This window comes from Myotis lucifugus, unplaced genomic scaffold (assembly GCF_000147115.1).
Source record: "Myotis lucifugus unplaced genomic scaffold, Myoluc2.0 scaffold_57, whole genome shotgun sequence".
NCBI classification, from domain to species: domain Eukaryota; kingdom Metazoa; phylum Chordata; class Mammalia; order Chiroptera; family Vespertilionidae; genus Myotis; species Myotis lucifugus.
In genome coordinates, this window is record NW_005871105.1 from 6,315,557 (window position 1) to 6,439,524 (window position 123,968).

General features: G+C 41.1%; 3 protein-coding genes across 8 annotated transcripts in view; 2 read left to right on the plus strand and 1 right to left on the minus strand.

Annotated features, from left to right (window-relative positions):
• RNF217 (ring finger protein 217) overlaps positions 1–19,565 on the plus strand; it is a 49,879-nt gene extending 30,314 nt beyond the window's left edge. For 2 of the 3 annotated variants that reach the window (XM_023754190.1, XM_014456247.1), the window contains 3 exons: positions 13,523–13,724; positions 17,269–17,340; positions 18,697–19,565. In XM_023754190.1, the coding sequence (XP_023609958.1) occupies positions 13,523–13,724; positions 17,269–17,340; positions 18,697–18,770 (348 nt within the window). In that variant the 3' untranslated portion in view covers positions 18,771–19,565. The remainder of the gene's footprint in view (positions 1–13,522; positions 13,725–17,268; positions 17,341–18,696) is intronic. The other variant, XM_023754191.1, reaches the window with a different exon arrangement.
• Positions 19,566–42,893: 23,328 nt separating this feature from the next.
• Positions 42,894–104,573, plus strand: TPD52L1 (tumor protein D52 like 1). 4 transcript variants are annotated; one of them, XM_006089235.3, is made up of 6 exons: positions 42,894–43,099; positions 82,021–82,136; positions 85,378–85,526; positions 92,488–92,589; positions 99,427–99,487; positions 103,958–104,573. In XM_006089235.3, exons 1-6 carry the CDS (start codon positions 43,081–43,083, stop codon positions 104,081–104,083), a joined length of 573 nt encoding a protein of 190 aa, XP_006089297.1. In that variant the 5' UTR covers positions 42,894–43,080; the 3' UTR covers positions 104,084–104,573. The 4 variants fall into 4 exon arrangements, with proteins under 4 accessions (XP_006089297.1, XP_023609960.1, XP_006089299.1 ...); XM_023754192.1 differs by lacking the exon at positions 103,958–104,573 and adding an exon at positions 100,924–101,017; XM_006089237.3 differs by lacking the exon at positions 99,427–99,487 and having other exon boundaries at positions 103,958–104,099.
• Positions 104,574–110,459: 5,886 nt separating this feature from the next.
• Positions 110,460–122,290, minus strand: HDDC2 (HD domain containing 2). The gene is made up of 5 exons (XM_023754194.1): positions 122,169–122,290; positions 120,975–121,077; positions 116,983–117,051; positions 113,262–113,400; positions 110,460–110,844 (listed from the first exon to the last, which is right to left on the minus strand). The coding sequence occupies exons 1-5, from the start codon at positions 122,225–122,227 to the stop codon at positions 110,729–110,731; spliced, it is 486 nt and encodes a 161-aa protein (XP_023609962.1). The 5' UTR covers positions 122,228–122,290; the 3' UTR covers positions 110,460–110,728.
• Positions 122,291–123,968: the final 1,678 nt, after the last annotated feature.

Below are 123,968 nucleotides of genomic sequence, written 5' to 3' on the forward strand. Positions count from 1 at the left end.
AAGGCCGTCTACAAGCTTCTTCCTTTAAACCCCAATTTTTTAATAAATTCTAAATCTTAATTCATTTAATCATCGTGTAGCAGTACCCCCTTTCTTAATAATTACTTAAAGGGGGAAATATTTTCTGTTTTCTAGGACAGTGTTTTAAACCTTGCCCACATTAGAATTAACCGGGGAATCTTTTTTAAAATTCCTGATTTCTGGGTCTCATCCTCCAGAAATTCTGTTCTTTGTTACTAATGTTGTGGCCTCACCCCATAACAAAGAAACAGAATTTCCGGAGGATGAGGCCCAGAAATCAGGATTTTAAAAAGATTCCCAGGTGATTCTAATGTGCAGCCAAGGTTGAGAACCACTGTTTTAGAAGAAGAATTAAAAATCTCAGTATTACTGTATAATATAATACTAAACTTTATTAAAGATTACAGTTATGAAGCCTTTGAGAATGTGGGGGAGAACTTTGTAAAAATGGTTAATAATCCAATCTTCTGGTTGTTCCTCAAATGGTTTAATATTAGTTAATTAGTGTTACTTGTCTTAACCAGATTTGGACTCTTATCCATATCATGTTTTTCCTTTATGAAGTTTTAAATTGTTAAAACTCCATTTTTCCCAATGCCAGATTTCTGCCCTCTTGAGCATATTTTTCTTAACAAATGTACTTCCAAAAGAGTAGCCATATCTCTGGCCCTTTAATTGATAATTTGACGTAAGCCAGTTTAAAGTAAACAGGAAGTTAAGAACCAATTATATAAAGAAGGCAGTATATAAAGGAAGCATTGTCTCTTCAAAAATGTATTTCTCAAGTAAATATTGCAACATATTACCATTATTAAATGTAGGTAGTGAATCCCTGTATGTCTATGACATTGTTATCTCTGATTTTTAAAATGTTTGAAATAGTTCACGATTAGAAATAAATGAAATGTAACAGTGGAACAGAAAGCTACAACATTCCAGCTCTGGAGCTGTTTAAACATCTCTACTTGTCTACACAACCTGTAAGGATTTGGCTGTTAACATTTTTTTTTTTCCTTCCTCAGGTAAAAGTTAAATGTTGCTCAGAATATGGGCTTATTAAAGCAAAGTTGGTTTAATATTTCTCAAAATGGTTAGCTTTCTTTTTATTTAGAAAATTAAAGGGCAATCCCTCAAACATTCCTTTCCCAACGAGGTATTTTTATACAAAGGTAAGAGGAGTATTTATACAAACATTTATGTATTGTGGTACAAATATAGTCACAGAACTAGATTACATGCAGCTGACCACCTTAATTTTCCTCTTATCTAAATCTCACATCTCAATTTAGGACATTTTCTAAAACAGTGAATAGAGATAATTAATTAGAAAATTATACATTTTGATAGGTTAATATATAAGTAATGTGATTTATGAATTAATGAGTAATTAAGTCATTTATTTTATTCCAGTGTCAACATACATATTCCCTATTTCTAGGTGACAGGATAGTCACTTTTTTAAATTATTTTTTAAATTCTTTATTATTAAAAGTTATACATACGTCTCCTTTTCCCCCTATTGACCTCACCCTACATGCTTCTGCCCCCCAGCACATGCCCCCACCCGCTACTGTCTGTGTCCATTGGTTAATTGGTCATACTCATGTGACTTTTTTTTTAAAAAGAAATGCCAAGATATGAATAGGGAGTGCTGAATTATGATATGCCATCTTTATTTTATTCATGAAAATGCCTTTGTACAATGCTCTTTGTTCCTTTTTGTTCTTACCACAGTAACAATAATTATCTATAATAATAAAAGGGTAATGTGCTAATTAGACCGGACGTCCTTCCAGATGTCCTTCCTTCCGGACAAAGCCACAGCGGGCGGGAGCTGAGGCAGAGGCGGCAGAGGCCCCCCGCCACAGTGGGCAGGGGGCTGGGGCCAAGGCCCTTGCACAAATTTGGTGCATCGGGCCTCTAGTATTTATAATAATACTGTCTGACATATACTGATAGTTGCTACATGTCAGTCTCCATTGTAGTTTTATACTTCCGTGTCCCTTCAAATCCTTAATCCTGAAATACTAAGTTCCAAGTGTGCCATCTAGATTTTAATTATTCAGTACCTTTTGGTAAAATTCTTAATATTTTTCACAGTAATGTAGTATCTACTTATATAAAAACCCTGGGTGGTGTTCATCATGACCAGAACTGCGGCCAGGCAGAAAGAAGTCAGTCCTGCAGGGGTTGTCTTGGCAACGGCTTCACCCTCCCCCAAGCTGTTTCCCGGAGCTGTTTCCTGTAAGGGCGGGGTTTGAGGCAGGAACCTGCCCTGGGAGCGTGGAGGCATATCTTTATAAAGTGTGCCGCGCCAGCACAGCCAAGGGTGAACCTGAGTGGGGGCGGCAAAGGCTTAGAAAAGACAGACAAGAGAATGAAAGCCGGGTCTCGGTGGGACGCTGTTTCTCTGAGAGACAGCCATGCCTTTATTTTATAGCAGATGCTACAAGGCAAAGTAAGGGCATGACCAAGGTGTTTACAACATTCTCCTGGGTTTCAATCCTACTCAACTACATGCACCTGAACTCTATCAAGCCTACATCACTCAGGCACATGGGGCCACGTGTTCGGACCATAGGTTCAAGCTTACAACTACAGCTGTTGGCTATAATTGTGCTGGGAGGGCCCTGCCCTCCAAGCTGGGACTTGCACGTGGCAATGAGAGGACTGTGCCCTCTCATCAGCCCAAGGCTTGAACCTGCCCAAAACACTGTATCGGCTCTCCACAATAAAGTTTTAATTCTGTTTCTTTGTTACTAATGTTGTGGCCCCACCCCATAACAAAAACAATTTCCAGAGGATGAGGCCCAGGAATCAGGATTTTAAAAAGATTCCCAGGTGATTCTAATGTGCAGCCAAGGTTGAGAACCACTGCTATAGATAATATTAAAAATCTAAACGTGCAATTCTTTGTCCAAAAAATGAGCATGTTCAAAAATTAAATGAAGAAAATTTGGATATACTCGATGGAGATTTTCACACATATTTGAGTGATGATTGCATTGATTCCACAGATTATGCTGAAAAGGAAAACTTTTCCACCGAATTTCTTAATAGTATTACTCCTTCGGGAATGCCGTGTCATAAATTAAAATTGAAAGTGGGTGCAATCATCATGCTATTGAGAAATCTCCATAGTAAGTGGGGGCTTGTAATGGTACCAGATTTATTATCAAAAGATTACGACCTAACATTATCAAAGCTGAAGTATTAACAGGATCTGCAGAGGGAGAGGCTGTTCTGACTCCAAGAATTAATTTGTCCCCATCTGACACTGGCCTCCCATTTAAATTAATTCGACGACGGTTTCCCGTGATGCCAGCATTTGTGATGACTATTAATAAATCACAAGGACAAACTCAGAGTAGGCATATTCCTACCTGAACCTGTTTTCACACATGGTCAGTTATATGTTGCTTCTCTCGAGTTTGAAGAGCATGTGATGTTACAGTTAAAGTTCTAAGTACTTAATCACAAGGGAAATTAGTCAAGCACTCTGAAAGTGTTTTCACTCTTAATGTGGTATACAGGGAGATATTAGAATAAGTTTAATCACTTTATCAGTCATTGTTTGCATCACTGTTGTTTTTATATCATGTTTTTGTTGTTTTCATATCATGTTTTTGTCATTTTTATATCATGCCTCTGTTATATCCTTTTGTGACTGTTTATTTATTATTTTCATATACATTTTACTAATTTCCTTTCATCTCTCACACTTCTATTATAGAGAAAGGGCAAATAGCAATATTAAAATATCTCTGGTAATTCCCTTTTTAAAAAAATATATTTTATTGATTTTTTACAGAGAGGAAGGGAGAGAGATAGAGAGTTAGAAACATCGATGAGAGAGAAACATCGATCAGCTGCCTCCTGCACACTCCCCACTGGGGATGTGCCCGCAACCAAGGTACATGCCCTTGACCGGAATCGAACCTGGGACCCTTGAGTCCGCAGGCCGATGCTCTATCCACTGAGCCAAACCGGTTAGGGCAATTAATTCCGTTTTAATGTGCATGAATTTCATGCACCAGGCTACTAGTGTAAGTTATATTTGTTGTCTCATTTAATTCTCAAAAGAAAGTTGTGAGGAAAGGGTAATTGCCCATTGCAAGATGTAGAAACAGTTTCAGAGAGGTTATGTAACTGGAAAAAGCAGTCAGGGGAAAGTGAATTATATTCATTCATAATTTATGGTGATTTTGGAATTAAGGAAATTTACTTGTCATGCTATTTCCCTTTAGATATTTTATTCTCTTGAATCCTGTAATAGGTTGCTTTGGGCAAGAAAGTATTTTCAGAGACAATGATTAATTTGCCCCTGTTCACATAAAATTAGCACAAAAGCCTTATCTGTGTGCTCTTATATCTGAGCTGTGATTGCTGAAGGAGTTGGACTGTTAATGTTGGATCTTATAGTCCTGCAGTTCTCTGGTATCACACACGCCACTACAAAATCACCTTCAGGGAGGGGCCCATGACTGCTTTCAAATAGTGCCCATTCAGAAAATAAAATAGCTCCTCCTTCAGTACTGATTAGTTTTAACTCTCCAGATTGCTTGAGGTCATTACTTTTGGAGCAGTGTTATCACTGCTATTATTTTCTTGTACCAAAGTCTAGACCTTAGTTATGAGATAAGTCTGATTATTTGATGGCAAATACTTTCTAGGATCTAAACTGTATTGTATCCAATGCCCCATCTTTATCACAAATAATTTTAATATTTGTTCACTCTCCTGAGGTTGAATTTATAATGGGATATCTCATTCATCTTGGGGAATCCAGGGAGAGGTGGGTTGTTAAGGATTATTGGATGGATTTTGGCCTGATGGATGGTATCCAGGAGTGGGGCTGTTAAAATCGGAGGTACAAGGGCACAGAGCCAGGAAACGTGTGCTGTGAACAAAGAGCCACAAGTACTTTGTGGTTCCCTTAGCGTAAGGTTCACAGAAGGAAGTGGTGAAAGGTGGGGCTATAGAAACAAACAGAAGCCTGGGCTTTGCATGAAATATTAAGAAACTTGTATTTTATCCTCCAGATGAAAAGTTGTAAGGAGGGGAATGGTGGTATCAGATAGATATTTTCATGTTGGTTGTTGTTGATTATATGAAGGTAGTTGTGGACATGTAGGAGGAAATGATGACAGTATGAGCTAAGCTAGTGGTCAAACAGCTGGAGAGGCGGAGAAGGAGTAGATAAGTATCTTAGGCCTAAAACTGTCTGACCTTGATGATTAGTTGGATGTGGGAAGTAAAAAGAGTGTACCTACCAGATATCTAGCTTGGGTGTCTAAGTGGATGGTGATGCCATAACCTGAGATAAAATATGGAGATGGGCCTAGTTTTATTTTGTTGTTGTTGGACCAGGGGGCCATGGGATGATGGTGAATTTGCTTTTTCTTATTTGACTTTGAAATGGCTTTAAGGCATATAAGTATATATTACCAGCTAACAGGTGCTTCATGAGTCTGCAGCTCAGGAGTCAGGTCCACAGGGGAAATTAAGAAATGAGATCTGGTTGAAGGAAGTTGAAACCATTTGGGTATTAAAGAGATCACCTAAAGAGTCTGTGCAAAGTGGTGAGCCCTGGGTGGAATTAGGGATAGGTGAAGAAATAGGAACCTCAGGGTGCTATGAGGGGCACCTGGAATAAGGGTGGCATTGAAGCAAGAGTATATAAAAGGCAGAAGGAGATAGTGGTCAAGCGATTAAATGGCACTGAGAGATACAATTACATAAGAATCTAAAAATTGGATTTGACGATTAGAAGGTCATGGATAATCTCATTTGTTTTTTTAAGTTATTATTGAGAACATGCTATGTGACAGGACCTGTGCAAGTCTCTGTAATAAAACAATAAACAAGATGAACATGATCTGAGTCCTTTTAGAGCTCATCAACTGGGGGAGTAGAGGGTTTGGATGGAAGGATACAGATGAAGAGTTCTAAGATGTAGAGTAAGAAATGCCACGACAGGGTTAGTACGGGTTGCTTCTCATTTCATGGATGCAGTGTCATGAATATTCTGTGCTGGGGATGTTCTCCCTACCTCCGAGTCCTCTTAACTGGTGAACTGCTACTTGACCTTTATTCTCAGATCAAATGTCCCTTCCCTAGAGAAGCCTCTTCTGACCCTTAGGCCACGTCAAGCGCCTCCTATCAAGTACTCTCTCCACAACTTGTTCTTTTCCTTCATAGCATTTGTCATAGCTTATGAGTATATATTTATTTGTACAATTGAGTGATGTCTTTCTACACTGTAGACTATAAGCTCTTCCAGGGCAGACCATATCAGATTTTATCAGTGGACAAATAGATAATTGTCGAATGCACGAATGACTGAATGTTTCCTGGAGAAAAGATAGTGGATCTGGATGTATCAGTAACATGGGATTGTAGCCAACTGAGGAGATGAGTAAGAAAAGCAGTAAGCCCTAGCCAGTTTGGCTCAGTGGATAGAGCGCCAGCCTGGGGACTCAAGGATCCTGGGTTTCATTCCGGTCAAGGACACGTACCTTGGTTGCAGGTTCCCCAGCCCTGGTCGGGATGCGTGCAGGAGGCAGCCAATCAATGTATCTCTCTCACATCGATGTTTCTCTCTGTCTCTCGTTCTCCCACTCTCTGTAAAAAATTAATGGAAAAATATCTTCGGGTGAGGATTAACAAAAGAAAGAAAAAGAAAAGCAGAATATAGAGTATTCTTTTAAGAAGCTTGATAAAAATGGAAGAGTGAGGGTAATTATTGGCTAGAAATTCATGTGGAATTGAAGGATTTATTAAGATGTGGCAATACCTGGACTATTGACAGGCTAAGCAGGGTACAGTTGCAGAGGGGAAGGGGTCAAAGTGAATGTAAAGGAGGGGAAAACTGGTGTCTGAATATTTCTGAGAACATGAGGCATAAGCTCCAGGGAAAAAGGAAGAAAATTAGGGGCTAATTTTTAGTACAGCCCTACCCTGGAGAATAAGAATTGGACAGTACTCTAGACCAGGGGTGGGCAAACTTTTTGACTCGAGGGCCACAATGGGTTCTTAAACTGGACCGGAGGGCTGGAACAAAAGCATGGATGGAGTGTTTGTGTGAACTAATATAAATTCAAAGTAAACATCATTACAATAAAAGGGTACCGTCTTTTTTTTTTTTTAGTTTTATTCATTTCAAACGGGCCGAATCCAGCCCGCGGGCCGTACTTTGCCCACGGCTGCTCTAGACGTTTCTTCAAAAATTTCTGTCATAAGTCCTAAGACTTAGCTTGAGATGTATATGAAATTTCCTGTAACAAAGAAAACAAGTACATTGAAGCACAAGTACATTGAGGAGGGCAGCTACTAAAAATATGTTGTTTTGAAAAGCAAAAATCAAAATACTTTTGGTACATTGTTTTAAAAACAAGCTGTTATTACCTAGGAAACAGTAAGCATATTTCCAATTACGTACCTGTTTTTCAGGGATCATCTGGACCTATTACGCCCAAACACTGATTGCCTTGCCATTACCTTTCTGCCACAGCAGTACATAATGCCATTTTAGGTTACCGGACAATAATGAGAATTAAATTATGGAAGCATATGTGTTTTTTATGAATAATCTCTTATTTACAGGTGGTGCTATGTATTATGAATAGCATAGGCTTAGAAATGATCCGTTTTGTTATTTCTGTCTACTACGTTGTGAACTTAATAGCAAAAACTCTTATTAAAGAAATATCGGGCATATTCCAAACATTCGTCTCATGACTTGAAGTGTAAAGAGGTATTTCACAACATTTAGTGTTTAAATATTCAACTCCTTAAAGTATCAGCCATCCTTACTTGTTATAGATGGAGAAAAACCCTGTGAGTAGTATCAAACCAAGTGACATTTGTGGTTTATGAGTTGTCAGTTCAATCTAATAGACTAGGAATATCTGGTCTGTCCTACTCTGTTTCTGTCTCTTAAGTAAAAACAAAAATTTTGATTCTAAATTATAGCCACTGGGTGATGTATTTGTATTTTTTTAGCCAAGCTAAATCAATGAATGTTTTGAAATGATCATAAAACAGCTTCATTGATAAAGAAAATAATTTATGTAAATGTAATTTAAGCCTACATTTTAAGGCTCTGTGTTTTAAAAATAAAGATGGCATTGTCAAAGTGTGCTCTTGAATGAAATATATAGGGAACTCATTTAGCATATGAAATATATTATCCCCTGGGTGTTAGGAGACCAAAATTACAACTTGCTTAACAAATGTGAAAAATAATACCCCCTGTTGCACAGTAACTTGCATTGTATCAATTTGTTTTTCTGTTAGTATTAAGTTATAATATACTAGAGGCCCGGTGCACGAAATTCGTGCACTGGGGGGTGGGTTCCCTCAGCCCAGCCTGCTCCTCTCACAGTCCGGGAGCCCTCAGTGGATGTCCTACTGACGGCCACAGTCTGGCAGCAGAGGCTCGGAGCGGGCGTCGTGTGTGTGTGTGTGTGTGTGTGTGTGTGTGTGTGTATGTGTCCGCTGGGGACCTGCCCCCAGCCACATTGGAGGCTCAGAGCAGGCACTGTGTGTGTGTGTGTGTGTGTGTGTCTATCTGCTGGGGGCCTGTCCCCAGCCACACCGTGGAGGCTTGGAGCAGGCGCCCCTCTGTGTTGATCTCTCAGGCTCCTGGCCTCCACTGCGTGTTTTTCTCTCCCTTGAGCTGTGGCCAGGGTGGGGTGCTACATGTAGGCTGCGCTTTCCTGCTCATGGATCACCAGATCACTGCAGAGACCGGGGCCACCTGGGGGCCACCCACCCTCTGCACTTGCCTGCTCTGGGATCGCCATGGCGATCCCAGGAGCAGGCCCACCTGGGGGCTGCCTTCCCTCTGCACTTGCCTGCTCTGGGATCGCCATGGGGTCCCAGCTGGTAGCGGGGGCTTAGGCAGCACACGGGGGTCCCAGCTGGGGGCAGGGCTTAAGCGGTGTGGGGCTTAGGCGGCACATGGGGGTCCCGGCTGGGGGCAGGGCTTAGGCGGCACACGGGGGTCCCGGCTGGGGGCAGGGCTTAGGTGGCGGGGGCTTAGGCGGCACACAGGGGTCCCGGCTGGGGCAGGCTTAGGTGACGCGATTGCGCTGCCTAAGCCCGGTGGCCCAGGGTGGCACATGGGGCCTGGATGGTGTCTGGCGCTGGCCAGCCCTGCCTGCAGTATGCAAATTAGCCGCCATCAAAGATGGCACTGATTAACCAATGGGAAATGTAGCGAAGGTACGGTCAATTACTCTTTTTGTCTTTTATTAGATAGGATTTTCATATAATCAAAATATATTCACAGTAGTATTAAAGGAAGTACTGTGTATTTAACAGTTGGTAAATTAATGAAATTATTTTCTCGTGATTAAATCATTGCTTTATGTGTGTGAAGTGGTCAAATTAATCTATAGAACCATATAATCCTGCAGTGTACAAGGTTACTGTAGAGTATTGTCAGAGCTTGGAATTTTATCACCTCCTGTACAGAAATATTGGACCAACAATATTTTAGTTGCCTGCTGTGCTCAGAATATTATTTTAGAAATAAGGAAAGACTGTTCAGAGAGACTATAAATTGCTGTCTTTGTGATTTAAATGAAAAAGTAAATTTGCCTCATAAAGATTTCAGAAGTCAATGAAACAATATTACACACAGATATAATGTGACAATGAAAATTGTAGGTGAAATTTTGAGGAAAATGAACTGTCCGGTGACAAGTTGAACTTACTAGAACAACCTTCCTGTCAGAAAAAGTTTTGATACTGTTTTAAAGGAAGAAATGAGTTGGTGCCCCCAAAAAAGCTAAGACACGCAAGAAGACTCAGATTTGCCTTGTGCAGGAGACTGGAAACATGTCAGTCTGACTAATGCAAAGGTTATGCTGTCATTTAACTAAGATGATTGACCTCTGATTTTATCTTTAAGTTTATAATAAGAGGCTATTTAGCATGATAAAGACACAGACATGAATCAGAACCCTTTCCCTATTCACTCTAACAGCTCACTTTTCTGAGCTCTGGTTATGAGTAAGAATGCCAGTCTCATGGTACGGTTATGAGGCTTAAAGGTGCTAATCTGTTCACAATGCTTGGCACATGACGTGCTCTAGACAAATATTAGTCCTTTTCTCTTTGCTAGTCAAATGCAACACGACGCTTTGTGATCGGGAAAAGTTAAGCTTTTTTGTCTCCATTTCAAGATCAAATACAGCCCACAATGAAAAAGTTGAGTGTATGACGAAGTCGTCTTTATTTTGGCTGCCCAGCAGTTCTCTTTAACATGCTCAGGTGGTTTAAAGAAGGATCAGAAGTGGTGCCAAGGTCCAGCAGGACCTTTGGCCTACATTCTTCCCGTACACCACCCGCTGTGCTAAGTGGATTTGGGCACAGGAATCGTTCTTCAGAATCGTTCCCAGAAACAGGCACCGCAGAGGGGAAATGCTGGGCTGGGGGTGGGTTTACCTGGAAGCAAAAGAGCTTGGGCTTCAGAAACCCTCACCTGCCAAGTCCCCTCTTAGGCATGTATCTCATTTGTGTTTGTAATTTACATTCTTCTCCTTAAAGAGGGCCCTCAAATCAGATAACCTTCTGGCCCCATAAAACCTACATCTGTCAGGTAAAAGAAAAGAAGTCGATACAATTTTTTTTTTGTAATGTATTTATATTGATTTCAGAAAATAAGGGAGTGGGGGAGAGAGATAGAAACATCAGTGATGAGAGGGAATCATTGATTGGCTGCCTCCTGCACGCCCCCTATAGGGGATTGAGCCCGCACCCGGGCATGTGCCCTTGGCCGGAATAGAACCCAGGACCCTTCAGTCCGCAGACCGACACTTTATCCACTGAGCCAAATTGGCCAGGGCTCGATACAATTTTAAAAGGATGGATTGGCCAATAGCAGAAAAAGTAAGTTTTGCCTATATGGACCAAATAATGAGTTGTTAGTAACCTCTGACCACAGATGCTCATTTGCCCTTAACCACAAGCTAGCCCTTCCCTATCTAGGAAGGTGTCCTCTAGTTCAGCATCTGCCCAAGAATTACCCATGTCAAGAAGTGAGGAAGGGGGCCACCTGGCAATCAGGAGGTGTGCTGTTACATTGCCCATGTTACTCACATTTTTCGGTGCATAAAGGGGAACCAATGTTATATTGTTCTGACTCAGGATGTGTCAAACAATGGGTTAAGCACTGTACATGCATTATCACATGTTAAGTAATATTGAAATTGAGGCTTGGGAGAGGTCAAGTAACTTTTTTTTGTCATTGATCTCAGAGAGGAAGGGAGAGGGAGTGAGAGATAGAAACATCCATGATGAGAATCATTGATTGGCTGCCTCCTGCACACTCCCTATTGGGGGTTGAGCCCACAACCCTGGCATATGCCCTGACCCAGAATCGAACTGTGACCTTCAATTCATAGGTCAACACTCAACTACTGAGCCATGCTGGCCGGGCTCAAGTAGCTTTTTTATACAGCTAGTGGAGCCAGAACTTAAACAGAGGGCTTCTTAAAATCAAAACCCAGGCTCTTTCAACCTCCCTATGTGGCCGAGGGTTGCCTGCTGAGAATCAGCCACTAGGAGAGAATGGACATTTAACCTACAATCCACCTAATGATTTTGAATACCTAACATCCTGTCAGAAACTTAGTGCCCTTTTCTTCCGTGGTTCCTTCACTGATCTTGTATTAAGTGCCTGTAAGTGCTGCCCTGTGCTTAGTTATTATTTCTTCAAAATTGTCACTGCCCCCTAGAAGCTTTCCAGATGGGTAGGTAGACAAATAGGTAGATAAATAGGCAGGCAGGCAGGCAGGCAGATAGATATAGATACTCAAGAAACTATCACCATTACTATGATTAATATCTTTGATTATTTTAAAAGCAGCCTCAGAAATCCTTTTAAAATTCATATTGTTTCTTTAAATCAAAGTTTAAAGTTTCAGTTATTTAATCACTAAACTGAAAACACTGCATGTGATTTGGAATTAGCAACTTCAAAAATTTTATTTTCAAAATCTGTAAAACAGAGTTAGGTTTGAAATGGATAATTTTTATTATCTGTCAACCTTTTAATTACTCCTTTTACATTAAAGATCTCTTATTCCTGGGTGACTTTATCCATAATCATTGTCCATTTTTGAAAAACATAATTGTAACTGCTACAGAAGCTCAGGGAACTAGACTGTGTGTCGAGGATGGAGAACATTATTTTAAATGAAATATGTAAAGTCATGGACTGTGGCCAAGGCTTAACTAAAATGAGTCAAGCAACCACTGAGGGTTTGGCTCACATGATTAATTGTGACGTTCTCGGTTGCATTAAAATATTCACTGAACACTAGTCCCAAAACAAAGTCATGGGTAGAAACTCTCAATAGTCAAAATGGTATTGGAGACATTTTAAATACATTTCCTAAGTAAAGAACTTTAGATATAATGATTTCAAAAATATATATGATAAGAATAAGTGAGCTATAGTTTGAATGTAGTAAATGCCTACTCTGTAGTGAAATGGGAAGACTGCTTTTAGTTGGCCCTGTTTCAATCACATGAGAGTTGGACAGTGTTACCAAACCTTTTTAATGAAATACTAAGTTCTCTTTCATGAATGCTCACCTGAGAAACTAATTGTGCACATCCTGGAATGAAAGATGGCTCCAATTTATGAGTGTCCCTGAGGATTCTGTCTGTGTCAAGTATCCAATAATATCTTAAAGAGTAAAATCTTGATTATAACATGGCCTCAGGGCTGAAGCAGTGACTACCACGTTGGGTATACAGTGGACTATTCAAGAATAAAAGCCTTGCTGTTTTCCGTGCGGGAGGGGAGAGAAGGGGAGGGGAAAAAAAGGAATAAAAGCCTTGTTGCATTAAGGGTGAAGTTGTGTTTCATGTAACTTGACTGCAACAATTGAGGAAAGTGCTTAGTTGCACAAATAGAATTCTGCAAACAGTTCTATAAACATATTTGCAAATGATATTACAGTTGGAAACTAAAATGGTATTGTGAATACACTTCTAGCTCCTATCATTTTCTTCCACACAAAGAGCTTTCTGCTTCTTGATGTTTATTCAGAAAAAGTTTTACATAATACGGGCTTTGAAGGAATACTCTTTATCTCCTCTTATTCCCCCAGTCGCCTTGTTGAACACAGCTTACACAGCATCCACTTTCCCAGCATTTTAAAATGTCTCCTGACCATTGAGTTGGGTGTATGTCTAGAAGGACATGGGAGCTTTCTTTGGGATGTGTTAGTTTAAACATTAGTCATAACCAGCCAGCAGCGTGAGTACCTGAAATGTTACTGAGCTTTGCACACATGAAGTGTTTGACACAAAGATGATCCTGGAGAACATGATTACAAGCAAATTGAGAGGCTTAGGACTGCTATGTACGAAAGGTTTATATAGTGGCAAAACTTGTAGGTGTTGTTCCATAACATTTGCCAGATTTACTTGCTGAAAGTTTTAACGCCTTTCCTTCCCTTTCCCTCTTTTGCGGACACAGATCCACATCCAGAGAACTGAAGGGTGTGATCACATGACCTGTTCACAATGTAACACTAATTTTTGTTATCGATGTGGGGAGAGATACCGCCAGCTCCGTTTCTTTGGAGACCACACATCAAACCTCAGTATATTTGGATGCAAATATCGCTACCTCCCAGAGAGACCTCATCTAAGGAGATTCGTGCGAGGGTCGGTCTGTGGTAAGTACTGGACATGACCTTGAGGCATCTTCCCTGGGGAAGTGAGCAGTGATAGCAGAACTCAGAAATGGAATAGCCAGGATAATGCTGACCACTGCCAGCTATCCTAGTGGGGCCTTTACCCCAAAACGGGGGAGATATTCTCTCTCCCTTTGAGTTTATAATTAAAAACTTAAGTTTGTTGGCAGGACTGTCTTACATGAGCCACCAGATTTTGTTCAAAATACAAATTATTAATTTCTCTGCAGAAATGTAAAATTAATTTTTAAATTTCCGTAACCTATTGTAAGGCACCTATTGAGAGAAACGTCACATTTATTTTTATATTGACAATACCTAGCAGTGAATCTAATACCTACCCTCTCTTTGTTCATAGAGGATATGCTATACAATAAAAAACATCCATATGTTTCAGAGCCCTTAATGGAGTGCCATTGTATCCATATAGTTGATAAGTCACTGTATATCTTTTCTATTGTATTAATAGCTAACAGTTAATGTACTGAGTAGCAAATGCCCTCAGAGCATACAAACCCCAGTTTTTCCTCCTTAATCTTCAACACACAGTGTCATACACAGATATGCAAACATAAACACAGGTTTTTGCTCTGGCCTGATTCCACCTTCATGTGGGCAGTTCTTCAGACCTCATAGTTGTTTCAGTAGCACTGACTCCCCTGGAATGTACCCACTGTGGGATTTCTTCCTCTCTTTTCATCACAAAGAACTCCATTATGTCTTCCTGTGGTAGTTTCCCATGTATATGCAACACTTGTTAACATCTTCCACGTTGCCCATTTTCTACCTTCTTTTGCCTAGTTCCTTCATGAAGCTGTTTTAGAGCTCTCTTTAGCTCTCCATCACTGCTATGTAAACCACTCCCCTCTCCAGTATCATATGATGGTTAATCAGACCCACGCTGGTGCTGATGATACATTCCTATCAAGTAAAAGAGAGAACATGTATTTTAGGAATCACTTTAATTTATGGAGACCAGTTGCCATCATTTTCTAAAATCTTGTATAACCACTATAAAAATGTCCTCACTGAAACTCAAACATAATTTACCATAGCCAACATAATTCAATATAGTCAACATTGATTTTAATCATTTTCAATGACTTGATTTGCTTATAATGGTATATGATATAATATATAACCAGTATTTACTTACTAGTTAAATAGACGGGAGGGATACTCAGGGAATCTAACCCCTACTTATAATTGTAATACCATGAGAAAACTAATTGCAAATTAAGTTTTGAGCTGTAACCTATTTGTAAGTCTATGCATGCAGAGAACAACCTACAAACACAAAATCCTAAATTTTTTGCATTGTTCCTTTCTTTCCTACTTCAGTGCCGTTCTGTGGCACGATAGTTCTTTTCCTTCCATTCACTAGAATCCTCTTCTCAGAGCATACAAGAGTCGAGTTATTTAGCAGCCTGTAGAATGCACAGCTCATAGACTTTGTCGGCAGGGAAATCTTTTCTCTGTTCCTTTTCTGTTTTTATTTTAAAAGGTTATGGTCAGCTTTCTGTAAATGATTTTCTTTTGGGCCTAATTTCTGTTCTGAGTGTGTGTGTGTGTGCATGTGTCAGAACAAACCTGCAATGTAGGAGCAGCTGGCCCTAGGATAAGCTCTCCCTCCCACACAGATCTTCCACCTCCAGCACAGCTGCCTCTAACTCTTGTGGACCAAACTCCCCGTGGAGAGGTTCCCACTTCTCCCATCTGCACAAAAGGCAGGAAAAGGGGTTACTCTGTCAAAGGGGTTACCTTTGCTGCCATATAAGAAGGAAGAAGGATTGACCCTAAGGAAGTCCTCCCGCCCGCTGTCCTTATGTGATGTAACCCAGTTTGCTCCCTTGGTTTGGGACCACCGCCTCCAGATGTTCTTGGGCAGAGGCACAGAGGGGCTGCTCTTCTCTCACAGCTGGAGTGTGGGAACCATGGTCTACATTATGTATGGCCACATGAATGAACATACCGAGCTACATGCACAGAAGAGAAACAGAGTCTTTTAAAATATGCAGGCCAAGCCCAGCCAGTGTGGCTCAGTGGTTGAGTGTTGACCCATGCACCAAGAGGTCCTCGTTCGATTCCGGGTCAGGGCACATACCCAGATTGCATGCTCGATCCCCCGTAGTGGGTGTGCTGATCGATGTTTCTCTGTCATCAATGTTTCTCTCTCTCTCTTCCCTTCTCCCTCTCCCTTCCTCTCTTTCTAAAAATAAATAAAAACATATTTTAATAAATAAAATATGCAAACCAATATATTCTAACCAGTTTAGCATAGTTTTAAGAATGTACAAAATGTAATTGTTCAATGAGATTTAATATTACTTAATTGGATTCTGTCGTTGGTGAAAACTATAAGTAAAACCCAGGGTGTCAATTGTGTCAGTTGAATGGCAATCTTTTACAATTACATGTTAAACACTGTATTTTTTCTGTCTGTCTGGTCATGATTCCAAATGGTTCCAAAGACCACTTCTTAAGAATAAAAATACTGACATTTTTTCTGGCTTCATTATGTTTCTATTATTTTTATGTAATTGGGTATTCCAAATTACTGTCCTTCATTTGTAGAATAGTGTTGCTGCTTTATTTTTAAACAGCTAAGTGATTCTGCTGCCAAGTCCCTCCATTCCTTCCTCCTCTCTTCGTGTGTCTGAGCTCTGCATCTACACTGCTATGTCACATGCCTTAGGATGAAGATTATTAAGATTATGACATAACAACAAGATATTAACTATTAGGCTTTTGTGTGTGTGCTAGTGCCTTTCAAAGTTAGTGGGATTCTTATGGTGAACTCTGCTATGTTTGCATATACCTGGTGCTTATTATAATCAGTGCTCAATGGTTTAGGGAAAAAAAGGCTGATTGATGCCTTTGGGCATCCTTATCAACATTTAGACATAGCACTTATTATAGAGCGCTTCCTTTTATAATTTGTTAAAATGATTTACTCGAATAACTTCCAATATATTGTATGTTTATTGGTAGTTTTCTCTAAAATAGTACTGCAATATCCTTTTATAGTTGTTTATTAGGTGTTCATATTGATTTCTTTGGACCCGGAAGTAAATAAATCACTTTTCCAGAGGAGGGCTTGGGCAGAAGTCCTCTACAGCACCTACTAGCTTTCCATTCTGTGAGCTAATTATGTTTTTGAGACACAACTTAGATTGTGTCACTCCTTAATCTTTCAGAATCTTGAAAATTGAACATGCAAGAGACCTAAAGGAAAAGTCCTGGGAGAATAAAGTGAGCCAGTAGCTTGGTAGTTTTTTTGCTTATAAAGGATAAATGATTTATGAGATGTTTGACTAATGTGCCCAGGACTGCAGTGAAGTTACTAAACCTACATCTGTATATAATTGTTCTACACCTGATACATTTCCTTAGAGAAACACTGCCTTCAATATCATTAGACTTCCTTTAAAATATAATATACACTGTGGTATTAACAAACATCGTTAAATGTTTGTTGGGTAACTTTGCTCTAAGACTCTAACTGGTTTTGCCTTTTGTTTTCCAGCTGGAAAATTATTTGTTGCACCTCTAATCCTGGTCCTGGGATTAGCACTAGGGGCCATAGCAGTTGTAATTGGTAAGAAACACTTAACATATCTGCGATTAGAATTCTCTGAGTGCCATAGAGAATGAGTGCAAATGTAATCATGTGAGTCTGTTATTAAGTGGTCATGATGTCTGTTCCATGCTTGCTTTAGATAGGCAATTGATTTACAGATTCAGAGGCTCGTATTTCATATAGGATGTGTTTGTGTGGCACTTGTTCAGTCTATGGACACTTTGTACCATGTATCTTATGAAGCATCATTAACCCCCTTTGAATAATGATATTCATACAACTAGTATTTTAATAAAAGAGTCCAGTGGCCTAGAACCCAGATTTTTTTAATTCTGAGTTCTGGTTGGATCATCAAAGAAAAGAGGCTCTGGTACACCCTTGGTTTGTTCTAGTGAAAGAGTGCCCTGAGTGATAAGAACATATACCCGACATGTACTTGAGCCCAGACCAATAGAAAATGTATCAGCGATTTGTATAGTGTTATGCACAGAAATATATTAAAATATGTTTTTTAAAGCAGTGGTTTCTGAGACTCTAGCTTTAAAACCACCTGGAGAGGAGGGCCGGTTTAAGCACAGGTTGCAGACCCCTCTCCACAGTTTGTGATTCAGTGTCCGGGCAGCGCCCATGGGTTTCTAGTTCCAAAAACTTCTCAGGTGATGCTGATGCTGCTGGACCAGAGACCACACGTTCAGAATCATCGCTTCAGAGAACATTAAGTTAAATGCTATAGGTAAAAGGCGCCTCTGATGATGGTTTCACATAGTGGATGGAATTTTTTTCTAAATAAAATAACTTTTCATATGTAAAGTTCTATTTAGCAAGTAATTTGCACATATAGGACAGATCGAATTATAAAGTAACTGACATTTATTACAATGAGCCAATCTTTATGTAGTAGATACTGTTATCTGCATTTTACAGTTGAGGAAATTAAGGCTTCCTGGGCCAGTCATAAGTGGTAGAGCTGGGAATGAAACCTGACATTTGGCTCCACAGCCCATGCTGTTAAATAACACATTATTCTGTCTGAAGTATGAATATCATAGTATGCAAATGGTATAACTAGAGCTAATAAATAAGACTTAAACCTAAGGTTTGATATTTTGATAGAAAACATTGTTCCATTTTCAAACTGGTATCACTGGAGATTGTGAAAGAGGGGAGAGACCTAAAGAAAACGAATAAAGAATGAAATCTTGTACAAGTAAATACATTTTGTGCCATAGGTATCTCTCCTCTTTTCATTTTCACATATTGCTAAATTATGATGATTTGTAAATCATTTTCAAAATGGAAAATTTTCAACTGTGTAAACCGAAACGCCTCTCCTTCTAATGAGCTTACAGTGTTTTGTTTTGTTTTAACCCCTAGGTTTATTTGTATTTCCTATCTATTGCCTTTGTAAAAAACAGAGAAAACGATCACGGACAGGTATGCACTGGTGAAGTACACGTCATTTCATCTGACTAAGCTGGTCCGGGGAAGAGCTGTCCAGAATGGCACGCCCGTCTGAGAGTTGCGTCTTGGAACACAGCGAGAGGACCCATCTGCCACCTCGTGTCTCCGTGGTTCTCTGCAGGTCACGATGCCTCTAGCTCCGTTGCACTCCCCACATGGTATCCTGGCCTTTCCTGATATTGATTGCTGCTTTTACAGAATGGTCACTTTCATATACTATAAACACCTATGTCATAATTCTGACCTTCTTAATGGGTCTTGGAAGAAATTATTTTAAGTAAGAACCAGTTATCCTCAGCACTGTCTGAGCATGCCTCTCCCGAGGGTTGCTTGGACTGTCTTCGTACCTGAACCCTCCTCCAGCCCATCTGTGAGACTTGGTGTGAACAGCCGAAGTCCCACCTGTACCAACAAGCAAGGCCACCTTTCAGCAGGTGAAGGCTCACCATATGCCCCTGTTTTCATCTGTGGCCCAAGCAGTGTAATTCCTTCCTCCTTCAGATGCTGTAATTGTCTAAAAAAAAATCTCAGTGCCCAAAGGGAACTAATGAAACAGAATTAATGAAAAGAATCATGAGTTACCGAAGTGTATACATGTAGGGGTATGAATGTGTGTGTATAAAGATTTGTATTAAAACTCGGCCCAATGACCTTGTACTGGTCAACTTCCATGCCTCTACACTATTTTCCCACATTTTCATAGATATCTTTAAAGATGATGGTTCCTTTGTGAGCATAATTTGAGAATGTACTGAATTAAAGTCAATTTAGACAACAGGCTATTTCGATTGTTGACCCTTTCTATTTCTTGCTCTTTGTCACTCACACGTGCACACACACACACACACACACACACACACAGAAATGTGTGCCTTGTCACCCAAGGATTATCAAACTTTATAAACTGACAAAACTGATTGACTGATTTTAGGAAATTCTCAAGACCTGAACATTCAGTCTTTCAGATTTCTTGTATTTTGGCTTACATGTTTCACTATATGAATAAATTTTTTAGGCAGAATTAGTTAATTTAAATAACAGGTTTGCTGTGGAAAACACTGCTTAATCCTTTAAACAGATCCCTATTCTGCTAATTTTTTAAACAACTTGTAATTACAGATAATTTTGCTTTAGGTCAAGGTGTGGCATTATTTACCCATCCTCTTCTTTCTTTCTCTCTTTTTAATTTGTTCCCAAGTTTTACTAGTTTTGAAGAATTTTTTCTTATGTTTACTCTTCCTATGCAGAATAATGTGTTGGTATCTTCTCATGGAGGGGTAATTTAAAAAAAATGTGTTTATGGGTTTATCTAAAATATAAACTGCTTTTGGAGAAGGAAACCAAAAAAAAAAAATGAAGGAATTATTTTCAGGAAGTTTTACCAAGCTGAAAAGGACAAGTAACTAAATTATGTTATTCCTTTGTTTTCATCACAAAAGTTCATCAGCAGAAAGGAAGTAAAGACCCCTAAGAAGACTAGTTTTCACTTGTTTCCAAATGCGTAAAATTAGTTATCTGCATAGGTATAGCATTAATTTCACAGGAACCTTGTGTGAGTTGAAATAGATGATGTGAAAAAACATGCATTAACATGGATAGTGTGTCTTGTTGAACTCCAAGGTATAAGAACATTTATGATTTTTATTTTATCTAAAAGTCCATGGTATTGAAGTTTCTGAATGACACTCAGAATAGCTATACTATAGCTTCTGGACTAGACTATTTCCAGTTAGAGGAGGGTGTGCCATATGGTTCTGGAATGTCATATTACTAAAGCATAACATGATACCAGAAAAATCAATGTGCTATATAGTTTCACAAAATCATCTTTCCGTTCATTCATCATCCATCCATCCGACAAATATTTATTGAGTGCTTAATCTACATGCTCTAGTATTAAAACTGAGAGAATGAGAATTTCCATCTTAAATCCATGTAATTCTTTCCTAAAGTGCTTAATTTTTGTAAATTTTCCAGACTTGGGTGTTAGTTTGACAATACGTGAATATAATAATTCTAAATCTAGTGAATATGGTTATGTGTGATATATATGTGTGTATATATACTATTTCCATAGAAACATGTATATATATTATCCATATATTTATGTAGGATATATATGTATACATATATAATATCTCCATAGATGCATATGAATACATATGCCACATACATATATATACCAACTCGCTAAATAATATACTCTCTGGTCTTAGATAATCTATTTTCTTAGGTGTTGTGTCTGTTGCCTTTGGCCTACTCAGGGATTTTTATTTCTTTCTTTGAATAACTATTCTTTGGGAGATATTTTTATATTATTTGGAAACGTTCCAATTTTCCAAATACAAAGTGGTATTTGTTACCAGTGAAGGCTGTTTCATCAATGCTTCAGCAAGCATGTACTGTGTTGCATAGGATTGTCCTTTTTCTATAGCATGGATTTTTTTAAAATGTGTGTGTTTTTCCTCTTTAAAAGTTGTTATAGATGGGGCCTTTTCTTGTTGGTGACTTAAAGTAATTATTTGTGATTTTTTTTTAACTAAGTGGCATTAAGATCTTAGAAAGAGAGAAGGAATTAAAAAGGATTATTTATATGTCAGTGCCAACATTGAAGTTAAAACAATAGTAATAACTTTTGGAATGAATTCTAAAAACTACTTTGGAGAAAGAGGCGTACACATAAAATATCTTTCTATCCAAAGCTTGTCATTTTTATATGTTCTTATTGTAAATTTAATATATACTTTTTTTGAAAAAAATCAAATCATACAGAATTATAACATACAAATTTCTCTACTTAACCCACTCCTTATTTTCTAGGGGTAGACACTGTTAGTAATTTGGTATGTGTCCTTCCAGACACTTTCTGCAGATATACAAACAATTGTTCGTGTGTGTGTGTGTCTGTGTGTATATTAGTTTTATACAGCCAGAATATTAGCATTCTTACTGTCCTGTGACACTATTTTCCATTTTATTATATATTGATAGACACCTTTTCGTAAGGGTTTAAATAGAGTTACCTCATTCTTTTATAAATTACTACATATCCCACTGTGAGGGTATACTTTAATTTATTTAATTAGTCTCCTGTTGATATCAAGGTCACTTTTTACTTCTCTAGTACAAAGCATCAGTGAGGGTCCTTTATATAAATTGTTGTCACTTTGTGTTAACATTTCCATAGTTTTTAAATTCGGTTCCGATAACCTATTTGTAATAAAATGTTAATGCATTTTCTGTGAATGAGATCATAGAGATTATATATTTGAGATCTTTTTTCTTGGAGAAAAAACAATTATATAGAAGTGCATAATTTTAAAAGAAAAGCATCTTTTGCAGGATAGTTTTACTCCTGCTTAATTAGCCAAATAAATATCTTGCCAAGACATATAAAAGAAAATTAATGTTATTCTAATAAAAATAAAATTTAATGAGATGTCTATAAGATATCCAAGGAAGGTACATTGATATTTGGGTAGCCTAGTTTTAAGACTTGAGGGATTTAAATGAAATAACTAAACCGATCACGTTTGTCCCATTTTTTGGTAAACACTATGTCCATGCATGTTGCTGCACAAAGGAACTTAATTATGCCATTGTGAAAAGTAAGAAGCAATATCTTGGCAATTAAGAATGGCCACCGTTATCTATAGAAAAATAAATTAGATGGTATGCAGGTTTGGTGGTTTGTTGGGACGATTATAACTTGTGGAATAATGTGAAACATTCCTTTTACAGTGAAGCTTAGCAGTTCCCTAAGAACCTCTGCATGTGGACTTACCCAGAGGGCTCAAGCCTTTGGTACAAGCAACATCGTGTTGCCACCACCTTGATTTTCTGATAGGTGCTATTGTATCCTGAAGGTGGATCAGACAGGAAAACAATCAAAGGTAATTAAACACCACTCGGGTTACAACCTGATATCTCTAATTGTACTTTCCAGACTTCAATATCAGGATTCAGTGGTGCCTGTCTGGAGATTCCTTGTCCAGCCACACCCACCATCTCTTGAGTCCCTAAATCCTAATTGAGCCTTTATCTTTCAATCCTACCACCCAAATATATGGCCCATGGCTCCCCTAAAATACCCTCAAACCACTGTAATCCCTTCTAGTCCTTGGTGATCCCCCCCACCCCCACCTCATTTATCTCTACTCTGATGCTCTAGCTCCTGTTCACTAAAAGACAAGAGGAGAGGCAGGAGGGGGTGGAAACACACTCTGGCATGTGCGGAGCATCAGCATTCTTCCGGACCTGTGTCAAATTAGAGTACATCTGCCAAGACATCCATCCGGTTTCCCTTAAACAAATGCGATTGTTTTTAGAATTGGACTTTTGTGCTGCCTGTTAAATTCATAATTACTTTTTTTAAAAGTTAGTGGCCTAAATAATACTACTTGGTATACTTCATTAAGGACTTCAAAATTTAAAATCAAATTATGCCAAAAGCCATTTTTAATTTTATAAGTAAACTGCACATATGCCTTAATGTGAGTCTCCCTATTGGATTATATGCCTGTCCTGTCATATTTGTGGCTGAAATCTATCCCAGCTACGGAAAGTAATTTTTCCTGTGGTTAGCTTTATTGTTTTGTGTTAATATCATAAATATAGCCTTAAAAATCATTCATGCACTTTAAAACAGTTGTGCCATTTAAGTAATTTGACAGAATGAAAGAAACTGGTTACATTTACTTGATGGAGGCGGTAGAATAACAGTGTTAGCAATTATGTGTCAGTTCTTTAAATTTGGGGAGCAATCTGAAGCTGGAAATTTAAAACAAGTAAAATATACCTGAAAAAACTGTAGCTGAGTTTCTGAAATTATAGCAATCCTGAAAATTGGTCTCAGGAGCGCAAATATAGCAAATAATTAATAAATGCTACCTAATAACCTTGTTGGGATGTTTGTTAAAAATATCAAGTTAATTTCTCCTGCAAGTTTTAACTGCATTTTCGTATTTCATGAAATCTATAAAAGAAAGTCCACTGACGAGATATAAATGAAAACTATCACCAGTCGCTAGTTTGAGAGTATTTTTGTTTTCCAAATCTTCGTAACTTAAGTATGACATTTTCCTCCTCCTATGGAAAATAAGTTCCAAACTCCCATGTTTAATATGTATAATGACAAATATTACTTTAATAAAACAGAAATAGATTGATAGAATCATTAAGATATGGTCTGAACAAAAGCAGAGGCCCAAAAGGTGGGGAGTATTGAATACTGTGAAATGTCTTTTGGGTGCAAACCAATGATGCAGACCTTTAAAAGAGAAAGGCAGCGGAACTCTTTGTAACTGTGGCTTTAAGTATAGAACTGACACTCATTTCGTAGCTAACAGTGTGTGGCTCTTCCATTGTATGCCACTGTGGTGAGGCTGGACAGGTAGTAGCCATTATCCAAGAGGCAGAGGCACAGCAGTGTCAGACCTGTGGCTGTCCATTTGGAGCGTTGGCTGGAGCCTCCACATGTCACACACATAGTGCCAATGTTAGAAGTATGTAATTATGCTTATGACACACTACAAATGACATAAAGGCCAATACATTATTATTTAAAAATATATATATAAAAGATTGCCACTGTTTCCCACACCCCTCCACCCCCCATCCCCAGTTCCTTTTAGCTTATAAAACAAATTTCATTAGGTGTATTTAACTCTATATCACCTATGTTATATTACCATCGAAACTATTTTTTTCTGGCCTCTCCCACATTTTAGTTACTCTGATCCACCATTAATGTTAAATGATGTTCTTCCCTACTCGTGAAGTGATACTCTCACACTTCCAACATCGAGTTCCTCTTTTCTTTTTTAGATTTTCTGGTTGTCTTGCTTTTTCCCTCTGCAGTTCCCTTCCCATCTTTGCCAAATGTGGGATAAATTCTGTCTCACCGTTAACTCCTCTGACACTAAGGAAATGAAATGCAAACACTGAAAGGACTTCATAATCAGGCAGTGGTAGTGAGCATAACTTACTTTGGCTTATTTTATCTGTAAATTAAAATATATCAGAAGTACCTGGGACAGAGTTGGAGAACCCTGCCCAGCCCTCTGATAAGAAATAAAATGAATGAGATGTCTGTTGGATCATAGAGCCTAAAATATTCTACAACCAAGCCTCAGAAATTGCTTCATGAATACTGTAAGGTTAATATTGTGTTTGCATATTAGTTGAACAGAAAGTGCATGTACACATTCATCCAACCTGACAACAGCTCATTCATGTTTCATCCAAAATGGCCAAATGTATGGTTTATGGTCTTCGTGTTAGCAAAAAAGTCCTACAGCTTGGATTTGGGGCTGCGTTTATGTAGTATAGCATTTGTATATAAGACTCAACGATGGGTTTAGAATTAGAATGTTTGGTAATCTACAGTAGATCACATTAACTGATATTAGCCCTATTCATGAGAAACCATTTGTCATTTGCAAATGTTCACCTTTTTCGTTGGTATGATTTTGATGCAAGCCACACTCAATATATATTTAATATCGGTTTAGTACACGATGTGGGAAAGTTCAAGGGAGAGTCACAGGTATTAAAGGGCCCCGGAAATTGCAAAATAGTGCATTTCACAGATTCTGCCTCACTGTTGCCACACTGTGCTGTCTTTATCGGTTCCCCACAAAGCTGTTAGGTGTTCACCTCATGTCCCAGTTGGGGAAACAGTCTCAATAATCCAGTAGATTCTTAAAAATAACTTTTTAAAATGAACATATATCCCCTGTGTCAAAATATACTTTCACTGTTCCTTTCAAGTAATACTACCTAATATTTGATATAAATATTATGTTTTATGTTCCTTTATAAAGAAAATTCTGAATAAAGTATATGATTTTTTAAATTAGCCAATTACAAGCCCTTTTTTTAAGGCTCGTTTTTTAAAAAGTTCCATATGGCCATAGTTTACTTTTGATATTTGACCCTTTCCATTATAATTAAAATTCTATAGATGGTATTGAAAAAAAGTAACCAATCTTATAATTCATACGATACCTAGAATGGTAATGGATACATAACTGTATAGATATAGATATATAAATCCATTTACCTTGACAAGGACAATCTGTTACAGATTTTTCATATAAAAATTAATTGAAAATCTTGTTGCTTATGAAAGCAATTATTCAGTAGTAGATTTTGAGGTCACAGAAACATTTTTATGTAGAAGGAATACAAAAACAGTAGCATTAAATTGTTTTTATGTTAGTACATTATTTATTAAGTTGCCACAACAATTAGTTGTTTTATTTCTATTAAACTAAATTGATTATAAGACTCATGAAACAAATATATTTATATGTGTATATACCTACTGCAAAACTGTGGGACAATTAAATTATTCACATTCTCTTTTTTTACAAAGAGTGTAAATTGCTAAAGAGAAAATTGTTTGGATGTTTAATATATTGCTGTATACTCAGAAATTGCAGTTCTAAGGAATAGTCATCTCATTTGAATTATCATAATATATCCCATTTTAATTAAATTTCCATGAATAATAGCAAATGAGAAGAATTTTTTAATTGTAAGATGAATGACTTTCATAAGTAGTTTGTACCAGATTTTGTCTGTCATCTCATTATATTACATATTTTTCATTTTGTGTAAAATTAGTGGTCATTTTCCAAATAATGTCATATTTTTATGTTTAAAATTAGCCTAACTGAAAAGAGATTTTATTTACTCTTTTCAATGATATTGGAAAATATTTTATTTTATTATTAACTTTTTTTTTTACATTTCATTAGTCAAACTGTTAACTTAGGTATTCATAAAACTATGTGGAGGAAACCATTATGAATGTATTTGAACAAAGAGGCAGGTAGAAATAAATTTTTTAAATGTATCATGTAGAAATCCCTGAAAGAAAATTAGAAAGGAAAAAACAAATGCTGTTGTGATGAAAATGTTGGAAAATAAGGAGTATTTAAGACCTTAATCAACTTCTTAATGCCAAATGATTATTTTGTGCTGTTGGTTTCATGAATTGTGCTTTTAACATATAACTTCCCCCATTTTTGTGTTTATACATTTATTACTGAAAAGAAAGGAAGAAGTTGATGAATAAAAGCTAAGGAAACTGGTTTTATTACCATTTTCCAGTAGCACTAATGTATAGTTCCCTATAACCTTTCCTACGGTGCTTTGTGTGATGAGAGTGTATAACATTTATATATGTTATTGGTGCCTTATTTTTTTCACTTGACTTTGTTTCTTATCTAAAGAGCCATATATTTTTTGTGTATGTTCCCTGGTCCCTCTATTTAAAGGCCTTGATGAGACAGTGAACCTTTATGGGTATAAATAGTCTGCATTTGCTATTTTAATTCACTGTGTTATCTCTAGAACAGTGTGTTAGCCAATGTTTTTTTCTTAAATTCATTCTTCATTTTTAACCGAGTATAAAAAAATATTAAACACCATAAATTGAAATCATTATAATTGAAATATTTTTAAACCAAAAAAAAAGAATGATGATTATTAATGTTTAAAACAGGAGTTGGAATGGTTACCTATAGCTCCTATTAGGACAAAGTTACTTGGCAAAAAGCATTATAAATAAAAGTAAGTATATGCTACTTCAGGAATTTGACCAGTTCTCTACAACTTGTCTTTGGCAACATGTTATCTGTCATTTACTTCCACACAGATGCTGAAAAAATATGGTGTTCACTATTACATGCAGTTATTCATTCACAGTGGGCTCAATGGACATCAAGACATTGTGTACAATATATTATTTTGCTCTTCTTGGTCTTGCCTTTTGTGTTAGCTCTATATAGAAAGCTAGTTTTGTTGTATTCTTCATGTACCATAGTATATAATTCAACTTTTCATGATGAATGTATGATGAATAATTAAAATAAATCATGTGCTTAGAAAAGACACAGGCTGTATGTGCAAATATGTGTTAAATATTTGACAGAAAAATAATCTTCCTGCCAACAGATATGTCCTGCTGGACAGGACTTGGAAATTAACTTTTTTTTAAGCAGTGAAATTTTTAAATATCTTACCTCAAGGATGGTCGATGAATATGTATTGGTGTACTGCTCCTTCTTAGTAAATGCAGTCTCACTTGCTGCTGGCAGCAAAAGCACCCAATGTCAGCTCACACAAATTTTAGGGGCAAGTCTTTCAAAATGGATACCGTGGGATATTTTGGAGTCTAATTTTGGACACTCAGATATCCCTATTGTCTTTTGTGGGGGGAGGTGGGGCCTTTCTATTTTATTGTTTTTGTTGGTTGATTTAGAATGGAAGGGTAATCTTAATTATGACAACTGATCTCATGGAAGGATATAAGGACACTCACTCTACTGGGATGAAAACTGTCGTGGGAATCCACTATTTTGAATGTCACTGTCTGAGCTGTTGTATGGATTCTTGCGGAGTGCCGTGTACTCCCATGATGTGTGCAGCAGCATCCAGCAATGCCTAATAAAAGTTTTTAAGAGAGCAGAATCTTGTCTTTTTTCCAATAGATTTGGAATTTAAATAACTTAAAAGGTACAATTTGACAGTGCCAAATTATAGGCCTTGAGGACAGTTCTGAGGTCTCTTGCAGCGTCCCTCTGTCTGGTCTCATGAGAAAGTAGCCAGAGGATTGCTCCACCTTAGGGCTCAGGAACTGAAACATAACAGGTCAAGATGTGACCTTTATCCTGCAGACTTCCCGCAGTGGGATCATTATTCAGGTCCTGGCTACTGGCTTCTGCTACCAGGGTTGTTGGTTATCCAAAGGGAAAGGCTAGGTCTCTGTGTTGAGAGAGAGAGAAAAACATGATTTCCAGAACTAGGATTGAAGCGAAATAAAGTCATAAGGACCCTCGATGTTAATATCTTCAGTCATTGGATGTAGGGCCCCTCTCACCCAGTATGACGTTGTTATGGGTAAAATTGTGTCCCTCCAAATGCATAAAGTCCTAACCCCCAGAAACTTAGCATGTGACTCTTTGGAGAGAGGGTCTTTAAAGGTAAAATGAGGTTATATTGGTGGGTCCTAAACCAATATATTAAAAAAAATGGAGCCCTGGCCGGTGGACATTTGGTTGGAGTGTCGTCCTGTACACCAAAATGTTTGCGGGTTCAATACCCGGTCAGGGTGTTACTGTTGTAACTAGCAAGTTATTAAAATTAATAATAGGAAGAAAGCAAAGGGGAGGCCAGATATTATAAGCATGGTCCGATGGGCAGCTTCACCAGGAAGCTGCAACTTCACACTCCCCAGGAAACCACCGGTCCATTCCCTGCAAATCACTGAGGGGAAAGGAGAAGATGGGCACATGGCAGTGAGGTCAGCGTCACATAGGGAAGGTGCTTGCCTGTCAGTCTAACCTGGGAACAAAGATCAAGAGGGTGGACCCCAGTGCAAGCCTGCAACCATTTGGAAATACATAATCCACAGGCAAAGGAATTCTCTCTTTTTCCTCTTGCTTGGCTCCTGCTTCCTTGCACTTGCTTGGTCTGTGGATTTCCTCTAGCCCACCATGAGCTCCTAGAAGCTGTATGGCCCCTGGCCATGCAAAACCTACACACAGTGGACTGCAGGTGGGAACACAAGCTACCTTAGCCTGATGCTGGACTTGACTGTGCTTTGATATGGAGCAGAAACTCTGGGCACTGCCTTTAATCCTAGCTCTGCTGAGGACAAAATGGGACTTCTTTCATGGCAGGACGAAGGGAGATGGGAGCCTGAGAGGATCTCCCGTCATGTTACCTCTTCAATAAAGCTTTCCACAACACCTCCTCCTCCTCCCATGGGGCCTCAGAAAATTCTTGTTCCTGTGGCACCCCAAGAAGCCCACTTCCATCAGTAGCAGGTGAGGACACAGAGCACACACCCCACCAATAACAAGGGCACATACCTAGGCTGTGGGTTCGATCTCTGGTCAGGGAGCATACGGAGGCAACCATCTTTCCCATCACATAGATGTTTCTCTCTCTCCCTCTCTCTAAACATAGCCTCAGGTGAGCATTAACACAAACAAAGATTGGAGCAGCATGATGCCATCCTGTTGCCTCTCCTCTCTCCCTCCTCTTCTCTCTCTCTCGCTCTCTCTCTCTCTCTCTCTCTCTCTCAAACCAACCTGGGACCCTTCAGTCAGCAGGCAGACGCTCTATCCACTCAGCCAAACCACTCACGGCTCTTCTCTCTTTTTTTTCCCCTTGAAGAGGGAAACTGGAAAGTCAGAGGGGTTTGAATCCGTACCAAAAGGAGGAATAAAGAACTCTACTTGGACACAGAGCAGTCCAAGTAAGACCCCAGAGGCTTGAAATAGTGTACAAGTTGGGGAAGTATGATGTGTTCCAACCATAAAGTGAAAGCAAGGATGGAAGCAGATGAGATTGGAGAAAGGGATCCCAGGCTGTCCTCACATGGAAGTCATTACAAAGCCTCTCTTTCCCTCACTCCCTCCTCACTCTCTTTCTCCCTTTCACCAGGTTCACCTACTTGCTTTAAAATAACCCCTCAATTGAAAATTGAAAACAATTCAGGCCTTAGTCAGGATTTTCACCTTTATCCTGAGAACAATAGGAAACCATTTGGCAGACTTAACTAAATGCGTGGTCAGAGCAGGTTTTCTTTTTAAGTTTATTCTCGTTGCTGCATTGAGAATGGTCTGAGAAGGAATGGACAAGAAAGATATGGACAGAGCAGTCAGGTGGTGATAGGTAAGAGAAATCATGATGAACTGAAGTGGTGGTAGCAATAAGATAGGAGTATTGGACAGGTGTGGAAAGTATTTCTAAGGTAGAATTGATAGGTCTTGCTGATGGGTTGAATGATCTTTTACCCTGTCTGCATCCACCCCCTTGGGCATTTAACTTTGAAGTGTCCTCTGCCTCTGTCTCTGGACTTGACCATGTGCCTGGCTTTGGGTAATAGAATGAAGCAGAAGTGCAAGTGTGGTGCTTCTAAGTCTACAACTCGAGAAGCCTTGCTCTTTCTTGTGTTTCTGTCATGTCCATGAGGACATTCCTGAGGTAGCCTACTGGCATGGAACAGATACGTAGCAGAGACTTGAAGTGCCCAGTCAGCCCAGTTGAGACTCGTCTAGAATCTAGGCATTCCATGAGCAAGGTTGGGTGATTTCCCCCTCAACCAGCAGCACAGAGGCCCTTTCAACACCCAGAAATAGATCTCCATTGAGCCTCTGTTTATCTCTTCTGACCATAAAAGCAGCTGGCCCTGCAGGAAAGGCTGTGGCTGCAATTAACTCCAGGAGGCCCTAGCCAGACTCCTGAGCAGCAAGAATAAAGACTGCTCAAAGGCCTTTTGGAGTCATGTAGCTAGCTCCTTGCTAGAACCATTCTGTCATCTGAAATCTGTGAACTAAACACACACACACATCACTGCAAAATTCCCGAGGCACTCAGCATCATTCCGTTATTCTCACAGTTGCTTCCTGATGACTCTTCATCAGATACCCACTCTACAGGTAAATGCTGATGATGTTTTGTTAAATGGGAAGTATTTAGAAACGATGGATTGACGCAATTGTATTCCAGTACTTTGTATTTAAACTAATTTAGCTCAGTATTAGACTAGCAGTAATTATGAAAATAGCAGAATCAGATGTTTTTTTAAGGCCACCTCAGGCAATAAGAGGTTGCTGTTAGAACACTCACACATCATTGCTGAACAATTACCAGGTCATTAGGAAACAGCTTCAAACAACTTCATATCTTTGCTAAGAGCCCTTAAAAAATGCTCTTGTTGCTTATCTTCTATACAAACGCATTAATGAAGGCCTGGAAAATTGCAATAATTTAATTCACTAGGCATGGGTCCAGGAACAGAGCTGAGGAGTATCAAATACAAGCAAATGACCCTCTGAAATCTATTTCCAGGTGGCTCTTCAAACTCAATGTGGTGCTGTTACTCTTCTTTTTTTAAAATACATATTTTGATTGATTTCAGAGAGGAAGAGAGAAGGAGAGAGAGATTAAAAATCAATGATGAGAGAGAATCATCGATCGGCTGCCTCCTGCATGCCCCACAATGGGGATCGAGCCTGCAAGTCAGACATGTATCCTGACCGGGAATTGAACCATGACCTCCTGGTTCTCAGGTTGACGCTCAACCGCTGAGCCACACTGACCAGGCAGGTGCTGTTACTCTTAAATAAACCAAAATGAGGCCGCAAATCTTTAAACCCAAACTTCTTTGAGGCTGAACAAATATGTTTAAAACTATAGGTAGACATTTTTATTATAAAATTCAAGCTTTTTGCATAATACTTTTATTTTATCTAAATTTGCTTAAATTTGGCTACTTTTTCAGGAGACCAGAGAAAGGAACATGGGAGCAGATCTCAAAACTGTCCTTAGCACCTGAAGAAATGATTTATTACCCTTACCTCTCCTCTGACCAAGCAGTTCCCGGCACAACCCTGAGCCCTCTAGCCCATGGTGTCTTGTGATTTCGCCCTAAATAATCTGTAACCTAACACTATTGGGGGGTAGGGTTTTTAGCATTAGCTTCCCGTCTCTGGATTGGCCAATTCAATATTAAACTATTTTTTCTTTCTATACTGCAAACTCCTACTTGTAGACTTATTTGGGCCATTGTACGTAGGCAGACAGACTCAAAAACAATGGGGTTCTAGGAACACTCCCAAACAATCTTAGAGTGATTTGTATTTTCTCCTGTACTCTTTTTTGTATGTTCTAAATTCTCATTATGTACATGTCTTTCTTTTGTGTTCAAATTCTGTGTTTTTAAAATGGGGAAAATTTAAAATTATTTCTTTCTAAATAAGCAACTTAGATTAAGTATAGTATTACTCATCTGGTTATGATGTATTTGAGTATTTTCCATTAAAGTTTTCAAGACCATTTAAATTTTATATTTGTCTTAATTTATTTGATATGCTGTGTGTTTGAAGTGTTTCTTGTTTTATTTGATTTGAATTAGCTGGCATCAATGTTAAGTTTTTGGTTTCTGGCTATCTGAAAGGAAAAAAAAATACAAAAATACATTGATCAGAAATAGCTGTCTTACCATACTTAAGTAGTTCAAACCTAAGCCAAAAATAATATAACCCAATAATATAACCCAGAATGATGATGGCTTAAAACTACCTTCTGAACTCATTATTAATATTTTCTTTTTATTTGTGGATGTGAAAATTAACTTAATTACAATGTTCTATTTTAATATTATGACAACTGTTTCCAATACCATTTTAAACACTGCATAAGAATTAAATATGTACTTCCAGTATGTGATTATAAGAATTATTTTTTTTTGTGAATGTGGGCAGGAGAAATAGATAGGTTACTGAGTGAATGTATATCTATTTGTCTTTGATAATTTGCTGGTGTATAAACCTTAAATAGAAGAAGTCCAAGGCAATTGATTTAATAGACCATTGTATATTCTCCTTTTTATAGGGCCCCTTTAGATTTTATCACATAACTACCTCTTCTTTATTAGAAGTTACAATCTAAGCCAAATCATCTTAATTGGCAGTTAAACTAAAGAGAATGCAAATTAAGTACTTTGTAGATGAAACTTTAACTAACAACCTCCTTAGTGTTGGTGGTGGAGATTACATTTCATCAAATCGCTATCGTTCTAGAGCCCGGGCTGTGCCCTCCAAGAAGGAAGAGCTCAAGACTAGACCTCACTTGAAGGTAAGATTTTGGGATGTGAATCCATGCCGGGGACCAATTCCAGCATGTCATAATTTCAAGAGTTTCATCAAAAGGTTGATGAGACTTGGGGACTCACCAGGGTTGAGTCACACATGTAGTCACCTGTTGGGAATGGCTAAAGGCATTTCCCAAACCTGAAAAGGGATTATTGATTGTGGTTGCCAGACAGTTAAAGGGCATCTTAATCTACATGTTATTGCCTCCTACTGTCCAAACACCTGAACAGCCCTAGGCTATTCCCCAAACTGACAATGCTTCTGTACCCTTTGAAACCTTACCCTTTGAAGTGTATTATCTCCATCTTGCCTTAGGACAAATTGTGTTAATAAAAGCAAGGGTCCTAGGCAAGGAGGGAGTCTTCAGTTCCTTTAGCTGAAGGTCCTCTGACCCCCAATGCCTTTCAAAATTTTATCTCGTCTCCGGACTCTTTATTAGTCTCTGGATTCCTATGTCATCTACGCGCAGCTTTTTCCAGATTCCTGAACCCTTCTTGATGCTGGGACAAGAACCCCGGCAAATCCACAAAACAGAAGTGAGCCACTGGGAGAATGAACCAAGAAAAGAAGGACAGCTTCCCCAAGGATACAATATCGAGGCACCAAGCCCCCGTCCCACAGAACCCTCTGAAGAGCCAGGTAGACTGGGCCTCAGAACTGCCCACCCCAAACACAGAAGAGGAGATGTCTATCCACCTGCTCTGACCCCCATTCATCAAGGATTGCTCTGTGGGACAATAACTCGCTCATACTTCCATGTTTGCACATGAATCTCAAGGTCTCCAGTCTCCACCCGACATCCCATGAAGTAGAGGCAGAGAGCTCCCAAGATGGAAGTCTGAGGGGGGTGCTGCTGGGTCTCACTTGCTGGAAACTGATGGCTTCTGTATGGCTGAGGTCAAAGGATGGGCTGAGGAGATGTGAGAGCACAGAACATTGTGCGTATAAATATACCCACAAATTTTCTTAAGCATTTTAGTTAAGAAAAAGGACATTAGCCTCCAACACACAGACACACACACTCCACCTTTATGTGTATACTAGAGGCCCAGTGCATGAAATTTGTGCAAGGATAGACCTTCCTTCCCCCGGCAGCCAGCACCAGCTGCCCTCTGACATCCAAGACCCACTCCCTTCCTCTCTCTAAAAATCAATAAACTACTCTTTTTAAAAAGAGATAAAATTAAAATAAAACAATAACATTATTATCTATTAAATTGATATAATAATAGCTAATTTTAAGGGATATTGTGAGAAAAATGAGTTTATATATGTAAATTGCCTAGCAAAATGTTTAAAACAAAATAGATAATTAAGAAATGAGAGCTATTATCATTGGACTTGTTGCTATTGAAATAAGGTAATCTTTACAGGCTTATGTTTTAAAGTGCTTATGATTTGGAGCCCTCTGGTGTTCATATTGGGCACTGCAATTTTGAATTGGTAATGTTCAGTTTAGATTACTCACTGATTCCTCATGGTATTACTATTTGCATATTATTTTGCCATATCCAAATGATATATTTAGTGATTTGTGTGTGTGTGTGTGTGTGTGTGTGTGTGTGTGTGTGAGAGAGAGAGAGAGAGAGAGAGAGAGAGAGAGAGAGAATGTGAGAGAAATATCAACCGGTTTCCTCCCATGCTGACCCCAACCATAACCTAGGTATGTGCCCTGATCAGGGATCAAACCCACAATCTTTTGGTGTATAGGACAACACTCCACCCGGCCAGGGCTGAGCTGTTACTTATTTAATATATATATTTAAACTGACTTTTTTTCTTAAGGGAAAATAAGTATATTTCCAAAGCCAATGTTCTATCATTAAAGATACATGGAAAATATGTATATTTTCTAATGTGTTTGATCTTGGAGTAGTTTATCTTTTTTAAATGTTGCCTTATTTGTTTTTATTTTAGAAAAATATATATAAACTATAAGGCAAAATAAATTTTGATAAATGCCCCTGGGTTATGGAGATTTTTTTTTAAAAAAAAGATATCAGATTTGTGTTTCAGAGAGATCATTTGTAACAGTAGAGTTGCTGAAGGAAAAACATTGAAGGAAAAAATCAAAATAAAAAAATTAGAGGTGGCCAAATGAGATTATGCCTGAATCACTCACATGGACAACATAACACAATCACTGCGTTTGTCATAAATTTGAAACTGAGAGCTAAAAGTAGTTTTAGAACATTGCAAACAAGAAGGCAGTAATTTATACTCTTAAAAAAAGACTCATTAAATTAAATCATGGATCTTAGTGGAAGAAATGAAACAATTTAAGAGACGAAAAGTCCTGACAGCCCTGGCCAGGTGGCTCAGTAGGTTGGGGTGTCAGCCCATACACCAATGGTTGTGGGTTCGATTCCAGATCAGAGCACATACCTAGGTTGATAGGAGCCCATATGGGAGACAACGGATTGATGTTTCTCTCTCACATCAATGTTTTTCTCTCTCTCTTTCTCTCTTTCCCTCTCTCTCTCTTCCTCTCGTTAAGCATATCCTTGGGTGAGAATTAAAAAAAAAAAAAAAGTCGTGACAGAAGAATAGACTTCTTAGAATGATATGGAAACACCACGTGCCAAGCAGAAATTAGTACAATGGCAAGCAAGTCTGAGTAATAGCAAATAGAATCAGGATGATGGAATAAGAGGTGGAATAAGTGCTCAACAACCACACATAAATCATGGGGAAAATATTTCCCTTTTACTGGAATAATTATATTGTGTGCTTAAAAACTTCCGTGTGGCTTTTATTGAAAAATACAGATCTTGGTGAAACACCAAGTACGAAACTGGAAATTGGTTGTGAATCTTCTCATTGTGAGTTATCATAACCAGAGTGAGTGTGTGAGTCTGTATATAGTAGTGCAGGGTGGTGTTTTAGCAAAAGTGGTTTGGAGATAGCGGTGGAATTAAAAAAAATTAAGGTATGAAGCAAAACTTGAATATATACGAGGAGTTAAAAGGGAAAGAAAATCTTTTTTTCCAGGACGTTGGGTTATTCCCTCAGTTAGATAGACTCTGCTTGCTCTCAGATTGATTCTCTGCACCAGCAGGTATGGGCCTGCTATACTCACTTGACAGTTATGGGGAATAATTATGCATTTCCTTACTGAACTGGTTTGAAATGTCACATTGCTTGAGAGTGCCTGCAGTGTGTCAGGTTGTGGTAATTTTCTTCATTTTCCTAGTGAATGCTTTACGTTGCTGATGCAGCTCATGAATAGAGCAGCCCTTTTCTTCCTCCAAAAAAGACAGGTGACTGATGAGCGATGTCATTAGACTCACAGAAGTGGAGCTTCCAGATACAGATGTAAGTCATTATTTTTAAAAGAAAGTCAATGTGTGTGTGTGTTTTCTTTGAATGTTTCCATTAACATTATGCAACACTTATTGTAGGTGACTTTCGTTCATTAAACATGGTTTTTAATTTATATTTTCACTGAGTATTCTCTGATATTATTACTGAATGACCTGTGACAATAATTGTTTAATTGTTCCCAGGAATGGAGGGAAAGAAAATTAAAAATTGGAGGCAGACTGTTGTCTGTGTTAAGAACACTGGTTGAGGAATTTAGTCTGGGATCATATCCCAGCTCCACTGTTATTAACTGTCTGACCTAAGTCAGTTAAATAATCTCAGGCCAATCAGACTCAGTTTCTTTGTCTGTGAAATGGGGATAATAATACCTACCTCCAAGGAGATTGCACACACACACACACACACACTACACGGTTGAATTTTATTCACCTTCATTTATGTAGAACTTTTGCATTGATAGTAATTTTTCATAATTTCCTCTCCTGAGACTATTCTTATTGGTCTTTGGTATCAAGATTATAGCTCTGCAAGGTCTTTTAGAATCTAGAGATTTCATCCACTTCCCAATTGTTATAAATTATTTTATAATTTGCTAATTTTGGTTATCTTTAATAGATGAAAGTTTTAATCTTTGAAGTCAAATTATTTTCCTCTGTGAAATCTAAACTTTGAAAGTACTTTTCATAGCTCAAAACTTAATAAATCTTCAATTACATTTTCTTTTTTTATTGTCTAAAGTTTTACATATGTCTCTGTTCAATCACATTTTCTTCTAGCTTTTCTATGACCTACAAATATTTGATATTTTAATTTCTGTGAAATTAATTTTGACATATAAAGCGAAAAGAATGTATAAATTAAAATTGTTCCAAATTCCTAATCATGTTCAAAAAGAGATAAAAATTTTTGAATTTTTTTCCCAATTCTAAAAATGTACTTTAACATTTTTTTTGTTTAGTCTTGGTAAAAGACTTCACAGACTTTTACAATATGGCAATTGTCTTATGCTTACATAGCTTTTTAAAAAAGTTTTGAATACTTATGACAACCATATAACTCTACATAAGCAACAAAATAAAATTTATAGTTTCTTTTAGAGTATGTGTTTGAAATTAGTGAATGGAAAATATAAACAATTCTCAAATTAATTATGAGTTAATATTATAAGGAATATCTTTGACTTGCTAATTATTCTCACACCAGTGGTTTCATTAACATACTGCTGGAGAACTCTTTGGATAAATCGATTTCTGTTCTTTAACCATCACTCATGGGGAGGACTGACTACCAAAAAACAAGAACTTCTCAGCGAGATCTCATAAAATATTCCTCTGCACAACCCTGTAAGTGCATTTCTTTCCCTACTAGCTTTTATTCAAAAGCTTAAATATTAGAATATTAAATATTAAAATATTTAAGAATTAAAATTCATGGTGCTTTAAAATTTTTCTAATTCCAAATGATTCTTTTTAATAATGATTAATTATGGATTTATTTTAGCCTTCCACAAATACGTTGAAACATTGAGCAATATACAGTATTTCCAATTTGAATTTAACTTGCTTCAATTCATTTTCCACTTTGCAAAATCAAAATTTAATATTATTCATTTAGTCACATAACGAATACGAGCTTTCTGATGGGGTCTTAACTGAGACAGGCCTGCCTACCCAGGCCAGGCCCTTGACTTTGACACAAGCCGGTGTAAGAGAGCTTACATTGGTATGTTATTATTGCACAGTTTTTACGATCGACTTGGATTGTCTGTCACATGCATTTAAAACCCAGTGCAGATTACTTCAGAGTGCGAGGGTCGCTTGGAAGTTTTAGAAAACAGCCATTGCGGTCAGTAAGCAACCCGTTGCTCGTTTGCAGTGTTGTGTGCAATCTGTCCTGAGACCGTGGACAATAGATGGGTGTGCCGTCATCAGATGTCACACTCCTGGATCCTTTAACTTTCTCCAAGGACTTTATCAATAATCCTTGTGACGTTCTCTGTGGCCTTTCTCTAACCCAGAAGCATCCACTGTGTTTGAAAAAAGAATGAGACCACACCTGACTTTCTGCTTCTGTCTCATGAGGATGCTGTGCTAATACCCATTTATCTGAAGGTCAGGCTCTGGCAAGGGCAGCCACAGGAAGCGCAGCCACTAACCACAGAGCCTGCTAATCAGCACAAGAGACCCCGAGCTGTAAAGGCATCGCACCTTTGAATAAGCAAGACAAAAATCCTCTAAGAAATGGGAAAACCCTGCTACAATGAAGGAATTAATGGTGTGGTAGAGGCCTTTGTCTTTTTATTCTGTCCTTCTGTGCTTCTCTCTCGGAGTTTTCTTGTTTCCATCACCCCTGCTGTGTCCTGTGCTGGCCTAGACCGACTTGGAAACACACTTCTTTTCTTAGTGCTACTGAAAGAATTGAACATTTTCAACAGAAACAGAATAAACACTAAACAGAAAAAAATACCAAAAAAAAAAACACCCACCAAACAAACAAAAGAGATACAATCACCTTGAAAATTTCTCAAACTACAGGTTTTGGAATCCAGGAAAACCAAATGCTCACCATTCCGTGACCAGTGCAGGCCTGGGGGCTGCTTTCTTCCCAGTGTTTCAGATCCCTCCTGTCGAATGGTCCCATTTCAACCTGAAGGTCAATGTAGGTGATGTCTTCTCATTCCTCTTAGTTACTTCTCTCAGGAAAAGAGATTGGGCTAAGAACACAACCACTCGGTCTGAACCCTACAGCCTCATGCTGCACTCATCTGACGTTCGTGTCTTGACTCTCTGCCTCAGTGGCCCTGGCAGAACGGCAGCCCCTGTCTCCTCTGGCCTCCACAGCCCACCCTCTGGCTGGTGGACTTGAAGAGGAGACGTGTTCCAGGTCCTCCTGAGGACTGGGGAGGACCTCACTGAAGTCTCCCCATTGCCTTTTGCCCAGCTCTGTAGCAGGATGTGGGCGGCACAGCAGGCCCTCTAGGCAGAGTTCCCCACTGCCTCTCCCTGTGTGCAGCCCCCCTGACCTTCCTGAGGGACTCTGCTGCCCCCTCCCTCCCCTTGTCTCTCTCCAGCCTCCTGTGAATGTTGGCCCGCCAGCTGGTTCTCTCTCCTAACTTCATCACCCCACATGGGGCTCAAGGACACGCCTAGATGGTTTCACAGAGTGACAATCACTCTGTCCTTAACATTTCTCAAAGCAATCTGGCCATCAAGTTCCTGAGGGGACCGTCAAAGCCAGGTCCTCCTTGCTGTGAGGAGGGTAGGGAAGGAAAGAGTGAGAGCAACACACAGACAGACATACCTCTAACCTCTCCACACTCTCTTCCCGCCCCAACTCCCCGGAAGCAGGGCTGGGGGAGTCTGTGCTCTACCTGCTTACTTTTTTAATTTTTTCTTCACTTTTTTCTGTTTACCTGGGTGGAAACTTTCTTAAATTTTTTTTTTTACAAAGCAAATCAAAGTACCAGGGAGTGGGGCCCAGGTATCAGAAATGTCAGAAATGGTTTAAAGCCCCTTGGGTGGTGCTGATGCCTCAGAGGGCTGGGACCACTGCTCTAGAAACACAGGCACTAGTAGGCTGGGAGGGAAAGAACCATCAGTTAACACCTCGCACAGCATCCTGCCACGAAATGCAGACGCCCAGGCACAGAAAGGCTAGGAAACTGGCTGTAGCTTACACAGTTAGTAGTTTTCAGTGTGAGAATCGAATGGACCCCAAAGCCCATGTTCTCCGTGTGTGTGGTGTGTGTGTAACGTTCGTGAGCCAGAGCGGCATACGTTCTTTGTCCTTTCCTGTTCCCTCTCATACAAGTGACTGTTGACTATGCCTTCCCTTCGGACGTGTATGATTCCCACTGCATCCCCACCTCTGCAGTTCTGCAGGAGTGAACTGGAGCTGCATTAACGTAACCACCTACCCATTGCAGGAGTCGTTACAAAGACAAAGAACAGAGGACGTAGATGACCTTTTGACTAAGCTTCAAAGAAGTTAAGAAAATTCGCATCATCAGTGACAAGGAAAAAGGAAGGGCATAACAAGAGTCCCCCTTGGCTAAACCATTATTTGGGGGCTAATGCAACATACCTGGTTAATTTCTTCATCCTTCAAGATTCAGTGGAGGCAAACATCTTCAAAGAGATGTTCCTCAATCTCTTCAGCAGACTGAGCTAGGAGACCTTCCTCACTGCTACCCGCACGCTGGGCTTACCCCTGACACAGCATTTAGCATAGTGCACTGCTACATAAAGCATCTAACTCTCTTCTCCCCAGACCATGGACTCCCTGGGTAAAAAGGAACAGGCCCTTCACTATCTCCTTAACATCTAACACAGTTCCCGGCACAGCGTATATTCAGTAAGTTCTTCTGAATGAATATCAATATTTTATTGTTATAAACAATGATAAAAGATATTAAGGGGGTGGTAGCCTAAAATTTTATAAATCAGAAAAATGAGTCAGAGTTTGGATGAAAGTTCGCTGACTCAAGCTGGAAAGTCATTGACTATTTTTAGATCTTTCAACAGCTGGGAGTCAAGCCTAACCTGGTGTTTAATTTCCAGGGTCGGGGGAGGGGGGGACCAGAACAACTGAATAGACTCTAAAACTGATTCAATCACTGGCTCTAATTTGTCACTTGGTGCATCCATGGTCACTACCACCAAAATCCATGTAAAAAGCCCTATGCTTGCTGTTCTATACAGCAATTTTAATGTCAATGATTACAAATCAGGAATTTATTGAACATCATAAAAGAAACACTGATGTATTTTTACACGTGCCAGGAAATCATGTGTGTTCCTTCTCTCAAACAAAGATTTAAGAGTCCATTCATTAAAAAAAAGAGTCCATTAATGTTTATTAAGTCTGTACTTTGACAGTAACTTGAGCATGGATAAAATAGAACCTACTGGTGCATTCATTATTTATTCAATAAGGTTTTTGAGCTATGAATTTGCATAAAGCTCTTTGGTAGGAAATATGGGGGCTCACTATGGAACTGTCACTTTACCCTGACAGATTGTACTATCTCTTTTAAGAAAGAAAGAAAAACAACTTTAAAAAAGGCAACCCAAGACCAAATGTAAATAAATAGTCCATATCATTTTACAGATGAAGATGGTGTAGATGTGGAGAAAAAGGGGAGCTCTATAACAGCTAAAGGCCTGAGCGGGAGAGACACCAGCTGATCTCTTCCTCCTGGCCCTGCTTACTAGTCACAAAGCCAGGCCAGGCTTGGAACAGAACTAGAAGCTTCTAGTCTCTTCTTGAAAGTGTGATTGCTTCCCCAACCTACAGACATGGCCTATGGGTTTTGGGATTAGAAAATATATACACAGCTGCGTAGTTATTTGCAAGTTCCATATTTGTGATTTTACCTCCTCACTGAAATGTATGTATGACCCCCAAATCAATACAGCACTTCATGGTCATTCCCAGACGTGGGCAGCTCCCTGAAAAACCTGGGTGGACAGACACAAACCCTCCCAGCAGAGGTCAAACAAGGCTAACCTCTACCTTCTTATTTCAGCTCTCATACCGTAAAGTGCCATTTTCACAGACTACAAATACACCATTTTTGGTGCTTTTGGTGCGTGTGTGTGTGTGTGTGTGTGTGTTATTTAAAATGGCCTGGAAACACAGTGCTGAAGTGCTTTCTAGTGTCCCAGGAACAAAATACCTAAGTTTAAAAAGCTTAATAAATTTCATGCAGTATGAGTTCTGATGCTGTTGGCCCTGAGCTCAATGTTAATGAGTTAACCAACAATATATGTTAAGGAAGCTATCTTTAAACAGAAACACACATAAAACCAGGATATATATTGGTCAGTTGACAAAAATGTTGCGTCCAGGGGGTGACAGAAACCGCACAGTATTTCCACCAGGAGCAATAATCGTTCAGTATTGTAAATCCTCCCTCCCTCTTCTCTCCCATGGTGTTTGTCTTGCTGCAACCCAGTTCAGGGCCCGCTTGAGCCGGGTCAGGCATTTATTTGGCCTGAGCACGCGCCCTGAGCCAGGAGGGGGCGCCGTCCGCCCAGTGCTCCGCGTGGCCGGCAGGTGGCGCCCTCGGCGGGCTTTTCCCCAGCGCGGTCGAGGCCAGGTGGACGGGCAGGGGCGGAGGTAACGAGAAGCGGCCGGCGGTGGCTGCCCGAGGCTCCTCTCCCCCCGCACGCAGAGCTCGCGACTGGGTGCAGCGAGAAGGCGCCCTGGGCCGGACCAGCTGCGCTCTGGACTCGGCCGCCGCCGTCTGGATCTCCGCGAGCAGGTCCCCGCCGCGCTCAGCCCGAGCTCGGCCACCATGGAGGCGCAGGCACAAGGTGAGTGGTCGCCGATCGCCCGAGGGTCAGCTCCCCGGCGCGCAGAGAGGCGCTTCTCCTGCATCCCCAACTTCTCGGACAGAGCGGGCCGGGGCCAGCCTCACGGGCCCGCCACTCTGCTCCCACCCGCGTCCGCGGGATGATTCCTGCTCCCCAAACTCAGGCTGTGCGGTGGGGCCGGGGCGGGTGAAGAAGACGGTACGTGGAGAGGTTCCTCCGTAGGTGATGCGCCCACGGCATGTTCTCGCCCCTTTCCCCAGCCGGTCGTCCGGCTTCCTGAACCTCGCGGGGACCCCAGGACCTGTTGGACGGGGTCGCGGACCCTCGTTTCGTTCCCTTTCCCGCGGGGAGTGGGGAGGGAGCGCGAGGTCCGCGCCTTGGGCTCGCGTCCTGCGCGCAGCTCCCAAATTCCGGGCTGAGCGCGGGGCGCGCCGAGGTGGGGGCTCCGCGGAGACCCCGGTCTCCCGGACACGCTGGCCTCTCGGGAACCGGCCTTCCCAGGCGAGGAGAGCGTTGCCTGCCCGCTGATCTGCAGCCGGACCCACAGGTGCGCCCTGGTTTCCCGCGATCGGGGAGCTCCCTCTGCCTCCCCAAGCGCGCGGGGCCCCGCCGGTCTGGTCGCCCAGCTCCCCACTCCTGGGGCCGCGGACTGGAGGAACCCGCGACGGCTTCGCGAAGGGCACCCTTATGTCTGGGGTCACACTCGGACCGGGGTTTGGGAAGCCCGATGGACTCATGCAGAACGAGAATAAACGGCTGGAAAGGAGCAGAGGTGGAGGATGTGGAGCAGGAGGCTGGGAGGAGGAACGCTGATTCTGGGGTCTGTCTTGGTTGCAGCGCCAGGAAGGGCTGCGTTGAGGTCAGCTTTCTGCAGCCTTTAAAACAACCATCGCGCCTTTCTTCTACACCACCGTGTAGGGAATTCAGTGATGGCTTTTAAGATAAATAAATAAAGAGGTTCATGACCCTGTGCGCTCGCCCTCTAGGGGCAGAAGTGTCCCGAATGAGAGCGGTTTGGCGGCACCGGGGCCAGGAGCCATCCCCACGGGTTTGCTGCCAGGATTACAATGGTCTGAACAGCGCGAACCATTCTTGTTTGTTCCGTCAGCCAAGTTCCTGTCCATAAAACTGCCCATTATCTAAATAAGAAAGGAGAATTCACCCCCTCCCCCGTCCCCGCCCGAGGCTGGGCAAATTCAAAAGCAGAGTCAGCTCGGAGGCCTTCCCTCCTGAATGGAAGCAGGTGGGAACTTTCCAACCTGACCTGCAGATGAGGATTATTTGGAGAGTTTAAAATACCGGCCCTGGCGAGCCCCGGACCAACCAAACCGGCCTCTCTGGGGCTGGCCATGGGTATGTCTGAAAGCTTCCCGGTCCTGCTATTACTCAGTGAGCTGGAGCAAAGCTAACCCCGAAGACCCGTGGTGTTGCAGGCTGGAACCGCGGGTACCTGGCCTGCTTCACCTGAGAGATCTACCTACCAGACATGCCGGTGCTTTTCTTAGCCCAACACCGTGCAGGAGAGGCAGCCACAGGTGTGATTCCTGCTTCCTGAAGTCTACAGTAGAGGAAGAGACAGACACTGCTCTGAGAGTTATGTGATAAATGTGAAATCGCAGCTTCGTTTCTGACGCGGAAAGAGGGAGCGCCTGGAAGACCTTAGGCCTGGCAGGTGCCAACCAAAACAGTGAAGTTCGTTCCCTGTGCCCGTTTCTGGTCTTTGTGCTTCGCATGTGTTGGCTCATTTCTTCTTCACAGTAGTCCCAGGAGGTAGGTGGTGTTCCCGTGCCCCTCCCACAGAGAGGATGTAAGTTCCCCGTAAACCAAGTAGGTAATGAGGGGCAGAGGTGATGCTCAGTTCCCCTTCCTGCTCAAAGCCACCACCTTTAGAGGAAAGATAAAACCTCAGCCCCCTACTCTCCCCGCCCTCTCTGCCACTCTCCCCTTCCCCGCATGAGGGGGTGGGACCTGGGTGGGTAAAAAGGCGAATGCAGTATGCCTAGGGACACTTGAATTAGGGTGATGGTCAGCCACGAAGAGAACAGTGAACAGATTTAAAAAACATTTAGGAAGAAAAGAAAAATAACTGATTAATATGAAGGAGGGTGGTGTACTTAAAAATTTTTTTTTATTGATTTTTAGAGAGAGAGGAAGGGAGAGGGATAGAGAAACATCTATGAGAGATTAGCTGCCTCCTGCCTGCCCCCTACTGGACAACAAGTCACAACCCTGCTGGGAATTGAACCGGGGTGACCTCTTGGTTCATAGGTCAACGCTCAACCACTGAACCACACCAGCCGGGCCCCCATGTTATACTTTTACAACCAGATGAATACCTCTTAAATTCTTATTTTCCCAGTACTTCACATTTTTCATTTTAAGCCCCCCCCCTTTTTTAAAGTTCTTTAAGAAGAAAACTATTCACAAAGCATTTATAGTGTATATTAAAGAGAAAATCTTTCCACTTGGCATATTTTTCTGGCTAAGTGAAGTTGACTCTTAGATTTTAAGAGTCCTTTGTGCAGGTTTGTGTCATCAGCACAATGTTTGTTAGAATTACCCAGATTGAGGATGGCTTATCTTCCTGCCTCTTGATCTGGAGAGAACAGAGATGAGGGAGGTTACGTAGGCAGCTGCTGATGCGATGCCTCCTGTACCTTCCAGAGACCAACGGGATGCTGTAGGCACCATTTGCACATGTAGTTCAAGAAAGACAGCAGCCAGTCCCAGAAACTGCTCCATAAGTGAACTTCTGCAAATAGATCACTTAACTTTGTAAAAGAAAAGATCACTTTTGGTAAAACAAGGGAAGTTGGTAGAACAAAAACATTCAGAAGTGGACTTATGAGCAACACGATGCTGGAGAATGCTGGAGAACAGTGTGGAATGGAGGCCCACAGGATGCGAGCATTCCCAGTTGCTTTCCTGGTACTCGAGAATGTTATGATGTATTGGAGAGGATATTTGGTTAGGAATGTAGCATTTTCCGGAAACATGTGGTAGTGCTTTAAAATGAAAAGTTCCTGATCTTTTAAAACTATCTTCCAATATTTCATTTTTCTAGGAAATAATGTTGCTTTTTGTCCTTCCCAGTGTCTTTAATGTTGAAAGAAAAATCTTCTTTCCACTTAACCCCGGTATATATTCAGATTAATAGCTGTATTAGTTTCTTGTGACTGCTGTAACAAATTACTACACAGTTGGTGGCTTACCACAACAGAAATTTATCCTCTCACAGTTCTGGAGCTGGAATTCCGAAATCACTCTCACTGAACCCAAATCAGGGTATCAGCAGGGCGTCCCTTCCCTGGATGCTCTAAGAAAGAATTTGTTTCTTGCAGCTTCTGGTGGCTGTCGGCTGCTTTCATTGGCTGCGTCACTCCAGTATCTGCCTCCGTGTCCCATTGCCTTCTCTGCTGTCTGTTTCAGATTTCCCTCGGCCTCCAGTTTCTAAGGACACTTGTGATTTCATTTAGAGCCCACCTGGATCATCCAAGATCATCTTCCCATCTCCAGATCCTCAACTTAATCACACGGACAAAGACCCTTTTCTTACATAAGGTGGCATTGATAGGTCCCAGAGATTAGGGCCTGATATACTTGGGGGCTGTTGTTCAGCCTGCTACAGTAACTACTTTTTAGATTCACACATGCTAGTCTCAGGGTTCTCAGAAATCCATGAGTGACATACAGTAATACGTGTCCGATTAATCCTGCCTGATTGCAAATTCCATTAAAGTGAAAATGTCATGCATACCTTACATTATGCTTTGCTCACAGGACATTGACTTAGCCTCATCTTGTTCCAGGAAGAACTTACGGCAGTTTATACAGAAATATGAAACACAGCAAGATAATGTAAATTAGAAATAGAGGAAATAAAGTAAATGAGGATAAGGACAGCAGATGCAGCAAGGAATGAAGCTCTAGTAAAACAAATGCAATTCTATCCTTTTTGTTAATATTACATAGAAAACAAATTCTTGCTTTGTGAAAAAAAAATTTTTTTGTTTCAAAACAATAAAATAATCCTTCCTTCCCCTGCTGAATAGTAATAGGCAAAATCTCTTATAGTGTAGGGATCAGATTACCCCCACAAAATAATTCTTCTGCAAATTTCAGTTAATTAATTATAAACCTTCAACAATGGGAGCTAGGTGTTATACATTTTGATTTATGATTTTTAAATCATAAATCAGAGCTACCTCCTATTGTTTTATTTTCCTGTTAAATAGAAGTTTTAAAGTAGTAGTGATGCATACATAAGATGAAGTCAGTCATTTTCCACACATCCTATTGTTGCAATTAAAATTCTTGTAAAATCTGATCATACAAATGATAGATATTATAGTATATGGGAATCTATTTTGAATTGCCTTCCCTAATGTACACCTTGTTTGCTTGATACTCTTGGTGGGCAGAATCTGAAAAGTTGCTTTATAAGATTGATAAGCAAGAGGGTTCATTTTTGTGGACTAGGATAAGATTTGGTACTTGGTGAGCGAAAGTAAATAATAAATGAATACTTCCTCAAGTATTGATTAGTCAAATAAATATATCAACAACTACATCGATAGTCATATCGATGACTATAGTAATAGCAAAGATTCGACAACCACTGAATGTTGAGAGACAGAGGGACAGTGTTTAAGATTCCAGACCAGTCAAACTGCCTGGATTTTAATCCTGCCGATGTCACCATTAATATGACCCTGAACAAGTTACTTCATTTCTCTGGGCCTTGGTTTTTCCATATGCAAAGTGAGGGTAATAATAGCGTTTACATCATAGGATTGTAATGAGGGTTTAACAAGTGAATACAATCAATGTTCTTAAAACAGTGCTCAGCACCGGGTAAGTACTATATAAATGCTTGCTGTTGCTTTTAGTAGTACATGCCAAGAACTTTACATGCATTATCTTATTGAATCCTTATGCGAACATTTTGGAATAGATACCATTACTTTTAACTCATTTATAGACAGGGAAATGGAAGGTCAGAACAATTAAGTGAGGCCCTGCCAGTGTGGCTCAGTGGTTGAGCATCGACCTATGAACTAAAAGGTCATGGTTCCATTCTCGGTTGGGGCACATTCTCAGTTGTGGGCTCAATCCCCAGTGTGAGGCGTGTAGGGGACAGCCGATCAATGTTTCCCTCTCATCATTGATGTTTCTATCCCTCTCTCCCTCTCTCTTCTTCTCTCTGAAATCAATAAAAAAAATATATATGTTAAAACTTTTTTTTTTTAAATCATGCTACTTAGCCTGGCTGGTGTGGCTCAGTGGTTGAGTGTCGACCTATGAACCAGATGGTCAAGATTCTATTCCAGGTCAGGGCACATGCTCAGGTTATGTCTCAATCCCCAGTAGGGGGCATGCAGGAGGCAGCCAATCAATGATTCTGTCTCATCATTGATGTTTCTATCTCTCTCCATCTCCCTTCCTCTCTGAAATCAGTAAAAAAAAGTATATATATTTTTAAAATTCATGTTACTTAATAAATACAACAAAGTCATGAGGAAGGTCATGGTATTCTCATCTTAGATGAGGAAACTGAATGATAGTAGTTACAGAACTTTCTCCAACGTGTATAGCCTGCACATGTTGGACCCCGGATTGGGAATCAGTAAGCAGCTGTTATTTCTGGTATCTTGCAACTGGGATGCAGTGTATTCCAGTGCAGCCTTGCTGACGGAATGCAAAGCCATGGAGAAAGGGCTGTGCTCTGAGGGCAGAAGTTTGAAGATCCTGGTGTCAGTTGCTTAGCAGCATGCTTAAGACTTCTGAGTATCCCGAAAAGCTTCTAGTGACAAATTTAGATTTCTGCTCTTGCTATTTAAATGTTCTTTAAAAATAAGACACAAATAAAACTTTTAATATGTATGTGTCTATGTCCCTTTACTCTGCTTTATTTTTCTTCATAGGACTTTGTCACTTTATATTATGAATAATTATTTGTTTTCTTTTTCTCCCAAGGAGCATTTAAGCTCCTTGAGGGCAGGGACTTTGACTGTTTTCATTATTGCCATATCCCCAGGTCTAGAAGCGACTGGTTCATGGAAAGCATCTGTCCATGCTTGTGGGGAAAATGATGAATGGCAGAATAAATAGTATTGAGTAGATATATCATATATGACCATGGAGTAGGAGCATGTCAACGTAAAGATAGAACTAAATTGCTCTTATTAAGAAAAAGAGTGAGGGGGATATGGAGACGGTAAGGGGGAAATATGGGAAGTGAGAGGAAAGCCACAAAGACAGTCCTGGAGAGAGAAGAAATAGAATGGAAGAGAGAATGAGATGCCGGGAGCGGAGGAGAGAAACTTAGGACAAGAGACGCTTCTAATGATGTGTTCCCAAGAAATACTATAAAGCACTTCTCAGTGTCCCTTGTGGGATCTGTAATAAATTCTGCAATGCACATTCAAAATGCTTGTGCAAATAGACTTTTGATGTGGTGACTGGACAGCTGATGTATATTTTACAAACAAAGAACTGGGTGTTCAGCTTCTCCCCATCTCCATTAAGCAAATATTGAGCGAATGCTTAGGCTGTCGGTGTGAGATGTGCAAATAACCACGTGCTTTGAGTGCCCGTTTTTCTCTCCGTCCTGGCGCGGAGGTTCCGAAGGGGCGGAGGAGGGATGAGAAGGAGAGAGCTGCAGCCACTGCCACGGGGAATGGTTCGCCTGGGCAGCTGGTTTGCAGGCAGTTGAAAACCTTGGGTCAGCAATGCCTGTTCAACTATTATTTTTTAAAATATATTTTTACTGATTTTAGAGAGGAAGGGAGAAGGAGAGAGAGATAGAAACATCAATGATGAGAGAGAATCATTAATCGGCTGCCTCCTGCACGCCCCTCACTGGGGATCAAGTCCACAACCCAGGCATGTGCCCTGAACAGGAATCGAACCGTGACCTCCTGGTTCATTGGTTGACACTCAACCACTGGGCCACCCCAGCTGGGCTTGTTCAAATTATTTTAACTGGACAGATGAAAGTCTCATTTGAAGAAATAGAATTTACAATCATTTGGTGGCATTTTCTTCTGTAATACACGTGTGGCTTGCTCTGATTGGCTACTTTATTGCCATTTACGAGAAACTATGTCCATATTCTTGTGTTGCTTAAAAACGTTATTCGATATGCTGCAAGTAGTTATTGAACTAGACCTGAAAACACTTATTTCCTTCCCTGAATGTGCTACCTCCCCCACGTTCTCACTGATGGCCTGCTAGGGTTTGAAATATTGATGAGGATGGATCCATTCACCTCTGTATTTCACTGACCTTTTAATGAAAAGGATTTTTAGCTTTGTTGAGAATTTAGGGCAGAGGAAATCTTTTGCAGAAATAGCAGATTATGTGGCTATTCTTTCAGTTTCATGAAACTCAACTTGGATTCTGAAACATGATATTTGAGTCATCACTAGCCTTACACTAATAAATTAGCATAAGCTTATTTTTAAGTAAACTTCCGAGGTTACTGTGTCATTTATAAAGCAGATTCTTCCTGTAAACGCTATGTAAATAGATGGTATAATAATTTCTTTAATCAGTTTTTCGTTTAGGTCCTAAGTAAATACTATCATTGTGCTATGAAACTATCTCTGACATCCTAGCAGGCCTGGTAAAGGCTGCTACTCATACATGAGTGTTTTGAGCGATGACATATATTCATCAACACATTGGGGAAGTGCTCTCTTGACCAGACTTGATGGCTGGCCCACCATTGGACATGTTCTCTGACTCCCCCTTTTCCAAACCCACTTTCTGCTTTCCCACGTTTGCTCAGGCGTCCACCTCAAATGCTGTTTCCCCTCCGTTCAGCTTGTCAGATCCCACTAATGAGCTCCTGGTTTTCCCACTGGAAGTAATCCTCCTCTCCGCTCAACTCCCACAGCACTATGGATCTGCCTTACGTCCTTAAGAAGTAGTCTTGTGATTTAGAGTTGGGAGGGACTTAATAAACGATCTCATACCATCTCCTCATTGTGCAGATGAAAGCACTGCATTCTCCAGGGGATTTGCCTGGGCTGGTTTCTTCTGTATGGGCAATAGAACAGGAACTTGCTTTTCTGCCTTGCAGCCCTGTGCTCCCATCTTATACTTTCAGCTGGCAAATCTTATTCTCCTTATAAAATTACCAAAGGTAAATAATTACTTTGAAAGGAACTTGGAAGAGTATGATATTTGAATATTAGGATATCACTGACATACAAATTTAGCTGATATACTCAATTTCGTATTTAAGTACTTCAATTTTCTATTGGACTCGTCTTCCCAAGTACTTAAATCTAAAAATTAAATATATAGATATAGTAAATCTAACATTCTCTTAAATGTTGTGATATTACTTGCAAATTTAGTAGGATTTCCCCTTAAAGATCACATTTAAATCGATTATCAAGTTACACTAAAATGGAAATTATAAGCCTGATAGTCTCTCAATAGACCAAATTCTCTCAAACATAATATAAAATACCAAATATTCAGATGCCTTCCCACAAATATACTAATTCTGTACCTTTGGTTTTATTAATGTCTTCATTCAATTCTTCATTCAATAATTACCTAAAATATCTAAGTGCTAGGCACTGTTCTAGATTCCAGAAAAACTCAAGCAACCAAGATGAAAATTTCTGCCCTTGGGAAGTTCATATTCTAGGGAAGAGAAAAAGAGTAAATAATGTAGATTCATAAATGACGTAGTATACTAGATGTTGGTAAATGCTAAGGAGAACAATACATTGAAGAAGGTTGTGAATGTGGGGGTAGGGGGAGTGGTGGTAGGTGATTCTACACCTCTCTGAGATTGATACTCTGCACAGAGACTTGATCTGAACTTACTTTCCAGCAGAGAGGCATGGCTTTCTGAACACACCGGAGGCTGCACAAGTCCCAGAGGTTTGGGTTAGGACTATATAACCACTCTTGACCCTGGTGAATACTTTGAACTTGTAATTGCCATGTCACCACTCCATGACTTCTAAAGGGAAACCTGCAATCCCACATCACTTGGATGGATTTTGTATTCCTTTGGCTCTTACAAAATGGAAGCATACTGTCCACCCAACCGTAAAGATCTTCGCGGGAACCCTGCATTCCTTCATATTCTTCAGACTATTCAATCTTAACAGACATAGCTGACTGAATTCCAGGCATCCCTCATGGTTTTATCTTGCAATTTGGACACAACTTCTCCAGTCACTTTCCTGGTCAACTTTAGTTCTCCAGGAGACAATGAAATTTAAGAGGAAAAACACCATGCTTTTTGGTCTGTTCAGCTTCTCGTTTATCACTGTGTAGTGTAGAGAGCAATGGGTAACCCAAGTAGACCCTCAATACAGGTCTAGGGTGGGATAGTGCAGCCCAAACACACAGGGTCATCCCACTCAGGCTCCTGATTGCAGGCAACTGCTCAGAGACCTGATCCCTCAAGTGTGAATAGGAGTTGCAGAAGTCCCCACACGCCTCAAAGCACTTCGTAAAGGAAGACCCACTATAGGAATCCTAGTTTTCCTTAGTTCAAGGTTTACTTTAAAAATCGCTTAAAGCATTTCACAAGCAGATAATTCTTTTCCTTTTCTATGCAGGATTTATGATAATGTGCACTACTGTTTTGTTTTTACAATGATGATCATTTCATTGTACCTGGTATATATTTAGCACACAAGTTCTTTTTCACAGGATAGCTTCGGTGTTGCAGAATGATCTTGAATTTCTTCCTTTTCACTCTGTGGTACTAACTATTCCTTCAGTTTACTTACTCAACACCAGTGATCTTTGTAGGAACCAAAATCTGAGAGGACAGCTCTTCTTTAAAGTGAGTCTTTTCTGCTCTTACGCACGTTGCCATTGTTTGAGCATTTGGAGAAAAATCCAGAGATGGTTTCAAGAGGGCTGTGTTGCTCTGGGGAGCAGCATCTTGCAGCAATCTGGGTAAGGGGGGTGTTTGAAAGTCATTTCAACAAGGAAAGTCACTTTCTACCTGGAGTCTAAGATCACCTGCATCTTCCACGGCACAGAACTCTGATGCCATCCTGACACCATGTGTCCATCATCTTTGGCCCGTAGCTCTGGTTATTGCTGTTCTTCAGCTTGCCCTCTGTAACAATGCCAAGACCAAAATTCAGGAAAGCTAGGGTGTCTGAATATAATATCTCTTCAGGAAGACTTAGGAATAACCAAGAGAATTAAATAACATGTTAGTCCTGGTACAACGAAGAACTAAGGTAGCTGGGGATTTCAGTGTTAGTGTCGAGGCAAACGAGCTATTTTACCTTATTAGTACATGCTGTCTGTTTTCTAGAGAGGCAACCAAACTGAGACTAACTAGTGTCATGGGATTTAAATACCAGAGGATGAATAGCTAAAGAATTTGGGTGTTTCAACTCTGGAATCTCAGAGGGAAGGTGGGGTGGAGATAGGGGAGGGAAGAGATCAACCAAAGAACTTGTATGCATATATGCATAACCCATGGACACAGACAATAGGGTGGTGGAGGCCTGGGGCAGGGGGCTGGAGCAGGCTATAAGGGGTCAATGGGAGAAAAAAAGGGACATATGTAATACTTTCAACAATTAAGATTAAAAAAATACATAGGTAAACCTATTTTGTGCAATGTTGTTGTCTTCTGTGAAGTGTAATCTAATGCTATTTACTGGGGCAGCATGTAGGAACATTCACTACGTGGTTAGTAGGAGGAGGAGTTTCCTTATCTAACTGAAATGTATAAAATAATTTGCCAAAAAAAGAAAAAAAGAATTTGGGTGTTTCATACTAGTAACTGAGGACAGACCTCGATAGAAGCATATGTTATTTTAAGATAATATTTATTTACTGACAAACATTTGGTGAACTCTTCTGTATGCTAGGCAATGTATAGATTCTGGGGCTACACTGATGAACTGAAACAGATGCTAAAATGTGTCAGCAGAGATAATTAGGAACATCCGGGCCTTCTCAGTGTATCTTGGATGGTGTGAGCCATAGGTCTTTGGGCAGTTTCTCTCTTCTCCGACGTTGTCAAAGGCCAGGATTTCCCAGGAGAATTGGAGTTAGTCCGTATTGGATGGTGCGCTGATTGTGGGGTCTACGGAGTCTCTGGGACATGAGGGAGATTCTTGGGCAGTTTTTCATTTGGAAAGTTGGCTTTGTACAGCCTCCGTCCTGGTGGTGCCTGACCAAATCCCCCCTTCTGGACAGTGCTTATGGACAGGGCTGCCCCGGGACACTTCTGGCTTCAGAAAGGCACTACCGTGCTCCTTTGCTGCTGTGCTTTATAGAAACCAGTTAAGCATAATGACTGAGACTCCCCGGGAAGACAGGTAGGCATCGATGCTGAGTCACTGCCGGGAGCCTTTATTAAGCCAATATTTGTCAAAGCATGCTAGTTGGCTGGGCATTGAAAAAAAAATCAATGTAAACAGCACTGTGCCTTCTCTAAGGCAAATGTGCAAACATCAAAAGCACATAGAGTGCAGGGGAAGTAGGTAAACCCGAACAGCTGCACAGGGTTGTCACTTTTGATTACGTTTAAATACAAGCTACCTTTTTTCAGGAGTCGTGAGCTGAAGTCGTGAGCAAAGCGCTGTAGGAGTTGCGTTTTTGGAGAGAGTGAGGTGGAGAGAAGAGGCTCCCTCTGTAATAGTCAGGAGACGAGTGTTGAGGGGGTGGTTTCTGAGAAGTGGTTGAAAGTGGAAGGGAGGGAACCTGCCATCTGGGTGTGATGACATTCCAGACCTTGGGCACAGCGTCTGAAAGTCCTCCTCTTGCTTTTGGAGTACATGAAGAGAAGAAAACATTCATTACCTTGGCTGAGAACAGCTGGGGAGTCAGGATGTTAAGAGCACTGGCTCGGCTATCAGACATCATCATCCCTACACTGTCCTTCCTCGGTACCCTGGACAACTGCTAAGGAAACGTTGCCATACAGGGTCCCAGTTAAGCTCCCAAACACAACTGTGTGGTAGGTGACAGTGTCTCTGTTTCACGATGAGTAAATGGAGGCCTAGATGATTTAAGTAGCTTGTGCACTGAGTACTCAAAAATCACTATGTGCATTGTATGTGTGTTTGTACACACACACACACACACACACACACACACACTGTGGGGATTAAGAATGCAAGGAATGTTATTTTTGAGACTTTATACCCATCACTATATTATAAACAACGAGGGTAGCCAAAAAGACAAATTCCCCCTTTTTGAGGAATTTTCAATAGAATCAGTCCTTATACAATAAATAGGAATGAAGGAAAAAAGGAATGGAAAGAGGGATGAAGGCATATTTGGAAAGCAGCACTAAGGTGCATGCAGAATACTGGGGCATCCAGCAGGGCCAGGGTGGCCCAGGGTGGCCCAGAATTGGACAGGAGAACCCGTTGGAGGGGTGAGCTTGGAGCCAGGTTTTGTAGTTAGAAATGATAGGATAGAAACATTTGAAAGAAACATAGGTAGATGAAGAGTGCCTAGTGAAAGGCCTTGATTAGAAGCACATATTGATGTCCCTGATATTTCTCCATATGACTCCACCGAAAGATCTTAAGGGAAGTGCTTTTAACAAAAACAATGAACCAAACGTCACTGGATTGTGTGAGAATAAAACATTTATAAAGTCTGTGAAAGATTTTAAGAACAACAAGACAAGGATCAAGGTTTAACCATCTTTTTTCCTGCAAAGCCAATCTCTAGCAACTTGATTGACACTCAAATGTTGATTAAATGTAAATAAATGATGGTAGTAATTGGGAATGTGTAAGATAAGATATACATAAAGATTTTTAATAGAGAAAAGGAAAGACATACTGAAAGGGAAACTTTGTCTAAAACCAAAAGTACGAAATTATTGTTGTCTCAGTAAAAGCTGTGAGTTCTATGGGGAGAAAAGGAGAGTATGACTTGGAGTCCAGTTACAGAGGACAGAATCCACCCACCTATTTTAAACAGGAAGGCATTCCAGAGCCGTGTTAAATGGCCACAGACTCACTGTATGGCTGAAGTGGTAGACTCTACCAGGGGTGGGCAAACTTTTTGACTCGAGGGCCACAATGGGTTCTTAAACTGGACCGGAGGGCCAGAACAAAAGCATGGATGGAGTGTTTGTGTGAACTAATATAAATTCAAAGTAAACATCATTACATAAAAGGGTACGGTCTTTTTTTTTTTTTAGTATTATTCATTTCAAAGGGGCCGGATCCGGCCCGCGGGCCGTAGTTTGCCCACGGCTGCTCTAGACTAAGCTTTCAGGAACAACTCTTACAGCTACTCCCCAGAACTGGGGCACTCCGTTGCTGCTGCCATAGCTACTATTCAGAAGCATTTGGGATCAAGCCACCCCTTTGGGACCTGCCTTGTCACCAAGCTGCTGCGCCTGTGGTTGGCTGCAGAACTGTGCTACCCCTGCTCCTGTTTGCAGCAGCTCAATGAATGGGTCACACCATGAAGTTGGGGGGGCGGGGAAGCGGGGGGGGACATGGAAACCTCCCCCACAGAAAGCTGATGCCTTCAAGTCTGTGCTTGGCTGCGGGAACAGCAGAGGTGGTTGAAGTGCAGCCTCCAGCTGCCAGGGCTTCTGACTGACCTAACCCGTCTCATAGCCTCTGGCTCTGAGGAGGCCAGCCTCTGGGGCTTGGCAGTGGAGACAGACGCAGGGGGAGGCAATGTAGGAATAACAAACATATCTGGAAGGAAGAAATTGTTGGTGTTTCATTTGTATAAGACAGTAAACATTTGATTTGTGTCTGATTATTAGCATTAGGCATTTTGTTTTCAGAATATTTCAATACATGTATTTGTGAAGAGAAGGCAACAGCTTATAGAATTGAAAAGAGTGGTAGAACTTTTAAATTAACAAGAAAAAAATAGGAATGAATAGAAATTCTACCAAGCCAGCAAAATAGTAAAGAGGAAAAAAAGGAGTAAACTAAATTATAAATATAAAATAACAAGTCAAATATACTATTGTTACATTAAAATATAAAAGGTGCAAATACCCTTACATAAAATGAGAGACTGCTGGCATAAAAATATAGATGAGAGTTGCTATAAGAAATATACTTAATTTTTTTGAGGTTGAGGGAACACAGAGATAGGCAAAACTACTCAAGGCAAAGAGCAAACAAAACATGAAGAACAACAACTAAATTAGTAAGAAAGCATAAAACTGTAGAAAGAAGTGCAGTTTGTAAAGTCATAAAATTCTATGCCCAATTGGCATATCAGCTAGAAATGCATAATCAAAAGCTATCACAATTGCAGGGAGAACTGTTAATAATTGGTGTAATAAAATATACCAATAATTTATATTGGTGTATTTTAATGAGTAAATAGTAGATAATAGGTAAAGACAGAAAGGCTTTGAATGATCCAATTAAATTGAATTAACAGGATATATTTTAAAACTTTATATAGAACTTAATGTTCTTACCCTAACTCCGTTGGTGCCATAAAGCACTTAGAAAAATTAATGAAATAATTGGTCCAAAGAATACCTTAAAACATTCAGAAGAGCTTTTATAGACCAAATTCTTTTATTATTGTGTAACAATATTAGAAATAAGTATTAAAATATAACTGAAAATATTTAACAACTTAGAAATTAAGAAACATGCTTGGGTCAAATGTAAAAATGAAATTCTGAAATATCTAGAAAATAATGAAAGAGAGAACCTCCAAAATCTGAGACACAGAGTAGTCACAAATCATACAAGTTAAAATTAAGAAACTAGAAAAAAGTACACTAAAATAAGAAAGAATTTTAAAAGATGGAAGCAGAAATTAATAAAATCAGAAACAGCATCCAGAAAAGTAGCAGAAAGGATAAATTCAAAAGTTAATTTTAGAAAAGATACAAACCTCTTGTGAACCTATTTCCAGAAAAAAGAGAACAAAGTTAGAAATGAAAAAGGAAAGATAACTAAAACATGGAAGAAATTTTAGAAGCTGGAAAATACCATGTACAACTTTTTGGAAAATAAATTGTAAACATGGAGCAGGGATCTGCATACGTTTCCTATAAAGGACCATACAGTAAATGTTTTAAGCTTTGCGGGTCAAATAGTCTGTGTCACACTCTATTCTGTCACCGAAGCTCAAAGGACCCATAAAAACAAATAGACATCATGAAAACAAGTGGGCATGTCCATGATCCAATAAAACTTTATTTACAAAAATAGACGGGGCCCGATTTGGCCCGTAGGCCACATTTTCTGACCCCTGAACTAGAGAAAGCATAGCAAAATATAAACTACCAACATTGATCCAAGAAGAATATAAAACTTCAGTAGATGAATTAATCACTACAGTGGGGCCTTGACTTACGAGTTTAATTCGTGACTTACAAGTTTAATTCGTTCCGTGACGGAGCTCGTAATTCAAATTACTCGTATGTCAAATCAAAAAGTGAACGAGTGAGACACGTGATGCTGGGCTGATGTTGTGGAGTTCACTGTGACGTTTGCTGCACCAACTAGCGGTGGGGTATCTGAAGCTGGCTTGTAACCCGAATTTTAGCTCGAAACTCAAAGCAGAAAATCGGCCGAGAGACGGCTCATATCTCGAAAAACTCGTTAGTCGGGACACTTGTAAGTCAAGGCCCCACTGTATATTTAATGTAATTCCATTCAAAGTGCCAACAAAGATATTTTGGAATTGGATAAAATGCATGTAGAGGACCTACAGAAGAATAAATGTTGACACTAGACACGGCATTGTGGGAAAGGATGACTTACTATTGTACCATTTGGCACATAGATCTAGTATGAATTCTGAATTAAGAGCAGCAAGATACAGAGGAGTCTATAAATATGCCATTTTTATCAAACAGTGGCAAAAAAGCATGTGTATATATAATCATGTATGTACATGTGCACACACACATTGCCAAAAAAATAAGCAAAGTCTTGTGTTATCTTAACTCCAGAAACTGTCAAATGCACTTTTGTTTTTATACCTCCTTATGTTTTTAATGGTGTTGAAGAACAAAGGGTTTTAGCTGGGGGTTCGAGGGGGGAGGAAGGGGAACACTTCACATTTAAGAATAATTATTGGAGATTGGTTTTGGAGGCTTCTCGTGAGAAAGTGTCCAGGTTCTATGGCATCACCTATTGAATAAGCTATCCCACAGTTATCCAAGCATATTGCTCATTTCACCAAGGCCTTCACAGCTGGTTAGGTTTCGGAACAAGCTGCCGTAGCTGGGAAAACCAACGACCCCAGTGGAAAGAAACTGTACCTCTCTCCTCTGTTTAAACAGCTGCATCATCAACTTGTTATCCAGTGGAAAGGCACGTTTGCGTTCCTCAGTGGATCTGTCTTCATGTGCTGTTGATTCTTCCTTCCACAGCTGTGTTCTGAGTATAGCTAAAAGTGGCCTCATCCCATTTGTATATATAAAATAATGACTATAGCTGACACCAAAATTCATGAAACATTGCTTGCCCTTACTATGTGCATTTCTAATAATTTCTACTCTATTCTAGTCTGCTTTATTTTGTTTCATTAAAAAAATGCTGGTCAGAGCCCATTAAGTTGACTTACTAACCCATTCAATGGGTAGTGATCTGCAGTTTGAAAAAAATATCACATCAAAGGACTCCTATCAAAACTGCATGCATGGCATTCCATGGTCAGAAGATTTCCACTGGGCTGGCAAGGTAGTTAGTTACTCAGGGAGGTCAAACCCAGACCTAGGCATGTTTTCTGTTCTTTAGTCCATGCCGATAAGTCCAGCTCATACAGAAGACAACCTGACATCAGGTTCCTTAAGGTAGTTTCAAGTCATAGGCAAAGCACTGTGATACTTTTAGAGAATTAGCTTAAGCTGAGGGCAAATACTTTTTTACTTTGTGGTTGATACCTTAGATAATGAGTTTTTCCCAACAGTTGGGACTGTCATGAGTAGTCTGGTCATCTTGGTATAAATAGAAGGCATCTCAGTTGATTTCACCTCTGCCCTAAGCATTCTTGGATTATCTTTCCCATGTTGACTTGAAAATCATATACTCATGTTGGAAAAAAAGAATTTCCATAGCAAACTAAAGAACAATGAAGTACATTCTTTTATAATAAGTACCCCAGTTGGGCAAACTGCTAAATTAATTCTTAAGATCAGTGGTACATTTCATTCCAATTCAGGATTTGTGTGGGCCAGAAGCACAGAGGTGGCTGATATGTTGGCTCATAAAGTGAAAGTATTCGAAAACATGACTTAGGGTTTGACCACAAAGGAAAATGATGTATGTATGTTATATCTAACTGGATTTGGGTACAAAGAATTTCAAAAAGAAGACGAAAATGGACTCTGCCTATGGCATCCTTTGTAGTAAACCTAATTTAATATGTGTATTAAAAAGCATTTTTTAAAATACTCATTAGGAGAGAAAGGCTGTCATAGCCTGCCATTAACTTTATTATTTAATCTAACTTTCCCCCCTAGTAATTAACATTGGTGCCTTTGATGTGGTGTTGTCAAAAGCTCGTTCATCACATGGGAAAGAGCAGAGGAGGAGGACTGGCAACCTCTCTCTTCTTGGTATTTTTCCATAAGACTTTTCACCAACCCCGTTGCTACTTCCTTCTGACTCTGAAGTAGTTCCAAATCTGATATTATAGGAGCTTAATTTTATTTCCTTACCACATGAGTATTTGACATAAATTGAAACTTTCTCCCCTCAAGGTATTTAATAAGCAGCAGAGAAAGAAGAATGTACAGTAAAAGCAATAGTGACAATAGCTTCCAGTTGACAAGACACCTGACAGAAAGGGGGTGCTGAGATGGGGAAAGTCAAAGTATAGGTCCTCCTAAGACCCACCTTTCCATTTTCCTCCCCTTGCTAGAATTCTCCGCCAACATTACAGTATTGGGAGTTAGGATGGAAAGGAAGTATAGGTAGAGCTTTCTGCTCTTAAGGCATTTGCCATTTCTTTCTGTAGCTGAAAACAGTGAGCCTCAAAGTAACTGAAAGTGCCAGATTGGAAGGCGTTTCTATGAGCTATAGTGGCCATAATATAACTAAACTATCAGCTGTGACTCTGTGACTGGCAAGAATTAATATGCTTTGCTTGGTTTGTAGGATTGTCAAAAAATAAGACACCTAACTTGTGACCAGTCCCAAATGAAGCAGACTACAGCCTCTGGGGCTCCATTTTCAGAATTAAGACCTAGGTCGTTCTCTCTGAAAACTGCACGGAAGTAGGTGGCCTGGGAGTCACTGCAACTACCAAACTGATGACAGGAAACCAGTGGGACTAAGAGCCATCATCATTACATCAGCATGCCTTCGCATTTTAAAGAATACTCAATACATTTTCTTTTGCTGTACCAAGGAAATATGATGCAATATCCCTTTTTTTTTTTTGTCTCCACTCTACGTTTGACTATGGTGACTTATTTACAGCATATGATGTTATGTGGAATTTTAATTCAGCTGTCTTCTAAAATATAACTAACATTTTCTTTTAAAGGGAATAGTTCCTCGCTGACCTTGGGGTTTTATTTTGCTTTCGGTGTGTGTGTGTATGTGTTGGGTTATTTTGTTCACATGGTATTTTCTCCGTCTCTTTATTTCAATAATCATCCTGGCCTTCTTTCCTAGTGGACGGTTTCGCAGAGGAACAGCTTGTCCTTGGACACTTGCTTCTCGCCCATTGTCCACGCGCTGGCTGTGTTTCCCTGAGCACAGACAGCAGCTTGTCCACGCTTCTCTTCTCAATGAAGAAGAGAGAGACCAAATGTTCTTTTCCAGGTTCCATGAAAATAATGGATTTAATTCTTTTTCCTTAATTTCGACAGGAAAAAGGATAACGATGTATTCAAAATTGGGTGAATGGTATTCTTCCTTCTAACTGAAAGGGTGTAGAGGAGCCTACCCACTGCTAAGTATCACTGTTGCAGCAGAATAGATGCGGAGAACAGCGGTGTTTTCCATTTGGTTGGCTATTCTCACATGTTGTTTGTCAAAATAGAGAAATAGGGTGCAGATGTTCTGAGTATCAGACCAAACGTACTCTGAGTGTGTCTCTCTCCCTATCATCAGAGGGGAGAGAGCTCTGAATAAAGGAGGCAATGAACAACTGTGGGGCATCTCACAGTCCTCAGTGGCCTTCAGATACCTGTTTTTGCTCCCTTGCTCTGTTGGACAGCAACATACCTTGTCATGATGAACTGTTATTTTTTAAACAAGTTTAAGAAAAATGAAAAAGAACCAATATATACATGGTATAATGGCATGTGGAACCTGCAATTCTAAAGGCAGAATTGAAGTGAAATCATAAAAGATTTAAAATTGTCAACGAAGGACCCGACATAGCTACTACCTAGCCACCCGTTTTCCTGCTGACTTCTGTAGAGATGCTGTTGGGGAGAAAACTATGTCCAGCTATGACGGGTCCCCTGGGCCTCAGTGTATGAGACTACTGAGTGGAGCGGAGGATGGCTTTGATTCCAAGTGGAAAGTCTTCTTTGCCTGGTCAACCTGACTAGCACTCAGGACACCAGCCGTTCAGCTCTAGGCCTATATATGACTGCCCAGCTTCATTGCTAAGGAAATAAGCATCGATTTTCCCCCGCTTTGTTAGTTGGCTGAGTCTACTTTTCTGAGTGTTAATGAAGAGCCTAGAGAGAAAAGAGCATATTAGCTGTGGTTGCAAACACTTTGCCGCCGTCTGCTTTGGTGGTGGGCCTGCATCTGGCCCTCCCCCTGCACTCCCACAGGACTGCCTCCCTCATGCTCTGCCCTGACTCCCACACACCCCTTACGATGAAGCCAGGCCCACGCGTGGCCACTCCAGTGGGAGCGGGGCCTGTACCAAGTGTCCCACCGGGTTTCTTGAAAGGCTTGATTAGCATCCATGCTCTCCGTGGGAAGCATTTAATTATAAGGGCACTGACGGTGCAGTTCAGCCCTGCCTGGCTGGTTGTTTACAGCAATCACTGCCGCCATCTATTCATTATTCCTGTGTTAGACATGGGAACCAACAGTGTATGTAATTTAATCTCACTTAATCCTCCATACAACTGTGTGCGATAGTTACTGTGACTTTTTTTCTATTTTACAGAAGAGGAAAAGTGAAACTTAGAGAAGTTCCATGAGATGGCCAGGAGTATTCAGCTAACCATGTGTTGCTGGGACTAGACTCAGGCCCATCTCACACCAAAGGCCGTACTCTCTACTATACTGTGCTTCTCAGTGTACTGGGAGGAGTATGGCAGAAGGATTCAGGGCATTTTATTCCACTGCTGTGTTTATATCACCCTTTTCCATTTTCCTCCTCCCCTCCTTTTCCCTGTTCTGTCTGATTTACTTTCCTGGTGAGGTGGAGTGGGGGGCATGACTGTCCTCTCTACTGACGGTCACCGCTACACTGAGTCACTGTTTCTGAAGGTGCCACGGCAGCCCCCAGGAGATCAGTGATAAAAAAGGAGCTGAGAACCCGGGGGCTGAAGGAGCGCTGACAAATCCCTAAGCCATTTTCCAGTGACTTCCTGTGTGTGGAGTTTTCTGTTTGATGACATGGTTTCAGGTGGAGTGCTGAGGAAGGATGCGAAACGGCTCCTGTGTGTATGAAAAGCCTATGTATATTAAAATAGGAAACGTATATGCACATGGAAGACATGCAGATGCAAAACACATATTCATGAAAAACGTAGACCGCTTGAGAGGAGACTCTGCGCATGCGTGTCCCCCTCTCCCCGGCCAGCATCAGCATTAGCAAGTGCAAAGCTTAGAGTTCACCCTGCAGCAGCTCTTCCCCAAGCCTTCCAGAGTGAGCTGGGGGTCTGAGGGGATAAAGGCTGGGCCAGGCCTTCCAGGAGCTCACAACCCAAAGGGCTTTTGTTTTCCGGGAGGATAACAGGGACAGTTCAATTTATAGATCAATTGTCATGAGTTAGAGAATTCTGTGAAACAGTTTTCTGAAAGGTAAACAAAATAGCACAAAGCAAACAGCTAATACAAGGCCCCGTGCCTTTTAGTCCCTAAGGGCTGACTGGGACCACCTCGGATTTCAAGCTTATTTACTCAATTATAGGATTAAGTGTGACTTGTTAGTTTCCCTTGGCAACTTCTAGTTTACAATGAATTAGAAATGGCAGTTGACAGCAGGGAAAGATCTGGAAGAAACACCAACTCTCCCTTCTCAGCATTTCTCAGCATTTGTTTAAAGCTGGTTAAAGCCCCTGGAGTCATCAGTGCAGTTAAATACATTAAAGCATCAGGAAAGTAGTGTTTTCTTCAAAGAACATCTCTTAGCCTATGATTCCTTGGCTCAAAAACCTTCTGTGCTTCTCTACTGCCTCCTTTCTCCTTCCCAACTCCTTTCCAAGTCAAGGCCGTCCCCCAAAAGCCTAAGCCCAGGTAATGGAGCAACTCTCCATCCTTGGACCATACCTGAACTTTTGGTTCTGATGCTCTGTCAATGCTCTTCCCTACGAGATCTCCCTCCCCATCTCTACCTGTCGAAAATCTCTTTTATTTTATAAGTCCAACATCAAACAATATCTCTAGGAAGACCTTTAGGATTTGTTATTGGAATTAAACTTTATTTGTGCTAATAGTGCATGGTTTAGACCACAAATAAAGCATTTAAATACATTCTTTCTTGATTTGTAGTTAGCTGGGTACATTGAGGATATTCAGTTCTTTGAGGATAATTATGCCCCGCATTTCTGTATCACCCTTCAACAAGAGAAAGATTTTGTATAAAATGCATAATTTTTAAATAATTTAAGTAAACTTCAGGTCTATAGGACAGACACTTGTGTGGAATTCCCTGATAATGCTGGACAAACAGTATTGTCATCTTGTGGTGCTCTAGTCAACACGTGCATCTTTGGATCCCTTAATGTTTTAAACCAGAACTTTTGAACTAGTTATTACCTCTCCTTGGAAATCTCTTTTCTTTTTTATTTTATTTTTTAAGTTTATTCTTTATTGATTAAAGTATTACATATGTCTCCTTTTTCCCCCCATTGGCCTATCCCCTGCCACTCTCCCCCTCCCCCCAGCACATGCCCTCAACCCCTAGTGTCTGTGTCCATTGGTTATGCTTATATGCATGTATACAAGTCCTTTGGTTGATCTCTTACCTCCACCCTCTCACCCTCCCCTGCCTTCCCTCTGAGGTTTGACGGTCTGTTCGATGCTTCTCTGGCTCTGGATCTATTTTTGTTCATCAGTTTATGTTGTTCATTATAATTCCACAAATGAGTGAGATCATGTGATATTTATCTTTCTCTGACTGGCTTATTTCGCTTAGCATAAAGGAAATCTCTTTTCTTTTGGAGTTTGACATGGTACCACTTACATCATATTCTATTATTTAAAATGGGTGGTTTTCAACATTAGCTGCCCATCAGTGTCACCTGTGGGGTTTAAAAAAACACAGATGTGCAAGGTTGACCTCAAAGATTCCAGCTCAACTGGCCTGGAATGATGCTCTTAAATTTGGCTCCATGAATCATCAAAAGCTCAGGAAAACAAGGAAAGATAAGCTATCCATAGCTTCCAAAGTTGTGGTTGCTTTTAAGACTTTCTATATTCTATTTTAAATCTTCATCTCATATCCTTAATCCTTGTGACTGTCACAGAGATAATAATGAGATCAAACATGAACCTAGATTAGCCCAGAAACATCTGGGGCAGTTCCAAAGTTTTAATTATTGTTTCAGGCATGTCAGAGCTTAATTACAGTTTTAAGGTATAAACAAGTTTTGGTATGTTGTCCTACAAATACAGGAAATGTAAATAATTACCAACTAGGCTCTGTCTCAATGCACAACCAACAACCACCAAATTATTTTTAAGAAATGTACTACAAATTATATAGTTATTTTTCTGTTAGTTTATGTAAAGTACATGATAGTAAATAACTTGAAATAAATGATTATTTATCTATAATATGTCTTTGGTGTGTTCATCTGATTCCACTTAAATTGTACAATAGATTTCCATGAAAATAGAACTTTCCTTTCCCCCTCATATTCGTGTACATATTTGATATCAGATTTTATTCTAAAACTCACCGCCTCCCTCGTCACATGGAATCTAAACAGATTTCTAGGTATGACATGCTGTCCCCCTTGCTTTGTGTAGGAGGCACAGAGGTGAGAATGAATGAGAATCCTGCTCAGAGCCACTTACCCAGTTAGCGGCAGACCCGGCATTGCAATTCATCTCAAAGGCGTAGTCACATTTCTAAATGACCAGGAAAACAAAATACAGCAACCTTAAAACTATTCCTGAGCTATCTGGCCAAGTCTGTGCTTTGAATCAGAATAATCATGTGGTGACTCTCCCACTGGGGATCTCCAGAAAAGATGTTCCCAAGCTTTTCTAGACCATGAGGAGCTACATTAAATTTATCATCTGAAAAATATTTCCTAAAACACATTCAAAATCATGCTTGCTGAAATGTTTCGTCCTGCTTACTGCTCGCTGGGAGAAGGGCTGTGCCCTTTTCCTTGTAACACACCCTCCCTCCTGGTGTGAAATCTCTAGAGATGGCCTTTTCCAGAATAAATCTGTTGTGTGTGTTTTTTAATGTTACCACTTTGGCCTTCCAAACCCTGGAATCATTTTAGTTTTTAATCTGTTCCCTTCATAATCTCTGATTAAATAGTTCTAAACCACACATGTCCACCAATCAACCCCATTCAGTCTAGAGTGGGGCTGAATCAAGTTCACAAGCTCAGAAATGCCAGAAATGTAACTTTCATAGTTTTCCCACAGCTCATTTTCATGTCCATTTTGAGTTCTTTTTCTACCAGGGAGAATTTTAGAGAAATGTTTGTCCCCCAAAGCAGGAGACACTCCCCTCTTACTCCCTGCCTGGCCCTGAAGTAAAGACTATTCGGAGTGTAAGTGTGAGGTTCAGAATTCTTAAGAGGCAGAATAGTTGCCAGGAATTTTTTTTTAAGTAAAGTCTATTTTCCATTATAATTTAGAATATAACTAAAGTGCTAATCAAGTATGAAAACTTGCTATTTCTAAAATAACATATAATTTAATATTTCTTTGAAGTTAGGCCACATTTCAGAAACAAGAGTGCGTCTCTGATGAGGTGTACCCCAAAAGATTAGAACTGTGTGCCAAGTTGCCTGCTTGTCCTTTCCGTTTAGTGCTGAGGATTCAGATGAGAGGCAGAAACTATAAGCAAGTGAAGTGTTCATATTAGAAGTGGATGATTCCATAGGGAATTGAAGCTGCGCCTCAGAGGTGAGGGGTTGCATCAGCTGTTTTCAAAGAGTCTAAAAGAGGCATGTGGGTATCCACTACCCGAAACAGCAGAGTCACTTGTGACTCCAACAGAAGGAAAATAAAAGGAGGAGGTAGGAGATGTCCCAACAGAGTGTGGTTAACAGCAGCTCACTTCTGGAGCTCACAGGTGTAGGCTGGGAGAACGCCTCTGGTCAAGGCGATCTGGTCAAGGCCTGGGGACCTCTGAGTGAGCCTGAAGCTCCAATGAAAGAAGCAGAGGCTGGGGTCCGAGAAGGTCACCACTGTCAAAGCCCTGCCAGCAACTAGGATTATACCCTGGGCCTCAAGCCAAGACCCTGGCTCTCTGCCTAATGTGAGTGTGATCTTGAACTCTGTTTGGCTCTCTGAGAGGAGAAGGGGCCCAAGGTCTGTCTGCGTTCAGGGGTAGAATAGAAAATCTGTGGTTCGTTTCCAGTGGGTCTTGATTAGGGCAGGAGCAGCTCAGCCACTGGGAGGCCTCTGCAGTGCTTTAACCCTGTAAGGCAGTTTGAGTCTCCTGTGCCTACTGTATTCCCAGTGTCTTGCGGAGTATTTAAAACCGACAGTGGCAGGGTTAAGTGATGTTTCGCTGCTTCACTGGAGATGGAAACATTGGGAAGTTCCCCTCTTTTACTTTCCACCTCTGTTCACTTGCAGTGGCTACTCCAGTCCTATCCTTACACACATGCATGGATGCACGGGGAAGGGGTATGTGTTTACAAACACATGGCTAGATTCCAAACGGGGAGGTCCAGGGACACACTGAAGCATGCCACCTGAATATAGACAAAGCAGGGGACCCAGCTTGACCACGCTCTCTCTCCGAACATCAACTTTCTCATCTATAAATTAGCGGTAGTGATACCTACCCATGTGAATTAATGTGCACAAAACTCCTGGCCTAGTGCCTGACACATTGTGGACACAGTCAGCCCGTGCGCAGAGCCATAATTGTGGGTGTGGAGCTGTCTCTGGGAGCAGAGCTTCCCCACTGGGTCTCAACTGGGTGTCGTTTGTCCTACAGGGGACACCGGACAATGTGTGGAGACATTTTTAATAGTCACACCTGGAGGGAAGGGTGCTGCTGGTATCTGGCTGTTAGAGGCCATATGTCCTCCTAAACATCCCACAATGCGCAGGACACAACAAAGACTCCCCCTGCCCAAATGCCAGTAGTGCCCGGGCTGAGAAACCCATCTGGCTAAATAGTCATAGCAAAGAGGGACAAGGCTGATTTTCCTTCATCCCTAGGAAAAAGAATGTGTTGAATACTGTTAACATACTACCATTACTGGCTCATCTGGCACCGAAGGAGATAAAGAGCCCAGAGATGCTAGACACAGCTGTGGAACTCAATCCAATTCTGGTGAAAGAGAACTTTTCCTTGATTCTAAAAGGAAAGTTAATTTTTTTTTCATTTAAATAAGCAAGTCTAACTACTCAACTAGTTTATTGCATTATGGATTATAGGATCTAAGGCTAGATTTTGTGGATTTTAATTTTTACCAATAATACAGCCTAAAATTTTTGATAGGTTCGTATAATTTACTAAATTATTGATGATATTTGCATGACACCAAGAAAAAGGTCACTTGTTAAATTCTGTCTATAAAGTATTATTTCAAGTCAAATGAAACTGTAAAGGAAAAAGGAGATATTTAAGTGTATCTTGCCTTAAATAGAATTGAGTACTTACATCACAAAATATTGGAAATCAGATGTGGATAAAATTTTTCCAATGACTTCATGCATAAAAACACTTTGGAGCATAGGGCAGTTTTTAAAGCTCAACTTTCATTGCATTTCCACACTGTTCCATTGTTAGGTAACGTCACCTCAGTGGGCGGGTCATCACCCAACTGCCTGGGCTGGGTGCCCTGGAACACATGGGAGAGCCAGCAGTCATTGCCCTGTTCTAATGTTGCTTGTCCACGTTAAACTTCTGACACCTCTTTAAAAGGAACATACATTTTTAAAGCCAGTGATTATTAATAAAACCCTTCTTCCCATCATCTCATTTGCAGGCTTTCATTTTTTAGTTTTGTTTGCCAACTAGGAAGGATTTTAAAAGAAAACTTGGCCCCCTTCCTGTGTTGATGCAGGAAGTGTAGCCTGCCATAAATTGCATTAATAAATTCGTACGGTAGTTTGATATTCTACTTTTTAAAAAGTTCTAAATTTCAGTCATTTGTTTAAAATGTGTTGAAAATTGACTAGCCACAGATTTAAATATATATTTCTCTGAAAAACTTTCCATCCAAAATGCCAGAAATGTTTTCAGAAAATAGAGCCAAAAGATGTACATGGTTTCTCAATAACCAACATGACCTAATGGTTAAATGTGCTTCAGTAGTCATTTATCTCCAGAGTGAGCAAAGGCTGTGGGTCTGCAAGTGTGGGGCACTTCAGCAACTGCTGGTGACTTCTGGTTACAGGTTCTTGGATGGCATCTTTCTGCTGTGTCCTCACCTGGTAAAAGGGATGAGAGAGCTCTTTGGAGCCTCTTATAAGGGCACTAATCCCATTCATGAGGGCTACACCCTCATGACCTAGTCACCTACTGAAGACCCCACCTCCTAATAGCATCACATTGAGGATTATGATTTCAACATATGTATCTGGGGAGACACAAAGATCCAGTCCTTTGCACATGCTTGTTGTAACCAGCCAAGTATTGCAGAGGTATGTAAAAGAGAGTTAATCTTTTCTTTATCCAACCTCACCCTTTGGCAGTGACCGGCATTAACAATTTGGTATGTATCTTTTCTCACCTTTCTCAGTGCTCATACAAACACCTGGGGATTCCTGTTCACATATAAGGTATTTTTGTGAAGCAGAGTACTGTGTACTGGTTTTAATCCCAAGAGAGCCGAACACTGTGTATCAGTCCCAGGGGAGGAATCCAAACACTGCTGTGTGTTGGTATTGGAGTTGCCAAGGAAAAGACAGTTGAGCAGAGGATAGAACAACCCTTTACTTACAAAGAAACAGAACAAGATCAGGTTCAATAATGGGCATCAGTCCCTCATGGCTAGCAGGGCACCCCCCTACTTCCCTAGCCGAAGACTGGTCAGTTGGCTTATGGATACCCCTCTCCTTTCTACCACCATCAACAATGGGGGGAAGGACTCAAGCCCTTACCCCTCCTCGATGGAGTCTGAGATACTGAAAGGTGGGGGTGTGCCTGAGGGCCATTGACACCCATGCTGAAGCAGTACAAAAGAGCACATACTGAGCCTGATATCTGGAGGTACTCCCTCACAAGGCACAGGCTCAATGGACTCTGTATCTCTGGTAAGACGTGTTACAGGCCCAAGGCCCATCCTTATTTGGTGAAGTGGGGGTCCAAAGGCTGCATGCACGAGACTGCCTTTCCCAGCAGTTTTTATTCCTCTCTCTACATTGATCATGCAAACACTACTCAGCAACTTGCTTTTCACATTTGACAATATACAATGAACATTCCTTCTGGTCATTATTTCTAATAACTCAAAAATAGCACAGTGGGTGCACTCTACTTGTTTCATTTGTTCCCCTACTAATGGGCATCCAGGTTTTTTTTGTTTGTTTTTATTTAAAAAAATATGTTTTTATTGATTTCAGAGAGGAAGGGAGAGGGAGAGAGAGAGAGAGAGAAACATCAATGATGAGAGAAAATCATTGACTGGCCACCTCCTGCACACTCCCCACTGGGGATCGAGCCCACAACCCGGCATGTGTCCTGACTGGGGAATCGGACCTCCTGGTCCATAAATTGATGCTCAACCACTAAACCACACTGGCCAGGGGCATCCAGGTTTTTATAGTTGGCTACCATTGTCAACAATACTGCAGTAAATATCTAAAACCTTCTTAGATTGTCTTTTTTCTTCTATAAGATTGATTCTCAAAAGCCTTTCAAGCAGCTGTCATAGCCCAGAAGCCAGTGATCATTAGAGGACCTATTTCTCCTCGACAGTGCCTGCATAGGTTGTGATACAATTTTTGCATTCTTGTTGCTAATCTCTTGGATGAAAAAATGGTATATTGCTGCGATTTTAATTTGCATTTTCTTTGTTACTGGTAAGGTTGTCTTTTCATATTTTATTTGGCTATTTCATTGTCTTGTGTATGACTGACTTTAAACTTCTCTAATTCTTGCATATTTTATTTTTGAATGATTCAAAAACACATATTTTCATCTCTGTTAGCATTTATTTTTTTCTACCCAGATTTCAAGAGAAAAACAGATTTTCTTGGAGATTGTCAATAACAGTTATTTGAAATGCTAGAGATTTGATAAGTAAAACTAAAGAAATGAGAATGTTACTGAGCTGACTGCTTAAAGGGAAGACTGTTTTTACCTATGACAATGCTTTTTGAATGATCAGGCCTCTGAGTCTGGCTGCAGTACCAAAGGTCATGTTCCCAGGCTTTCCATGTGGCCATCATGGCATTATCCTAACCATAGCCTTGGCGTTGTGTCAGGGCTAGAGAACTTTAACAAGTTCAGACCTGTCTGAAGAGGTCCCTCATACTATCTACCCCACTCTTCAAATATGCCTTGGAGCGGGGAGTTATATTTGTTCCTGCTTCATGTCCATAGTAGATGTCTTCCATTGCAACAGGAATGGTTTTACTCTTTTCCTGAACTCGCCCTAAAGGATGGCCCAGCACTTTATAAAGCCCAGTGAGCATGGCTGAGAATGGGAATGTAGCCTGTCCAATGAAGCTGACCGCAGACACAGATCTGTCTGTCTCCGGAGTATCTCGGGACAACTCACCAAGCAAATGAATGGAAAATCCAGTTCTCAAGTCTAATGGTATAAGAATGAGGAGAATGGGAGGAGGAGGAGAAACAGGAGGGATTTCCTTTTCTTTAAATGAGTGTTACTTTTTCTTAATGAATTTGAATTTAGAATAATTTATTACCCTGGAGTTTTCTTACTGATACAAGTGAGACTGTCTCCAGTCTTGCTGAAGGCAGAAATCTAAGTCTGGGTGTTAAATCCTGAGATTTATCTTTTGTCATATTTGTCTTCCTTTCCTGAGTACCAGAAGAGGTAAATTTGAATATATGTGTGTGTGTGTTGGGGAGGGGTGGGAGTAAAATGAGGGTGGAGATGCAGAAAAAAAGGATGACATAAAGGTTAAAATGGTCAACCTATGTATGGTTTGTCTATACACATTCCTGTAATAGTTTTATTTTTCTCATGCGATGTAGGTGTTTACTCAGAAAAGGAAGTTCCCAGAGTCTATGCATCAGGAACATTAGCTATTTTTGGTTTTCTATAACTATTTGTTTGGTGTTCTTTATTTGAATGTGTGGCTGCTGTGTTGTTATGTCTTTGTTTGGGGTTATTGTGGCCTGAGTTGCTGTTTTATGCAGTTGCATCTGTTTTGTAAGTGTGTCAAACTGTGCCTTTCAAGGGTAACAAATAGTGATTTGAAATGGGAAGAACATCCTTAATGCTTAAATCTTACATTTGAAGCTGAGGAGATTTGTGATAAATATTTTACATCTTTTAATTGAAAATTAACCTCCGTGGTTTTAAGGGTAGTCACTGACATGCTCATGACCAGCAGAAGCCATTGGTGTGGGTGAGGTCATGTGACCTCATGAGAGGCATAAAAGCTCAGGTCTGAGCAGCTCACTCTTTGGTTGTGATTGAAGTTGGTCCCACTGGAGTGAAGTTCAGAAGCAACTCCTGGAGGAGCACATTTACCACATCATCTGTAAGAAACGTAAGCTTCTCTATTTCTGGCTTTCATTTAAAAAAAACCAAAATCTGTGTTTCCTATACTTGTTCCCTTGACCTACTTATAAAACAATTTTTTTAAATTTTTCTACAGAATTAACAGTTAACTAAAATCAGTCTTCCCAATGCTTACCAATCATCTTTTGCTGTTCATTTAGTCCCTCAAGTAGTTTTTATTCTGAGGTTGTAAAAAGCACAGACATTGCCATAAGTTATTTGATCTACTTGGCAAATCAGTCTCCCTGGGGATTGGTTAGTAGAGACTGTCATCTAAGAGGCTCATCATTGTAGTGTGAACCAAACCACAGGAAATGATATGAATTTAAGCTTCATATGTGATATCTTGGAATACAGTATCATTTCAGTAGGCAGCCTTCCAGAGGATGCCAGCCTGAATGGCCAACTGGTCTTACACAGTAATCAAAGCTGTGTATTAATGCAATGCTAGTTTCTGTAGTTAGCCCAGTAAAATGATGTCATGAAGCAAGCCACTCCTATGGCCCTGGGTGGTGTCACAGTCCCCTTCAGGCAAGCAAGTCCTATGCATTCATCACCCTAATCCCTACAGCTCTCAATGCCTTCAGGAGCACCCTAAAGCCATGAGTTGGGCATGAGACCAGGGAAGCCTGGGGTACTTGGGTGCTCTTCAGGCTCTCTGGGATTATTATTCCTGGAGCTGAATAGGAGTTCTGGTCCGACCTTAGTCACAGAAATGATAATTTAGGTTTTTGTGAATCCCTAATTGGTTTGACCTCCTTGAAGGTTGCTCACCCTTGAAGGCTGCATGGTACATATTTAACTATTGGGTACCATTGTTTTCTGCAATCTTTAGTATTCTAGTGAATATTGGTTACTTCAACAATACACAAATTACCTAAGAATTTTACATCAAAGCTAGGTTTCTTCTTGGAGTAAGAAGACAGTCATCTTGTACATATGAGTGAATGAGAAATGGAAAGGCATATTTCCATATATTTGTTGATTTCTTTTTTTTTAATCCTCAACTGAGGATATTTTTTCCATTGATTTTTGGAGAAAGTGGAAGAGAGAGGGAAAGACAGAGAGAAATATTGATGTGAAAGAAACACATCGATTGGTTGCTTCCTGCATGAGACCCAACCAGGGCCTGGGCCAAGGAGGAGCCTGCAACCGAGGTATGTGCCCTTGACCTGAATGATGCCTGGACTCTTTGGTTCACAGTCCAACACTATCAACTGAGCCAAACCAGCTAGGGCTATTGTTGATTTCTATCTCATAGTACGTCACTTCCATCTTTAGCCAAAATTTGGTTTTGACTAGTCACAAATTTTTCTTTAGACACTAGAGTCAATTTTAATCGGCATCTATTTGAATTGTCACCTAAGCAGAATTTTTTTAAGCTGAAAAATGGATTATAAGAATTTAATCTAACCTCCTACAACCTCAGAAGCATCTTCTGATAATATATTTAGTAAAAAGCATGAAATCTTTCTTTACTCACCTGATTAGTGCACACTCAAGCTGAGTATTACAGATGCGACTTCTTTTTTTAGCTACATTATTAAATGAAACCAAAGCTTTAGAAAACAGGGCTATTAATAGTGGTGACTCATGTATTCATGTTTTAAGAAGGACAATAAACTTCTACAGGACAGAGTCAGAAATATTTTTTTCATAAAGTTGTTTAGCTATAATTATAGTAATAGTATTATGTGTGTTAATGCAATTTATAATGCAAGTCATAATGTAACTTATACTGTACATAATATTTAATAGTAATATATAGTAATATGAATAGAAAGCAAAAAAGTCAGCACTTTAGGTCAGTTTAAGGCACACAGCATGTTACTTGTTATTCTAGTGTTGTTGGCAACTTGGTAGGATTCTTAGAAGGGAGACTGAGGAGGAAGTGGTGGAGGCTTTTGAGAGTGATGAAGAGGGATAAAAGCATAGGGTTGAATAGAAGCATGACTGAGGGACACTGCATATGGGAGACCGGCTGGGAAAAGTGTGGTGGGAAAATCATAGGCAGGCTAATTGGAATCATCACTGGAATGCTAGCATACAAATTTTCAAATTTAGGCTGGAAGTGACTCCATCCACTGAATGTGTTTTGAACTGAGTTTTGACATGATGAAAGTAATATGTTCAAAATATTGATTTGAGTGTTGTGTAGGCTGGGTAGTGGGGAGATTGCAAGCAAGGAAATAAAATTTAGCTAAGATTTCAGTAGTTGAGTGTATAGTGATAAAACCTAAATCACTGTCATCGCAATGAAAATTAAAAAGGGTAGACAAATATGACAGATAACAAAATGATAAGGAAAAGGGCATCAAGAAGACTTCACAGTTTGATTTTCTATCCTTGGGGATCTAATTCAGTAAACATTAGTTGAGCAACTCCTATTTAAGAGAGTTTAGGAGATGTAGACCTACCCTGAACTCTTTGCAATGCTCAACAGTGGGGAGGCTACAGATTATAAACTTACAGACCTCGACCTTCAGTAAACCTCAGTCTTGCTGAGCAGAAGGTTTTCTGGGTGGGATAGAGAGACATTTTAGCCCTGTCCCATCTCAGCATGAGATATTGTGGTCGAGTTGAAAAAACATGAACTCTGACCACCAGGGGGCAGTTCCTGCGTTGAGCGTCTGCTCCCTGGTGGTCAGTGCGCGTGGTAGCTACCAGCCGGTCATCAGGTCATCCAGTTGCTTAGGCTTTTATATATATATATATATATATATATATATATATATATATATATATATATATATATAAATTTTTAAAGCTAGGATGCCAAAGATTTTAAGATACCCATTGTTTTATACATCATTAAGAACGAAAAAGTATGCCAATTAATTGTAAGACACCATTGATTGTAAGAAGTATTCTAATTTGAGAGGTGTAAAGTGAAAAAAAGTGTGGGTGTATAGGAAAAGAACTGGAGAGATGTACATGAAAGTTTTGTAGTGGTGAACTCTGGGAGGTGAGATTACAATTTGTCTTTAATTATTGCTTTTCCGAGAATGCCAATTTCTTACACTGCTGCTCTCTTCCTATTTCACTCTTTACCCTACTCTCAAGGCTAGCGGTAGGTGACCCTAGGCCCTGGCAGAACCCCTTTTCAAATCTTTCAGTGTGTCATGCACTAGGGTTCAAGCCTTGGCTGGAGGATGTAGGAATGGTAAGCTCCCACTGTATTGTTCTTAGCACTTGAGGCCTTTGCTAAAATACCAGGGCTACAGACATATTTAATACAAGTTATTGGTAAATGAACGAAAAGCAGTTCAATAATGGAGGTCTATAGAAATAATATTTAATTTTTGTGGTAGGCTTAGAGAATGCGTAGAAAGGATTCTAATAAAGAAATGTGTTTTATAACTTTAATTTCCATCCTCCTAGAATTAGCATGTATAAAATTTTGTGCACTTAAAGATAATCGTAAATCCAACATTAATGAGATTAGCTCAATAGTTTTTCCCTTGAGGAATAAAAGATATTTTGAAATTTTATATTTTCCTGAAGTTATTTTTACCAAATGTCATGAAGAAAGTATAATTAAGTAATAAATATTACAGTCTTAAATTTATTCTTTAAAACATGTGAATTTTTATTTAAGCTACTTTATTGCATCCTTTCTTTTATGAAGTCCTGGGATAATTTTGTATTCTTTTTGCAAATATATGCTTTTATTCCTTTGCTTGGTTATAGAGATGGATTTATTTGTTAATTTCTTAATATGGTTCTCATACACCTACATGCAAGCTTATTTTGCTATTTAAAGGAAATTCTGGCCCAGCCGGTATGACTCAGTGGTTGAGCATCAACCTATGAATCAGTAGGTCACAGTTCAATTCCAGTCAGGGCACATGCCCGGCTTGCAGGCTTGTTCACCAGTGTGGGCTGTGCAGGAGGCAGCCCATCAGTGATTCTCTCTCATCATTGATGTTTCTATGTCTCCCTCTCCCTTCCTCTCTGAAATCAATAAAAATATTTTTTTCAAAAAAGAAATTCTGTAACTTTTATGTATTTTTCAACAATGCAAAATATGGTTACTCATCTGAAATCATAGTGTGTAATCATTTTAACACACAGCTCATGAAGCCATGACCTAATCCAGCGGTTCTCAACCTGTGGGTCGCGACCCCTTTGGCAGTCGAACGACCCTTTCACAGGGGTCGCCTAAGACCATCCTGCATATCAGATATTTACATTGCGATTCATAACAGTAGCAACATGACAGTTATGAAGTAGCAACGGAAATAATTTTATGGTTGGGTCACAACATGAGGAACTGTATTTAAAGGGCCAGAAGGTTTAGAACCACTGAATCCATTGGAGTACTTGACGGGGTACATCAGAAGTGTGTTGGTACCAATGGGAGATTTTGTTTCAAAGCTAAAGGAGGCACTCTGATCCAAAACTCACCTTTTGATTTGTACTTTCCAACATCTTTTGTTTACTATTCTTCAGTGGTTGTAAGACAGAGAAGGAGATACGCTTTGGAGTCAGACTGGCCTAAGTGAGAGCCCAACAACATGTGACTGAGCCAGACCCTGAGCCAGGTCCCATGCGTGAGGGTCCTCGTCAGCAAGGCTGGGACCAGCTGCAGTGACTTCTCAGGTGGATCTGGTTCAGTTTGTTGTGTCATTTAGCACCGCATGGGAGACTTAAATGAGTCACCACTGGCCGATCGTAGGTATAGTGAAAGCAGGAGCATGGTAGCATCTGACAAGTGCTCTAGGTGACAAAAATGTCACCTAGCCGAGGGAGAGGCACAGTTCCTGCACTGGATTCAGGCCTGTGGATATCTGTTACCTTTGTTAAGTCTGTATATTTTATTGCATGAAAATGAAAGTAAAATGTCTGTCTTTAAGTGCAAACTACTCGTATGGCGGGATGGCAACACTTATTTACACTACATCATGGTGTACATACATGGGCTCCATTTTTTAAAAACCCATACCTGATCTGGGTATGGGCCCTTAGGCTTTGCGAAGTGGGGAAGAAAAATAGGTCTAGTAGTCCATTCCAATGCAATAATTTTAAAAAACCCTTTAAATAATATCCATTTTCTCAGTGAGAGTACTTCCTAGCTCAGATTTCTTCTTTGTCAGCGCCCTTTCCCTTGCCCTGGCTAAGGTGGTGTCAGGTACATGGAAGCAAGAAGGGCCCATGTAGTGCCTCGTGTTCTCCGTTGCTCTTCCAGCAGCTGGGGCCTGATATCTTCTGATGCTGACACTTCTGCAGATATGCCTCTTGATCTTGTCTTTCTCTGCTGAGTTTGGGCCCAGTAGCCCTTCCAAGCTGATTCAGCCTCACTTGGCTCTCGTTGGTGGGAGATTTTCTCCACCTCGCCAGGGCCCGTAACCCCAGCGTCTGCTGCGGGGGCACCAACCTCTTGCCAAGGTGGCAGGATTCTCCCTAAGTACTGTGGGGAGTTCTGGAGCCCGTGTATGGTTAACTGACTGTAGAAGTGTCAGTTGGAGAAGTAAACACCAAGGACCGATTTTGGCAACCACCCAGCACCTGTCTGGTTTGCAGGCACTGGCTGTGCTCCAGGTTGGTGTGGGCTGGCCTGAACGATATTTTTTTTCTAGAGCTCAAAAAGGAAATTGGGGCAGCCTTTCTGTATCAGTCAGGGCCCAGGAGAGAAACAGATGGATGGCATTCTCAAAGGGGGTGCCTGATTCAAGAGAGCTTAATGAAGGGACTATTAGAAGATGGGAAGAGTTAAGGGAAACCAAGAGGGGATGGTGAAGCTCCTCAGAACCACAGCAGCAGGAAGTCAATACGGTCCCTGGGTTGGAGGAGAGGGCGGGGCTCTTGAACTTGACCAGAGCTGAACTATAGAAGAGGACATTTGGAAAAGAAAATCAGATTCATGAAGTTGCCTCATAATGTACTGTACCTACTAAAAATTGTGCTTTCTGAACAGTTTTCCCTATTATTTTTTATTAAAAATATGTTTTTAATCTCTTCTAATATCTACTTTCATAGGAACTAGGTTAATTTCAATGCATTTTACTGCCCTTCTCACATTATCGTCTACCACTTGGTATCTCTTATCATTTGCTTTTTTTTTTTCCTTCTGGTTCTGATTTAGTTTTACTGGTTAATCACTTTTTTAACCAACTCCTCTTTGATTCTGGAATTACCCTTTGACCTCATGATTTGATTGCTGCTTCACTAGCCCAGTGAGCAGAGCATATTCTGATGAAAACAGTAGGTCTTGATTTCATTCTGTTTATATGCACATGGCCCCCTGTGCTGAACTGTGTCACTCAGAGAATACCCACTGGAAGAGGGTGTAGCAGGGAAATAGATACAGAAGTCAAAAAAGAAGACGGGGAACTGTCATTTAATTTCAAAGATGAGAATGAAGAAGGTAATTGATCTAATTAGAGGTGAAGTAACTAGCAACCTGGCCTCCAGGCAGATTTCCTGAATGGCTGGTTTCTGGGAGTGAGATTTTGAAAGATTCATGACGTCTTTGAGGAGTGGGACATAGGACAGATCAGAGCTGAAGGCCAGTGCAGAATACCTCACTATAAAGTTTATGGATCTCCCCGCTGGAAAGTAGAAGCTTCCTGCTGCATGTGGGGGTCTACCCTTCCCTAAATTCTCTAGAACTTTCCCAATTCCTGTATTAGCAATTCAGTTGGATTTTGAATTTTCTTCCTAGAATATAGGAAGATACTAAAAATGTTTGATGTCTTGAAAAGTCTAACTACCTGGAACTATTGTCTATTCCCTTTACTGACACATGCCCTCTCACACTGTCAAGAGAAGGAAACTTTGAGAATTTGTGTTCCAGCTAAATTTGAGCAATATCCCTGAGTCCCAGGGCCAGGCTGAGTCGAGGAGAAGACCAGAATGTCCTACCATACTGCTTCCTAGCCCCAGGTGCAGGGGGGTAGCTTACCTTCCAGACCCAGCTCTTAAACCTGTGCTTGGAATTGCTGCTGATTCTTGATTTAGACATTTATCCTAGAAAACGGTCTAAAACTACATTGGCCACCCTAGCTGGTTTGGCTTAGTGGATAGATCATCGGCCTGTGGACTGAAGGGTCCTAGGTTTGATTTCGGTCAAGGGCACATGCCTGGGTTGTGGGCTCGATCCCCAGTAAGGAGCATGCAGAAGGCGGCCAGTCAATGATTCTCTCTCATCATTGATGTTTCTAACTCTCTTTCCCTCTCCCTTCCTCTCTGAAATCAATAAAAATATATTTTAAAAATACATTGGCCACATGTAAACAAATATTTACTCGCAGAAATAAATGACAGTGTGTTTCCCCTTTAAATGACTTATTTACATTTTTGTACAGAATCTAGAGATATTCTCGTAGGTTGCTGATGTTTACATGAAACTGGCACAGCCTCTTTGGGGAATGAATGCAGTGGGTTTCAAAAGGTCGTCCCGTGCTCTTTGACTCAGTAATACCATGTATATGAAATCATCAAGGATTTGCCTTATGACTTGGCTAGGAGACGTTCCCTGCAGCTTCCCAATAAACAGGATAAATTATCATTCACACACGAGAATGTACGCATGTTGATACATGGTTTTAGACATAAAGGATTTTCATTATATCCTATCAAATGAACAAATAAATCAAGTTCACAACAGTACTAGTAAATGCATATAAAATACATAAGAAAATATGCATGTATGCACAGAAGAAATGTCAGCAAGGATGGACCAAAAGGATAATTATTTTGGAGTGGTGTGAATAATAGTGATTTTAATTAGAAACGGATAATTTTATTTTTCTGTCTTCTACAATAAACAGGTATTTCTCATGAAAAAGAACATTACTTAGCAGTGAAACTGGCCTCTGGAGTACATAGAGGGGACGAGGATCTGATGAACTTGGGTTAGCAAGATGCCGTGTTCACTGATGTGTGTTAGGGTATCAGCAGTAATACAAAGTGCTGATGGTGCACCATTGATTCAGACAAAAAGATGTGGGTACAGTGGACTTAAGAGTGAAGCCAGCCATAGCCGGTTTAGCTCAGTGGATAGAGCACCAGCCTGAGGACTGAAGGGTCCCAGGTTCAATTCCAGTCAAGGGCACTTACCTTGGTTGCAGACTGGATCCCCTGGCCATGGTGGGGGCTCCTGTGAGAGGCAACCAATCGAAGTGTCTCTCTCGCATAGATGTTTTTCTCTCTCTGTCTCTCCCCCTCCTTTTCATTCTGTCTAATATATCAATGGAACAATATCCTCAGGTGAAGATAAATAAATAAATAAATAAATAAATAAATAAAAATAAGTGTAGTCATTTAAAAAAAGAGAGAGAGGGTGAGGCCAGCTTCAGAAGAACTTTGCAAATTGGGCCATATTTTTACTCTTTAACTAGAATGATTTTGTAGGATAATTATTTACCTTTTTCTTTTGACTTTTAACAAACTATGTATATTTTAATTGTTTTATTGAATAATAATACTAAGTATACAAAAAATATTTACAAAATACATTGTAAAGTACAGAAAATACTTATGTGCAGTGTCCCCAAAATGGACCACTACCATTAACACCACAGCGATGTCCTATAGGTTCCCACACTCCCATCCTCTTCCTCCCCCTCTCCGCCCCCGCTGCCTCAGAGCAAACCATGGTCCTGAATGCTTTATCATTGCCTTGCTTTCCTTCATAAATCTATTATTAATCAATACTTTATTTAGTTTTGCAACTTCATATAAGTGGAGCCGTACTCTCTGTGCTTCTGCAACTTGTTTTTTTTCCACTCAGAATCTTGTTCCCAAGTTTCATCCATGTGATTACATCAGCAAACTTATCACAATATTATTTACTGTATTTTCCTTCACATTTTTCACCAACTCCCCTCCCCTCCCCTCTGACAACCATCTTTTTGGTCTCTGTTTCTATGAATCTGTTTTTGTTTTGTCTTATTTGTTCATTCATTTTAAACATTGCGTTATGTTTTATCAATCTTGCCTAAAGGTCTGTTGGAGACTGAACCCCTGCGAGGAAGAGATGAAGACGCAGTAGCCAGTGCTGACTTCTCTAGCATGCTCTCTGACGAGGAGAGAGAAGAGCTAAAGGCAGAATTAGTTCAGGTATGTTTAGGAATCTTATTATTCCGATGTCTATCTCTGGATCTTGAGAGTTACTATTACTTTTATATAAGTCCCATATTACAATTGTTATATTACATTCAGTAAAATTTGATAAATGATGTATTGCAAGATGATTTATTTGGGGGGGGGAGGTATTTTGTAAGGCTAATTGTCCATTATTTGTTGGTTACAGCACAAAATTGAATGGCTATGCTGCTTAAGCAACAATGATAATTAGCAGCTCCTACTCTTTTAGTATCGCAATACCATGGGGATGATAAACCACTTACAAACCTGGTGGAATTCCTTCAAGACCCTGCAAGTACAAGCTGCTTTTGAAGAGCAGTTCTTGTTTTAGGTCAACAGTGTAGCTCAACAAACACTTTGAAATAATTTAGTTTTGTCACGAAAAAGTCAGTCATAGAGCAACTGGATTTACTGAGTTGTGCTCTTTTGCAGAAGAATAAAGCTCTGGGGATAGAGAGGAAAGCTGTGCTGGATGTAGGCTTCATTAGACCTCAGGTAGTTGTTGGGGCATTTGGACTTAGAGGCGAGGAGGATGCCTGGCTCATTGTGAATGCAACTCTCTGTTCAAGTATTTTGTTTGCAGCACCTACTAGCCCTTGAACACTTGGCTAAGGAGCGGTTGGTTACATTATAGAAGGAAAGGGCTGGACACAGGGGACTTCCCGAGTACAATAAGCAGCAGGGCGAGAGGGGTGAAGCCAGCATCCCCTCTCCATTCTGAATCCCTGGCTCCGAGGGCAGGAAGCTCCTGGTCCATCGGGAAGCAAGGCTTTCACCCCTGGCTCTAGCCTCTTCTGCAGGCTGGGGACAGAGCTCTGAGCTCCGAGCTCCACCGTACCCTCAGCCCCCTTGGTCCACTGCAGACTCCTCAAGCTCTGAGGTCCTGAGCGTGTGTGTTCGTGACAGTTCATAATCATATTGAAGATTTTTCAGGTGCTTTCCCAAGACACACCCTAAAATAACTTCATAAAATCAGCTTATTCCTCTGGCACAGCAGAAGTTATTTTTGTAAGCACAGAACCTCCAATCAAAGAGCCTGCTTCTTTGGCTGGGTTTGTCTGTGGCCACTGATCCAGAACCACTCAGTTGACTTCAACCCGGCCACACATTCCAGAGTGCGCGGACCAAAGTCAGCCTTCACTGAGCGTGCAGCAGCGCCACGTTTCCTTACGGCCTGGAATTCTGCTCACGACCTGTTCATGTCAGTGGTGGTGTCCGAAGTTTATGTTCTGTAGGCCAGTGTAAGTCAACTGAGTCTATGCTAAAATTTAACTCCTTCATATAACAGTCCAGGTTTAAGTTCAGATGCAACCCCTGTGATAGACCAGCTTTTAGAAAATGACTTGATTTTTCTGGGTTCTGGGATTCTATCAATGCATTTTTTGCACATTCTATATTTTCTAAATGTTCAACAGTGAGTATGTGTTACTTTTATAATCAAGAAAAGGTAAGCCTGGGTTCTAAATGGAGACCCCATGAATATAAATAACCCACAGTGTTTTCAGAAATCCCTGTTTTATTCGGCCACATTAATAAGCTTCCAGTGCATCTCACTCCTAACACTTTCTGAGCCTGAATTCTGAAAATAACACCAGACTCCCGTCACTGTGTTCAAGTTACCAGGTTGCCTGTTTTCATCCCCCAGAATGCATTAGCCTCCGTGCTTGCTCTCTCTCATTTCTGCGTTTCTCAGAGATGAGGGGGTATTGCATCCTGCCTTATCGTTGTGTGCTTACCTAGTGCTGGCACTAGGAAGACCTGCCCTTGTGCTGGGAGACGTAAAATAAGCCAGTACTGTCCAAAAGGCTACATCTTAGATCAAGTCTGCATTCTAACAGAGGAATCTGTTGTTAACACAGTTTAGCCTTTATTTTATGACTGTAGCCATGTGATACGTGTGTTTTTCAAAGTGGGAGGAGGTGGAGGAGGGTATAGGGGAATAGATGGTGATGGATGGAGACTTGACTTGGGGTGGTGAACACACAATACAGTGTACAGGTGTGTTGTGGAATTGTGCACCTGGAATCTGTATAATTCTGTTAACCAGTGTCACTCCAATACATTCAATAAAAAGGGGAAAAAAAGAATTTAAAAATAAATAAATAAAAGCTTCTTAGTGTGAGGCCAATATCACCTCTGATCTGGTGTGTGCTTTGTGTGTAGCTGGTGTGCAGTAAGACTTTTAACTTTATTTTATAGCGCCAATGAATATTTATAGTTGTAAATACCGGCAGTAGATTATGCATTTTAATAAGCTTATCAATATATTAAAATAGTTTGTGTCAGAGATTTGATCTCATTCATCTTATTACCAGTTGCTCCTGACATCTTTGAGGTCTCTGCACATCTATTTGGTGTTTCTTTCCCTCTGTCTCCCTTTTTAACTAAACTTGCTCAATATGTCTGTGCTATGAACATCCACCCCCACTTTCATTTCACTAAGCTGCATTTTATGCTCAGTATTCCATAAGGCGACGTGGCTTTTGAAAAGGATGAAATGATGGCATTAGTGCTAGAAATTTGTGTTATATAACAATTAGAAACTGCCAATGTCCCCTCGATAAAATGACTCAAGAAAAATGGGTATTAATAGGACTAGAAAAAATACCAGACAGCATTATCCAGCAGGCAGAACCTATTTTCAGGCTCCCTCCATCCACTCTTGGTTTCCCCTCTTCCTTGGTGTGTGGTCCCCCAGGAAGAACACACAGTGCCCTCAAGCTCCCGTCTCTTAGACGTACAGACTCAGTTCCTTCCTCCCAAACCTTTATTCTTTCTGGACTAAGCTAGTGACCAACTAAAGTGTTCATAACCAATAGTGTCTTACTGCAACATTCTTCTGTATTAGTCAGGGTTCTCCAGAGAAACAGAACCAATTTTATATATAAATATATATATATAAATATATATAAATATATATATGTATGTATGTATATGTTTCTGTATACGGAAAGAGATTTATTATAGGGAATTAGCTGATGTGACTGTGGATGCCAACAGGTCCCAAAATCTCTAGTCAGCAAGCTGGAGACCTAGGGGAACAGGGTGTGCCTCCAGTATGAAGGCTAGCAGGCTCGAGGCCCAGGAAGAGCTAACATCACAGTTTGAATCCAAAGGCAGAAAACACACACACACACACACACACACACCTGGGGCAGGTGTACGTTTCAGCTTGGTCTGACATCTTTCCCCACTGCTTCCCTCCTACTTGTAGCTGGAAGACGAAATTACAACATTACGACAAGTATTATCAGCGAAAGAAAGGCATCTGGTTGAGATAAAGCAAAAACTCGGCATGAACCTGATGAATGAATTAAAACAGAACTTCAGCAAAAGCTGGCATGACATGCAGACCACTACTGCGTAAGTACATTCATGGAATACTAGCCAATTACTTAGTCTGCTATCTTGCCACTTTTTTATGTTTTTCTACAAGGCTGACTTGGTACTGTGGCTAGAAAAAGAATATTTTAGAGAATATTTTCTCTAAAAGTAGGGGAAAAACCTCAACAATCATTTTTAAAACGTTGCGTGTGGAGCATGCTCCATAAAGTAGCTTTATGAAATTAAACTTTGTTCACTAAAATTGTATTTTTACTCAGATCCTTTTATGGTATTGCATATTTTTAAAAAAATGTTTCTTTTTATTATATACTAGAGGCCCAGTGCTCAGTATTCCATATAACATGGCTTTTGTTTCTTTTTATTATATACTAGAGCAGTGGTTCTCAACCTTCCTAATGCTGCGACCCTTTAATATAGTTCCTCATGTTGTGGTGACCCCCAACCATAAAATTATTTCCGTTGCTACTTCATAACTGTAATTTTGCTACTGTGATGAATCGTAATGTAAATATCTGATATGCAGGATGTATTTTCATTGTTACAAATTGAACATAATTAAAGCATAGTGATTAATCACAAAAACAATGTGTAATTATATATTCAATATGTGTTTTCCGATGGTCTTAGGCAACCCCTGTGAAAGGGTCATTCGACCCCCAAAGGGGTCCGACCCACAGGTTGAGAACCACTGTACTAGAGTGACTTGGGAAAGGGTCCCTCAGCCCGGTCTGCGCCCTCTCACAGTCTGGGACCCCTTGGGGGATGTCCATTTACTGGCTTAGGCCTGCTCCCTGGGGGATCGGGCCTAAGCCGGCAGTCGGACATCTTTAGTGCTGCCGCGGAGGCGGGAGAGGCTCCTGCCAACGCCGCTGTGCTGGCCAGCCATGTGACGTCTTCTGGCTGAGCAGCACTCCCCCTGTGGAAGCAAACTGACCACCAGGGGGCAGCTCCTGCGTTGAGCATCTGCCTCCTGGTGGTCAGTGCACGTTATAGCGACCGGGCGTTCTGCCATTAGGGTCAATTTGCATATTACACTTTTATTATATAGGATTTTTAAGCATTTGTCGAATATGTATTTTTTATTTGTTCTCATAAAATTGTAAATGGACATGCAGAGGCCTGGTAGTAGGAAGAGGTACCTGGGATGGGTGGCCATTATTTCAGTTTCGTTGGGGGCCATCTTTGCCTGCTGACTCCTGAAAGTTAAGGTCTAAGACCTTTTATTCCTGTATGACGGTGCCCTTTGTTGGAGGAGTTGGGTTAAAGGAGTCTGCTGTTTACCCGTTGTGTTTCCTTTAGTTTCCAGGTGAAAGAAGACCCACTCTCTCCCCCTATAACAGCCTAGCAACCCCATAGGCTTCTGTGCTTGTGCACCCCAAGGGGTCTCCAAACAGGGTCAGGGCACACAGTAGGGAAGGATGGAGCCAGGGAGCCCAGCTGTTTATCTGCAGAGGCTAACCAGCCTTCCCCAACCTGACGACAATTATACAAGATAAGACACCTCACATCAATATTTATACATTTCAAATACATAACGCAACACCATGTGAACAATCTCCTGAAAAGCGTAGCTGGATTTTAGGCACTAAATTAAATGAGCCCATGTGTCAGCAGTTTGGCCTATGTTTTTGCACTTTGGTGGCCTAGACCCATTAATGGCCTTGACAGTGTGAGGTGAAACAATCTCCAATCCTAGGGTCTGGTCACCTCTGTATTTAATCCAGGTCTGGAGGCTTCATGCCACACTGACCTGAACTCCCTTCTGGGTGTAAGAACCAGGCTAGATGTTGTGCTTGGCCTTTCTAATCGCACTGCAGGGATAAGCTAGCCCAAGGGAGGGCCAGGCCCTTTGTTGCTGAAGGGAGGGGGGAGCAGGCAGATGGGCAGAGGGTGCCCCGAGTTTGCTCTAGGTGTGATGGGGGCAGAGTGGGAGGTGGGGCAGTGAGAGGAGAGACTCATAGTCCTGCTGGGACATGGGATTGGAGCAGGCAAGTTCCAGGAAGGCTTTTAGCCTCTTCACACAGGGAAGAGTATGTAGTTTGTATTTTCCCCATGTTCGAAGAACACTTTGGTTTTATAGTCAGGTATCCTACTTAGTATCATGTTTTTGTTGAATGAATAGAATAAATTTATTCTCCAGATATAGCGTGTATAGGCTAGTCAGGAAAACAGAGTTTAGTTTTTATTTTTATTTATATTATAAGTAGTTACAAATCACCAGTTAAAGGATAAGTGTGAAATACTGGTGCTGTCGGGTTGGGAAGCAGAATGAACCTAGCTGGGCCCAGGGAAGGGTTCCCGAGGAAGAGATGTTCAGCAGAAGGATGAGTGGGAATTCTCCAGCCACAGGGGCAGGAGGGGCCTCCTGGGGGAGGCTCCCTGGTGAAGGCCCCCAGGAGAGGAGGCTCCAGTTACTCACTGCTGTGGAGATGGCAGGTAGAAGTGGCCTGTGGCATCTGTTAATAGAGTTATTTTTTTAACAAAAAATAATACGTTTTTATTGATTTCAGAGAGGAAGGAAGAGGCAGATAGAGATAGAAATATCAATGATGAGAGAGAATCATTGATTGGCTGCCTCCTGCACGCCCCTTACTGGGATGGAGCCCGAAACCCAGCTATGTGCCCTGACCGGGAATCGAACCATGACCTCCTGGTTCATAGGTCGACGCTCAACCACTGAGCAACCCCAGATGGGAAATAGAGTTATTCTTTATCCACAGGCAATAGAAAGCCATTAAAGGGGTCATGACAGTTTGTTTATCCAGCAACTTTAATGAGTGTCTACTCTGAGGCATTATTATCCAAAGGCTAATCTAAGCCCACGGGGTACAGGCTTCAAAGATGGACAGAGTTCCTACTCTCTTTGTGTGTCGAAAGGCAAAAGAGCAAGAACCAAGTAATAAAATGAACATCTAAGGAAATATCAGGAAGTGCTAAATGGCATAGGGTGATGCTCTACAGGAGGAGAAGGGGGCTGAGGAGAAGCTGCTGGGACGGGCTCCCAGTCAGGGAAATCCTGTCCTAGAAGCTGCTTTGAGCTGAGACCTGAATGATGAGGAAGATCTTGTGATGATCTGAGGAAGAGCTTCCATGCAAAGGCAAAGGCTTCTGCAAAGACCCCGAGGCCAGAACTAGCTTTCTAGGTTGTAGGAGCCCAAAGCAAGTGCTATGCCTGGAGTGTAGTGAGAGGAGAGGGGGCCAGAGCCTCTGTTTCATGAGGAACTGTGGGGATTTTCTTCCCAGGGCTCAGGATCCTGTTGGAGAGTTTGAAGCAGGAAGTGACCTGTTCTGATTCATCTTTCGGAAGGATCACTGAAGTTGCTTTGTGTGATATTGATTGTGGGAGGCAGGTGTGGAAACCGGAAAGTCCTTTATGAGACTGTTGCCGTAGTCCAGGTGGGGATGGTGGTGAGGGAGAGTTGTGGACAGGGAGCGGACAGGACTTGGAGGTCAGGCCAATGGAATTTCCTAGTGGTTGGGAGGCAGGGGATGAGGAGAATAGAAGGATCCAATGTAACTCTTTGGCCTTGGATTTGGACTACTGGGTGAGTATGGGTACTGTTTACTGCAATGGGAGTGTGGCATTGTGGCTAAGCCATGAGCTATGGACTCCAGCGGGTTGGGTTAAAATCTAGGCCTTCCTGCATCTGCGGATTGAGGTCATATTAGTATCTGTTTCATAGGAAGTGAGGATTCAGTGAGATAATATCTGTGTAGGATGCAGGACGGTGTCTGACACTTTGTAGGCATACTCACTGTTCTAGGAAAGACTGAGACAGATTTTGTGGGGAGACCCAAGAATCGTTTTGGCCATATCAAGTCTGAAATGCCCAGTAGACAAACGAGTTTATATACCAAGAGCACAACGTGGGGAAAAGTCCAGGACATTCGGGAGTCGTCTGCCTTCTGATGTCTTGAAAGCTATAGGACTAGAGGAGATTGCCTCAGAGATCCTTCCATAGATACAGATGAGTGTGGACTCACTAACCTTTAGGGATGATGTGAACTTTGCTTTGTAGGAAAGAATCAATCTCTCTCTTAGGAGGGAAGCCTGTCAACAACATAATTTTGGGAGAGCATCTTCCTCCCACCGTTTTTTCTTGGCTGCTGAGGGAAGGGAAAAAGTCTTACTCACATGTTAGGGTGGGGGAGGGGGCAGATAGCAAAATCGATTTTCTCCATTCATTAATTAAATCCCTGTTGTTAGTGTCCATGATACCCATTCCAGGACAAGCTCTGTAGCTCATACAGTGAACATTTTGATGTGAGGGAACTGGGATGGGGTTAGTTGGGTAGAATTAGATTTTAAAGCACTAAAAGGAACGTTAGCTGTCAGAGAATCGCTGGTGACTACCAGAGGCAATACTTTGCATACTGATTAGGCAATCATGACCTATTTAGTTTGATTTATAATGAAAAGAAAATCTGTGGGATGGTAATGAAAGATCTTGGCATATTTTAGTCTGTGGTAGGATTCAAATTGGAATAGAACTGGATGAGTAGGAATAATTACACAGCAGACTGAAATTAGCTCCTTTCTAGAAAGATAACCATACAATAGCAGGTCAAGAGATCCCCTGTGTCCCGGGTTTATTGTTGCTGTTGTTGGTGTCATAGTTTTTTACGTGTCCTGGTTTGAGAGAATCTAAGAGCAGACACAAAATATTCCCCCTCCTTTTTAAAAATGATCCCTGCTGCTCTTCTATGTTGTCTTTAGGCTTCAGGGAGGCACAGGGGATGTGTGTGGCTTGGGATGTAGCTGTGGGGAGGTCACTGGAGGAGATACTGAATCTTAATAAGTTTGGCCTGGGGTTTTGAGCACTGTGACAGGAAGAACAGCGCTATATCCATAGTTCTGAGAAATTCCTAACAGTTATTGACTAAAGTGGAAAACAAAAGAGACCTAACCTGAGGGAATCAAAAGAAATCAACAAAAAGTTCCCATTATCCTCACACAGCTCTCGCCAGACACACAAATTCCCTCCTACTCACCAGGTTCTTCTTTGACCCTTATTTTCCCTGGTCTTTCCATATTCGCTAGGAAATGTCTGTTTAGTACATGAATATTTTGTTTGGTTTTATGATCTAGATAATATGATTTTGACACTTCCTGAAAAACAGGCATTGTGTAAATAAATAACATATGGTAAACTCATTCCAAGCTGCTAACAAAATGACAGCAGGAGAATGCTATATTAATAAAGTGATTTCAGTCCCGAGGAAGACCAAGGCGCATGTTTTAAAGCATTTCCTTAAAGTATGATAGGACATGACGCGGGAGATGGAAGGGGCGGATGGAGGGATAAGGGACATTCACACACACCTGATTTGATATAAAGTAAAGTCTTCTCAGAGGTGCCAGGTAATGTAAGTGCTCTAGACCCAGCAGGAAGCTTTGGGGGAACTTACCTGGGAGTAGCAGATACCGGAAGAAGGTGGTACGTACATTATAAGAATTTATGATTCTTTTTTAATCTATACAAACATTCTTGTTTTGTTCTCAGTTTCAGTGAGATATAATTGACCCACGGCACTGTGTACGTTTAAAGTGTACGGCATAATGACTTGGCATGTTGTGAAGTGATGTACAAAACTTGTTCTTGATTTCTTTTGATTCTCTCAGGTTAGGTCTCTTTTGTTTCCCATTTTATTAAGTAACTGTTAGAAATTTCTCAGAACTATGGATAGAGCACGGTTCTTCCTGTCACTGTGTTCAACACCCCAGGCCAATCTTTTCATCTGGTTCTATCTGTCACTTATCACCTCGCAAGTCTGTGCATCTCTCTCTGTGACCCACCACCTCCTCTCCATTCTTCCTGCCACGACTCCCCGTTCAGAGCCACAAAGGAGCATCCTCTCTGAGCATCCATTCGTTCATCTAGTGCAGCCGTGGGCAAACTACGGCCCGCGGGCCGGATCCGGCCCGTTTGAAATGAATAAAACTAAAAAAAAAAAAAAGACCGTACCCTTTTATGTAATGATGTTTACTTTGAATTTATATTACTTCACACAAACACTCCATCCATGCTTTTGTTCCGGCCCTCCGGTCCAGTTTAAGAACCCATTGTGGCCCTCGAGTCAAAAAGTTTGCCCACCCCTGATAGTGCTTACTGAGTTTCTCCTGTAACCCTCTGTCAGACACCGGGGACACAAAGATGAGTGGCTTCCTCGCCCTCAAGGAGTCAGTCTAGTCGGGGGGCCTAGGCGATGAGCAGACATAGGTCATTACAGTACTACATTCCTAAAACTGTTTTTGAGAAAGTCACTGTGTTATATTAACTCATGTGCCTTTCTTATTCTCAGTATAAGTATTAGAAAAGTAAGTTAGCCGAAACCGGTTTGGCTCAGTGGATAGAGCGTCGGCCTGCAGACTGAAAGGTCCCAGGTTCGATTCCGGTCAAGGGCATGTACCTGGGTTGCGGGCACATCCCCAGTAGGAGATGTGCAAGAGGCAGCTGATCGATGTTTCTCTCTCATCGATGTTTCTAACTCTCTATCTCTCTCCCTTCCTCTCTGTAAAAAATCAATAAAATATATTTAAAAAAAGGAAAAAAAAAGAAAAGTAAGTTAAACACTAGTTATGTATTTGCTTTTTTATGGTTAATTTTACCCATAGTAACAGTAAAAGCTTAAAGTTCTCTTTGAAATGTACATTTTTAAATTTCTGTGTCACCTTTGATGTCTAGGGCTTTCATTGACAAGTGTCTCTTCGTAAAGTTAATACACTTCTTTAAGAATGACTCTCTACTCTCGGAACAGTCCCACTCCTTGCGATTAAAGATCTGCACATTCAGATCGATACTTGTGTCTCTATCTTTTTCCTGAATTCAGATTTAATTGTCTGACTGTCCCTTTGATAAATGGCAGCCAACCCATCATTTCAAAACAATGACTAGAAACAGTCACTAAGGAGAGAGATGGACGATGGATGTTTTACGGGTGATCATGGTATATAAACTATTGTTCTGTTTACTTCCAGCTACAAGAAGACACATGAAACCCTGAGTCACGCAGGGCAGAAGGCAACTGCTGCTTTCAGCAATGTTGGGACGGCAATCAGCAAGAAGTTCGGAGACATGAGGTACCGTGGGAGAGAGCCCCGGGAATGTGCTCAGCCCTTGGCTGCTAGAGAGAGGAGGAGCGTTATCTATTGGCTAGTCTTCCTAAGATAGTCTTTTTTAATTGGATTAACATATTATGGGGCAGATAGTGATTAGTGACTGAGATAAATTATTATATTAGGACATATTCTGACTGGAGGTCAGTTTAGTGGCAGGACTGGTCCCAAAGATGCCCTTTCCACTAGGACCCAACCTAGTAAAAATAGAAGATAGAGGATGTCTTTAATCGCTGGTATAAGGGATTTCAAAAGAACACAGCACACATGAATTTTCATTATTGTAATTTAACCAATAAATTAAAATAAAATATGTATTCAGTGGAATATGCTCTGATAAACCATTCTAGTTACAGTTTTATATACATCCATCTAGTTACAGTTTTATATACATCCATTTTTCTATGCTAAATACATAACATATATATGGTGTATATTTCTGGTAGTTTTCTTTCTTCACTTTAGCAATATTGTGAACATGTCAATAAATGTTTATTACATTTTTAATAACTTTATTATCTTCCAGTGCATTTCCTTGCACATTTTGGTTATTTTTCAGTATTTCACTATTATATAAAATTAGGTGATCATTAAAATTTTGAACTGAGAACCAAATGTCCTCACTATAGTCACCAGAAAAACATTGCAGTATTGACCATTATTTTTTATATTATGTGCTAAGGAGTTATATAGAATTGTTCTCTCATGCTTTTTTGCTTGTTTAAATTCCTATCATAGTTTATTTGGAATTTAGCTGATATGCTTATGTGATTTTTTAAATTTATAAACCGATTTCCTTTTTCTCTAGAAATCAAATTCATTCTTTAAAAACGTTTAAAGTAAATTTTAAATTACTTCTTTTAAAAAGATCTGTGTGAATTATTTCACTGGATTCTTAAACTATTAATTCTTTATTACCCTGCAACTTTGATACCTAAAGGGAAATATTTATATCTTTGTGTTTAAGTTATTTTTTTACTTCAAATATTGCTAGATTGTGCCCAATACTAATGCTCCATCTTAATAACTTGGTATTCATGAGGCTGGAGTTAAGTAAGAAATGTACTAATTATAACAAACGCCATTGAAATCTGAGTACTAATAATAACAAACGCCATTGAAATTCTTCAGAGGCAGCATGTGATTAACAGGTAAACCTTCTGTATTTTAATTAACCTTAATTTTATTACAAATAAAATTTGCAATCATTTCAATGGTATTAAAACATTGATTTAAACTAGTTAAATAATTCCTTAAATAGGGAAGACCCTATTACCTGTTATATCCAAGAAAATAGATTTTGCCACGTTTATAAAATTCATTCTCCACATACTTACTTGAAACCTTTCACTTGAACAGTGGGACCTCGGTGTTTCTTCATCTTTAGGGGCCTTATAAGTAGCTCTGAATCTTTTTAAAGATACTTATTTCCAGATTGCACCTCCCCGAGTTGTGCCTCAGTCTTGGGTGGAATCTAGGAATCTGCTTAGTAACAAGCTCCCAGTGATTCAACTTCAAATGGTCAGGTTCCGAGGAAGCCAGGTGCAACTTAGCTCCCGTGTACCTGGGTTGTCAGTTATGAAATGGGGATAAGAGTAACAACACCATCGAGTTATTTTAAAAGCAGCAGAGAACCTGCCATGTATTCAGCACTCGAAAAATGCTAGTTTTTATCTTCACTAAGGGACCATCTCAGTGACAAGGTAGGGCAGAAATTAGAAAGAATCCATTAGTTCGGCTGGCGTGGCTCAGTGGTTGAGTGTCAGCCTATGAACCAGGAGGTCATGGGTTAGATTCCCAGTCAGGGCACAAGCCTGGGTTGTGGCTTGATTCCCAGTGGGGCCTGCAGGAGGCAGCCAATCAATGATTATCTCTCATCATTGATGTTCCTATCTCTTTCTCCCTCTCCCTTCCTCTCTGAAATCAGTAAAAACAAATTTTAAAAAAACCTATCAAATTAAAATGTTTCCTGTGAAGTTAAAATGAGGTCACATTTGTGAAAGTATTCTGAAGAAATGCAAGCTGATGGAATACTTTTTATGATATTGGCATCTTCCTGATACTTCTCAGGAATTTGTTCAAACTGCGTGTGATCTGGTGCAGATGAAATCTTTGGAGGAGGCACATGATTTCATTAGAGAGTTTCATAGTTAGAAATCAGTAGACTCAAAAACTATAATGAATGGAATTACTGTTTGCTTTGGGGCTCTTAGCAGAGGGGACAAGGGCCAGTGTAGTGTATCTTTTCCTCCTGATGTGCTAATGCTGCTCCTGCTCTTCTCTCCATGCTGCCCCGGCTGCAGGTCCCACTCCATCGGGTAAGCGCTGCCTGGGGGCCCTCAGCCCCTTCCTTCCCAGAGCTGTCTTTCTTCACTGTGTGGGTGCGCCTCTGCCAAAAACTAAGTCTCTCTTCCTGAGAGTGTTCTGACCAGGGAGTTACAGACTGGGGGGCGGGGGAGGGGGCATCTGAGGCATTTGAATTTATGTAAGCACATATTTATCTCCTTTCTGAATCATTTACACCAGCTTCACTTGCTGCCCAATCTCTTAGGAATCTCTTTCTGCATCATTTCTCCCTATATTGGCAGAGTTCCTTCTGAGAGAAGGAAAAAAGGAACATGGATATTGAGAGTTGTGTATTTTTATAAAACTTAGAGAAAGTAAGGTCCAGAAACAGCAAATTACTTTCTCTAGACTGCCATATTTTCTGAACATCTTGTGACTGTTGTTAATAGGATGGTTCATCTTCAACTTTCTGTACCTTCTGAAGTTGAAGAGGGAAAAAGTTACTGGAGAAGCACATATGTTGGGCACTGTGCCCTGAATTAAGCTTTTTTTTTTTTTTAGCTGGAATCTCATTATATGCTTTTTTTGGAATTTGTTTTTCTGAGAAAACTGTCTCTATTTAAGGAGATTAATAGATTGATAATGCTGATGAATTTATTTTAGTAATTCTTTTTTAATACAATTTCTGAGGAAATATTTTGTTTATAGTTTCCAAATGGAGTGTTTAAGGTAGAACCATAGTATCACCTGAATTTCTTTGTCCGTTCGTTTCCATTCTAGTCAAGTGCCACCCATACAATGGCCTCAGTGGATATTGTTGGGAAAGGGTGATGAGTTTGATCCCTTCCCAGTTAGCTTCTTGGGAGGGGAGAAAGCAGGGATGGTGTTGGAACGTGTGGAAAATGGACTGTCTCGTGTTAACTACCTATATTCCTCTGGAGAGTTTCAGGCCCTTGACAGAATGCTCATGGGCTACTGGGTTGACCTGGAAGGAACCAGACATTCACATCAGACTTCCTGGCCTATAGGGCACCTACAGGAAGTAAAAGAATATGCAACTATGTACCGCCTATTCTTCCCTTGTCCCCTTGGAATTGACTGTGGCCCATGCTACCCAATGAAAACAAAGATCATCTTGGTGGGTTGGGCAGCAAACACTTCAGAGAGTTGAGATTGCTGTTTTAGAACGGTGAGGAGGGAGTTTCTCATGTGCTTATGTTGTGCTATCTTCTCTTTTCTTTCTCTTCTTCCCTTTAATCTGCTTTTGCCCTGAAGCTACTCCATTCGCCATTCCATAAGTATGCCTGCAATGAGGTAATGTGTGTAAATTATTTTACGTAATGTTAATGCAGAATTTGTATGAACTGTTACTTTACTGATATTTACCTGGTGGATTTTTTTTCTCCTGTATATGAAAGGAAGTGCCATGAACTACTTTGTTCTCTTTTCCGGTGGTCCTCGGGAGAACCTGTGGTACTTTGACAATCCTGTAAAAGTAGCGTAGATGCAATAATCTTGGGCTTCTGACCGGACACCCCAGCTTAAATCTCCTGATATGTGAGACTTGGGACAAGTTATTTAATTTACCTCCATCTTCATTAAAAGCTACTTTATATAGTTGTTGTGAGATATAAACAAAGTGACCTATGTAAGGCCTAGAACAGTGATGGCGAACCTTTTGAGCTCGGCGTGTCAGCATTTTGAAAAACCCTAACTTAACTCTGGTGCTGTGTCACATATAGAAATTTTTAATGAGAGGGAGCAGATTTAGAAAGGATATCATTAGGCTTTTTAAGGTATAAATTAAGGTGAGGTATCTGTTGAACAATAAAAAACAAAAATGAGTTCGCGTGTCACCTCTGACACGCGTGTCATAGGTTCGCCATCACTGGCCTAGAACATTCTGAGCACACTTGCAAAGGTAGAAATATATTTCCCCAGAATTAAATGCAAGGCTGGAAGAAAGTTTAAATGAAAGGGAAAGTTTAAATGAGAGGGAGCAGATTTAGAAAGGATATCATTAGGCTTTTTAAGGTATAAATTAAGGTGAGGTATCTGTTGAACAATAAAAAATATCATTAAGATTACTGTCAAGATGAAAACTGAGAAAGATGGCCTCCGCTTCCAGTGTGCTTGAGTTTGTGATACAGTCAGATAAAATCAAGCTCATAGTCATAGCATATCGAGGAGTTGATGTTAGACTGGGAATCAGAGGATACAGGTTGTAGGCGAAGTCTGCCAGGAATGAATTTTGCAGCCTTGGAAACTCACCTCAGTGATATGTTTCATCATGTTTATAAGTAAGAAACTAGAACCAGATGTTCTGTTTTTCCCATGGTGTTTGCCTTGAGTTGCCATGGTGATGGGGAGGGGGAGCAGAATCAAGGCCCTGGGACCCTACCCCACTTTAGTTAAAACTCTGCCTCTCCAACCTGCTTGGTATCCTATGTTGTGGTGTGGATACATTAGAGAGGGGGTTCAGTTACTCTTCACATTTTCAGTGCACCAAAGCCAAGTTCGTTCTGGGGTCATTTGCACTGCTAAAAGTTTGTAGTTTTATATAATATGATTAAATCTGAGTAAACAGTTTCTCCCTGTTCTCCAGTATGTATTCTACTGTAATTTAATTTGAGAAATGCCTGTTTCATTATGTCCGACGATGTCTCTTCTACACTGGGGTTGTTTGGTTACTTTGGGAATTTAATCACAGTATCTGATTTCCCTAATTTGGTGGTAGAGAGCATAGATTCAGGATTGCTTTGTTCCTATTTGAATGACTTGCTCCCCACAGTGTAAGAACAGCCAGACGGAGTAGTGTAACCTGGGAGGCTCTGAGCTCCTTTATGTCAAATTTTAAGTCTAGAGCTTGCAAGAAATTAACATGATTTTGCTCTATGAACCAGGAATTCATGGCTTATGGGTCAAATTCAATCCTCATAAAATTGCCTGAAATTAACTTGAAAAGAAAAATGACGTTACTCTTCTAAAATATACCCATAAACCATTAGGCAAACTGTCTGCCCAGTGTGGCCTAATGTAACTGACGGGTGACAGCAGTCACGTGAGCAGTCTGGCCAGATAGAACTTGCCATGGAAGTCAGGTGCCAGTGAGTGTCTTCTTTTGAGTCATTCAAGTGTAATTTCACTAATTCTTCCTCCTGAAACAGAGGTATTATGGAGGATCACTCATAGGAATTTGACTCATGTTTGAATCAAATACAAGGTGCAGAGCTATGCTTGGGCCTTCCGATCTTGCCATTGTGAATTCATGCAGCCAGAACGCAAAGACATACGTTTTTGATCATCTGGAGCATCCAAGTCTTGGGCGGCAATCCCTAACAAAGCCAGATTCACTCAAAACCATGTCCTCTACATTACTTTCCTCTTGATAGTATTAGAGCGATGCTTCATTCCACACCATGCAACGAAGCCCCTATTTTAAAGCCATTCTTCCTTCCGAAGTTTCTCCAGGCCATTCCTTTTATTTTCTTTCCTCTGCACTCAAGAGAAAATCATAATTGGCTTATCAAATGGAATTATTTGGTGTGAAAATGATGGCTGTCCTTGTTGCTGAAAGCTGACATGGACACAAGATTTAAGACACATTTTAGTTCAGTTTTTATTTCTTTAGTTGGACTTGGTGATATCAATTTCTATGGTAATGTTGTCATTAAATCATGTCATGTGACCAAACCCAGTATAGGAAACCAAAAGGCACCAAATGAAGTATTTAACACTTCTAGTTACAAATGGTATAGATTATTTAACACAATGACGAGTCACAAATAAAATGTCAGTGCACTGTGAAGTTTCACTCTGCTAAGAGAACAATTAGTTATATCCTCTTCGGGAGGGAAAATACCACATACTAATAACACCATTGTGACAAAGCATTAGACAAGTAATAAGTAATATTTCAACTTACAATAATCAAAGCATTGACTTTCAGAAACACTGCTTTATGAAAGTTGACCAAATGATTACTTTTGAAGGCACTGAAAAGAAAAACTTATAAACCTTCTTTTCCTTGAGCTATTTCTGTCTTGTCTCACATACACTGAAATGAATAACTTTAAAATTCCAAGTGAGAAAACTCAAACATGATATTCTTTAGACAGATTCTGCATGCTTACAAAATAAAAAAAAAGTTGGGAGAAAGAGTGTTGTGATAGAAGCAATTAGTAAATGAAAAATTAAGCTATCACTCCTTTGACTCATTGATAATGACTCACAGTGCATGATGGCATTATTACGTTTGTACTGTTGCCAAATGCTGTACAATTCTACAGTTGAGTGTCTCACTATTCCACTTGGAAAAATTCCATGTCAAGTATGGTTTCTGAATCTAACCTGGCAGAAGTGAAATTCATGTTATTAAAACGTGGTCGGGTAGGTGCCACACCGACAGCTAGCTCTGTTGCAGAAGTGATGTTTCTAAGAGCAGAAATCAGACAGCTTAGTTACTAACACAGGCAGGTCTTTGGAGCTGACCTCTCTCTTTTTTTGTTATTTTAGGAATTCTCCTACTTTCAAATCATTTGAGGAGAGGGTTGAGACAACTGTCACAAGTCTTAAGGTACAGATGAAGTGAATTTTGTGTCATCGGGCCATTGAATCAGGACAGCATAGTCATTGCTGTGGTTAGTTCCAAGGGTGGCGCTGCCAACCTGTGGTGCAGTCGAGAAGGCGGCCTTGCACAGTCAGGCTTCACATATAAATCCGTAAATAGAACCAGGCTTGAGTAGTGTCACTGTATCCTGACAAATATGCCACTAGAAATGAATTGTTCATGGAAGTGAATTGGGGTACGTATTCATCTCTGCACTGGTTAGCTGGTTAGACCTCCTAATGCTATTCCTAGAAAAGTAGGTAAGTGAGAGAGGATGTGGATGGACCAAAGGATCTGTGAATTCTGAATTTAGAGTGTAAGTTCAATAACAGTTCAACGCTCTTCTGGGATGGACGTGGACTAGCAAACACAAACTTGGCTCCCCGTGTTATACTGCCACTCACTACCTGCCAGCTGCCTTAACTTTTTTATCCAATTCACATATTAAGCACAACACAGTTTGGTTATCATACAGGGAAAATAAAGCGGAGTCACATGATGCATTATTTTGTAACAGTGCATTGGATCCCTGGGTATAAACTAAAAATATGCCTGTGGCATACATAGTAGGAGCTAAACAATTTTATTGACTTTTTTTGTTTCAGCAGAGATAAGTTATTCTACAGAGGAAAAAAAGAGCGAAATTAAATTCAATCTAATCTTAAAATGTATAGAACGTTTAAAGCAGGAAAAATCACTGAAACTGCTAAGATTATGCTTTTAAAGATATCACCTAAACAATGACTTACCTATATCTTGGTATCATTATCACTGTTTTGTAGAGAATCCATTTCTGCATTTCCTTATTACTGAGAAAACTAAAAATACAGATGATCTTTAACTGGATCTAAAGCAGATATTTGCACATGCTGATTCCAGCTGCTTCTGAATCCCCTGTCACCATACTGCCTGAGAAGGGTCTGTGAGGGCGTCTGTTCCTCACGAGAGGCCCTGGGTGCTCTTACTGATTTTGATTTAGAAGGTCTTTCCTCTTAGGGGGAGGGTCTTTAACATAGAAACCTTCTACTTTATTAGGCCTGTGATTAGGTGTTGAAGGCCCAAGAATGAAATAATTACTCAGCACCTATCATGCCTTCACTGGTTTCATTTACCAGCAGTTTCTAGTTGTGCAGTTTCATCCCTCTGCTTGTCAGCATCATCACCTGAGTGACCAGTAGGAGCCATTAAATTGCCCCCATTGGCAGGGAAAACGTTTGGTAGGGAGGGACATGCGTTATCTCGGACATTTCTCTTGCTACAATATCCTGTTTTAAAACAAAAGGCTCAAAAACCCCTAGGAGTCAATTTCTCAACATTTGGTTCTCAGCCTAAGACACGCCAAAGAGGATGGATTCTGTTGCTCGTTAGACACGTTCTGACTTAGGAGAAGTTATGCTTTTTAGGTTTTCTTTAGAAGAAGGAGCTATGAAGAAGCAAAAGAAGAATAAAGAGCAACCAATTTTCATTTGCTTTTAGGAAACTCTGGTAAGCTCACAGCTCACGTATGATTTTATGATTTAAGTGTTTTTCACACTCTCAGCTTCTCACTTCCTTACCTCACTGGGATGGAAGGCAGAGAGCCTGTCTCCTCCTTCAAACACGCACAAAACTAACTCAGCCAGCTGGAAACTAGCCCATGTCAAGACCTCCTGAAAGTGAATTCTGTGTTGGCATGATTGTCCCTGGGTTTAACAAGACTCACAGCCCACCCGCTTCCTGTGTCACGGTCAATGCCTAGTCCCTCTGTTTCTGCCCACCAGGCGATGGAAAATAGCCAATAATCATGCTTTGTGTAAAACCTCTCACTTCCTCATAATTGCAAATTTCTCATTTCTTTTTTTCTTCAGCCTAAATAATAGATGTTTGGCCCTTTTTTATATAGCTCATTTTCTGTATAGTTTACTTTTGTGTCCTAAATCTTTTACCACATTTCTGTCATGTTCTTCAATTGTGGATCCTGGGGCTGTTGCCTGCTGAGGGAATGACTGGGGAATCAGCAGGACGAGTGGAATTCCTGGCAGGTCTACTAGGATATGCTGCATTGCCATGCTCACATACTGCTTTAAGCTTGATTTTTAAACAAAAAGGCAGGACACTTATTGTTTCTTTATGTCCTTTCAACCAGGTATTTTATTATGAGAGGTTAGGAAGCATAATTCATTAATTCAAATAAACTTTTTTACAAAGAACAAGTATAATTTTGGGGACAAAGTGACAAATTCGTGTTTGGAAAACCATTACGAGGGGAAGCGATATGGAGTGGTTTATTGTTCACATCTTTGCTTAAGCCAGTCCTTGCCTAAAGTATTGCAGTGGGCAGTCATTCGGCCCACATAGTTAGGAAACTCCTTTATTTCACTCCTTTTGGCCAAATAGCTTTATTTCAAAGTGGTCCCCTCCTTCTTCTTTTTTTTCTATTTTGATGTGAGAAAATCAAGAAGTAGGAGAGAAAGAATGAAACAATGCCCAGAAGAAAACATGAGTAATTTGTATTGATCTGATTCAATACTGTGTGTAACCTGTATTGAAAAGAGGAATGCGAATAAAATAAAGAGAACGGGGACTACTAATAGAGTAAATCACAGTGGATTAATCTTGCTTCTCCCAGAAAAGAAATAAGCATTGTGAAAAAAAAGTCACCTAATGGAAAGCAACCCCCTCCTTCCCAGTGCTAAGAGGAGAGGAGAAATCGAATGCTCTGTGCAGAGGTCTGTAACCTGAGGCTTGGGGGCCAAGTCTAGCTGGTCACCTATTTTGAATGGCCTGTAAGCTAAGAATGGTTTTTACACCTCTTTAATGGCTGAAAAATAAAAACAACAAAGAAAAATCATATTTGTGATTTGTGAAAATGAAATTACAGGAAATTCACACTACAGTTTCATACAGTCTTTCTGAAGCACAGCCGTGCTCACTCACTTATGCATCATCTCTGGCTACTTTCTACAACGGCTAATTTGAGTATTTGTGATTCCCAAGCCTAAGATATAGGGTGTTCCCCAAAAATGTATACACACACTTTGAATAATTATAAAGGCAGTGTTTATTAAATACATTGCATTTTCAAAACTGAGCTATCAGCTGGTGAAGTGTGTACACATGTTTTGGGACACCCTGTGTTTATCTGTCACTTTCCCCAATGGATTTCCCGACCCCCACCTGATGGAAAAATTCAACTTTGTAAGTAAAGAGGTAGAGAGGCACTTAGTGACAATTGGAGAAAAGTGTGTGTTTGCTTGTAATGATTGGACTGCTTTTGAACCCTGGTTAAGGTTTTAAAGGGGCAGGCCAGGCCGTAGGCCAGTGATGGCGAACCTTTTGAGCTCGGCGTGTCAGCATTTTGAAAAAACCCTAATTTAACTCTGGTGCCGTGTCACATATAGAAATTTTTTGATATTTGCAACCATAGTAAAACAAAGATTTATATTTTTGATATTTATTTCATATATTTAAATGCCATGTAACAAAGAAATATCAACCAAAAAAATGAGTTCTCGTGTCACTTCTGACACTTGTGTCATAGGTTCGCCATCACTGCGTAGGCGGATACACTGCTTCCCCAGAGTGGTGTATGTTCTTGTGAGGGATCACCTTGGTGACAGTGAGGCGTGACAGCAGTTTGAGAATAGCAACCTTTTCTATACCTTTCTTTTCCTCGGAGTGATTATCCATATTGTTAATGGTTAAAGAAAGGCTATTGTTAAGACTTTCATTAAGCATTCTGGCTGACTAAAGAATATACTTTCCAAGAACTTTTTATTAGGGAATTTTTCAAAATACTTAATTGTATTATTTAATTATAAATTGACTTCTTCCTCAGTCTATGCTTAATAACAAGTACACAAAAAAGGAGTGTTGTAAAGGGCCATTTAAAGGGCTTTTCCTCCTGTAAAGGCAACTGCCTAGAAAGATGTGCAGTGGCCAGGGCTTAACACTTCATTCATCTACAACTCTCGAAGCAGAGACCAACAATCATGTTCCGTGGAGCCACTCCGCCTTTTCAAGAGACATTTGTCAGAAATGCAGATTGCCTAGTTAAATCTCAAGTGGAAATCCGAAGTCTAAGTCACTTAAAATGTCCATACATTTGTAAAATTGGGGGAATATATCTAAAGTCTGTTTTTTATGAATTAAATCGTTTCTCTGGGTGAGTGAGGAGATAATTCGAATCCACAGATCTGGTTATGCTCCTGGAGGGATTGAGAATGTAGAAGAGAGAGAGTTGCTACCATTGTACAAAATTTAAGTTTCTATTCCAGTCCCGGAACCCAGGCATGCATGACATCCTAGCCCTCTGCCAAAGGAAGCTGACTTCTCTACATCCTTTACAGACTGTCTCAAGGGAAAAAAAGTAGTTCCGAACTTGAGAGTAGTCGATGTTATAAAAACATTTCAGAAAAAAATGAACTAACTGCATGTTTGCTTCTCTGCCCCTTTCAGACGAAAGTAGCCGGGACGAACCAGGGCGGAGGCAGCTTCGAAGAGGTGCTCAGCTCCACCGCCCACGCCAGCGCGCAGAGCTCGGCGGGCGCCCCCCGGCGGGCGGAGGAGGAACTGCAGTGCTAGGGCTGCCAGCCCAAGCCCATCACCCCGCGCACCCACACGGATATGAAGACCAAAATCCCACTGGCAGAACCTAGGCCTTGACCTTCAAATGGCCTCTCCACAAAGTTTCATAAAGTGATTTCCATTTGTATTTGTGTTGATAATGGACCATTCGACCGCACCCTTAAGTAGTCACAGGTGGTCATCTTTTAAAATGTCCTGATTTGAGCAGGTACAAAATTGGTCATGACCCTTCTTTTTGTGTAGTTCAGACATATTTTTCAAACATAAGTTAATGTTTGCTTTGATTTTTGCTTGAACGCCATTACCATACGCATGTCTCTGAAGGCTGAGTGAGCACCCCCTTCAGTTCAGTCTGTCCACTGGGGGGCGCTGCCTCTGTCCCCATCAATAGGATGACGATGCAAATTTCATCAAACTGCTTGTGGTCCGCCTCACCTACATTAATTACACGTTTATTTAAGCAATTAAAATAATGGATTTTAATGATTACTTTGAGTTCTTAATTTCTTTAAGTCGTCAGGGATATCGATGACCTTAAAAGGTGATCGCAATAATTCTACAGATGCTAGTTTAAATCAACTTCTGCTATCCGGTGAACATGGAAAGAGATAGGTAAGTAATTATAATCTTAGCTACTTTAGGATGCTAAAACTTCAATTCTAAAAGTCTCTCTAATCTACAAAGAGTAGTAGTTAACTCAGGTAAACTGCTAAATATATAAGGGTATCTGCAAAAGGAATACAGTAGCTAGAAAATGGGAGAGACGCCCTAGCCTATTTGTCTCAGGGATAGAGACTCTGCCTATGGACCGAAGGGTCTTGTGTTCAATTCTGGTCTCGGGCCTGGGTTCTGGTCAGGGCATGTGCAGGAGGCAACCAATCGATTTCTCTCACATCGATATTCCTCTCTGTCCCTCTCTCTTCCAGTCTGTCTCTTAAAAAAAAAAGAAGAAGAAAGAAAAAAAGAAAAAGTGCAGACTCCTTCCAGTTTGTAAAATTGGTCACGTGAATGAAAAAAGCATCATTTAATGCAATCAGATTTCCGCAGTAACTTTTACCTTCCACATCATATGCTTCTCTTTCCTTCTAAATGGGACATAACATGTGTTACTAGGTAGCAGAGATATACCCTATACTTACATTTTAAAAATGCACATAAACTAGACCTACTAACTAAAGTAAAATCACAATTTAGATACATATATAAATACTAGAGGCTTAGTCCATGAATCATGCACCAGTGGGGTCCTTCGGCCTGGCCTGCGGTATCAGGCCGAAACCAGCTCTCCAACATCCCCCGAGGGGTTCTGGATTGGGAGAGAGTGCAGGCCAGTTCGAGGGACCCCACCAGTGCACAGTCAGGGCCAGGGAGAGATATGGGAGGTTGGCCAGCTGGGGAGGGACTGAGGGAGGGCTCCAGTGCTTGTCTGGCCCATCTCTCTCAGTCCTGATCAGCCGGACCCCAGCAGTTGGAGCATCTGTCCCCTGGTGGTCAGTGCACGTCATAGCGACTGGTTGACCAGTTGACTGTCTGCCCCCTGGTGGTCAGTGCATGTCATAGTGAGTGGTTGAGCGACCTTAGCATATCATTAGCATGTTACGCTTTGATTGGTTGGACAGACAACCAGATACTTAGCATATTAGGCTTTTATTATAAACCAGAGGCCCGATGTACAAAATTCATGCAAGGGGCTTGGCCCTTGCAGCCCCAGCTTTGCCTGGAAGGTCATCCGGAAGGACTTTGGAAGGACGTCTTGTCTTATTAGCATATTACACTTTTATTATTATAGAGGATATAGCATATAATCCATGTAATATATGTAGCCTATATATAGTTAGTATGTTCACTGTTCATTTCTAAAATTTATTAAGTAGAAGTGGGCATGTGAAATAAAGCCAGTCTGTGAAATTCAATTCTGATTAATGGAGCAGGGCAGTCTGTGTACCTAACTGAAAATCAAGCTGGCTCAGGGCCACATGATCTCTGAGTCCTGGACCCATAGCAGAGACAGGTATAGGTCTATAAACTTGAACCAGAGTGGATGAATGTGGACAAAGAAGTCCTGCCAGTAAGTGCATTGCTGCTCGCCCTAATTTCTCCTTCCAGCCTGTTGGCTGAAGCTGAGCCCTGCCCCACTGGCTTCTGACCATGTTACTCGTCCACTGCATGTGGGTACTCAGCTCTGTGCCGAATCTGCAGTTGCCTAGTGCATTTGAAATGGTCATTTTTTTGTAACCTCATCACCTTTATTTATTTATTTTTTACCACATTCAGTACACCGCATTGTAATATAAAAAAAGCAATTATGGCGCGTATGTACTAGTAAACAAGTATCTTCATTCACCAAACTATTTTTGCACACAGTAGTCCCAGCCTTACAATCTGAAAGCACAGTATCAAAATTGGGTAGAAAAATACTCAAGCCCAGCCAGCATGGCTCAGTGGTTGAGCACTGACCCATGAACCAGAAGGTCACAGTTCGATTCCTGGTCAGGACACATGCCCGGGTTTTGGGCTCGATCCCAGGTGTGGGGCGTGTAGGAGGCAGCTAATCAATGATTCTCTCTCATCACTGATGTTTCTAGCTCTCTCTCCCTCTCTCATTTCCTCTCTGAAATCAAGAAAAATATGTTTTTTAAAAAAGAAAAAGAATTAAGAAAGTTAATGTTGATGCCACAAAGCTGCAAATATATTTAGCTATTTAAATCATTCTTCATTTCATCAGTTTGGTAAAAGCTATATTCTTTTTTTTTTTTTAAATATATTTTATTGATTTTTTACAGAGAGGAAGGGAGAGAGATAGAGAGTTAGAAACATCGATGAGAGAGAAACATCGATCAGCTGCCTCCTGCACATCTCCCACTGGGGATGTGCCCGCAACCCAGCTACATGCCCTTGACCGGAATCGAACCTGGGACCTCTCAGTCCGCAGGCCGACGCTCTATCCACTGAGCCAAACCGGTTTTGGCAAAAGCTATATTCTTGTCACCTCTATTAATTGCAAAGCTTTTAAAAAATTATTCACTCTAATATCTGGGAGTGATATAAGGACCATAACATGAGTTGTCTTTTATTTCGTCATAGGATGTGCATGAACAAGCCACATCAATGATTAGAATAATCAAGACATTTGCTGGTAGGTAGGTAGTCTTGGGCTAGAGGTTTTATTGCTGTATTGCCTGCTCACTCAAGAGCTGCCTGTTTCGCCCTCACTTTGCAAGTGCAAGTTCACACGCAGTGGCAGTAGTCGTGTTCCACAAGTGCTAAGGCATTTGCCACAATGAACGTGGCCTTTGAGTAACAAATCAAAATGACATCTGGTCAGGACCATGTCTATACAAAATGATACCACAACAAACAATGTACGGTAGTCTTCCTTATCCCCCGCTTCCCTTTCTGCAGTCTGTTACCCTCAGTCAACCTCGGTCCAACAGTATTAAATGAAAAATTCCAGAAATAAACAATTCACAAGTTTTAAATTGCACATCATTCTAAGCAGCATCACGAAATCTCAAGCCATCCCTCTCCGTCATGCCAGAGACGAGAATCAGTCCTTTGTCTGGTGTCTGCACATTGTATATGCTCCCCACCCAGTAGTCACTTAGTAGCTGTCTGAATGGTCAGATGCAGGGCTTGTGTTCAAGTAACCCTTATTTTACTTAATAATGGCCCCAAAGGGCAAGAATAGTAATGCTGGCAGGTGCAGCGATTTACTCACCTTGTGGCCACCCCAGACAAGTCCCATATCCCAGTTCCCTTGCACGTTAACCTGCCCCTATCCAGGGGTGGCCAAACTTTTTGACTCGAGGGCCACAAAGGGTTCTTAAACTGGACCAGAGGGCCAGAACAAAAGCATGGATGGAGTGTTTGTGTGAACTAATATAAATTCAAAGTAAACATCATTACATAAAAGGGTACGGTCTTTTTTTTTTTTTTTTAGTTTTATTCATTTCAAACTGGCCGGATCCGGCCCACGGGCCGTAGTTTGCCCACGGCTGGTAGACTCACAGAGGTTCTCAACCTGTGGGTCGCGACCCCTTTGGCGGTTGAATGACCTTTCACAGGGGTCGCCTAACCATCCTGCATATCAGATATTTACATTATGATTCATAACAGTAGCAAAGTTACAGTTATGAAGTAGCAACGAAAATAATTTTATGGTTGGGTCACAACATGAGGAACTGTATTTAGAGGGCCAGAAGGTTGAGAACCACTGGGAGTGTTCTGCCTCTTTCTTCGGTCTCTTCTTGCTCTCTATGTATGGCGGCCGGTTTGTGAACCAACAGTTCAGGCCAAGAATAGTATTTACTCCACATGATAATCACAGGGTTTGTTATTCAGAAAACCAATTCCAGGCAAGTAGCAGGTATCTCCCAAGAAAAATACATTTTAAAAAATATTTTTTATTTTTAGAAAGAGAGACAGAAACATCAATGAGAAACAGCGATTGGCTGCCTCCTGCATGCGCCCTACTTGGATTGAGCCCGCAACCCGGGAATTGAACTGGTGACCTCTTGGTTCCTGGGTTGATGCTCAAATGCTGAGCTGCACCAGCTAGGTGAAAACTACATTTTTAAAATATATATATATATTTTATTGATTTTTTATAGAGAGGAAGGGAGAGCAATAGAGAGTTAGAAACATCGATGAAAGAGAAACATCTACCAGCTGCCTCCTGCCCACCTCCTACTGGGGATGTGCCCGCAACCAAGGTACGTGCCCTTGACCAGAATCGAACCTGGGACCCTTCAGTCCTCAGGCCGACGCTCTATCCACTGAGCCAAACCGGTTAGGGCGAAAACTACATTTTTTAAGGGATAATGCTCAAATATTTGTAGACATTGGCTGGTGAATTCAACAGCTTTTTAAAAAATTGACCTTAATTTTGTTCTTATATTTTATTTATAGCACCATTATATTTTCATTGTTTTTAAACACATTACCTCAGTGAGGAAGGCTTGGGACTGTGTGAGACCTCACTTGGTAGGTAAATGGAAACTGAGATGATTAAGTGACAAGTAGAGGGTTCCAAAGTCTCTCTGTGAATTTACAATAAAATATAGCAGGCAAAACATCGCAAATAATACTCAAGGGCCACAGGAAATCTCCTGGTCATAAATATTTGAACCTTATCTGGAGTTTTCTTGTGCCAGGAGAATACACTCTAAAATACTAATAGATGTGGTTCTGTTTCCCTACAAACTGCATCTCCAATAATAAGCACACTGCTGGTTTCCCATCATTTACCTCCTTTTAAAAACTGTTATAACGCAGCAGCATTTGGATGCAAAGCAGCGTTGCTCTTTTCCACGCAGAGCAGCTCGCTATGTGCACACGCGTGTGCTGCCTCTGAAGAGATCATGCACCTTGCTTCCCGCAGACTGGGTATCCATGGAGACTGCAAAGAGTTTCCAAAGAAACGCTGCCTAGATTGCTCACCGTGCCAGCTGAAAAGGCTTTCTTCAAATAGAAACTGACATTTAAATTAAAGGGACAGGCATCATGTTCCACACCAAAATCTCTCAGTGCAAAATATTGAGCAGGTCTGCACCAAGTTGCCTTCCCTTCCTCACCATTCAATGCTTGAGCCAGGCCAGCGGGCAGACTACTTATCCTGAAAGAAATGAGGGGCAGAAACAGGTCTGCCGTGTTCCCTACATGAGGCCCAGTGACCCCGGCAATCCTCTTCTTATTACCTATTTCTCACTTGGTAAACATTCCTATAATCGAAGTCTGCACATCTGTAAATCAGACAAGAAACAATACACCGAGGAAGACAAGTAGCATGTGGAATTGCATACCCCAATTTATTCTCCAAGTGACAAACAGAACTGGGGGAAGGGTCAGAACCTGTTAGCAGGTTTACAAATCCATGGTCAGAGGCCTAAAGCAGGTCACGGTGGAATTAAACATCTGGTTCCGGCCCTGACTGGTTTGGCTCAGTGGATAGAGCATCAGCCTGCGGACTGAAAGGTCCCAGGTTTGATTCCAGTTAAGGGCATGTACCTTGGTTGTGGGCACATCCCCAGTGGGAAGTGTGCAGGAGGCAGCTGATCAATGTTTCTCTCTCATCGATGTTTCTAACTCTCTATCCCTCTCCCTTCCTCTCTGTAAAAAATCAATAAAATATATTAAAAAATAAAAAATAAACATCTGGTTCCGGAGAGTGATCACCTGAATAAAGCAGCATTTCACCTGAGCAGAGAAGGCATTATAATACATTCTTTTTCCTAGATCCTTATCACTAAGTCGGTTGAAAAACCTGTTCTTAAAAGCAATCATAATTAAATGTCCTATCGTTCAATGAATCTGGCCCTCGGGAACATAGGATATAAATTCAGTAGATTTAAAACCTCCAATAAATATTCCAAAGTTTAGGGTTTTAAAATGTATTTATTTAGTTCATAAAAAGACACCTCCCCCCCACACCCCGTCAAGTCTTCATCCATGCATTTTCACGGCCACATCCTGTTCCGAGGCTTCTTTTATGGCCCAAATTGTATCATGTTTCTTGCTGGAGTCCAGGCAGTTGAAAATAAACAGACTCACATCTGGGGAAATTAACAGACCAACAGTGGCAAACACAATACATTCAATGGGAAAATAAAACATTGGTTACAGGACTGCAACTACATAGAGAACTCAGGAGTGCGCCTCGCCGGCGGTGGCAGCAGCAGCAGCAGCAGCAGCAATGTTAGCGTTTCTTTCTGCCTCGAGTTCAGAAACCAGCTGGACTATCTCTGGGTGATGGAATTTTCCTGCAAGGCAAGAAGACGGAGAAAGATGAGAGAATACACCGGTCTCTCCAGCTTGAGCCCAGGCTTTGTCAGGGGCTTGGCTCCATGTTTTACTCCAATGCAGAACACAATTCCAGATCCTTCCTTCTGGTTTGGAGCAGGGCCGAAGGGACCACCTGGAGCTTATTCTCCGTCACCCCAGATGTCACCGCTCTTAAGGATGAGAATCAGGCAAAAACTGTCGACTAGACAGGAGCTAGGAGGCACGTCACCAGGCAGCCTCTGAATGAGGAGCCACAGGGAAACTCAGGAGGAGCTCAGTGCAGTGAAGTTCACTCTCTGCTCAGTTATGGGCATGTCACCCTCTTTCCAGGCTCACGTTTCTTCCTCAGTAAAATAGGGAGGGTAAGCTAGGTGACCTTCCAGTTCCCACATTTTTATTTCACTAGTATTTTCGTATTTCATTTTTTGTTTTTCATTGAGAATGTGTCAATGGAAGATAATGTTAAAATGCAAAGCACCACATAAACATGACTTACTTATATTTTAGTGACATTATTGGTAAATATGCTATCCTAGAACCCAATCATTGCTTAAAACACAGCTGGCACGCCCTAGCCCGTTTGGCTCAGTGGATAGAGCGTCGGCCTGCAGGCTAAAGGGTCCCAGGTTCAATTCTGGCCAAGGGCACATGCCCAGGTTGTGGGCTCGATCCCCCGCAGTGGGGGACGCGCAGGAGGCAGCCAATCAATGATTCTCTCTCATCATTGATGTTTCTATCTCTATCTCTCTCCCTTCCTCTCTGAAATCAATAACAATATATTTTAAAAAAAACAACAACACACAGCTGGCAACCCTTTTCCGTAAAGAGACAGATATTAAATATTTTAGGCTTTGTGAACTTACATGACTATCTTGCAAATTACTCAACTCTGCTGTTGTAGCACAAAAGCAGTATAAACAATACATAAAGAATGAGTGTGGTTGTTTCAATAAAACGTTACACAAACAAGTACAGTGGGCCAATCTGGCCCATGGGCCACAGTTTGCTGACCCCCGGTTTACAACATTATTCTATTTAACTGAAGTCAAACATTTTTGAGCATCGCCTACATCATATGAGACAAAGCTGGCGTTAGCCCTCACACACCTGCTAGGGTGGGTGAGCAAGTGTGGGTTTGGGAAGAGACCCCAGCAGGAGCATCATTAGGAGACTGCAGGTCAGGCAGTGAGCACCATGGTGAGCTCTGGACCAGTGCAGATCAGCAGAAAGAAGGGAACACTTAACCCTGACGGAGGTTTAGGGAAGGAAACCAGAGAGGCGAGTGGCCTTAGGCCGCTCAAAAGTGTCAGGATTTTATTTTTGAGGAAGAGGAAAGCCACAGTTATAAAAGCAAACCCTCAGGATGAATGGCGAGCCTAGCCGGCTCAGTTAGGCGGTCATAACAACGGCCCGATACAGAAATAATGAGGGCCAGGCCAGCGCAGACCTAGTGGGCTGGAAGAGAGAAGGAAAATCCAATCAACTTCATTTCAGTGCAATCCTATTTCGGACGTAGTCTGCGATCTGGGAGCCTCATCTCCTTGGTGGGGCCACAGGAGGGTCCTGCGAGGTCCCAGAAAGGCTCTTCCGAACTACTCTCAGGTGGGGGCTGGCTGAGCCTGAAGCGCTCCCGGGGGGAGGTGGAGTGTTACTCCAGGGAGAGACAGGAACTCCGGCCGTCACACTAGCCATCACTAATCCAGGAAACTTGGCTCCCCACTCTGGAAACTGGTTCAAAAGGAAGATGGCTGAGGGTTCCTGCCAGGTATTATTCTAAGCACTTCACATGAACTAACCCACTGTATCCTCAAACAACCCTGAAAAGTAACTTCTGTCATTATCTGTACTTTCACAAGAAGGAAACTAAGGCCCAGAGCTAGGTGAAGGAATTTACTGGAGGTCACAGATTTTATGGGCAGAATCAGGATTCAAACCCAAGCAGTTTGACCGCAGGCCTGTGCTATGAGGACACCGGTATGGTGACTTCAGCCATTTGGGGCTTTCTTGTGTTACATCTCTATTCCTACCTCCACCTCCACATGACCTTATACCCATGAAGCACTTAGAGATCATAATGCACTTTCACATGCATCATCTCTCCTGAATCTCAAAACCGACCTATGACCTCGGTAGGGCAAGTATGATGATGCCCATTTCTCAGAGAGGAGACGGCGAGGTCAGGAGACTGCCCAGGGGCATGCAGCTCGGACTCCAGGGGGCAATGCTCTCCCGCCCCAGGCCAGCTCTCCCGGTGATCCCACCACTTTCCCTTGAGATGCTCCACACAGAAAGGTCAGAAGAGGGTCACAACAGTGGATTCACTGGCTTAGTGTCACTTATGGCACTAGGAGGAAGCCAAACGGCGACGATGCTTATTGGAAATAGCACTGCGTACCTGCTGTGGAGTCATAGAAGTCCTGCAGTCTCCCAGGTTTGTTCTCCAGGTCTTCATATTCAGATGCCTGAAGAATCATCTCACATTGGTCCAGCTGCTTCACAAATTTGGCCTCCGCGCTAGATTGGGTCTCATACTCCTAAGAAAGGGACAATTAGAGCAGCATGATTAGGGCTCACGACAGGGTAATCCAGGAAAATTCTGATTCTAGTACCTGAAAGCAGTCACAGCTACTAGTAAAAGCACGTTCTGAACTGGCCACATCTCCACCTTATACAAAGCCTTCAGAGTTGCGTCCCCTGTAATTTCACAGCCAGCATCACCACTCCACGCCAGAAGGGTGAGCTTACACTGCCATGTGTTCCATCCACCAGATGCAAGCCTTGGAAGTCCCATTTGTTCATATTGACACTCTAAGCATTTTTCTTCCTGTTAAGTACCTTGTCTCCATTTCAACCTCATTATTCTTTAATCCAGAGGTCGCTAACCTTTTGGACCTCACGGACCACCAGTGGTCTGCGGGCCAACAGTTGGTGACCAATGTTTTAATCCACCTGAGTGGTATAGGTCTTTTTTAACTTCAAGCTAATATTTCATCTCATGCTTCTCAAATTATTTCTCTCCATTTAATGTTGGGTTTCCTTTTCCTTCAAGGAAATTTCTAGCTTTCTCATTTAATTTTGGTTAGCACTTTATACTTGGAACATCGGACCTTGCTTTCTTTTAAAAAAACATACTTATTGATTTCAGAGACAAAGTGAGAGGGAGAGATAGAAACATCAATGATGAGAATCATCGATCGGTTGCCTCCTGCACGCCCCCTACTGGGGATCGAGCCCGCAACCTGGGCATGTGCCCTGACGGAGAATGAAACCGTGACCTCCTGGTTCATAGGTTGATGCGCAACCACTGAGCCAGGCTGGCCAGGCTGTCCTTGCTTTCTAAATAGGGAGGACTTCAGTCTGTCCCGGTTATGACTCGCTCCAGTCAGGATCTGTGAATTCTTCATGGCGTGTGTGGCAGGGAGGTGGTGAAGGAAGTGGACACGGAGTATTTTACCTTTCCTCCTCCCAATGGTCCCTCCCTCCTCAGTGCACCCCTGAAACAGGCTACAGGAGGTCTGTTTCTTAGCATGACACATGCCACACAAACACAAGTCCCAATTAATACTACATAGAATCATTCTATTAACACCACAGTGCTCCCACTGACTTCCCTGCCAAGTTCTCATTTGTAATTCCACCCCAGATGTGTTCCATAATGAACCTGTCATGCTTGCTTGGCAAGATAATGTGATGGGAATCACTGATGGTTTCTTAGTTTTTGTTAAATGCCTTATTCTTTTAAGACAGCTATTTGAATTTTCATAGAGCTTAAAATTGTACAGAGAAATAATTTTAATATAAAACCAATATATTTTTGTTTTATTTCAAAGGCACTTAGAAATAGTTACACTTAATTTAAATGTTTGTTTACAGTTATATATTTATACTTAATAAATTTAAGTTCATTACTTAATAAAAATAAATTGAGTACTCGAAGCACAGCAGTCCAGGATTTTTCTCAGTTGAAAGTGGGAAAAAAGATTACAAAACCATTAGGAAATAACATATTTTATAACAAATTGTGAGGAAAATACATATTTATTTTCAAAATGTACATCACTGGGTTTTCTCTCAAAAAATAATGGTACTGGCATTGTTCGATTTCACTTTCCAACCAGGGATATTTCTCCAAAGCAAAATGCAGGCTGTGGGGTAGGCTCCTTTCTGTGATACTTTGAGAAAGAAAATGTTTTCTCTTGACTTGCTAAAATTTGATTTCACATTTTATGGTAAAAGATAAATTATAATCAAGGATGTTTAACTGCTTTAAACAGATGTGACTCTGGGCTGACAGCTATTTATAGTGTGAATAGCTGCAGAAATCAATTAACTGTCATTTCCTATTAGTACTATTTTAAGTTCCCGGGGTACAGAATGACTATATTTTCTTAATCCAAAATCAGAACATATGGGATGGAAACAGAAGAAAAATAGAGCTTACTATGTATCAGGCAATATTCTAAATGCTTTATACTTATCAATTTGATTGCCATATGATCCTATAAGATAGGTGTACTATTATTATTGCCATTTTATTGATGAGGAAATTAAGGAACAAAGAGGTTCAATAGGTTGTCCAAGATCACATAGCTACTAAACAGAGGGGCCAGTGTTTGAACATAGAAATCTGATATTGAAGTCCATGTACTGATAATATTGGACATGAATTATAAAAATGCTTAAGTTATTATGAGTTTGTATACCGGCTTGAATAATATTCCCCCAAAATGCGTGCCTTTCTGGAATCTATGCCTATTTGGAAATAGGGTCTTTGCAGATATAATTAAATGTTGGATTAGGATGGACCCTAATGCAATGACTGGTGTCCTTCTCAGAAGAGGGGACTTCCGGTGGATACTCATACAGACACAGGGAGAACACCACCTGACTGTGGAGGCAGAGATTGGAGCAGTGTGTCTACAGGGTAAGGGGTGCCAAAGCCAGCGGAGGCTTCACCAGAAGCAAGGGAGAGGCAAGGAAGGAGCCTCCCTGGAGCTGATATGAAGCCCACATACACACTCACCCTCTTTGCTAACAAACCAATAAACACGGATTCTTAACGTGTATTCTCAGTCTGTACCTCTGGGCCCCTGTGACCACCCTACTGAGCTGGAGCAGCTCTTCATTCGCAGGGTTGTGCTGACTGGGTAAGGAGAGTTTAAGAGCCTGGAGTAATATTTTCTAGAAATAAATTTCTATAATTCTGTCTGAAAAATGTGTTGCTATTTATTCATATGGTCTTCATTTTTCTCCTCTGGCCCTTATTAAAAAACAAAAAACACCCAACACACACACACACACACACACACACACACACACACACACACAAAACACCTAAAAAACGAGTTCCCCATCCCTTTCATAGCACGTAAAGATGAACTTCATGTCAAAAAGTAGACAAGCTCACATCTCTTCTCCACATCAGTCATCAATATCCCACAGCATCTCCAATAAAGAAATTTAACCACTGCCGTCTTTGTAGGTGTTGGTTGGCCTGGCAGCAACAATTCTAAAGGAGGCTTGTCACATCCCAGGCCGGCCACTGTCCCTGTCCTGAGATCTTCTCTAACAAGCGTAACTAAATCAACCAATGACTTTTACAAGATCATACAACTGTTACTGGTTTGGGGATTATGGGATCATTTAACGCTCGGTGTTTTACAGTTTCCCAAATCCAAAGTCTTGCTAAGTGACTGTTGTAGCACCTTCATTTGTAAACTACTATTGTAGTTAAGTAAATTTGGCAGGTAGCTTTCTTTAGCCAGTTGTTGATGGCTAACTAAGAAAATAACAGATACTGCCACCATATTTACAATAATTAGGAGTCACAAGAGTAGGAATTTTTGTAAAAGGTTTTCAAATCCTGAGGTCTTTCCTCCTTAAGAGATAATACAAGGAATTGGTTTCATAAACTCAGCAGCCATTTTTTTTAATGTATGAAATGCAACACAACTCCACTCCATTATTCCCTGACTCAAAGTGTTCCAAAAGTTCGCTTGCAAGTACATACTTCGGAAGAAGGGACTATTCTGGCTAAAGAAACCCTGTTGGGCCTCGTAACCAATACCACCCGCGCCAGGCTCCCAGGCACCACGCAACCCACCATATGCACTTACTTCCCAGAGTTCATAGAGCTCCTTTCCGAGATCCTTTGAGAGAAGCTGGGTTAGCCGCTTCATAGCTTCCTGAAACATCAAACCATTATTTTAATCATGTTCACATTTCAACTCCTCTATAAAGCCAAGTACTGGTCTCAAACTCTCACACATAGCCTCAAAGGGGCAGCAGAATACTGGACAATATTTACAGCTTACAACGAGGGCAGTTGTGTCCATTTAAGGTTATGACCCAGCACTAAATGCAGTTACTGATGTGTGATCTGACCAAAGTGGAACAGAATGGAGCCTCAGCCTCATGCTAGACACTGTATTTCTATAAATGCAGCCTAGGACTGAACTGGCTTTTTGGAGATCACATCCAATTACTGACTCATTAATGAACTACCTATAGACTGAAATCGCCATGCTATTAAAAAACAAAACAGATAAACAATATATTACTCTCTTCCTGAAATTGAGCAATGGTTCTAAACCCATATCATTTGTTACTATACAAGCAGAAGTGCACATCTCGAGGCCTCTTAGGTAGTCGATATTCCTTGTTTGGCAGCCTATGCCACAGAATCATGCCCACCATTTTCAATAACCCTCGGAAACCAACTCCACAAAAGTCCAGGTTACGTGGCTGAAGGCGCCGGCCTTTCCCTTCCTGATGGCGAGCCCTGCCATTCCCACTTCCCACCTATTAGCCTTGTTCACACACAGATTTAGAAATAATTCCCCATCAAGATTCTGCCTCAAGTTCTGAGCTGAATGAAGCTTTCAGCAAACATCTGTGTCAGTTTCGTGACTAGCACGAGAGCATCATTCACCATGCACACTCATTGGTGACGCTGAACAGTGCCGCAGCCGACTACAAACTATCAGTCCAGATGGGGTTTGAAACCAGGTGGCCATTTATTCGCTGTGGAAACCTGAGCAAGTTACTTAAACTCTTTGTCCTTCAGGTTTGTCATCTGTGAATTGAAGTTAGCAATGGTACCTACCTGAAAGGATGGTTGTGTGGTTTAAATAGTTTATATATATAAAGTCTTTATTATCTGGTACATACTAAGCACTGTATAAAAAGTTCACTATATTTCTCATTTCTCCATCTTGTCACGTTCACTCGCATAATACAGTTTGTTTCTTCTCTTTTTTTCTTTTTAATATTTTTATTGGTTTCAGAGAGGGAGAGGGAGAGAGAGAAACATCAATAATGAGAGAGAAATCATTGATTGGCTGCCTCCTGCACGCCCCCTACTGGGGATCAAGCCTGCAACCCGGGCACGCGCCCTTGACTGGAATTGAACACAGGACCCTTCAGCCTGCAGGCCAAAGCTCTATCCACTGAGCCAAATCAGCTAGGGTGGTTCTTCTTTTAACCTCAGTTCTTTAACAACTTTAACCCTTGAAGATACATATATACCGTGGCTCTTCTCCTGTCTCAGTAAGTTTTTGCCTTTACAAAGGAATATAACCTGCCACTGATGTACTCAAGCCTCATGTTCCATCTCCCTAGTTCTTGACGGTGCCCTCCACCAACGTGGGTTATAATATAAAGTATGTTTTGTCCTGGTAGGAAGGGGTCAGACTACAAGTATTGCTTTTGGCCCCTACATTTTCTCTTCTACGCCCTCATCCTCCCTTCCATCCAAATACTTGCTGTCCTTCAAAAACAGTCAGCCTCCAGGCTTATCAAGTACTTTTCCTCCCTCCTCCTTTGGTTTAAAGCCTTCCTGATGCAGTTGGCGAGCCTCTGGGCAAAGGATGCTCCCTGCATCTCATCATGTGCAATCCACCTCGAGCCAAGAAACCCTCACTTAATTATCTTAATGCCTGGTTCCGACATCCACCTCTTATTCATGAGTACCATCTGCATGAAGAATGGCTCATCTCCCAGACCCTTCTCTCTGTTCCCAAATCCTTGCCAGCAGCAGGAAGAGGCAATGGAATATCAGTGTTCTCTAGGCCTTTGGCTTCTTGCCCAAGAACTTGTGGTTCTCTAAGATGCTTCCCTTGTCCCTTCTGATTATGGTATTCACTCTGCTGTGAATCAGAAGGAGTGGGCAGCAGACAGGAGGTTTAATGAGGTTTCCCATAATTGCCAGGATACGGAGTCCAGGAGGACAGCACCACTCCCTCTGATGGTTCAGGTCTACTCTGTGCCCCCCACGGAGGCCAGGACTCAGCTAGTCAGGACAGAAGTAAGTCTCCTCCCATCTCCAGTAGCTGGAGATCCTTCCTATGGACGTGCTTTTTCTCCAGAAGGTTCTGACCTGCTCCCCTATGGAGTAAGCCTCCAAGTCCCTGTGTACCTGCACAGGGACGGCCTGTCTTTTCTCCTTTCTATGTCATTCAAGGTCTTTGGTTACCCTCTGGTATTTCAGTACATGATTTCTTGTCCACAATGTCCAGATGTACCCTTAAAGATATACCCTTGAATAAAACTACCATATATCCTGAAATGAGCTGTATAATCGAGGAGGTTTTCCCCTTCTTTTTCTCTATTTTCCCCTTCTTTTTCTCTATGTTATAAGTCATTTCTCAACATCCTCTGGTTGAGGGCTAATTCCTTTCAGTTTAAATCATTTCTGTCAATCAACCTAGGAATTTTTTTTTTTTAACATGTTAAGCAACATGTCAATCACTGGTGACTGACACTATACTTTCTGTCCGGAAGACAAAACAGGCTAGGCACTTAACGTGTTAAGAATTTTTAATATTATTTTTTAAAATGTATTTTTCAGTCATAGCTGACATACAATATGATATTAGTTTCAGGTGTACAACACAGTGATTAGAGACATCTATACCTTAGAAAGTGATCACCTCACAATGACAGTCTATAAACTATGGAGAAACATTTCCTTAGCTTCCACCCTTTCTATAGGCTGTGGTGATGCTGAGCCTGTATTCTACACCCATATTTTGGCAAGAAGAATATTCCTTACACTATTCCTCTCGTTCCCATAATTTAGAATACGTTGGAATTCCTAAATTGGGATTCTTTATGGCTTTTCTGCCTGTAGAGGCAAAAATGCTATTGGCTAGGTTTGTCGCCCCTCAGCTCTGAGAACAGCTAGCTCAGGCCACCTGCCCGGTTAAACCATCTTGATAAAGGGCTTGTCCACTTAGCAGTTTAGGATTTCTGGCCTACAGTACAAGTAGCTTGCAATGATCCCTGAACTGAGAACCAGCCATTCAGCATTAAAATCCCCCTTGGATGTTGTGGCCTCTACTGTAAATATGTCTTCCTCTTTGGCCCTGGCCTCTGGGTTTATAGCCTGATACTGATTTCCTATTTTATTGATGTTGTTCATTTCTTACTAATACAAATATTTCTTTACTTCTGACCACTAAAGGACTAACTTAAAATACAACGAACAATTATAAAAATGATTATACTTGTAATTTATAGAACTTCTCTCCAAAGAGCTTAACTCGCATGGATAATTCCTTCAAGTTCCAGCTATTTCCACTGTCCCAATGAAAGCCATGCTACCTATGTCCACATACTAATGAGAATGGAAACCAATAGTTTGCTGTCCCTGTGCTAAACAAGGCTGGGAGCAGGCATACTTTCCTGTTCTTGTGTTAAACAAGGTTGAGAGCAACCAGAAACCAACTGGCTCCTACTCCAGGGAAATCCTTGCTTCTGGAAGCTAAAACTATAAACTATCCAATTCAAAGCAAGCACTAATGGCTTATTCTTCAAGAGTGTCTTTAAGATTTTGCCTCATTAGTCCCACCAACCCAAGGCTATTATGCCCTAAACTTTGTGCAGTCTGCAGCCTCAACTAGCTGCCCTTCTTGTGAGATCCATTTAAGCATGCTCAGCCCAGGCTCTACCACTGAAAACACCCTCCCCTGACGATCCCCTGCCCTTCCTGAACACTGAGACCAGCGGAGGTGGCGCATTCCCTTGCTCCAACGGGTCTAAGACTTAGCTGTGCTTCAGCGACAGGCTCTGCTGGTGGTCTCTTGTGGAGTCAACAGCCAACACTGACCTCTTCTCGCCTATGTTTTTCTTCTTTGGGGATGTTATCTGCTGGTGCTATGTCCCCAACGATGCACTCTGCCATATCGTGAACCAGGGCTAGGCGTACACATCTGACCAGGCGAGAAATGGCGGATAATTACACAGAAGCATATTTGCTACAAACTCCTTTTCTATACTGTTTCCAAGTTACATAATATACTTTTCTTTCTCCACCCTCAGAGAGTATTTCAATGCAGTATTTTCTACAGTAACTATATTATGAAAACCTTCAACAGCTTTGAATCAAAACTGCTTGTTAAGCCCAGCCTGTGTAGCTCAGTGGTTGAGGGTCAACCTATGAACCAGAAGGTCACGGTTCGATTCCCGGTCAGGGCCCATGCCCGGGTTGTGGGCTTGATCCCCAGTGTGGGGCATGCAGGAAGCAGCCGATCAATGATTCTCTCTCATCATTTATGTTTCTCTCTCTCTCCCTTCCTCTCTGAAATCAATAAAAATATATACTTAAAAAAAACTGCTTAGTAATATTCAACACAATACATGAGAGTGCAGAGGAAATAGCCTATTTTTTTTTAGAAATGTCTGGTTTTTCAAATATCATTTTAAAAGCTTGATAACATCAATCTGGTCACTGGATTTGAACTCAGACCTGCCCAACTCTATTCGTTTTTCTATGAAGGTCCTCATTTTGCCATCTAACTAGTTTACAGGAGAAATGATTGTTTCTGAATTTTGTATCAGTAAGTAAATGCTATAACCAGATCATCTAGCTTTATAACCTGAAGTTATCAGTCTTTTTTTTTCTTTTAATATTTTAATTGATTTTTAGAGAGAGAGGAAGGGAGAGGTAGAGAGAGAGGGAAACATTGATATGAGAATGAAACATTGATCGGCTGCCTCTTGCATAGGGATTGAACCTGCAACCTCTGGGTTCACAGGACGACGCTAACCAACTGAGCCACACCAGCCAAGGCAGGCTCTTTCACTGGCCAGGAAAAAACCCAGAGTGCAATTAACAATGGAAGCAATCAGCACACACAGTCCACCCCCACCCCCATCCTGAACCTGTATGGGTCGCCTCAAATAATTTCTTCCCCTGTAGAAACGAACCTACAAGAATTTGACACAGGCCTCAGTCATGAAAAGTGGTGCATCATCATAGAGCAGAGACCCTGCCTGCCAGGCGCCAACATTCACAGCTTACCTGTCTTTGTTCAGATGATCATCTTTGGTCACCAGGGCCATAACTGCCATCCTGTACATGTGATCCGATACGCTCTCTGGCCTCTCGACATTTCTGTATACCCAGCCAGTCCGTGGGACTCTCTGGTGAAAATGAATTAGAGGGAGAAGTTTATAAAATAAATATTTTCACTATCTGCTAGGCCAGTGGTTCCCAACCTTATTTGGCCTACCGCCCCCTTTCCAGAAAAAATATTACTTAGCGCCCCCTGGAAATTAATTTTTTTTAAATTTTAATAGCAATTAAACAGAAAGATATACGTATTAATGTTTCTACCTTTTTCGTAAAATATAGTAAAGAAAGGTGTAAATTAGAAACATTAAAGTTTGAAATTATGAAACTATTTATTGAACTCAGAATAGAAAGGTAATACAAAAAAAGTTAAAACAAATGCACCTGTGGCCATCACCGCCCCCTTGGATCGCTGCAGCGCCCACAAGGGGGCGGTAGCGCCCACTTTGGGAATCACTGTGCTAGGCTGTTCAATAGAAATCCAGGGAATAGGGCACAGAAACGGGGTAATGGTTTCAGAACATATTAAAAAAACAAACATAACTAACCAAAATGATCAAGATCTGGAATCAAATAAAGCAGTGAAGTCTGCAGAGAATGAGAAAGAGGTGGGGGGATAATTCCCACGCACACAACACAAAAGTCTAATAATCGAGGCACTGAAAACACCCTCCCCTGACGTTCCCCTTCCCTTCCTGTCACTGAGCTCTACATCTCGGAACCCATACAAGTCCTTTAGACAAAAATAAGCGTGTAAAGTAGCTTATTTTTCATCACGACAAGACTGGGGAAGTTCTGCCTCCCAACAAGGCCATTGGGCAGACACCGATGGAAAACGCTGGTGGAGGCTCTGAACTTGACCAGGGGCAGACTTCCAAACGCCCAAGCAGAGGGGCCAAGGCGTTTCTAAGGGCTCTTCCTTCTATTCGCATCACGATGTGATCTTGTGGGATTAGAAGCCTACATTTCTCAAGAATTGTATAAACTGTAGTAAAAGTGGCAGGAAACAGATAATTTTGGAGAATGAACTTAGAGAAATTTAGCAAAATCTTAACGGAGCGGCGGTGGGGGGGGGGGGGAGAGGGGATGCGGGGGAGAAGGAGATGGGGGGGCGTGGGGGGCTCGAACGTGACGTCACTGCAGCGTGGACCACCGCACCCTCGGGAGAACAGACCACCGCACCCTCGGGAGAACAGAGGCTCGGGGTCCCTCCCACCCGAGTGCCAACCGGGCCCCACCGGTGCGGCCGCGGACAAGGCTGGCATTTCCGAGCGCCGCTGGGGGACCCACAGGCGCACCCACTTCCCATCTGCGGACCGGGGGGTGCTCGGAAGCCACCCCACCCGCCCAGGTGTGGGGCCCCGCGCCCCAAGGGCACCGGGACTCCGGGCGGACGCGGGCCAGGGCGAAGGGGCCGCCCGCACCCCTCCCTCCGAACGCAGGCAGCCGCCCCACCCGGACACTCGGCGCTTTGGACCCCACTCGGCCGGGGTCGGTCGGTCGGTCTGGCAACCCCGACACCCCCGTCCCCGCCGGCTCGCTCCCGCCGCCCTGCCGCCCGCGCGGGCAAAGGCACCCGGAGGCGCTTCCTGCCCGGGCCGCGGGCGCGGGGGCGGGGAAGCCTGGTGCCCCGAGGACGCCCGCCTCTTCCCCGCGCGGCCCGCCCGCTGGGGGCCCCAGCTCCCGGCCCGCTTCACCTTGAACTGCCCCCACCAGCCCGCAGGAACTGCAGCAGATTCCGAGGCGGGG

What these genes read in the sequence shown, in the direction of transcription:
- TPD52L1 (XM_006089235.3), top strand. An exon ending in TAAAGGCAGAATTAGTTCAG is followed by an intron (nt 82,137 to 85,377) that starts GTATGTTTAGGA and finishes TCCTACTTGTAG; the next exon opens with CTGGAAGACGAAATTACAAC. An exon ending in CAACTGTCACAAGTCTTAAG is followed by an intron (nt 99,488 to 103,957) that starts GTACAGATGAAG and finishes TGCCCCTTTCAG; the next exon opens with ACGAAAGTAGCCGGGACGAA.
- HDDC2 (XM_023754194.1), bottom strand. Translation starts at nt 122,227, where the DNA reads ATGTACAGGATGGCAGTTATGGCCCTGGTGACCAAAGATGATCATCTG. An exon ending in AAAAACATAGGCGAGAAGAG is followed by an intron (nt 117,052 to 120,974) that starts GTCAGTGTTGGC and finishes TTGATGTTTCAG; the next exon opens with GAAGCTATGAAGCGGCTAAC. An exon ending in AGCTCTATGAACTCTGGGAA is followed by an intron (nt 113,401 to 116,982) that starts GTAAGTGCATAT and finishes TCCCTTTCTTAG; the next exon opens with GAGTATGAGACCCAATCTAG.